At 36.9% G+C, this 144,179-nt stretch overlaps 1 protein-coding gene across 2 annotated transcripts in view; it reads right to left on the reverse strand.

Annotated features, from left to right (window-relative positions):
• Positions 1–2,707, reverse strand: part of LOC149221675 (aldehyde dehydrogenase 1-like) — a 6,196-nt gene extending 3,489 nt beyond the window's left edge. The window contains exons 1-5 of one of the 2 annotated variants that reach the window (XM_089385181.1): positions 2,527–2,707; positions 928–1,070; positions 629–782; positions 281–510; positions 72–161 (exon numbers count right to left, since the gene is read on the reverse strand). In XM_089385181.1, the coding sequence (XP_089241307.1) occupies positions 72–161; positions 281–510; positions 629–782; positions 928–1,070; positions 2,527–2,626 (717 nt within the window). In that variant the 5' untranslated portion in view covers positions 2,627–2,707. Of the gene's footprint in view, positions 1–71; positions 162–280; positions 511–628; positions 783–927; positions 1,071–1,954; positions 2,098–2,526 lie in introns of those variants that run through there. The other variant, XM_089385182.1, reaches the window with a different exon arrangement.
• Between the last annotated feature and the right edge of the window lie 141,472 nt (positions 2,708–144,179).

The raw sequence follows: 144,179 nt of genomic DNA on the forward strand, positions 1-144,179 counted from the left end.
GACCAACTGGGTTGAAGTTGAAATACAAGTTTGTTTTTCCCAATAAATCTCGTATGAACCTATGAACTTACCTTATCAATATCCATGTGACTGCTTATGGCAGCGCCCGCAGTTTCACCAAAACCAGAGAGCACATTTAGGACACCAGAGGGAATTCCTGCCTGTGATGCAGACGAGATTTCATGAACAAAATATGGGACATCACAAACCTTGTCCCTGCTAATTTAACTGAAAATCCCACCATAGATATTTGCAAGCTGAGCAAAGAAAATAACATTACCTCCTTGGCCAGTCGTGCACAATAAAGTGCAGTTAAGGGAGTCTGCTCTGCAGATTTGATGACTATTGTACATCCGGCGGCCAAGGCAGGACTGACCTTACTGAAAAACATCACAATTGGAAAGTTCCACGGTATTATCTGACCAACGACTCCAATGGGTTCATGCAATGTATAACCCTGAAACTGCCCATTCATCTTCAACGTTTGCCCATGAATTTTATCAGCTGACCCTGCACATCACATTCATGAAAAAATCCTCCACATTTGGTTTACAGCATTCCCCAGATCTATAAACATCTAACTCAAACAAAATGACATTGATTACTATGGATGATATAGACAGTTCACCAGCGTAATATCGGATAACTTCAACTGCGTATGGTATATCCATCGCCCGAGCCATATCCCACGGTTTTCCATTGTCAAGAGTTTCCAGAGCCGCGAGTTCTTCGCCATGTTGGGACACCAGGTCCGCATACTTGGACAGGATGCATCCTCTTTTCTGAAGAAGTAAAGAAACGATTTTGATTTCTAAATATTTTCGAAATCAACCATCAAATTAATAATTTTTTTTCAATATCCGCCTTAACCCTCAATCCATCGTTAGATTCCTCCCAATTGGAAAATCCACTAATTTATTTCCTTACATAGCCAGACATGCGAGGCCATGACCCGTGATCAAAGGCCTCACGAGCGGCTTTGACAGCCAAATTCACATCTTCTTTCTGGGCCTCTGATACGCGCGTAATCGGTTCCCCTGTTCGAGGATCCAATGTCTCGAATGTTTTTCCTGCAACAAAAAATTAATAAATGATTTAGTTTTTTTTGTGAAAAGAACAATAATTCTTATATTAATAAATATAAAAGCTGTTACATTTACAGAAAATATATAACCACAACGTACATGAAACACCAAAATAGGCAAAATGACATCTACAGCAAAAGGAACAGAGCACTCCCACTGCAAAACGGGGGAGCAACCCTTACAGCATGAAATAAACAATCTGATCACAAAGGAAATGCCCAGCAACTCCTCCCATAAAACGAAGAATGAGAAATTATTTGAAGGGAAGGCTTCAGATCCAATAAGTGAGCTTAGAGGTTTATTTTACAGTTGAATATGATTTGTAATTTTATTCTTTTTCATTAAATTTGAAATTTTACTCATGTTTATCAAAATAATTTTTTTTAAGAAATCTAAAAATATAAAAAATTAGATCCCTCGCGCCTCATGTTAAATCCATATTTAAAATGAATCTATGCTAGTGTAACCCTATTCTATGCACTCAAAATGAATTTTTTAAAGAAATCTAAAAATATAAAAAATTAGATCCCTCGCACCTCATATTAAATCCTTATCTAAAATGAATCTATACTAGTGTAGCACTGCTCTTTATACTCAAAATGAATCTACTTAAGCAGGGTAGAAATTCCACAATTGGAGAACCAGTCAGCTGGGGAACTCTGCTTCCTGAATATATGACAGAAGGAGATTGAGTGGAAACGTGTCTTCATAGAGGCGATTTGGTCCAACCAGTGGCATAGAGATGGAACAACCATATGACAGAAGGAGATTGAGTGGAAACATGTCTTCATAGAGGCGATCTGGTCCAACCAGTGGCATAGAGATGGAACAACCAGAAAAGACTTCCCCAAGGCCCAGTGGATAGTCACCTTCAAATCTCCTGTAACCACGATTTCCTCCCCCAAGCTACAATGCACATCTGAGAGTACCCATAAAGCCAACACTTCAGCTTTGGTATTTGTGCCCAAGCCAACATACCAGAAAAAATTGTAGCTCTATGAGAGGGAGATGGATATAACTGCACCATAGACTTATTTACCAGGCTATCGAACTATCCCACCACGGATATTATATCTATTTCGATCCAACGACAGGCTTATACTGCTCCACTTATTTACGACTCAATAAACTTAGAAATATTAGTGAGCGCCACACATCCTATCCACCCAAACCTAATCTAACGAGCCAATAGAAAAGGTCTGCTCAAAAGGTTTGTAAGACCAACAAAGCGTATGATTCTTTGGTTTTATAGCTTCAATGATTCTTTGTAGCTCTATCAATTTGAACTTCAAAAGAGAAAAGCATGAAGAAAATTGACAAATGAGTCCAAGTTTTACTTGAAAAAAAATACAATTTCATCCGAAATTTTTCTCTTAAAATGAGACCAAGTAGTTTTTTATTTGAATAGGTCGCTAATAAACATAATTGATTTCACATGTACCTGAAACTGAATCTACAAACTCTCCATTGATGAAGAGCTTCGTATATTTTACTGTAACTGGGGGCAGAACGGTGTTCGATTCGGAGGAAAGGGGCGCCATATCTTTGTATATAAATACTTTGAAATTGCTGGGAAGGTTGGAGGATACGATCCCTGTGCATAGAAAATATTTTGAACAGCCTGAAAACCAGGGATGATTCGATAGCTACCCTCCTTTCCATATATATAAGGATGGTCAAGGTTGTAGCAAACCATGTTTCAAATTTGGCGAGGCCGGTGGCGGGAATCTTCAAACTTGGCGGCTAATGATCGTGATAGAAACCAGTAAATACAATAGATGTCAAATTTGACGAGATCACTAACATTCCACATGGTAGGTGGACTGATGAGATGATAATGTTAAATTATTGCATCGTGTTAATGTGGTATTTCCCAGCAGCAATTCCAGCAATCAAATAAATATATCATCCCTTTTTTCAACTAGAAAGCATCCAGATATGTCACAAATTATATGTGGTGATGTATCTCGAATCAAACCTATCAACTAAAAATAATGAGGTAGAGTCAAGTCCATGTTGAAAACGTTTTGTAAAATTTGAGAGATCATGTAACATTTCACACTGCATAAAAATTTATTATGGTTACCAAGTTTTATTTTTTATTTTATTTTACCTGGAATGTTAAATGACTAAAGCTGAGAGGTCATAACATATTTTGTTACTTGATTAATGAATAATTAGGAGTTAAAATCTTTTAATAAGCACTGAAAGAAAATTCTTAACCTACTAAACAGTTAAACAAAAACAGTTACTCATCTACTTCCTCAAGAGGAGAAAGAGAAAAAAGGTCTGGGGGAAGAGAGAGAGAGGAGATCAGATGACTAAAGGGGGCAAAACAATGCTCCCTAGATTTTCTTGAGCTAGGTGGAATAAACTAGTGGGAAAGTCTCGAATACAGTAGGAGAGATATGTGACTTGAGACTGGGCTATGTGTCCTGAAGCCCAAGATATTTGACTGCAAGAGACTTGTTGACTGTGTGGAGAAGGAAGAGCTCAAGGGAGAGTCTAGATATAATTCCCAGACTTGTTGACTCTGTGGAGAAGAAAGAGCTCAAGGGAGCGTCTAGACGTAATTCCCAGACTCACGGCTAGGTGGTGAGACCTTCCAACCACAGAACATAATTACATAATTATTAATATTGTGAATAGATAAGTAGTCTAATCTTGTTTTTAAGAATTATTGATAAAAAATTATATTACCATGATTACTTCCTTAACTAAAACTGGTATTGCCAGTTCTACAACTTAAATTAGTGCAAAGAACATAATTACATAATTATTAATATTGTGAATAGATAAGTAGTGTAATCTTGTTTTAAAGAATTATTAACAAAAATGATATTACCATGATTACTTCGTTAACTAAAACTGGAATTGCCAGTTCTGCAACTTAAATTAGTTAGAAGTATTTATTCTAGAGAACTAATTATGATTTCGAAGAGAGGATAGCTATGTAGGGTGATACATGATATTTAAAATAGAGGCACTATAACCAAATATCTTAGAGGATGAAGAAGCAGATATCATAGACATTAAGGCATGAGATGCCAATAGAATATATGCTCAGTATAGCCAACAGAATGATTTAATTACTGAAATAGAATAGCACTTATATCCTTCAAGCTTTTTGAGAACTATATATTGTATATCTAGTGAAAAATCTGTATGCTAACCGTTCAATCTTTCCATGTAATTATAAATCAAGAAGCAAGAAATAGTTTGTAATCAATGAAATATCTACGAACTCTATTAATGCCTCTAATCAAAATAATTCTCTTTATTGAATACAAAGATTTATATTCACTGTTACTCAAACTAGGAAGAATTAAAACAACAGTCCATTCTTTATGTTTAATGAAAACACTAAACCATAATTCGAATTTGAAAGAGTCCATTGATGCACACTGATAAGTCCGGCTCTAGAAGTCGTGTAAGTTTTCAAAAGCGAGAACATAAACCCATATAATCTTCAAATTGTATACATAGCAGTAGAGCACTTCAAAACGGTGAATACAAGTTCTTTTAACAAATAATCCAAAACAGAGAAAGAGCAAATAAATTAAACCCTTGACAAGACCAAGTCACATGGACTATACTGGAGAACAGTATGAACCAACACGGTTCGCAAAGTTCCGAGAACCCATTTAAATAACATATTAACATCTGGCTACGATTGGTGTATAACCATTGCCCAAAACAAAACAAAAAAAAAACAGTTGATTTCACCCATTACAGCAAGAATGACAGCCAACAGAGAACTCATGCAGAACGACCATACAAAACCATTGGAACTGAGCAAATTCCTTAAGGTTCAACGTTGAGACCAACCTGAAAATAAGAACACAAATCCATGAATGGTAAAAATGCATTGAAAGCCACCATGTCCATGAAAGGAGTGAACCCAGGATGGGATTGTACCTATCATCACATAGAGAACGAAGTCAGAAACCCTACCTATCAAACTGTTAATCAAATCAATGAAAATCTCACCGGAGAATACCTGAGATAAACCAATTCTAGAGGAGCGTAGCTCGCCTGCGCTAATAAACCAAGAAAAGAAAATATCAGTGATTAAATTAGAAAATGGGGAAACAAATCTTGAATAATTTTAAGATAGCCTATGCTTTGTACCTTCTCGAGATCAAAAGCCTACTTGTTTGTCTTCCACCGAACAGATAAGCTGGCAGAAGTGAGTACTTCGTGTATAGGGAAATGAACGTAGAACCCATCTAAGTAACCTCGAGGAGGAACGGACAGTAAGAGGAAACAACCCGAAGAAATGAGAAAATAGTGTAGCAGAGTACCTGCTTGATGAAGCATGGCGAAAAACCCCATCGAAACAGAGACGAACAAGCATAAAGCCTCTCAACGTAGTGAAGGAATGATTCAGTTGCAGAGCAGAGAAACCAGAGAACAACATCACCCAAGTGACACCACTGATGGACGAACGCAGGAGGAGCAGTTACGAAGATAAACCCTACTTTCTCAAAGCCATTGGATCGCCAACCCCAGATCGGATGGTGCAAGCAAATCTAGATGTCGCAAGCCACTAGAGCCTTTTGGCTATGGCATGCATTGATATTAACCATGTGAACAACAAACCATCATGTATTACTGTTTGTCATTAATCCTATTAAATTATGCAATGTACAATGAAGTGTATGGAATGTCGAACCATTGGATTTTCCGAAAGTTCATTTAATGTAACCTCAATCTTATATTAATGCTTAAACATTGAACCCTGTATTATATGTATATGATAATGAAAGAAATGACTAAGTAAATGTGAATGTGAACACAGAGATGAGCACTAAAAGAGAAAAATGTAGGGGATTCCCAGACCATTGAACCAGCTAGAGGCAACTTATGTAGAAGCCAACCCCGACTTATAGATACAACTGGGAGAGGAATCTCGGCAAACCAATACTGCCCTACTAGAAACTGTTCAACAGTTACGTGCTGAGATGAAAATTTTGAGGATGGATAATGAACGATTGCGACAATAACAAGAGAGAATTCTTAAAAGTCTATCTAATTGACAGAACCAACGGGAACCAAATCCCTGTGCTGAGGATGGGCATAAAACCCTGATCCAGACTTAAACAAGAACGCAACAAATTACAGAGATAACCATAACACAGATATGCAGCAGAAATAATACTTCATTTCATTAATATAAAATACTGAAATATGTCTACAACAGTAATGGAAATAAACCAGCTAGGGCGATGGTAGCTTATCTTTGAGAAGAGATGTGGTGGCTACATGCCTCTGAAATGTGTTACAATGAGGCTTGAAGGCCTATTTATTGTTTAGAAACAATGGAAAACCCTTCACATTCCAAAACCTAACCCTAGAAGATGAAACGCCAAATTGTGGGCCCTGTTTCTGGGTAAGTTGGTACATCAACTTCCCGGGGTCGCGAATTGGTTTGATGCGCATGATAGCCTATTGGAAAGATCTCTCCAAGGACTACGACAGAAAAGACGATTTTTTAATAGAAAAATTGCTGGCGGTAGATTTCCCAAAAACGTCGTTTAGGGCCTCAAAACGGCTCCGGAAGTTGAGGACCCGAAAAACTACTAAAAATAGTAAGTTGTGCTACAATTAAGGAAACTAAAAATGCTGAGAGAAACAATGGTGGGGGTCCAGGTGGACTTGGTAGGTGGCCACCAACATCCACTTGGATCATTCCTCCCCCCTTAGGAAGCAATGGTCCCCATTGCGTTGAGTTCCTCCATGAGATGAGGAAACTTTTGCTGAACTTGGTCCCTAGTGAGCCACTTGCCCTGGTGAAGGAGTTGGCCTGCTTTAACAACTCGATACAATTGGATATTCTGTTGGCGAGTGTTCTTGATCTGTGTGTCCATGATCCGATCATTTGCAGCTTGTTCCATACAATCTGGATTTAATTATGTGGGTGTGAGCTGTTCTGCAATGTCGGATGTGTCTAGCAATGGTGGAAAGTATGGCTGAAGGCGGTCCACATTGAACACTGGGTGCAGGCCAAGGAACGGGGGAATGCTGAGCTCAAATGCATTGTCGCCCACAGCCTTAGTAATGGTGTAAGGACCATATCGGAGTGGTCTTAGTTTTCGATAGGCTCTAGTAAGGCATGCCTTTTGCAAATGCAACTAGACTTTGTCGCCCACTTGAAACTTGTGTGGCACCCGATGTTGATCATGTCGCTGCTTGTACTTGGCATTTGATTTCTCCAGGATGTCATGGACCTGCTGGCGAATATGTTGGATGTGCTCAATGAAGTTGGTTGCCTTATCTATTTCGAACTAGACATGAGCCGAATCTATGTGAGTAGTTGCAAGTGGTATGGCCACATCAATGGGGCATAGTGGCTGGAATCCCAAGCCCACCTGAAAAGGGTTGTGGCCCGTCGAGCTCTGTAGAGCTCGGTTGTAGCTGTGTTGAACATAGGGGAGGCTCACGTCCCATGTGCGTGGATGCTTTGAGTTGTACATGCGCAAAATGTGCATAATCATCCTATTGACAACCTCTGTCTGGCCATCAGTTTGAGGATGGAAGGCTGTGGACTTAGTGAGTTTGGTTTCCAGCATTGACTAGAGATTGGACCAAAATGTACTGAGGAACCGACTATCCCGATCTGAGATGATAGACTGTGGGATCCCAAAGTGCACCCACACTCGTTCAAAGAAGAGTTTAGCAGTGGCTTCTGCTGTGATATTCTTCTTGCAGGCCGCCATAATGGCCATCTTTGAGAACCTGTCGACGACCACAAAAACACAGTCATTTCCATGCTTAGTGGAAGGAAGGCCTGACATGTAATCCATGGAGATGGATTCCCAAGGTCGACTAGGGGTAGGCAGCGGGGCATAGAGGCCTTGCTTCTTGATGGTCGGTTTGGTAATGGCACAGGCAGTACATGATCTGATGTACTTCCCAACATCCTGTTGAAGATTCGGCTAATAGAAATACTTTTGCAGTACTTCCACCGTTTTCTCAACCCCGAAATGCCCAGTAGCCCGACTGTAGTGTGCTTCCAAAATCATCTTGGCACACTCGCTTGAAGGAACACAAAGGTGACCTAGGTGGCATAACAGGGCACCCTGGAGGTGAAAATCTGGAACCTGCCGACCCTCCAAGAGTGTCCGGTATGTGTGGCCAAATTCTGGGTTGCTTTTGTAGAGAAGTGGCCAATCAGAAGTCTCGTGCCCACAAGAGTTGAGCATGGTGGTTAATGCCATGATCGGTGGTCGACTGAGGCAATTTGCAACATTATTGGTGCTGCACTTCTTATACTTGATATTCAAATGGAACTGTTGTAGGTATGTAGACCACTTCTGATGGCGATCACTCTGCAATTTCCCTTGGGTCTGTATGAACTGTAGGGGTCGGTGGTCTGTGTGCATGACCGTTTCCTTCCCCAAAATGTAATGCTTCCATTGTCAGCAGGCCTGCACAATGGAATACATCTCTTTATCATAAGTGGGATACTTTCAGACTGTGTCTAAAAGTGTTTCACTGTGATATGCCATTGGATGCCCATGTTGAGTAAGGACTGCCCCAATAGCATATTCAGAGGCATCTGTCTCGACCTCAAATGCTTGTTGTAAATCTGGTAACGCGAGCACTGGTGCCATGCAGAGGCGATCTTTTAACTCTATGAATGCCTTCTGTTGAGATTCAGACCAAAAGAATTTTTCTTTTGCTCCTCCCTTGGTGACTTGACTCAAGGGCCAAGTGATATGAGAAAATCCCAACACGAACCTACGGTAGAATTTGGCAAGACCTAGAAAGTTGCGAAGCTCTGTTAGAGTGGTTGGAGATGGCCAATCCCGAATGACTTGGATCTTGGCTGGATCCACATGCACCCCCTGTTCATCAATAATGTATCCCAGATACTGAACCTGGGTCATGCCAAAAGTGCATTTCTCCAAATTGGCACATAGCTTGTGTTGCCGCAGTGTTTGGAGAACCTGTCGGATGTGGTGGAGGTTCTCTTCCCAACTCTGGCTGAATATCAGAATGTCATCCAAGTATACCACTACAAATGAGTTGGTGAATGGCTACAAGATGTCATCCATTAGCCTCATGAAGGTTGCAGGAGCATTCGTCAATCCAAAAGGCATAACCAACCATTCGAAAAGGCCCTCCTTGGCTTTGAAGGCAATCTTACACACATGAGAGGGTTTGATTGGTACCTGGTGATATCCTGACTTCAAATCAATCTTGCTGAAATATTTCGCCCCCTTTAGTTGGTCCAGGAGGTCATCAATCCTCGGGATCGGGTACCTATTACAGACAGTGATCTTGTTCAGCTCCCGATAGTCAATACAGAGTCTCAAAGTCCCATTCTTCTTCTGTACCAACACGATCAGGCTCCCACAAGGCGATGAACTCAGACGGATGTGACCTTTCTGCAGGAGCTCCTGAATCTGCTCTTGATTTCATCGTTCTCCAAAATGGAGCGCCGATAAATTGGTCCATTGGGTAGCGGCACATCTGGGGTCAGATGGATGGAGTGCTTGACCTGACAGTGCAGAGGAACCCCTGCGGGCGAGGTGAAGATGTCCTTGTACTCCTCCACGACCTTGTCCATCTGTAGTCGTCGTGCAGAGGGGCCCTGTCTGGAGGCCGTGGCCACCGTCTTCTTCTTTCCTTGAGGGCGTATCATCAGGAAAACAAATTTCCCGGTTTTGGAAATGAGCTTACTGCATTGTTTTGCAGTAATCAAAGAGATGGCGGTAGGTGGTGCTACCTCTGGTATCCTGTACAACTTATTTCCCAATGTAATAATAACAACACGGGGCCTTGATTCATACACAACATGTCGCTTCCACAAGTATGGTTGTCCTAATAATACATCACAAACTTCAAGGGGAGCAATGTCACACAATACCTCATCTGTGAAGGGCTTGATGTTGTATGGAAGGTGACACTGCTGGCTCACGTGAAGATCCCGTCCTTGGTGAAGCCACCCGATAGTGTACGGTTCTGGATGTGTTGTGGTCGGTAAGCCCAAATGCTTCATGACCTCTACTGAAATTAGGTTCTTTTGGCTCCTACTATCGACAATGAACTGTAGCGGGGAGCCCTTTACCCACATCTGGGAGTGGAAGAGACGCTCCTCCTCCTCTGGATCTTCGGGTTCATTTTTCTGGATCTTGGTGGTAGCAACAGTGGCGTTGGGATCTGCATCAATGATCTTCTTCCCTTTGTCATTTCCCTTGTAGGGTTCTGACTCAGAGTCGGAACATGCATCTGATTCTAAAACCTTTAGCTTAGCCACCAGTGACTGCTTGGCCCGACACTCACTTGTGTTGTGAGTGGAGCTCTTATGGAACTCACACCATTTTCCCGTGTCCTTTTTTGGCTTCGCGGGGCTGTTCTTTGGTTGCAGCTTCGGCGGGTTGTCTTGGGCTGCCCCGTCTTGGCTTTGTCCTTTGTTTTGTGGTTTAGGGGCACCTTTCCCTTGATTTGGATTCATAGATCCAAAGTCTCGCTTCTTTTGTTTAAACTTCTGCTCGACCTTGACGGCATATTGGTATGTTGTGCTGAGCGAGGAGATGTTCAGGAATTGTATTTCTTCCTGGATGTACTTGTGTAGACAACCGCGGTATTTGAGTATCAAATGCTGCTTCGAATCCTTGATACCTAACTTTTTGCGAAGGGTATGGAAAGGATTGGTGAACTCCGGCACGTCTTGGTCCCTTCCCTACCGCAGCGTGGTCCACTTTATGTATTCATCCTCATAGCTTCCGACAGGGTAGTACTGCTCCTTGATGGCATCCCGGAATGAATTCTAGGTGGGTGCGACTGAAAATAGTGAGCCAGTACTTTCATCCTTCTGCTCGCAATAGGTTTCCCACCAGTCCTTGACGTGGGGGGCTGCTTTGAGAAGAGCAAAAACAATCTTTTCCCGAATCGAAAATTCATGAACAGAAAAATAACCCTCTAGCAGATTTAACCATTTATCTACGACATCTACATCTATTTGACCCTCAAATATGGGGATTTCAAAATTAATTTGTACCTTAAAGGGCATGGCGTTTCTAGAGTAGCTGCTGGAAGCCGATGCGTCACCTCTGGGTAGCCGCTGAAGGATCTGGGCAAAGTTGTCCATCATCGCGTTCCGTTGTCGCTCAAGGGCTTCTTCGAGCAAGATTTTGATAAGATCTCCTGCCCCCTCATCTTTCTTCTCATCCGCCATGGGGGGCCATCGGGATTTGCGAGGCTGGTCTTGCAAAGGTTCGACCAGTTCAAGCCCTAACTCCTTATATCCTGACCTCGTTGGGGACATGGAAAGAAAAACAGAGAAAAAGTAGACCTCTCTGATACCACTAATCCAGACTTAAACAGGACCGCAACAAATTACAGAGATAACCATAACACAGATATGCAGTGGAAATAATACTTCCTTTCATTAATATAAAATACTGAAATATGTTTACAACAGTAATGGAAATAAACCAACTAGGGCGATGGTAGCTTATCTCTGAGAAGAGATGTGGTGGCTACATGCCTCTGAACTATGTTAAAATGAGGCTCGAAGGCCTATTTATTGTTTAGAAACAATGGAAAACCCTTCACATTCCAAAACCTAACCCTAGAAGATGAAACGCCAAATTGTGGGCCCCGTTTCTGGGTAAGTTGGTACATCAACTTCTCGTGGTCGCGAATTGGTCATATTATCTCTGTTTGATGCGCATGATAGCCCGTTGGAAAGATCTCTCCGAAGACTAGACAGGAAAGATGAATTTTTTGACAAAAAAATTGTTGGCAGTAGATTTCCCAAACTACCCAGAAAATGTCGTTTAGGGCCTCAAATTGGCTCCGGAAGTTCAGGACCCGAAAAACTACTAAAAATAGTAAGTTTTGCTACAATTAAGGAAACTGAAAATGCCGAGAGAAACAATGGTGGGGGTCCAGGTGGACTTGGCAGGTGGCCACCAACATCCACCCGGATCAAACCCTGATGGCTCACCATGGAGAAGATAATGCAGAATCGACAGAAAGACATAAGGAAGATGAAGAGGGACATTCAGATAATGTCTCTAACCAACGCAAGAAAAAAAGACAGAAATTAGAATTATAAGGGGAATCTAAAAAAGATAAAACCATCACTCTTTGAAAGAGAATATGAAGATGCAGCAGAAGATTGGCTAATTGACATGAGCAAATAATTTCATATTTATGACTACACTGATAAACTTAAGGCATGACTAGTAGTTTATCAATTAAGGGGTAAGGTTACACTTTGGTGGGAGGAAATAAAAATGTGAGAAAAATTGACAAAGAACAAGTTACGTGGAAAGAATTTCAAAAGCATTTCAAGGATAAGTATTTAACTGAATGTTATTATGATGAAAAAGAAAAGGAGTTCCGTGAGTTAAAGTTGGGAATCCTAATCAAGGATGAATATGTGAAACGGTTCACCTCCTTATTGTGATATGTACCATATATGCAGGAAGAAAAAGCCAAAATTCAATGTTTTATTAGCAGCTTACCCAATTTTATGAAGGGAAAGCTCGAGTTTGATTACCCAAGCATAATGGATGATGCAGTGTGGAAAGCTCGTATCTATTATCAACAAATGAATCAAAAGAGTGAGAGATCTAAAGGATGACTGAGCAGGAGGGGGAGGAATTTACCCCCAAGAAGACAGACAAAAATTACTAATGGAAGTAATATACAGTAGAGGACCTTCAATAAATTTCTAGCAAGGAACCAGTCCAAAGATGCCTACTGTGAAAATAGACAGTCGAAAGGGGTTAGTAAACCTATTAATGATCAACAACCAAAACAACCTCTACAATGCTGGGGATGTGGAGAACCCTATTACCACAAAAATTACCCGCATAAAGCTAGAACAGAACAACTTTCAAATATGCAAGAAGCTTTCATGGTTGGGGAGGTGGCAAGGAGTATGCCCAGAATTAATACTACTCTACATGATCATCAAGCAGAATACTAGCCCACCATGATTGAGTGTGAATGTATGATCACTAATCAACCTATCTCTATTTTGTTTGATCCGGCTGCTAGCCTAAGCTATGTTAGTCCTAAAATTGTAGAGAGTTGTCATCTACAGAGCAGTAAGTTCCAAAAACCTTGGTTAGTCCAATTAGCCATGGGGGAAAAGAGAAGGGTAATTGCTAAAACAAAGCGTTGTCCTGTAACAATTTCAGGACACCTGATTTATGTTGACCTTAATACACTCCCTTTATGTTCGTACGATATACTAATAGAGATGGATTGGTTGGAAGGACATTGGCCCCTAGTTGATTGTAAGGAGAAAATTGTAAGTTATATCACCGAGTCAGGGCAAAGAAAGGAAATTCAAGGAATCAGGAAAAATATTAAGTTTCATCCTATTACTGCTAGCCATTTGGGAAAATGTATTAGGAAGGGTTGTCAAATTTATGCTGTCCAGGTAGGATACACTAATTCCAAGAGTAAAATGAATTCCTTGGAAAATATACTTGTTATTAAGGAATTTTTTGATGTATTTCTTGAATCCATTCCTTGATTTCCATCTAAACGTGATGTTGATTTCACCATTGAATTAATCCCTGGTGCAGCTCCTGTTTCCAGAGATCCTTATCGCATGAGCATACCCGAGTTAACAGAACTCAAAATGCAGCTTCATGAACTTCTGGATAAAGGTTATATTCGCCCCAGTGTGTCCCCTTGGGGAGCCCCCGTACTGTTCGTACGGAAGAAAGACAAAACTTTGAGGTTATGCATTGATTATCGTTAGTTGAATAAACTGACCATTAAAAACAAAAACCCTTTACCACGTATTGACGATTTATTTGATGAGGTGCAGGGAGCTAAAGTGTTCTCAAAAATCAATCTAAGGTCTGAATACCACAAAAATAAGGATAAAGGAGGAAGATATTTGTAACACTACTTTTTGAACTTGTTATGGTCATTACAAGTTCGTGGTATTGCCTTTCGGTCTTACAAACGCCCCAACTACTTTTATGAGTCTGATGCACAGTATTTTTCAGCCATATTTAGATAAATTTATACTGTTTTTTATTTACGACATTTTAATTTACTCTAAGAATCAAGAGGAGCATGAAAAGCACTTGAGGATAGTGTTACAAACTTTGTGAGACAATCAGTTATACGCTAAATATAGCAAGTGTGACCTTTTCTAAGGCCAAATACAATATCTGGGTCACGTTATATTAGTAGAGGAAATAACGGTGGATCCGGAAAAGATTAAAATTGTTATGGAATGGACCACCCCAAGGAATGTTGCTGATATTAGATCATTCTTGGGCTTGGCTAGTTATTACCGTTAGTTCATTGAGGGATTTTCGAAAATCGCTTTTTCGATGACCTCATTATAGAAGAAGGTATGCACTTTTCGATGGACATCTGAATGTCGGCAAAGCTTTGAAAAATTAAAGCTATTACTTATCACTGCACCCGTGCTAGAGGTAGTAGATCCGGAAAAATATTTCGTAGTTTGTACGAATGCAAGTAAAGAAGGTGTGGGCAGAGTATTGACGCAAGAAGGGAAAGTTATGGCCTATGAGTCACACAAATTAAAAGAATATGAGCAGCGATATTCTGCCTACAATCTTGAATTGACAGCCATAGTGCATGCACATGAAATGTGGGGACACTACCTATTGGGAAAATAATTTCCGTTATTAACAGATCACAGCAGCCTTACAAATTTCTTTAACCAATCCAGCTCAAATGCTCAGCATGCTAGATGGACAACATTTTTGAGTGAATTTGATTTTGAAATGAAGCACCTTAAAGGGAAAAAAAATTGAGTGGTCGACATATTATGCAAAAAAATACATTGTATTTATGAAGTTCAATTTAGTGACGTACGATCAAACCTCCCTGAAATAATTAAGAAAGCATCTCGTAAGGACCCAGAATATGCCTTCCTTTGGCAGCATACATTAGAAACACAAGTGAAGGGGGAAACATCTGATTATGAAATAAATCCAAAGAAAATGCTAACCTTTAGAAACTGAATTTATGTTCCTAACCAAAATTCCATCAAACAATTGATATTGGATGAATTTCATAGGAAACCGTATGCTGCCCACCCACGGTATCAGAAACTATTTTATACCATCAAAAAAGGTTATTTATAGCCTGGTTTAAGGAAAGATGTCACTGAGTACCTATCCAAATGTTTGGAGTGCCAGTGGGTGAAAGCAGAGCATCAACACCCTGCTGGGCTATTGCAACAATTGCCTATTCCTGAGTGGAATTGGGAGACAATTTCTCTAGACTTCATCACCAGGTTACCTCACACTAAGAAGTAGAATGACTCCATTATGGTGGAGGTGGACAAGCTAAGAAAAACCACTCATTTCATACCTGTAAAATCCACTAACAAAACTGTGGAAATTGCAAACATATTTATGAGGGAAATTTTTCGACTGCAAGGAATACCCAAGGTGGTACTCTTTGATAGGGATGTAAAATTTACATCCACATTTTGGAAAACATTCTTTACTAGGTTGGGTACCTAGATTCAATTTAGCACCGCATACCATCCACAAACAGATGGCCAAACGGAATGAGTGAATCAAGTTTTGGACGATATGTTAACAATGCTTGTGATGCAACACCTGCATAAGTTGGAAGATTACCTCCACTTAATGGACACCATGAATCACTGGGCATGAGTCCCTTTGAGGTGTTGTATGGAAGAAAATGTAGAGTGCCCATAGATTTAAATAGTCATGTCAATAGACTAACCTTGGGTCTTGACATGTTAGCAGAAATGGAAGAGACGGTTAAAAAGGTTTGTTAAAATCTAAAAGCTTCCCAGGATAGACAAAATATATATGGAGATAAAAAAAGAACATACAAGGAATTCCAGTTGGAGGATCATGAATACTTGAGAGTAAAGCCCAAAAAAGTACCTTACAATGGAGGGTTTGCACTAAGTTAGCGCCCTGATACTGCGGACCTTTTGAAGTCTTAGAACGGATTGGGCATATAGCATACAAGCTTGCATTACCAAGCCATATCCAGGTCCACAATGTTTTCCATGTTTCCCTGCTAAAAAAATATGTGTACAACCCTCAACATATAATTAACTGGGAAAATATATAGGTAATAAGTTAATAGAATACATAACTTATAATTAGCTGTTTTGAGAGGTTTTTGAGAGCATATTGTAAATGTGCAGGTCAAACAAGAAGGAGAGTTTCTGGAAGAACTACTTCGTATTCTCGATTAGAGAGAAACCACCTTGTGGAAACGATCCATCACCCAAGTTAAAGTGCATTGGAAGCACTTTGGCCTGGAAGAGGCTGCTTGGGAAGAAGAGGGATTTATGCGGAAGGTTTATCCGACACTATTTTCTTAAAGTGAAAAGAACACCAGGGATGGTGTTCCTCACAAGTGGGGGCAGATGTAACACCCCACACTGCATAAGCATTTACTACGGTTGCCAAGTTTTACTTTTTACTTTAGCCTTTTACTTTATTTGACATGGAATGTTAAATTACTAAGGTTGAGAGGCCAGAACATATTTTGTTACCTAATTAATGAATAATTAGGAGTTAAAATATTTTAACAAGAACTGAAGGAAACAATTGTAAACTCTTGAAACAGTTAAAATAAAACAATTACTCATCTACTTCCTCAAGAGGAGGAAGAGAGAAAAGGCATGTGGGACCAGAGAGAGAGAGAGAGGAGATTAGATGAGCAAAAGGGTAAAAAAAATGTTTCCCATATTTCCTTGAGTGGGGTGGAATAAACCAGTGGGAAATTCTCAAATACAATTGGAGAGGTATGTGACTTGAGGCTGGACTATGTCCTGAAGCCCAAGATACCTGACTGCAATAGACTTGTTGACTCTGTGAAGAAGGAAGAGCTTGGGGGAGAGTCTAGACATAATTGCCAGACTCAGGGCTGGGTGGTGAGACCTTCCAAGAAAAGAACAAAATTACATAATTATTAATGATGGGAATAAATAAGTAGTTTAATCCTGGTTTTAAGAATTATTAACAGAAAATGATATTACCATGATTACTTCATTAACTAAAACTGGAATTGCTAGTTCAGCAACTTAAATTAGTTAGAAGTATTTATTACAGAGAACTAATTATGATTTCAAATAGAGGATAGCTATGTAGGATGAGACATGATATTTAAAATAAAAGTATTGTAACTAAATATCTTAAAGAATGAAAAGGAAAATATCATAGACATTGAGGCAGGAGATGCTAATACACTGTATGCTCAGTATAGCCAACATAATGATTTAATTACTGAAACAAAATAGTACTTATATCCTTAAAGCTTTCTGAGAACTGCATATTGTATATCTGGTGACAAATCTATATGCTAACCATTCAAGCTCTCCCAGTAATTATAAAGCAAGAAGCAAGAAATAGTATACAGTAATCAATCAAATCTATAAGAACTCTATTAATGCCTCTAATTAAAATAATTCTCTTTATTGAATGCAAGGATTTATATTGACTGTTACTCAAACTAGGAAGAATCAAAACAACAGTCAATTCATTCTGTTTAAGGAAAACACTAAACCATAATTCGAATTTGAAAGAGTCCATTGAGGCAGACTGATAAGTCTGGCTGTAGAAGCCGTGTAAGTTTTCAAAACCGAGACCATAAACCCATATAATCTTCAAACTGTATACATAACAGTGGAGCACTTAAAAACAATGTATACAAGTTCTTTTCACAAATAATTAAAAACAGAGAAAGAGAAAATAACTTAAACCCTCGGCAAGACCAAGTCATACGGGCTATACCGGAGAACAGTTGGAACCAACTTGGTTCAAAAAGTTCCCAGAACCCATTAAAATAACATATTAATGTCTGGCTACGACTAGCGTATAACCATTGCCCAAAACAAAAACAAACAATTGATTTCACCCATTACATCAAGAATGACAGCCAACAGAGAACTCAAGTAGAATGACCATAAAAAACCATTGGAACTAAGCAAATGCCATAAGGTTCAACGTTGAGACCAACCTGAAAATAAGAATGAAAATCCATGAGTTTTAAAAATGCATTGAAATCCTCCATGGCCGCAAAAGGAGTGAACTCGGCATGGGATTTTACGTGTCATCAAACAAAGAACAAAGTCAGAAACCCTACCCATCGAATTGTTAATCAAATCAATGAAAATCTCACCTGCGAAAATCTGAGATAAAACAATTCTGGAGGAGCGTAGCCTGCCTGCGCCAAGAAACTAAGAAAATAAAATACTAGTGATTAAATTAGAAAATGGGGAAACAAATCTTGAATAATTTTAATATAGCCTTTGTTGCTTACCTTCTTGAGATCGAAAATCTACCTGTTTGTCTTCCACCAGACAGATAAGCTGGCAGAAGTGAGTACTTCTTGTACATGGAACTGAACGCAGAACCCATTTGAGTAACCTTGAGGAGGAATTGACAGTAAGAGGCAAAAACCCATAGAAATGAGAAAATAGTGTAGTAGAGTACCTGCTGGATGCAGCATGGCAAAAAACCCCATTGGAACTAGGACGAACAAACATAAAGCCTCTCAGCGTAACAGAGGAATGATTCAGTTGTAGAGCAAAGAAATAAAAGAATGAAATCACCCAAGTGATACCACTGACGGTCGAACGTGGGAAGATCGGTTACAATGATAAACCCTAGCTGCTGAGAGCCATCAAATCGTCAACCCCAGATCAGACGGTGTAAGCAAAGCCATATGTCGCAAGCCACCAGAGCCTTTTGGCGATGGCATGCATTAACATTAAACATGCAAACAAAAAACCATGATGTAGTATTGTTTGTCATTAATCCGATTAAATTATGCAATGTATAGTGAATATTATGGAATGTCGAACCATCGGATTTTCCCAAAGTTCATTTAATTTAACCTCAAACTTATATTAATGCTTAAATATTGAACCCCATAGTATATAGTAAGTCTTGGAAAAATTGTTGCATGGTAAGCTCAACATTTTTGTAAATAGTTTGTTTTATTATTATTATTGTATTTTGGTTGAGTCAGATGTTACAAACGGTATCAGAGCTCAAGTTCGCACACCGAGACTTCCAAGATATATATATATATATATACATATGATAATGAAAGAAATGACTAAGTAAATGTGAATGTGAACACAAAGATTAGCGCCAAAAGAGCAGAATGTAGAGGAGTCCCAGATCATCGAACCAGCTAGAGGCACCTTAATTAGAAGTCAACCCCGAATTATGGATACAATTGGGAGAGGAATCTCGACAAGCCAATGTTTCCCTACTTGAAACTGTACAACAGTTATGTGCTGAGATGAGAAATTTGAGGATGGATTTTGAATGATTGTGACAAGAATAGGAGAGAATTCTTACAAGTCTATCTAATCGACAAAACCAACGGGAACCAGATCACAGTGATGAGGATGGGGAGAAAACCCTGACGGCCCACCATGGAGAAGATAATGCAAAACCGATAGAAAGACATAAGGAAGATGAAGAGGGATGTTCAAATAATGTCTCTGACCGCCGCAAGACAAAAAGACAGAATTGGAATTACAAGGGGAATTTGAAAAGACAAAACCATCACTCTTTGAATATGAAGAAGCAGCGACAGCCTGGCTAATTGACATGAGAAAATAATTTCAGATTTATGACTACACTGATAAACTTAAGGCACGACTGGTAGTTTATCAATTAAGGGGTAAGGCTACCCTTTGGTGGGAGGAAATCAAAACCGTGAGAAAAATTGATGAAGAACAAGTTACATGGAAAGAATTTCAAAAGCATTTCAATGATAAGTATTTAATTGAACGTTATTATGATGAAAAAGCAAAGGAGTTCCATGAGTTAAGGTTGGAAACCCTGACCAAAGATGAATATGTGAAACGGTTCACCTCCTTATTGTGATATGTACCATATATGTAGGAGGAAGAGGCCAAATTCAACATTTTATTAGCAGGCTACCCAATTTTATGAAGGAAAGGCTCGAGTTTGATTACTCAAGAACAATGGATGATGCGGTGTGGAAATCCCACATCTATTATAAGCAAATGAAGCAAAAGAGCGAGGGGTCTAAAGGAGGATTGAGTAGGAGGGGGAGGAATTTACCCCCAAGCAGACAAAAAAAAATTACTAATGGAAGAAATATACAACAAAGATGCTTCAATAAATTTCCAGCAAGGAACCAGTCCAAAGTTGCCTACTGTGAAAATAGACAGTCAGAATGGGTTAGTAAATCTATTAATGATCAGTAGCTGAAACAACCTCTGGAATTCTGGGTATGTGGAGAACCCAATTACTACAAAAATTGTTTGCATAAAGCTAGAACAAGACATTTTTCAAATATGCAAGAAGCTTCCATGGTTTGGGAGGTGGCGAGGAGTATGCCCAAAATAAATGCTGCTCTGGACAATCATCAAGAAGAATACCAACCCACCATGATTGAGTGTGAAGGTATGATCGCTAATCAACCTGTCTCTGTTTTGTTTGATCCAGGTGCAAAACTAAGCTATGTTAGTCCTAATATTATAGAGAGTTGTCAACTACAGAGCAGGAAGTTCCAAAAACCTTGGTTAGTAAAATTACCCATAGGGGAAAGCAGAAGGGTAACTGCTAAAACAAAACGTTGTCTTGTAACAATTTCAGAACAACTGATTTATGTTGACCTTAATATACTCCCTTTGGGTTCATACAATATACTAATAAGGATGGATTGGTTGGAAGGACGTTGGTGCCTAGTTGATTGTAAGTTATATCACCGAGTTAGGGCAAAGAAAGGAAATTCAAGGAATCAAGAAAAATATTAAGTTGCGTCCTATTACTGCTAGCTAGTTGGGAAAATGTATTAGGAAGGGTTGTCAAATTTATGTTGTCTAGGTAGGATACACTAATTCCAAGAGTAAAATGAATTCCTTGGAAAATATCATTGTTATTCAAGATTTTTTTGATGTATTTCCTCAATCCATGCCTGGATTGCCACCTAAACATGATATTGATTTCACCATTGAAATCCCTGGTGCAGCTTTTGTTTCCAGAGCTCCTTATTGCATGAGCATACCGAAGTTAACAGAACTTAAAATGCATCTTCAGGAACTTCTGGATAAAGGTTATATTCACCCCAGTGTGTCCCATTGGGGAGCCCCCATACTATTCGTATGGAAGAAAGACAAAACTTTGAGGTTATGCATTGATTATTGTCGTTGAATAAATTGACCATTAAAAACAAATACCCTTTACCACGTATTGACGATTTATTTGATCAGGTGCAAGGACCTAAAGTGTTCTAAAAAATTGAGCTAAGGTCCGGTTACCACCAGATAAGGATAAATGAGGAAGATATTTGTAAAACTGCTTTTCAAACTCGTTATGGTCATTACGAGTTCATGGTATTGCCTTTCAGTCTTACAAATTCCCTAGGTACTTTTATGAGTCTGATGCACAATATTTTTTAGCCATATGGAGATAAATTTGTACTAATTTTTATTTATGACATTTTAATTTACTCTAAGAATTAGGAGGAGCATGAAAATCATGTGAGGGTAGTGTTTCAAACTTTGCGAGACAATCAGTTATACGCTAAATATAACAAGTGTGACTTTATCAAAAGCCAAATACAGTATCTGGGTCACGTTATATCAGTAGAGGGAATAGTGGTGGATCCAGAAAAGATTAAAAATATTATGGAATGAACCACCTCAAGGAATGTTGCTAATATTAGATCATTCTTGGGCTTGGCCAGTTATTACCATCGGTTCATTGAAGGATTTTCAAAAATTTCTTTTCCGATGACCTCATTACAGAAGAAGGGATGCACTTTTTGATGGATAGCTGAATGTCAGCAAAGCTTTGAAAAATTAAAGCAATTACTTACCATTGTACCCATGCTAAAGGTAGCAGATCCAAAAAATATTTCGTGGTTTGTACGGATGCAAGTAAAGAAGGTGTGGGCAGAGTGTTGATGTAAGAAAGGAAAGTTATAGCCTATGAGTCATGCAAATTGAAAGAATATGAGTGCTGATATTCTGCCTATGATCTTGAATTGACAGCAGCAGTGCATGCACTTAAAATGTGACGACATTACCTATTGGGAAACAAATTTATTTTATTAACAAATCGCAACAACCTTACAAATTTCTTTAACCCATCCAACATAAATTCTCAGCAGGCAGATGAACAACAATTTTGAGCGAATTTGATTTTTAAATGAAGCACCTTAAAGGGAAATAAAATCGAGTGGCTGACGCATTAAGCAGAAAATTACATTGTATTTATGAAGTACAATTTAGTTAGGTATGATCAAACCTCCATAAAATAATTAAGGAAGCTTCCCGTAAGGACCCAGACTATGCCTTCCTTTGGAAGCAAGCATTAGAATCTCAAGTGAAGAGGGAAACATCTGATTATGAAATAAATCCAGAGAAAATTCTAACCTTCAAAAACTGAATATATGTTCCTAACCAAAATTTCGTTAAACAATTGATATTGGATGAATTTCATAGGAAACCGTATGCTGCCAACCCAAGGTATCATAAACTATTCTTTTCCATTAAAAAAGTTTATTTATGGCCTGGTTTAAGGAAATATGCCACCGAGTACCTATCCAAATGTTTGGAGTGCTAGTTGGTGAAAGTGAAGCATCAACACCTTGTTGGGCTATTGCAACCTTTGCCCATTCCTTACTGGAAATGGGAGACAAATTCTCTAGACTTCATCACCGAATTACCTCGCACTAAGAAGCAGCATGACTCAATTATGGTGGTGGTGGACAAGCTAATAAAAACCGCTTATTTCATACCTGTAAAATCCACTTACAAAACTGTGGAAATTGCAGACATATTTATGAGGGAAATTTTCTGACTGCACGTAATACCCAAGGTGGTAATCTCTGATAGGGATGTAAAATTTACATCCACATTTTGGAAAACACTCTTTACTGGGTTGGGTGCCCAAATTCAATTTAGTACCACCTACCATACACAAACAGATGGCCAAGCGGAACGAGTGAATCAAGTTTTGGAGGATATGTTAAGAATGTTTGTGATGCAACAGCCGCATAAGTGGGAAGATTACCTCCACTTAGTGGATTTTTCTTATAATAATGGACACCATGAATAACTAGGCATGAGTCCCTTTGATTTGTTGTATGGATGAAAGTGCAGAGTGCCCATAGATTGGAATAGTCTTGTCAATAGACTAATTTGGGTCTTGCAATTTTAGCAGAAATAGAAGAGACGGTTAAGAAGATTCGTCAGAATCTAAAACCTGCCCAAGATAGACAAAAGATATATGCAAATAAAAAAATAACATACAAGGAGTTCCTGTTGGGGGATCATTTATACTTGAGAGTAAAGCCTTGAAAAAAGTACTTACAGTGGAGGGGTTGTGCTAAGTTACCATCCCAGTACTATGGACCTTTTCAAGTCTTAGAACGAATTGGGCCTGTAGCATACAAGCTTGCATTAACATTCATATCCGGGTCCAAAATGTTTTCCATGTTTCCTTGCTAAAAAATATGTGTACAACCCTTAGCATATAATTAACTAGGAAAATATATAGGTAATAAGTTAATAGAATACATAACTTATAATTGGCTGTTTTGAGAGGTTTTTGAAAGCAGATTGTAAATGTGCAAGTTGAACTGAAAGGAGAGTTTTTGGCATAACTTCTTCATATTCTTGATCTGAGAGAGACCACCTTGCGGAAATAAGCCATCACCCAAGTTAAAGTGCAATGGAAGCACTTTGGCCCAGAAGAGGCTACCTATGAAGAAAAGGGATTTATGTGGAAGGCTTATCCAGCACTATTTTCTTATATCAAAAAGAACACTAGGGATGGTGTTCCTCACTAGGGGGGAAGATGTAACACTCCACACTGCATAAACATTTATTGTGGTTACCGGTTTTACTTTTTAATTTAGATTTTTACTTTATTTGACATGGAATGTTAAATGACTAAGGTTGAGAGGCCAGAACATATTTTGTTACCTGATTAATGAATAATTAGGAGTTAAAATATTTGAACAAGAATTGAAGGAAACAATTGTTAACTCCTGAAACAACTAAACAAAAATAGTTACTCATCTGCTTCCTCAAGAGGAGGGAGAGAGAAAAGGCCAAGTGGGGCAGAGAGAGAGAGAGAGGAGATTGGATGAGTAAAAGGGGCAAAAAAATTCTGCCCAAATTTCCTTGAGATGGGTGGAATAAACCAATGGGAAAGTTTCGAATACAATCAGAGAGGTATGTGACTTGAAGCTGGACTGTGTGTCTTGAAGCCCAAGATACCTGACTGCAACATACTTGTTGACTGTGTGGAGAAGGAAGAGCTTGAGGGAGAGTTTGGATGTAATTTCTAGACTCATGGCTAGGTGGTGAAACCTTCCAAGAAAAGAACATAATTACATAATTAATGTTGTGAACAGATAAGTAGTCTAATCTAGTTTTTAAGAATTATTAATAGAAAATGATATTACCATGATTACTTAATTAACTAAAACTGGAATTTCTAGTTCTACAACTTAAATTAGTTAGAAGTATTTATTACAGAGAACTAATTATGATTTCGAACAGAGGATAGATATGTAGGATGATACATGATATTTAAAATAGAAGCACTGTAACTAAATATCTTAGAGAATGAAAAAGTAGATATCATAGACATTGAGGCAGAAGATGGTAATAGAATGTATGCTCAATATAGCCAACAAAATGATTTAATTACTGAAACATAATAGTACTTATATCCTTCAAGCTTTCTAAGAACTGCATATTGTATATCTAGTGACAAATTTGTGTGCTAACCATTCATTCTTTCCGGGTAATTATAAATCGAGAAGAAAGAAATAGTATACAGTAATCAATCAAATCTCTAAGAACTCAATCAATGCCTCTAATAAAAATAATTCTCTTTTTTGAACACAAGGATTTATTTAACTGTTACTCAAACAAGGAAGAATTAAAACAAAAATCCATTCATTCTATTTAAGGAAAACACTAAACCATAATCTGAATTTGAAAGAGTCCATTGAGGCAGACTGATAAGTTCGGCTGTAGAAGTCGTGTAAGTTTTCAAAAAAGAGAACATAAACCCATATAATCTTCAAACTGTATACATAGCAGTGGAGCACTTCAAAACAGTGCATACAAGTTCTTTTCACAAATAATCCAAAACAGAGAAAAGGAAAATAACTTAAACCCTCGGTAAGACCAAGTCACACGAGCTATGTTGGAGAACAGTTGGAACCAACACGTTTCAAAAAGTTCCCAGAACCCATTTAAATAACATATTAACATCCACTATGACTGGCCTATAACCATCACCCAAAACAAAAACAAACCCTTGATTTAACCCATTACAGCAAGAATGACATCCAATGGAGAAATCAAGCAGAACGACCATAAAAAACCATTAGAACTGAGCAAATGTCGTAAGGTTCAATGTTGAGACCAACCTAAAAATAAGAACACAAATCCATGAGTGGTAAAAATTCATTTAAATCCACCATGACCGCGAAAGGAGTGAACCCGGCATGGGATTGTACCTGTCATCACACGGAGAATGAAGTCAGAAACCCTAACCGTCAAACTGTTAGTCAAATCAATGAAAATATCACCTAAGAATACTTGAGATAAACTGATTCCAGAGGAGCGTAGCCCACCTACACCAAGAAACCATGAAAATAAAATATCAATGATTAAATTATAAAATGAGGAAACAAATATTGAATAATTTTAAGATAGCCTCTATTGCTTACCTTCTCGAAATCGAATGCCTCCCTATTTGTCTTCCACCGAACAGATAATCTGGCATAACTGATTACTTCCTATACAGGGAAATGAACGCAGAACCCATTTGAGTAACCTCAAGGAGGAATGGACAGTAAGAGGCAAAAACCTAGAGAAATGAGAAAATAGTGTAGCAGAGTACTTGTTGGATGAAGCATGGCAAAAAACCCCATCGGAACTGAGACGAACAAGAAAAAATCCTCTCAGCATAGTGGAGGAATGATTCAGTTGCAGAGAATAGAAACCAGAGAATGACATTACCCAAGTGACCCCACTAACGGTCGAACACAAGAGGAGTGTTGCGAAGATAAACCCTACTTGCTCAAAGTCATCAGATCGCCAACCCCAAATCGGAGGGTGCAAGCAAAGATAGATGTCGCAAGACACTAGAGCCTTCTGGCGATGGCATGCATTGACATTAACCATGCGAACAACAAACCATCATGTAGTACTGTTTTTCATTAATCCCATTAAATTATGCAATGTACAGTGAAGTGCATGGATGTCGAACCATCGGATTTTCCAAAGTTCCTTTAATTTAACCTCAAACTTATATTAATGCTTAAACATTGAACCCTGTATTATATGGTAAGTCTTGGAAACACTGTTGCATGGTAAGCTCGACATTTATGTGGTATTGTAAATAGTTTTTTTATTCTTATTGTATTTTGGTTGAGTCAAATGTTACAAATGGTATGAGAGCTCAGGTTCACACACTGAGACTTCTAGGATAATTATATATATAGATATATATATAATGTTAATGAAAGAAACTACTAATTAAATGTGAATGTGGACACAAAGATCAACACCAAAAGAGAAGAATTCAAAGGAGTCCCAGACTATCGAACCAACTAGAGGAAACTTATGTAGAAGCCAACCCTGACTTATGGATACAACTGGGAGAGGAATCTCGGCAAGCCAATACTACCCTACTTGAATCTGTTCAACAGTTACGTGTTGAGATGACAAATTTGAGGATGGATAATGAACGATTGTAACAAGAACAAGAGAAAATTCTTGAAAGTCTATCTAATCGATAGAGCCAACGGGAACCATATCCTAGTGCTAAGGATGGGAAGAAAACCTTGAAGGCCCACTATGGAGAAGGTAATGCGAATCGACAGAAAGACATAAGGAAGATGAAGATGGATGTTCAGATAATGTCTTTGACCAACGCAAGACAAAAAGACAGAAATTGGAATTACAAGGGTAATTTAAAAAGATAAAGCCATCACTCTTTGAAGGAAAATCTAAAGAAGTAGTAGAAACCTAGCTAATTGACATGAGCAAATAATTTTAGATTTATGACTACACTGATAAACTTAAGGCACGACTGACAGTTTATCAATTAAGGGGTAAGGCTACCCTTTGGTGGGAGGAAATCAAAACTATGAGAAAATTGATGAAGAACAAGTTACGTGCAAAGAATTTCAAAAGCATTTCAAGGATAAGTATTTAACTGAATGTTATGATGATGAAAAAGAAATGGAGTTCCATGGTTTAAGGTTGGGAACCCTGACCAAGGATGAATATATGAAATGGTTCACTTCTTTATTGTGATATGTACCATATATGCAGGAAGAAAAGTCCAAAATTCAACGTTTATTAGAAGCCTACCCAATTTTATGAAGGAAAAGCTCGAGTTTGATTACCCAAGAACAATGGATGATGCGGTGCGGAAATCCCACATCTGTTATCAGTAGATGAAGCAAAAGAGTGAGGGATCTAAAGGAGGATTGAGCAGGAAGGGGAGAAATTTACCCCCATGAAGATAGACAAAAATTACTAATGGAAGAAATATTCAACAAAGATGCTTCAATAAATTTCAATAGACAGTCGAAATGGGTTAGTAAACCTATTAATGATCAGCAGCCAAAACAACCTCTGGAATTTTGGGTATGTGGAGAACCCCATTACTACAAAAATTGTCTGCATAAAGCTAGAACATAACAACTTTCAAATATGCAAGAAGCTTCCATGGTTGGGGAGGTGGCAAGGACTATGTCCAGAATTAATGTTGCTCTAGACTATCATCAAGCAGAATACCAACCCACCATGATTGAGTGTGAAGGTATGATTGCTAATCAACCTGTCTCTCTTTTGTTTGATCCGGGTACTATCCTAAGCTATGTTAGTCCTAAGATTGTAGAGAGTTGTCAACTATAGAGTAGTAAGTTCCAAAAACCTTGGTTAGTCCAATTAGCCACAAGGGCAAAGAGAAGGGTAACTGCTAAAACAAAATGTTGTCCTGTAACAATTTCAGGACAACTAATTTATGTTGACCTTAATATACTCCCTTTGGGTTCGTATGATATACTAATAGGGATGGATTGTTTGGAAGGAAGGTGGTCCCTATTTGATTGTAAGGAGAAATTTTTATGTTATATTACTGAGTTAGCGCAGAGAAATGTAATTCAAGGAATCATGAAAAATATTAAGTTGTGTCCTATTACTGCTAGCCAGTTGGGAAAATGTATTAGGAAGGGTTGTCAGATTTATGTTGTCCAGGTAGGATACACTAATTCCAAGAGTAAAATGACTTCCTTGGAAAATATCCCTATTATTTAGGAATTTGTCGATGTATTTCCTACATCCATTCCTCGATTGCCACCTAAACGTGATATTGATTTCACCATTGAATTAATTCCTGGTGCAGCTCCTGTTTCCAAAGCTCCTTATCGCATGAGCATACCAGAGTTAACAGAATTCAAAATGCAACTTCAAGAACTTATGGATAAAGGTTATATTCGCCCCAGTGTGTCCTCTTAGGGAGCCCTCGTATTGTTCATACGAAAGAAAGACGAAACTTTGAGGTTATGCATTGATTATCGTCAGTTGAATAAACTGACCATTAAAAACAAATACCCTTTACCACGTATTGATGATTTATTTGATTAGGTGCGGGGAGCTAGAGTGTTCTCAAAAATTGATCTAAGGTCTGGTTACCACTAGATAAGGATAAAGGAGGAAGATATTTGTAAAACTACTTTTGAAACTCGTTATGGTCATTACGAGTTCGTGGTATTGCCTTTCGGTCTTACAAACGCCCCAACTACTTTTATGAGTCTAATGCACGATATTTTTTAGCCATATTTAGATAAATCTGTACTGATTTTTATTGAAGACATTTTAATTTACTCAAAGAATCAGGAGGAGCATGAAAAGCACTTGAGGATAGTGTTGCAACCTTTGCAAGAAAATTAGTTATCTGCTAAATATAGTGAGTGTGACTTTTTCAAAGGCCAAATACAGTATCTCGGCCATGTTATATCAGTAGAGGGAATAATGGTGGATCCGAAGAAATTAAAACTATTATGGAATGGACCACCCCGAGGAATGTTGATGATATTAGATCATTCCCGGGCTTGGCCAGTTATTACCATCGATTCATTGAAGGAATTTCAAAAATCACTTTTCTGATGACCTCATTACAGAAGAAGGGATGCACTTTTTGATGGACAGCTGAATTTCAGCAAAGCTTTGAAAAATTAAATCAATTACTTACCATTGCACCCGTGCTAAAAGGTAGTAGATTCGAAAAAATCTTTTGTGGTTTGTATGGATGCAAGTAAAGAAGGTGTGGGTAGAGTGTTGACACAGGAATGGAAAGTTATAGCCTATGACTCATGCAAATTGAAATAATATGAGCAATGATATTCTGCCTAGGATCTTGAATTGAAAACAATAGTGCATGCACTTAATATTTGGTGACACTACCTATTGCGAAAGAAATTTATGTTATTAACAGATCAAGTAGCCTTACAAATTTGTTTAACCAATCTAGCTTAAATGCTCGATAGGCTAGATGGACAACATTTTTGAGTAAATTTGATTTTGAAATAAAGCACCTTAAAGGGAAAGAAAATCGAGTGACCAACGCATTAAGAAAAAAATTACATTATATTTATGAAGTCAAATTTAGTCAGGTACGATCAAACCTCCTTGAAATAATTAAGGAAGCATCCCTTAAGGACCTAGAATATGCCTTCCTTTGGTAGCAAGAATTAGAATCTCAAGTGAAGGGGGAAACATCTGATTATGAAATAAATCCAGAGAAAATGCTAACCTTTAGAAACCGAATATATGTTCCTAACCAAAATTCCGTCAAACAATTGATATTGGATGCATTTCATAGGAAACCATATGCTTCCCACCCAGGGTATGAGAAACATTTTTCTACCATCAAAAAAGGCTATTTCTGGCTTGATTTATGGAAATATGTCACCGAGTACCTATCCAAATGTTTGGAGTGATAGTTGGTGAAAGCGGAGTATCAGCACCCCGCTGGGCTATTGCAACCATTGACCATTCCTGAGTGGAAATGGAAGACAATTTCTCTAGACTTCATCACCGGGTTACCTCACACTAAGAAGTAGCATGACTCAATTATGGTGGTGGTGGACAAGCTAAGAAAAACCGCTCATTTCATACCTATAAAATCGACTTACAAAACTATGGAAATTGCAGACATATTTATGAGGGAAATTTTCCGACTGCACGTAATACCCAAGGTGGTAATCTGTGATAGGGATGTAAAATTTACATCCACATTTTGGAAAACATTCTTTACTAGGTTGGGTACCCAGATTCAATTTACTACCACCAACCATACACAAACAGATGGCCAAACGAAATGAGTGAATCAAGTTTTGGAGGATATGTTAAGAATGTTTATGATGCAACATCCAGATAAGTGGGAAGATTACCTCCACTTAGTGGAATTTTCTTATAATAATGGACACCATGAATCACTAGGCATGAGTCCCTTTGAGTTGGTGTATGGATGAAAGTGTAGAGTGCCCATAGATTGGAATAGTCCTATCAATAGACTAATCTTGGCTCCTGACATGTTAGCAGAAATGGAAGAGACGGTTAGGTCCGTCAGAATCTTAAAGCTTCCCATGATAGAAAAAATATATATGCAGATAAAAAAAGAACATACAAGGAGTTCCAGTTGGGGTTTCATGTATACTTAGAGTAAAGCCCAAAAAAAGTACCTTACAGTGGAGGGTTTGTGCTAAGTTGGCACCCTAGTACTGTGGACCTTTTTAAGTCTTAGAACGGATTGGGCCTGTAGCATACAAGCTTGCATTACCATTCATATTTAGGTCCAAAATGTTTTCCATGTTTCCTTGCTAAAAAATATGTGTACAACTCTCAACATATAATTAACTGGGAAAATAAACTGGTAATAAGTTAATAGAATACATAACTTATAATTGGCTATTTTGAGAGGTTTCTGACAGCAGATTGTAAATGTGAAGGTTGAATTGGAAGGAGAGTTTCTAGTAGAAAATATTCGTATTCTTGATTGGGGAGAAGCCACCTTACAGAAATGAGCCATTACCCAAGTTAAAGTGTAATGGAAGCATTTTTGCCCGCAAGAGGCTACGTGGGAAGAAGCGGGATTTATGCAGAAGGCTTATCTGACGTATTTTCTTAAATCGAAAAGAACACCAGGGACAGTGCTCCTCACAAGGGGGGGAGATTCAAAACCCCACACTGCATAAACATTTATTGTGGTTACCAAGTTTTACTTTTTACTTTACTTGACATGGAATGTTAAATGACTAAGGTTGAGAGGCCATAACATATTTTTTTACCTGATTAATGAATAATTAGGAGTTTAAATATTTTAACAAGAATTGAAGGAAACAGTTGTTAACTCCTAAAACAATTAAACAAAACTAGTTACTCATATACTTCCTCAAGAGGAGGAAGAGAGAAAAGGCCTGGGGGACAGAGAGAGAGGAGATCAGACAAGTAAAAGGGGCAAAACAATGCTACCCAAATTTCCTTGACATGGGTGGAATAAAACTAGTGGGAAAGTCTCAAATACAGTTGGAGAGGTATGTGACTTGAGGCTGGACTGTGTGTCCTGAAGCCCAAGATACCTGATTACAACATAAGTGTTGACTGTGTGGAGAAGAAAGAGCTCGAGGGAGAGTTTGGACGTAATTTCCAGACTCACGGCTGGGTGGTGAGACCTTCCAAGCAAAGAACAAAATTACATAATTATTAATGGTTTGAACAAATAAGTAGTCTAATCATGTTTTTAAGAATTATTAACAGAAAATGATATTACCATGATTACTTCATTAACTAAAACTGGAATTCCTAGTTCTGCAACTTAAATTAGTTAGAAGTATTTATTCCAGAGAACTAATTATGATTTCGAACAGAGGATAGCTATGTAGGACACTGCATGATATTTAAAATAGAAGCACTGTAACTAAATATCTTAGAGAATGAAAAAGAAAATATCATAGACATTGAGCCAGGAGATGCTAATAGAATGCATGCTTAGTATAGCCAACAGAATGATTTAACTATTGAAACATAATAGTACTTATATCCTTCAAGCTTTCTCAGAACTGTATATTGTATATGTGGTGAAAAATTTGTATGCTAATTGTTCAATCTTTCCTGGTAATTATAAATCGAGAAGCAAGAAATAGTATACAATGATCAATTAAATCTCTAAGAACTCTATTAATGCCTCTAATCAAAATAATTATCTTTATTGAACGCAAGGATTTATATTAACTGTTACTCAAACTAGGAAGAATTAAAACAACAGTCCATTCATTCTGTTTAAAGAAAACACTAAACCATAATTCGAATTTGAAAGAGTCCATTGAGGCAGACTGATAAGTCCGGCTGTAGAAGCCATGTAATTTTTCAAAACCGAGAACATAAACCCATATAATCTTCAAATTATATACATAGTAGTGGAGCACTTCAAATGGTGCATACAAGTTCTTTTCACAAATAATCCAAAACAAATAAAGAGAAGATAACTTAAACCCTTGGCAAGAACAAGTCCCCATAACCCATTTAAATAACATATTAACATTCAGCTACGACTGGCATATAACCATCGCCCAAAACAAAAACAAAAAACAATTGATTTCACCCATTACATCAAGAATGACAGCCAACGGAGAATTCAAGCAAAACGACCATACATAACCATTGGAGTTGAGCAAATGTTGTAAGATTCAATGTTGAGACCAACCTGAAAATAAGAACACAAATCCATGAGTGTTAAAAATGTATTGAAAGCCACCTTGGCCATGAAAGGGGTGAACCCAACATGGGATTGTACCTTTCATCACAAAAAGAAAAAATTCAGAAACCATACCCATTGAACTGTTAATCAAATCAATGAAAATCTCACCAGAAAATACCTAAGATAAACCAATTCCCGAGGAGTGTAGCCCGCCTGCGCCAAGAAACCAAGAAAATAAAATACCAATGAGTCAATAAGAAAATGGGGAAACAAATCTTGAATAATTTTAAGATAGCCTTTGCTGCTTACCATCTCGAGATCGAAAGCCTCCCTATTTGTCTTCCATCGGATAGATAAGTTGGTAGAAGTGAGTACTTCATGTATAGGAAAATGAACACAGAACCCATCTAAGTAACCTCAAGGAGGAATGGAAAGTAAGAGGCAACAACCCAAAGAAATGAGAAAATAGTGTAGCAGAGTACCTGTTGGATTAAGCATGGTGAAAAACCCGATCGGAATCGGGACAAACAAGCATAAAGCCTCTCAGCGCAACGGAGGAATGATTCAGTTGCAGAGTAGAGAAACTAGAGAACGACATCACCCAAGTGACACCACTGACAGTCGAACGTGGGAGGAGCAGTTATAAAGATAAACCCTACTTGCTCAGAGCAGTCGGATCACCAACCCCAGATCGGATGGTGCAAGCAAAGGCAGATGTCGCAACCGACTAGAGCCTTCTGGAAATGGCATGCATTGATATTAACCATGCGACCAACAAAATATCATGTAGTACTATTTGTCATTAATCCCATTAAATTATGCAATGTACAATGAAGTGTATGGAATTTCAAACCATCAGATTTTCCCAAAGTTCATTTAATTTAACCTCAAACTTATATTAATGCTTAAACATTGAACCCCGTATTATATGATAAGTCTTGGAAACACTATTTCACTGTAAGCTCAACATTTTTGTGGTATTTTAAATAGTTTTTTTTTTATTATTATATTTTGGTTGTGTCAGATGTTACAAATGGTATTAGAGCTCAAGTTCACACACTGAGACTTCTGGGATAATTATATATATATATGATAATGAAAGAAACAAATAAGTAAATATGAATGTAAAAATAGAGATCAACACCAAAAGAGCATAATGCAGAGGAATCCTAGACCATCAAACTAGCCAGTGGCAACTCATGTAGAAGCCAAACCCGACTTATGAATAAAACTGGGAGAGTAATCTCGGCAAGCCAATGATGGCCTACTTGAAACTGTTCAACAGTTACATGTTGATATGATAAATTTGAGGATGGATAATGAATGATTGTGACAAGAACAAGAGAGAAAGTCTATTTAATCGACAGAACAAACGCGAACCGGATCCCAATGCTTAGGATGGGGAGAAAACCCTGATGGCCCACCATGGAGAAGATAATGCAGAATCGGCAGAAAGAAATAAGGAAGATGAAGAGGGACGTTCAAATAATGTCTCTGAGTAGTGCAAGACAAAAAGACATAAATTGGAATTACAAGGGGAATTTAAAAAGATAAAACCATCACTCTTTGAAGGAGAATTTGAAGATGCAGTGGAATCCTGGCTAATTGACATGAGAAAATAATTTCATATTTATGACTGCACTAATAAACTTAAGGCATGAATTGAAGTTTATAAATTAAGAGGTAAGGCTACCCTTTGGTGGGAGGAAATCAAAATTGTGATAAAAACTGATGAAGAACAAGTTACGTGGAAAAATTTTCAAAAGCATTTCAAGGATAAGTATTTAACTGAATGTTATTATGATGAAAAATAAAAGGAGTTCCATGAGTTAAGGTTGGGAACCCTAACCATGGATGAATATGTGAAATGTTTCACCTCCTTATTGCGTTATGTACCATATATGCACGAAGAAAAGGCCAAAATTCAACTTTTTATTAGCAGCCTACCCAATTTTATGAAGGAAAATCTTGAGTTTGATTACCCAAGAAAAATTGATGATGCGGTGCAAAAAGCCCACATCTGTTATCAACAAATGAAGCAAAAGAGTGAGGGATCTAAAGGAGGATTGAGCATGAGGGGGAGGAATTTACCCCCAAGCAGACAGACAAAAATTACTAATGGAAGAAATATATGGCAAAAACCCTTCAATAAATTTCCAGCAAAGAACCAGTCCAAAGTTGCCTACTCATAAAATAGACAGTTGGAAGGGGTTGGTAAACCTGTTAATGATCGATAGCCAAAACAACCTCTATAATGTTGGGGAAGTGGAGAACCCCATTACTACAAAAACTTCCCACATAAAGCTAGAACAAAACAACTTTCAAATATGAAAGAAGCTTCCATGATTGGGGAGGTGGGAAGGAGTATGCCCAGAATAAATGCTGCTCTAGACGATCATCAAGTAGAATACCAACCCACCATGATTGAGTGTGAAGGTATGATCGCTAATCAACCTGTCTACGTTTTGTTTGATCCGGGTGCTAGCCTAAGCTATGTTAGTCCTAAGATTGTAGAGAGTTGTCAACTACAGAACAGTAAGTTCCAAAAACCTTGGTTAGTCCAATTAGCCATTGGGGCAAAGAGAAGGGTAACTGCTAAAACATAATGTTGTCCTGTAACGATTTCATGACAACCGATTTATGTTGACCTTAATATACTCCATTTAGGTTCGTATGATATACTAATAGGGATGGATTTGTTGGAAGGACGTTGGTCCCTAGTTGATTGTAAGGAGAAAACTGTAAGTTATATCACTGAGTTAAGGTAGAGAAAGGAAATTCAAGGAATTAAGAAAAATATTAAGTTATGTCCTATTATTGCTAGCCAATTGGAAAAATGTATTATGAAGGGTTCTCATATTTATGCTATCCAAGTAGGATACACTAATTCCAAGAGTAAAATGACTTCCTTGGAAAATATCCCTGTTATTCAGGAATTTGTCAATGTATTTCCTGAATCCATTCCTCGATTGCCACCTAGACATGATATCAATTTCACCATTGAATTAATTCTTGGTGTAGCTCTTGTTTCTAGAGATGCTTATTGCATGAGCATATCAGAGTTAACAAAACTCAAAATGCGTCTTCTAGAAGTTCTTGATAAAGTTTATACTCACCCTAGTTTGTCCCCTTGGGGAGCCCCCATACTGTTCATACGTAAGAAAGACAAAACTTTGGGGTTATCCATTGATTATTGTCAGTTGAATAAACTAACCATTAAAAAAAAATACCTTTTACCATGTATTGACGATTTATTTGATCAGGTGCAGGGAGCTAGAGCGTTCTCAAAAATCGATCTAAGGTCTGGTTACCACCAGATAAGGATAAAGGAGGAAGATATTTGTAAAACTGCTTTTCAAACTCCTTATGGTCATTACAAGTTTGTGTTGCCTTTCGGTCTTACAAACACCCCAGCGACTTTTATGAGTGAGATGCATGGTATTTTTCATCCATATTTAGATAAATTTGTACTGATTTTATTGACGACATTTTAATTTACTCTAAGAATCAGGAGGAGCTTGAAAATCACTTGAGGATAGTGTTGCAAACTTTGCCGGACAATCAATTATACGCTAAATATAGGAAGTGAGACTTTTTGAAAGGCAAAATACAGTATCTGGGTCACGTTATATTAGTAGAGGGAATAAGAGTGAATCTGAAAAAATATTAAAACTTTTATGGAATGGACCACCCCTAGGAATGTTGTTGATATTAGATCATTCTTGGGTTGGCCATTTATTACTATCGGTTCATTGAAGGATTTTCGAAAATCACTTTTCCGATGAACTCATTACATAAGAAGGGACAGACTTTCCAATGGACAGCTGAATGTCAAAAAACCTTTGAAAAATCAAAGCAATTACTTACCACTGCACCCGTGCTAAAGGTAGAAGATCCAGAAAAATCTTTCGTGGTTTGTACAGATGCAAGTAAAGAATGTGTGGGCGGCGTGTTGATGCAAGAAGGGAAAATTATAAATTATGAGTCACGCAAATTGAAAGAATATGAGTAGTGATATTTTGCCTATGATCTTGAATTGACAGCATTAGGGCATGCACTTAAAATGTGGTGACACTACCTATTGGGAAAGAAATTTCTGTTATTAACAAATCACAATAGCCTTACAAATTTCTTTAACCAATCTAGCTTAAATTCTCAGTGGGCCAGATGGACAACATTTTTTAATGAATTCGATTTTGAAATGAAGCACCTTAAATGGAAACAAAGTCGAGTGGCCGACGCATTAAGTATAAAATTACATTTTATTTATGAAGGTCAATTTAGTTAGGTAGATCAAACCTCCCTAAAATAATTAGGGAAGCATCCCGTAAGGACCCAGAATATGCCTTCCTTTGGTAGCAGGCATTAGAATCTCAAGTGAAGGGGGAAACATCTGATTATGAAATAAATCCAGAGAAAGTTATAACCTTTAAAAACGGAATATATGTTCCCAACAAAAATTTCATCGAACAATTGATATTGGATGAATTTCATAGGAAATCGTATGCTGGCCACCTAGGGTATCAAAAACTATTTTCTTCCATAAAAAAGGTTATTTCTAGCCCAGTTTAAGGAAATATGTCACCATGTACCTATCCAAATGTTTGGAGTACCAGTTGGTGAAAGCAAAGCATCAGCACCCCGCTGGGCTATTGAATACATTGCCAATTCCTAAGTGGAAATGGAGAAAATTTTTCTAGACTTCATCACCGGGTTACCTCACACTAAGAAGTAGCATGACTCAATTATGGTGGTGGTGGACAAGCTAAGAAAAGTCACTCATTTCATACCTATAAAATCCACTTACAAAACTGTGGAAATTGCAGACATATTTATGAGGGAAATTTTCCGATTGCATGGAATACCCAAGGTGGTAATCTCTGATAGGGATGTAAAATTTACATCCACATTTTGGAAAACACTCTTTACTGGGTTGGGTACCTAGATTCAATTTAGTACTGCCTACCATCCAAAAACAGATGGCCAAATGGAAAGCGTGAATCAAGTTTGGAGGATATGTTAAGAATGTTTGTGATGCAACAACCGAATAAGTGGGAAGATTACCTCCACTTAGTGGATTTTTCTTATAATAATGGACACCATGAATCACTGGGCATGAGTCCCTTTGAGGTATTGTATGGAAGAAAGTGCAGAGTGCCCATAGATTGGAATAGTCTTGTCAATAGATTAACCTTGGGTCCTGACATGTTAGCAAAAATGGAAGAGATGATTAAGAAGGCTCATTAGAATCTAAAAGCTTTTGAGGATAGAAAAAAGATATATGAAGATAAAAAAAGAACATACAAGGAGTTCCAGTTGGGGGATCATGTATACTTGAGAGTAAAGCCCCGAAAAAGTACCTTACAGTGGAGGGGTTGTGCTAAGTTAGCACGCCAATACTATGGACCTTTTCAAGTCTTAGAACAGATTGGAGCTGTGGCATACAAGCTTGCATTACCAAGCGATATCCAGGTCCACAATATTTTCCATGTTTCCTTGCTAAAAAATGTGTACAACCCTCAGCATATAATTAACTAGTAAAATATACAGGTAATAAGTTAATAGAATACATAACTTATAATTGGTTGTTTTGATAGCTTTCTGACAATATATTGTAAATGTGCAGATCGAACTGAAAAAAGAGTTTCTGGAAGAACCTCTTCGTGTTCTCAATCGAAGAGAAACCACCTTGCGGAAACGAGCCATCATCTAGGTTAAAGTGCAGTGGAAGCACTTTGGCCCGGAAGAGGCTACCTGGGAAGAAGAGGGATTTATGCGAAAGGCTTATCCGACACTATTATCTTAAATCGAAAAGAACACAAGGGACGGTGTTCCTCACAAGGCGAGGGGGGATGTAACACCCAAACACTGCATACACATTTACTATGGTTACCAAGTTTTAATTTTTACTTTAGATTTTTACTTTATTTCACATGGAATGGTAAATGAATAAGGCTGAGAGGACAGAACATATTTTATTACCTGATTAATGAATAATTAGAAGTTAAAATATTTTAACAATAACTGAAAGAAACAATTATTGACTCTTGAAATAGTTAAACAAAAACAGTTACTCATCTACTTCCTCAAGAGGAGGAGGAGAGAAAAGTGCAGGGGGGCCAGAGAGAGAGAGCGAGAGAGAGAGAGGAGATCAGATGAGTAAAGGGGGTAAAAAAATGCTGCCTAGATTTCCTTGAGCTGGGTGGAATAAACCAGTGCGAAAGTCTCGAATACAGTCGGAGAGGTATGTGACTTGAGGCTGGACTATGTGTCTTGAAGCCCAAACTTGCGACAGGGAGAGTCTGGACGTAATTTCCAAACTTGCGGCTGGGTGGTGAGACCTTCCAAGAAAAGAACATAATTACATAATTATTAACGCTGTGAACATATAAGTAGTCTCATCCTGTTTTTAAGAATTATTAACATAAAATGATATTACCATGATTACTTCGTTAACTAAAACTGGACTTGCTAGTTCTGCAACTTAAATTAGTTAGAATTATTTATTCCAGAGAACTAATTATGATTTCGAATAGAGGATATCTATGTAGGACGATACATGATATTTAATATAGAAGCATTGTAACTAAATATCTTAGAGAATGGAAAAGCAGATATCATAGACATTGAGGTAGGAGATGCTAATAGAATGTATGCTCAGTATAGCCAACAAAATGATTTAATTATTGAAACATAATAGTACTTATATCCTTCAAGCTTCCTGATAATTGTATATTGTATATCTGGTGACAAATCTATATGCTAACTGTTCAATGTTTCCCGGTAATTATAAACCGAGAAGCAAGAAATAGTATACAGTAATCAATCAAATATCTAAGAACTTTATTAATGCCTCTAATCAAAATAATTCTCTTTATTGAATGCAAGGATTTATATTAACAGTTACTCAAATCAGAAATAATTAAAACAACAATTGATTCATTATGTTTAAGGAAAACACTAAACCATAATCTGAATTTGAAAGAGTCCATTGAGGTGGGCTAATAAGTCCATATGTAGAAGCCATGTAAGTTTTCTAAAGTGAGAACATAAACCCATATAATCTTCAAACTGTATACATAGCAGTGGAGCACTTCAAAACAGTGCATACAAGTTCTTTTCACAAATAATCCAAAACAGAGAAAAAGCAAATAACTTAAACCCTCAACAAGACCAAGTCACATGGGCTATGTCAGAGAAAAATTGGAACCAACATGGTTTGCAAAGTTCCCAGAACCCATTTAAATAACATATTAACATCCGGCTATGACTCGCGTATAACCATCGCCCAAAATAAAAACAAACAGTTGATTTCACCCATTACAGCAAGAATGACAGCCAGTGAAGAACTCAAGCAGAACGATCATACAAAACCATTGGAAATGAGAAAATTTCTAAGGTTCAACATTGAGACCAACGTAAAAATAAGAAAACAAATCCATGAGTGGTAAAAATGCATTGAAAGCCACCATGTCCATGAAAGGAGAGAACCTGGCATGGGATTGTACCTGTCATCACATAGAGAATGATGTCAGAAACCCTACCCATCGAACTATTAATCAAATCAATGAAAATATCACCAGAAAATACCTGAGATAAACCAATTCTAGAGGAGCGTAGCCCACTTGCGCCAAAAAACCAAGAAAAGCAAATATTAGTGATTAAATTAGAAAAATGGGAAAAAAATCTTGAATAATTTTAAGATAGACTCTGTTGCTTACCTTCTCGAGATCGAAATGCTCCCTATTTGTCTTCCAATGAACCAATAAGATGGTAGAAGTGAGTACTTCTTGTACATGGAAATGAACGCAAAACCCCATTTGAGTAACCTCGAGGAGGAATGGATAGTGAGAGGCAACAACCCATAGAAATGAGAAAATAGTGTAGCAGAGTACCTACTGGATAAAGCATGGCAAAAAACCCCATCAAAACCAGGATGAACAAACATAAATCCTCTTAGTGTAGTGGAGGAATGATTCAGTTGCAGAGAAGAGAAACCAGAGAATTCCATCACCCAAGTGACACCACTAACGCCAGAATGCAGGAGGAGCAGTTGCAAAGATAAACCCTTCTTGCTCAAAGCCATCGGATCGCCAACCCCAGATTGGACAGTGCAAGAAAAGCCATATGTCTCAAGCCTCCAAAGCCTTTTGGTGATGGCATGCATTGACATTAACTACGCGAACAACAAACAATCATGCAGTAATGTTTGTCATTAATCCCATTAAATTATGCAATGTACAGTGAAGTGTATGGAATGCCGAACAATCGAATTTTCCCCAAGTTCATTTAATTTAACCTCAAACTTATATTAATGCTTAAACATTGAACCCTGTATTATATGGTAAGTCTTGGAAACGTTGTTTCACAGTAAGCTCAACATTTATGTGGTATTGTAAATAGTTTGTTTTTATTATTATTGTATTTTGGTTGAGTCAGATGTTACACATTAATTGATGCTTTGGGTATATTTAGTAACTAGTTTTGTTCTTCTTTTCTAGCTCATTAATGTAATTTGCAAGAGAAAATAGGAAAAGGGTAAGAGGAAGAAATAACAATTCTCTCTAATACCTCTTTTGAGCATAGCTACTATTTTTACTTTAGTTTTTTGGTTAAGGGATGGTTGAGTTTATAATGGAGAAGAAAGTTGCTTAGTTTTCACGAATTTTAATATATTGAGTTGTATAAGAAACCAAAAACATAGATGACATACGACCGATTCAGCTTGCCAAAATCCCTCTATTATCCTAACTCACGGTGCTCAAATTGATCTGTAAATATCTTCCTTCAAACTTTGTATAAACAATCTTGTGGGAAATAATTCTCTTTTTAAGTATTATAGTGGAAGGAGTTTAAGGGTGTAACCTTATTCTATTTAATCGTGGACTTGGCCTTTTTCTAGAATATACGCACATTAGTGGTTAATTTTCGTTTAAGCCCTCAACACCATGCTTCCACATTATCTCGGTGTATTTCAAAGGATGAATTACCTATTTAGTTCCCACATATATATTTAGGCCTTCATTGTATTATAGCGACTAAAACCTTGCCTTATAGGCAAGCAAATAAAAGGCCCTAGCCACAGATTCCTAACCTTTCCCTTTTATATGTATTTCACAAACATCCAGGCTTGAGGTCTTCCAAGTAGGTCTACCTGGAACTCCATGTAGTCTCCTCCTCTCATTTGGTCATTGGCCAACCATTTTCCACGTCGAACACCTATCGAGCTCCTTCTTTTGTCTTAACACATGAGTCTACTTACAAACGCCCACTCCTCTTCTTTGACACACAATATTGTTGCTATTCTAATAACAAATTCTTATACCTTCAGGCTTAAGCCTCTAGGAATGCCATGTGAACGCGACCTTAGAAGATTGACGCAATAGAAAAAGATTACAAAATCCACCAGGGTATAACCCTCAGCTTGGGACCTACTTACTCCTCCTTTTAATGAATCCATCTCGTTATAGTTAGCCTGACTAAATGGGAAATACCTTTATGGAACCCACTGAGGTAGAACCTCCAGGTCAGACCCACAGTTCCACGTGAGCCCAATCCTTATCATTGTTTGGTTCACACATTAGGATGATTCTTAGTCAATCCATTTCTTCCTTAAGCCTTCTTCTCTCATCCTTTTGAGATGAAACCTCTGACCCAACGTTGTCACATGATGGCTTCCTCTCGACAGAACTCTTAACTTCTGTATCCTGACATTTTCTGTTAATAGAAATTTAGTTCCCGACTTTCGTCAACTGAAAAATTTCTCAAAAAATGGAAAAAATGACTAAGTATCTATTTCCACTAGGTACTCCTTATGTTGCACTGCTTTGATTCCTGATCTCTACACTACCTCTTCAGAGCCTTTCAATATTTCCTCATCACAACTACTTCGCACAAGTATTCTTCCTCACTCTTCTCACAGTCTTGTTCCAATGGTTCTACACCAAAATCCTCCACTCAACCCTTCTATAATCAATCCTCAAACTAACTAGATTTTCCATTGTGCCTCTGTATTCTATAAATTAGCTTTTTTCATTCTGTCCCTATCTTATCGCGTAGAATCACATTATTCTTTGGCTCTAATCAATTTAGGATCATTGGTCATTGTATGAATCAATGATCAGTTACTTCTCTCCTCTGTTATTTCCACCTTGATGTCGTTGTGATAATCCCTTCTGACTTTGAATTACACCTAGAACAAATTTTTATCACACTTGGTTCAATATAAACACAAGATTCAATCCCACACAATAACACAATTTACTCAAACTGGGTATTTCACTATTAATATGAACACATAATAATTACAAAAGGCCCTCTTAGCCTTATTTACAATAAAGGGTCTCTCTTTGCCTTGTGGCCCTTCTTAGCCCTCAATCCTCTCAAAGATCTCTTTTTTACACACCTCTACACACACCTTTCTTGTTTATTATTTGCATCATTAGATACAAAAGGTATTATGAACTAATTCAGTTCATATCCAAAGAATCCACACCAAAACCCCTATTCTAAGATTTCATAAATCTCTCAACAATCTAACTTCCCTCATTTATTTCTAACTCTCTCAAATATTCTCGAAATCTATATTCTAAAAGAGAGATCTAGTTACAATATTACTCATTCTCATCACTTATGTACGTTTCTCATGAAACATAAAAAAAAATACAATTAAATAAATAATTACACCAAATTAGGGAAATAAATCCCCTGATAAATGAAAACCCCTAGGTATAGTCAAAACAGGTTTTCACTTGGAAGTGGGATGCTCCTGCATCAGACTCCCAAGGTGGAAAAATATCATGCTCTCCTCACCATGTTCTTTCATGTCCTACAGAAAGTCCTCCTGGATAAAAAAAACCCTAGTTTGTAGCTGGTCTCTTTCTTTGTTGTGTTGATGTTGTTCTGATGATTCCTGTTTTCTAGGTTTCCATACCTTATGTTGTTGTTGTCCACTTTCTCTGCTAATGCACACATTTTGAGTGAGATGTATCTCTTTGTTGGTTTTCCACCTCTTTCTGGTGTATCTCCTCTTGGATATCTTCCTCGTCAATATCCACAATTCTTCTATCACTTCATTAATCTTTGCTTTTTGTTGAGCTCCTACGTTGTTATTGTCCTCAAGATGCTACATATCCTCCTCTTTAACAAAGTTGTTTTTTAGTCTTGGCTTGTGTTCCTCCTTATCAGTTTGTTGTCCACACTTCGCACTTTTTTTTTCATTATTTCTAAACATATATTCTCCTTCCTTTAACTCTATTTTTGCAAAATGAATGTGCAATCTTTGATTTTCCATCTTTTTTCTAAATAATCCATTTCCTCATATAATTCAAAATCGTTTTGAATTGTACTCTTGTCCTCTATGCAACATCCATCAATCATTTCTTCTACTAGCCATTCCTCCAAAGGTTCGATCTCAGCTTCACTCTTGCTTCCTTCTTCAAGTATGAGACTCCACTCAAGCATGTCATCATATGTTGCTTTAGATGATTTTGTTCCATCCTCCTTCATAACAAATATCGAGGTCTAATTTTCTTCAATTCCCTCTACTATAATAGCTTCATCACATTCTAAATTAACAAACAAATTCTCACATAACTCCTCCATTACAACTCCCTCCTCTATGAGTCTCAATTCTTCTGTTGCCTGCATAAGGACTTCATTAGATTGTTTGTCTTCACTTGTCAAGCCTAAAACCACATACCAACAGTCAGATTTAAAAATATAAGATTATCTTTTGCCTACCTCATATGCCTTTCCTCCAAGTTGATCTGAACTATTTTCATAGTCCTTCAAACTACTAAGAAACTCCTCTTCAATATTTTTTCCTTCTTCTGCATTCAAGAACCAATTATGTTCAAAAAGTTTGGTTTCAAGAATGCATCAACTTCCTTTACCATCTTCCATAATTGTATAAGTTTCTGTCCTCACACCTTCCCAACTATTTCCTTGTCTATATCTTCTTCTATATTTTTGAGTTGTGTTATTCTAGAAAAGTCCTCTTCCACCATCTACACTCTGCAAAACATGTCATTTCTCTTTTCCCAATTTCCAAATATTTATAATTCCTTCGAGGATGACTAAATACAAAATAATAAAAACTAACCAAGCCCAACCAATCATACCTTTGATCTTCATTTTACAAAATTGAAGAGCTTCATCATGAACCCTTCTATAATTTTTTTCCCATAACATTTTCCTAGAAATTCTCATCTCCAAGCTCCATTGTCATTTTTTGTTCTTCACTAGCATGGCTTTGCCATTGTGGCACTTTCACCATTTCTTCTTCTCTTCCTGCAAATAAACCACTACACCAATCGTTAGAACCAAAATCATTAGACTGTTTAGTCTCAAAGGATGTCCCTAACATCACTCCTTTATCATCTTCCTCTCCAAGGATTGGTCCCTTCTCACAAATAACTTCCTTCATTCTATACTTTTTTGTTTTGAGTACTTCTGTTTGCTATACTCTTTGCATTAAATTCTCAACAAACAATTCTTTGACAGGCCACCTAACTATTTTCCCCACATAAATTCCTTTCCTCAATTCTGTTAACAATTCTATCTACCATCTCTTTATTTTCTCTTGTAGTTGTTGCTTCATTTCACTGAGTTATGCTTTCATCTTAGCCAATTCTTTCTCTTTCTCTGCATCACTCTTATTCTAATTTGTAGCCTTTTGTTCTAGTATCCATTTTCCTATTGTTGTGGTTTCCTTCCACACTTCCTCTTTGGTTGTCTACCATCAACCTTTCTTCTATGAAATTCTCCATGCCCACTGTGAGTTGCAACCAACCTCTGTAGTAGCAAGCCTCTCCTCTTCTTGCCACATGATACCTCACAAAGCTTCTTCTCCTTTAAGCTTTGTCTTTTGGCACCTTCATGGTGGACCTCTATTTTTGAACCAATGAGCACTCCTTTCTCTAGGTTGTTGCAAGTCTTCTCATTATCCTTTATTCCATTGTTCCCTTTTCTTAAGTCTTTGGTTGAAGTTTCTTTATAACACCCCTACTGCAATCTTTCTACCACAAGCTTCTTATGAGAGCTATGTTTGCTTCTTTATCCCTAATAGAATCCTCTATTATAACTTTTCTCACTATATTTATTTTCTTCTGTGGCTACTTGATTCCAAATACATTACTTATAAACGAGTCTTCATTTGCCTCTGCAATCATTGATCTCTTGCTGGGACCACATTTCTGCATTTTAATAATTGGAAAAAACCAACATTCAATCTACACTCTGTCATAATCAATTCTATATACAATAATTATACACCTCTGCTTGCTCTATCCACTCACTCAACTTTACAGGAAATTAATTTCCTATATAAATATCTTCAAAATTTAAAAACAAAATTTCTTTCTAAGACCTTCGCAAAATTCTTCTACAAATCTGCAATCTCATTCGAACCCCTCCATATCTGATCCTTCTTGTTTCCTCTTTTCAACCTCCCTATTTTGAGGTTCACATAGAATTCCTGCTCTGATACCACTTAACGCATGCCCAATTCAAGCATGCCAAAATCCCTCTATTATGCCAACCCACAGTGCCCAAACTGATCTCTAAAGCACTTCCTTCAAACTCTGTGTAAACAATCTTGTGGGAAATAAGTTTCTTTCTACGTATTATAGTGGAAGGAGTTTAAGGGTGTAACTCTATTCTATTTAATTATGGACTCGACCTTTTTCTGGAATATACACACATTGGAAGTTAATTTCCTTTTAAGCCCTTAACATCACACTTCCGCATTATCTCTATGTATTCAAAGGACAACTTACCTTTTTAGTTCCTGCAACTACCTATATATATGTATGTCTATTTGTGTGTGTGTGTACATATATATGTGTGTATACACACACACACATATATAGACACACACACACACACACATATGTATATATATCCACGACCTTCACTGTATTATAGTTACTAAAACCTCATTTTATAGACAAGTGAATAAAAGGCCTGGGCCACAGATGCCTAGCCTAAGTTCTCTTTAATATGTATTTCACAAACACTTGGAATTGAGGTTTTATAGGCAAATCCACCTACAACTCCATGCAGTCTCCTCCTCTTATTTGTTCAATAGCCAACCCTTTTCCATGTCCGACACCTATCAGGCTCCTTCTTCTATCTTAACACATGAGTCTGCTTACAAATTCCCTTCCTCTTCTTTAACACATAAGCTCATTTCTATTCTAATCGCAAATTCTTATACCTCTGGATATAAGCCTCTGGGTTGGCCCACTCTTCCTTGGAATCTATTAATTCCATGTGATCCCAACCTCATAAGGACGATGCAATATAAAGAGACATTACAAAATTCATTGGGGTACAACCTTTCAGGTCGAACCTACTTACACCTCCTGTTAGTGACTCTGGCCCACTATTTTTAGCCTGAATTGATGGGAAAAGCCTTTCTGGAAATCATCGGGGTAGAATATTTGGGTGGGACTCACAATTCCATGTGAGCCCAATCCTTATCATTGGTTGGTTCACACGTGAGGTTGCCGCTTAGTCAACTTGGTTCTTCCTTAGGCCTTCTTCTATCATCCTTCTGGGATGAAACCTTTAGCCTGACGTTGTCACATGACGACTTCCTCCCAACAAAAATATTAACCTTCGTCTCCTAGAATTTTCTGTTAATGGAACTTTAGTTATCATCCTTTTTCAGCTAGAAAATTTCTCAAAAGAATGGAAAATATGGCTAAGGATTGATTTCCACTATGTTCTCTCTTTACTCCTTACAGTATAGCGCTCTGATTCCTAATCTATGCGCTACTTCTTTGGAGCCTTTCAATATATCCTCATCACAACTGCTTCGTGCAATCCTTATTCCTTACTCTTCTTACACTCATGTTCCAATGGTTCTACACCACAATCCTCCACTCAGCCCTTCTATAATCAGGGAAAATTTTAAGGATGGAAAATTATCTTGAAGTTTAAAGACACTGGAAAAACTCACTAGTCCCTAATATGTAAACTATAAAATTTTTATTGATGCATTTGTAAAATTTATAATGATTTTATATATACTCTTTATATAATGTTGGTTATTTTTAAGGTAAAATAATTTTATATTGTAAATTTGGGCGAATTATTTTTATAAAAAAAGGAAATTGGCGAATCTTTTTTTGTAAAAATCATGGAAAATTAGCCCACCTGCAAATATTAACCCCTCAAATTTTCCATGTCTATAATTAATCCTGGAACTATCCATATTTTCCATTGTGCCTCTATGTTATATAAATCATCTTTGTTGCTTTATCCATATCTTATCGCGTAGACTCATATTCTTCTTTGGCTCTTAATCGATTCAGGATCATTGATTAGTGTATGGATCAATGATCAATTACTTCTCTCCTCTGTTGTTTCCACCTTGATGTCATTATGGTAATCCCTTCTGAGCTTGACTTACACCTACAACACACCTGTATCATACCCAACTCAATTTAAACATAAGATTTAATCCCACACAATAATACGATTTACTCGAATTGAGTATTTCACTATTAATATGAACACATAATAATTACAAAATTCCCTCTCAAACCTAATTTACATTAAAATTCCTCTCTTGGCCTTGTGTCCCTTCTCGGCCCTTAATCCTCTCGAACCTGTCTTTTGCACACACCTTTCTTGTTTAATATTTGCATCATTAAATACAAAAATGGATTATGAACTAATTCAGTCAGATCCAAAGAATCCTCACCTAAACCCTATTCTTGGATTTCATAAATCTATCAACAATCTAACTTCCCTCATTTCTCTCTAACTCTCTCAAATATTATCGAGATATATCTTCTAAAAGAGAGATATAGTTACAATATTCCTCATTCTCATCACTTATGTACATTTCTCATGAAACATAGAAAAATACAATTAAATAAATAACTACACTCAATTAGGGAACCAACTCCCTTGATAAATGAAAAGCCCTAGGCCTAGTCAAAATAGATTTTGACTTTGAAGTGGGATGCTCCTGCACCAAAAGATAAAGAAGATGATCAAGATGAAAAATTTAACATATATTGTTGAAAGGATCTAGATTACTTCAATTGTATGTATGATCACATCATATTACACGTTGAATCCTGAAGGTAATCTCTACCTCAAGATTTCATGAAGAAAGTTAAATAAGGTATAACAAGGACTTCTAAATTGTCAGATCATCATTCAATTTTCATTTAAATTTATCAAAATAACATGGCTGTGGAAACTATGGTAGTTTACAGTAGGGAAAAAAAATAGTAATTGTTACTCAAAGAAAACAACAAAATATGGTAGCAAGAAACTACAATATTCAACATGTGAAAATACCCTCTTGCACTCTTGTTGATAGTGCTAGACCTGCCAACATAAGGGGAATCTCCCCAATATGAAGTCCCAGTCATACCTCACACCGTTCAGTGTAGGATTCCCATCTGGTATAATGGCTCGGTTGCCAAATACTTAAATATTTTCCTTGGCTCTAGCTATCAGCACAGGAGAGTGATGCAATGATATCTTCAAAAAGAAAGGTGAGTGTGCCTAGTTAGTGTGCAACGCAACTATGTCTAGGTTTTCTTACTGCAAAAGGGGAGAAAAATGAGCCACTAAGTGAGAGGTAATAGTACCACCCAGGAAGAGACATAAATGAACTAGGAGAAGATGTCCAACATCTAGTGGAATAGTCCACAGTGGATGCGACAATCGTTAAACCCAATGAATAAGGGAAGACCCATCTAACATCTAGTGGAATAGTATGCAACAGATGTGATTGTCATTATAAATGATAAGAAAATAAATGCCTATCTAGTATCCCACAGAATAGTCCACAAGGATGAGACAACATTAACAACCATTATATCACATTCCCAACAAGATAAGCACTAAAATAACCAAAATAGTTCAATTATCTCAGTACATGTGAAAGCAAACATGAAATACAAATGTTCACATACATGCATGAAGAATGTTCTAGCCTAAAAAGGCTTTTGTAATTAGGCAAAAGTTCTAAGACACATATTTACATTGTACATCACTAGCCCCAATAGTGGGACATTGGAGTCACTCCTTGCTCCTCAAAGAACTAGCTGATCTCTCTAATGCCTTGCGTGAGGAGCCAAGGTGAAAATTATTTTTCTCATACAATGAGGGGGTTTATATAACCAAGGGATGATTCTTACCCCTTGTGAATCTTTGAATACCCTCATGATTGTTCAGCTTCCTATGACTTTTCAACTTACATGAATCTTCATATTCATGTGTTTCCATTGGACTTCCAGTTTACAATACATTTATTTACAATATACATGGCCCACAATAGTGATGTGGCATATGACAACTCACGATATGACATGACATGACATTGTTGACATGGACTGGCTTGATGATGTAGCAATGCCAAGCTATTGTTGTTGCTGAGTGATGGATGTGTTCTTGGATATGTTTATCTTCTCCTCCACATATCTTGGTGATGAAGGGTCTTCAATGATCTTCAGCCTTGGAAGGTGGTTGCAAACTTTTGTTCCTTTTTCTTGCTCTTTGTAGATCCATTCGTCCATTTAGATACAAATGAGTCTTTAGGCATACTTCCCTCCTTCTCCTTCTTCATCATCTCAGCATGACTTGACAGTGTAACTGTTCCTGCAATTTACTCATGACGAGACAACATCAATCTGAAAACTCCCTATCCTAAGATGATGCATTATTATCCATGAATTGAGCCCGGGACCAGTGACAGGCTGGGAGAAAGGGCCTAGTAACTATGCATAACGTAGTTCCAAGTGATAGGGAAAGAGGTTGATCATTGAGACTATGCAGAGTGCAGCTCAGGCTTGACTGAGGAACCTTTCAGCACAATCCCCACTAAGGAAAGAAATTGCATAGTGGCCACTTGGAGTCAGGATTTTGCAGTTCAAGCCAATAGTGGGTCATGCAAGATGACACCCTGGGGGTCATTTCTGTGCAATTTTGAGAGGCAAAGGGTTTTGGCAGCAGACAGACCTGGAGGAAAAATATGCGCAATTATTAAGCTTAGTGAGCTCTGACTGAGGGAAGGCATTGAGGGACACCTCTATACAATTATGGAGGCCAAGAGAGGCTTGGTTCTCTATGCATTGCAGTGTTCTAGTAGGCAAGGGGAAAAAATTGAGGAGTGATAGTGCAAAATGTGCAGTTTAAGTAAGATTGGGAGGAATTGTTGCATAATTCTGGGGGTAAAGTGTTGGCATTATGATTCTGGTATGGCTCTATGTTACAGGTGTTGTACTTGATAACAACTCACTCTAGTGGCAATGTTCTGTTCAGGCTCTCAAAATGTTGGAAATTAAGAGGTTCGCATGTGAATGGTTCAAAAGGTGCGGACCCACAAGTACGCCGTGCAGGAAATGCGTTCATACCCGCAGGTTACCCGTTCAGAAGGTGTGGTCCCCCAGTTCACTCTCTTCAAGGCAGAGAAGCGCACTCATATGGGGTTTCTTATGTTTGGCCCGTGGTATAGGATCTAATTTAGCTCCGGTTTGGATCCCTTATTTTGGTTATTTGATGGTTTTGTCCCATGGTGTGAATGAGGGCTTGACTATAAATAGGGAAGGAGATCACTTGGCCAGAGCATCTTTGCAAATTGAATATCTGAAGATCTGAAATATTGGGTTATCGGTTTAAATGCTTGATCTATATAAAAGTGAAGTTGAAAGCGAATCTATAAAGTGTGATCTCTCGGGCGCATGATCTGATATGGGCATCTGACTGTCAGTGGCAGTTTGGAGGGTTGTTAATTCAGTTCAAATCAAAGGTCCGCAGGTATTTCACGGTTCAGGTGCGGAGGACCGCAGCTCGGTGAAAGGTCCAGTGCGGTGGTACGCGGTTCACAGAAAGGCACAGTGCGGGGGCTTGCAGCGCGAACAAAGATGCAGTGCAGAGATACAGTAGAGGTACGCGGCGTAAGAAAAGGGCACAGTGCGGACACATGCAGCGAGATAGAAGAAGAAGTGTGGAGCAAGATCAGAGGTACGCGGCGCGATAGAAGGAAATCCTACGTAGCTACATAGGAGTACGTGACGTGATAGAAGGAACAGGTGCGTTGGCACAGTAAATGTACGCAGAAAGGCAGAAGGTGAGTTGCGGTGATACGTAGTGAAGCAGAAGACGCTCTGCGTGGATACGCAGGAAAACAGAAGACGGGGTGCGGAGTCACGCAGTCCAGATAAGGAAAAACTATGGATCTGTCTCAAAAACATTTGTTGGTTATCTTTTATCTCTTGCTGCAGAGTTCTGGGTTTATATTTCTGGTACTATCTTTCTGTTTACAGCATTCTGAGAAGTTGGGTGATTCTTGGTTGATTGTATAAGGAGTTTGGGTAATTTGCATGTACTTGATGATTATTTGATATTCTTGGATCCAGTTTGAAAATTTATGAAAATTGGTCCTTGAAAGAAAAGAAGTAGGGGGTTGTAGCTCCTTTCCAGGAGAGACTGGAAAACGAAAGAGAGTTGTAGCTCTCTACAGGTTGCAGCCTGCGTACTGGTAAAGAACTGCACCAGTACAAAATCATTGTAAAAGGAGTTTGTAATGGAAAGAAGATAGAAACATATTGCAGCAGGTGGTTTTCACCCACATTGGGTTTCCACCTTATATCTGGTGTTCTTTGGTGTGACTATCTGTTTTTCTTGTTCATGCTCATTATTTTATGGTACTGACATACAAGAATAATTCAAAGTGTAAATAAGGAAGATTTATTTAAAAGAACTTGATAATACTGATTCACCCCCCCTCTCAGTATTATTTCCAACAATTGGTATCAGAGCAGGTCCTTTAGAGAAGCTTGATCGCTTGAAGGAAGATCATTCATCATGAGCAACTACGAGAGGGAAGCATCAATCAGGCCACCAATTTTTGATGGGACAAACTTCAATTATTGGAAGGTAAGAGTTACTGCCTATCTTCAATCTCTTGGTACAGAAGTTTGGGATATCATAGATACAGGCTACACTTTTCCTTCAGCTACTCCTACAGATCCGGCCGAGAAGAAGAAATATGAAACAAATGCTAAAGCAGTCAATACTCTGTTGGGATGCTTATCTCAAACAGAATTCGTGAAGGTTATGCAATATAAATCCGCAAAAGAAATATGGGACAAGATTGTCTTGAGCTACGAAGGAGATGAACAGGTAAAGCGTGCTAAACTTCAAACCCTCAGGATTCAGTATGAGAATCTCAGAATGTATAATGATGAAAGTGTGGCTAACTATTTCCTTCGGGTAGACGAGATTGTTAATTTCATGAAAAACTTGGGTGAAGAAATAAAAGAGGCTATTGTGGTTGAAAAAGTTCTAAGATCATTGTCCCCCAAGTTTGAATCTAAAGTGTCTGCAATAGAAGAAAAGGAAAATCTACGAAATCTTACTATGTCTCAGCTACACGGAATCCTAACTGCTTATGAAATGAGAAAAGGAGGTCCATCAGACAGGAGAGAAGCTGATTTTAAGGCTTCAGGCAAAGGAGACTACTATGAATCAAGTCACGTGCCAGAAGAAGAAGAAGAATCAAATTTTGTCAGAAATCTTCAACGGGGTACTGGAAGGTTCAGAGGTAAGTTACCTTTTAAATGTTTTGCTTGTGGAAGAGTAGGTCATTATGCTGCCAAATGTCCTCATAAGGATAATATTGACAAAGGAAAGAAACCTGCTAGATGGAACAAGAAACAGAATGCAAATAAGAAAAGCTACTACACTCATGAAGACAGTGATGGTCTATCAAATAGTGATGAAGATGAACGAGGTAATGACTATAAAATTTTAATGGCATTTGAAGATGATGATTACATGGATGCTATAGATGTGGATAGTTTTTATGAAGAGATTTCTAGACTCAAGACATGTATAGAAGAAAAGAATATGATCATTGATACTCTACAATTTCAAATTGATGAAAAAGAAAAATATCTTGAAAAGTTAGAAGGTGAAATTGTTGGCCTTAGAAAAGAAATTGAGAAAACAAAGGCTATTAATCTTAAGTTTGTCAAAGGATCTGAAACTCTGGATGAGATCATCAATGTACAACGTTCTCCGCTAAACAAGACAGGTCTGGGGTATAATGGAGAAACATCTCAAGCATCCACCTCAAAGAGTTATCTTGATGCAGCAAGAAGGAATGAGCAAAAGCACAATGGAGATCACCAGGTAAAGCAGGGACGAATTACATCAAGAACGAACAAAGACTATCAGGTAAACCAGGGGCAATCTGTCTTAAGGGTGAACAAAAGCTACAACCAACCACAGGTAAAATCTTCTCAATTTTCTTCAAGAATGGATGACAATAGAAATTACAATCATTTGGCCGGTAGATTTGATAATCGCAGAAGTTTCTTCAATGGGCAATGTTTCTCTTGCCATAACTTTGGTCACAAAGCAGCTCAATGTGTTGCATATAAAACAATCATGACTAGAGAAGCTCAAAAACAAAGAAGTATGACCGGGATTACAAAAAGGACCTATAACAACTTTTCAGCTCTTGAAAATGAAGTTGAATGTTCTATCTGCAGTAACTTTGGTCATGAAGATTCTGAATGCAGGAGCAGGTTTCAGTAGACAAAGGAACAAGCCTCAAGCACTAGAACATGGAGAATAAAGGAACCACAAACAAAAAGATGTGGGATAGCATTTTATGCAGAGGGACAGGAAAACCTATGGTACATTGACAGTGGATGTTCGAAGCATATGACAGGTGATAAAGAAAAACTTGAATCATATTCTGCTTTAGAAAAGGGAAAGAAAGTTTCTTTTGGAAATGATACTCCTGCGTCTATAAAAGGAAAAGGCACTGCTTAGTTAAAAGAAAAGGTCAAAGCTGGAAATGTTTTGTATGTTGATGGATTGAAGCATAATCTTCTGAGTGTCAGCCAGATGTGTGATCAAGGAACCGAGGTGATATTTAGATCAAATGGATGTCGTGTTCGTGATCTTGATACAGGTGAAATAGTGATCAAAGGTAGAAGAACTCCAAACAATCTATACATATTTGAAGAAGGACAACAACAATGCTATTTGAGCAAGGATGATGAACACTGGTTATGGCACCGGAGGTTGGGGCATCTAAGCTTTTCACAAATAAGGAAAGCATGCAAATATCAGGCAGTTCGTGGTCTTCCAGATATCAAAATTCCAGACAACACCATATGCAAACCATGTCAGTTTGGAAAGCAAACCAGAACTAACTTTCCGGAGAAGGAAGGATCAGCTAGCATGCCTCTTGAGCTAGTACATACAGATGTATGTGGTCCATTTAGGAAAAGGACACCTCGAGGAGAAGAATACTTGATATTATTCATTGACGATTTCTCCAGGTTTGTTTGGTTAGGACTTATGAAGCACAAAGATGAAGCGTTCGAAAAATTCAAATCCTTTAAAGCCTTGGTTGAAAATGAATCAGGTTACAAAATTAAGTGCCTCAGGTCCGACAGAGGTGGGGAGTTTACCTCAAATGAATTTTCAATTTCTGTGAAGAACATGGAATAAGAAGAGAATTCTCTACAGCTATAACTCCTCAACAAAATGGAGTGGTGGAAAGAATGAACAGAACAATCCAACAAATGGCTCGTGCTATGCTTGATGAGTCTGGAACTCCCGCAACTTTCTGGGGTGAAGCTGCATATGCTGCAGTTGTTATTCTCAACAAAACAAATGTTTGGGTGAACAGCACTCAAACCCCTCATGAGCTCTGGTATGGTGAGACTCCTTCGGTAAAGCACTTCAAAATCTTTGGGAGCAAATGCTATATTAAGAATACTGATGAGCAACGAGGAAAACTTGAACCTAGAGCAGATGAAGCCATTCTTCTTGGTTATTCTCCACACAGCAAAGCATATAAATGCTACAATAAAAGACTTGGAAGAATTGTTGACAACATTGATGTAGTGGTTGATGAAAAGGGATACATTCCTAGGCAAGTAAATCATGAAAATATTTAAGAAGATGAAGACTACCCTCAAAGACAGAATGATGAAGAAGAAGAACCTCAAGAAGCATCAGAAGAATAGATAAGGATAGAAGAGAAGACTCCATCCAGGTATGTTCATAAGAATCATCCAGAATCTCACATTCTGGGGCAGAAAGAAGCAGGTGTACAAACAAGAAGAACAATTACAGAAGCTTCACGCTATTTGGCATTACTCTCTTCCACTGAACCACAAAATGTGAAAGAGGCATGCAAAGATGAATGTTGGTTCAAAGCAATGGATGAAGAACTTGAGCAAATCGAAAAGAACAACACTTGGGAGTTGGTCCCTAGACCAAAGGATAAGAATGTTATAGGGACAAAATGGGTCTTCAAAAATAAGTTGAATGAAAATGGGGAAGTAATTAGAAACAAGGCCAGACTTGTTTGTAAAGGGTATGCGCAGCAAGAAGGAATAGATTTTGAAGAAACTTTTGCTCCTGTTGCAAGACTTGAGGCCATCCGAATGTTCCTTGCTCTCTCAAGCTTTCAAAATTTCAAAGTATTTCAAATGGACGTGAAATCAACCTTTCTGAATCGAGACTTAGAAGAAGAAGTATACATTGAGCAGCCAGATGGTTTCATTCTTGGAAATGATCCAAATCTTGTATGCAGATTGAGAAAGGCTCTCTATGGTCTCAAACAAGCTCTAAGGGCTTGGTACTATCGTTTGGACAAATATCTTCATCAACAAAGTTTTTCAAAAGGATCAGCAGATAGCAATCTTTATATAAAAGTTGAAAATGACAAATTGCTAATACTTGTTGTGTATGTAGATGACATTATCTTTGGCAGCAATGAAGAAGCTATGAGTCAAAGCTTTGCCTTGGTGGTGCAGAAAGAATTCAAAATGTCCTTGCTTGGAGAACTGACATATTTTCTTGGTTTGAAAATCCAACAAAAAGAAGGAGGGATCTTTTTGTCTCAAACCAAGTATCTCAAGCAGATTTTGAAGAAATATGGCATGGAAGATGCAAAACCAGTATGTACACCCATGGTCACAGGATGTAGCCTCAGTGAAAATGATGAATCAGCAGCAGTGCATCAACCAACCTACAGATCTATGATTGGAAGTCTACTTTATTTGACAGGTACCTGACCAGACATCATGCATGCAGTGGGAATAGTTGGAAGATTTCAGGCAAATCCAAAGGAAACTCATCTTCAGGCAGTGAAGAGAATCTTCAAATATCTTCAAGGGACTCAAAATTATGGCTTATGGTATCCTAGAGATACAGATCTCACACTTCATGCTTACACTGATGCAGATTGGGCCGGAAGCGTGGATGACAGGAAGAGCACAAGTGGTGGTGCATTCTTTATGGGTTCCAGAATAGTATCTTGGTTCAGCAAAAAACAGAGTTCGATTGCCTTGTCTACAGCTGAAGTGGAATATGTTGCTGCTGCATCTTGCTGCACTCAACTCCTTTGGATGATGCAGACCTTGCAGGATTTTCAAATTACTTGTACACCACCCATCTCCATGATAATACAAGTGCAATCAGCATTTCAAAGAACCCAGTCATGCATTCAAAAACCAAGCACATACCAATCAAGTATCACTTTCTCCGGGAACAAGTGCTTGAACAAAAGATCAAGTTGGAGTATGTTCCTTATAAGGAACAAGTTGCTGATATACTGACCAAACCTTTGCCAAGGGAGACCTTTGAATACCTCAGGAAAAAGCTGGGGGTTGTTGATGCATCATCTTGTTGTTGAATCTCTTCTGGTTGTTGGTTGTACGCAAGGATCGTCTGGGGTATGTGCGTACATATGCTGGGTTGTGGATTGGTCGAAGATGGAATGGCACAGGTTCAGGGGGAGCATATAATGAATTGTTGGCATTATGGAGGAAGTACAGAAGGAGATCATGGATGCTGGTCTGAATATTGCTGCAATATGTCTCTATCTCTTTCATGGTCATTTATGGTGTTTGGTGGATTATGGTTCTTCTTTGCAAATCTGGTTTATAGTCAGGGGGAGCATAACCCTTTGCCCTTGATGTCAAAGGGGGAGAATGACATTGAGGATCTTGAGGTTGCCATCAAGTCCAAAGGGGGAGATTGTTGGCATTATGATTCTGGTATAGCTCTATGTTACAGGTGTTGTACTTGATGGCAACTCACTCTAGTGGCAATGTTCTGTTCAGGCTCTCAAAATGTTGGAAATTAAGAGGTTCGCAGGTGAATGGTTCAAAAGGTGCGGACCCGCAGGTACGCTGTGCAAGAAATGCGGTCATACCCGCAGGTTACCCGTTCAGAAGGTGCGGTCCCCCAGCTCACTCTCTTCAAGGCAGAGAAGCGCACTCATATGGGGTTTCTTATGTTTGGCCCGTGGTATTTAGCCTGTCGTTCATGTTCCTATGGTTTTGGCCCGTGGTATAGGATCTAATTTAGCCCCGGTTTGGATCCCTTGTTTTGGTTATTTGATGGTTTTGTCCCATGGTGTGAATGAGGGCTTGACTATAAATAGGGAAGGAGATCACTTGGCCAGAGCATCTTTGCAAATTGAATATCTTAAGATCTGAAATATTGGGTTATCGGTTTAAATGCTTGATCTATATAAAAGTGAAGTTGAAAGCGAATCTATAAAGTGTGATCTCTCGAGCGCATGATATGATCTGGGCATCTGACTGTCAGTGGCAGTTTGGAGGGTTTTTAATTCGGTTCAAATCAAAGGTCCACAGGTATTTCACGGTTCAGGTGCGGAGGACCGCAACTCAGTGAAAGGTCCAGTGCGGTGGTACGCGGTTCACAGAAAGGCACAGTGCAGGGGCTCACAGCGCGAACGAAGACGCAGTGCGGAGATACAGTAGAGGTACGTGGCGTAAGAAAAGGGCACAGTGCAAAGCAAGATCAGAGGTACGCGGCGCGATAGAAGGAAATCCTGCGTAGCTACATAGAAGTACGCGGCGTGATAGAAGGAACAGGTGCGTTGGCACAGTAAATGTACGCAGAAAGGCAGAAGGTGAGTTGTGGTGATACGTAGTGAAACAGAAGACGCTCTGCGTGGATACACAGGAAAATAGAAGGCGGGGTGCGGAGTCACGCAGTCCAGATAAGGAAAAACTACGAATCTGTCTTAAAAACATTTGTTGGTTATCTTTTATCTCTTGCTGCAGAGTTCTGGGTTTATATTTCTGGTACTATCTTTTTGTTTACAACATTCTGAGAAGTTGGGTGATTCTTGGTTGATTGTATAAGGAGTTTGGGTAATTTGCATGTACTTGATGATTATTTGATATTCTTGGATCCAGTTTGAAAATTTATGAAAATTGGTCCTTGAAAGAAAAGAAGTAGGGGGTTGTAGCTACCTTCCAGGAGAGACTGGAAAATGAAAGAGAGTTGTAGCTCTCTGCAGGTTGCAGCCTGTGTACTGGTAAAGAACTGCACCAGTACAAAATCATTGTAAAAGGAGTTTGTAATTGAAAGAAGATAGAAACATATTGCAGCAGGTGGTTTTCACCCACATTGGGTTTCCACCTTATATCTGGTGTTCTTTGGTGTGACTATCTGTTTTTCTTGTTCATGCTCATTATTTTATGGTACTGACATACAAGAATAATTCAAAGTGTAAATAAGGAAGATTTATTTAAAAGAACTTGATAATATTGATTCACCCCCCCTCTCAGTATTATTTCCAACATAAAGGAAGGATGCTGAGCTTTGGAGTTGTGCAGTGCAACTACCTTGGAGGATAGTGACCAAACACTGCATAGTTCTAGGGAGTAAGTTCACATCACTAAGGGTTGAGGCTACACAGTGCATAGTTCAATCAGGGCCCGACGAAGCTGAGTTTCTCGGTCATGAAGGTTTTCGAAAAAAATGGATAAGTGTGGGAGGAAGATAGAATTGTGATGAACTTGAAATATGATCACATACTTAGCATACTTCGATGACACCACAACGTAGACCACCGAACGACAATACAAAGCATTACGCTCTGTGTGACTGTCTCATGACAAGAAGTGATAAGTGCGACACTTGAGATAGAATTTAGGATGATCGTGATGACACTTGTACGACACTGCTGAAAACTTTGTGTTGGGACAAGTGTTTACATGGCTATGAAAAATTGTATACATAAAAACCAACCTTTGAAACCACCAAAAAATGTTCGCAAGCATGGAAAAACAGTCAAACATGCTAAAAGATGAAAGATGATCCAACAAGTGAAAGGGTTCAAAAAACTTTAGGAAAGCTCATGAAATGAGCTTACATGTTTGCAACAATCAAGGGAAATACCAAGGAAGGCTCTAAAATTTGAGTGCAAGCCAAAATTTTGGAGGGTGTTGCAACCGCTACAACACTTGGTGACACACTCATTGAATTCCAGCTTCTCTGTCTTGGTTAGTTTCTTTTGTGCAAGGCTTTGGTCCTTTAGGGAGTATTGATTCATCATGCAGATTACTTCGGATTCCCCACTTACCCCATGGGTAGACATGGGCCCCTCCATACCCTCTTAGTTGAACACAACATAAAACTCAACATAATAACAATATTTCGAATTGGGAAAGGTAATTTAGCTTGCGAGCTTAAGATTTTCAGATTATAGTTTTTTTTTTTTTTTTTTTTTTCTTTTTATCTCTGGTGTTGCTCTGTTGCCAGCATGCCTAGATAGTACCTTATCAGAGTCACGTAGGAACACAAACATTGCTCCATTTCCAGTGAGCCTGGATAGTACCCCGGTGGAGTTTCTTTCTTCACCTTTCTGCATAGGAAACCTTTCTCTTATTTTTCCTTTAATTATTTATTTAGAGAGAACTATGCATTGACACTTATTTATTTTGGGGCGGAAGAGGGATCTTGACTTATTGAGAGAAGGAGAGGTTCTCCCTTGAAAGAAGCATATAAAGACCTTTGATTTAGGCTTGCTTGTTTAGGTTTTTCCCTTTCTCCATTTAAACTAGTTGGATAGGCTTGAAAACACCAAAGCAGAAATCTAAGTATGGGCATGAAGTTTCAGACTGGACACAGGTTCATGGTTGAACTGAAACTCTCCTTATGGACGGATCATACTTTCCTTCATAACTTCATTGGCCAAAAGATGCAACCAATGCAAGGAAGACAAACATAAACCTAGCCAAGCACTGTCATGTCACAAGACTCTTTGAACGTCAGCCACACACACACTTGGAATCCACAATGCAGTAAGACATAAAACTTATTTACATGACAAAACAACAAAAAACTAAAGAAAAACATAAACATCAAACAATAAAAGACTATGTACATAGTGCGGAGCACAGCCCCAGATATTCATTGAAAATATTGTTTTAAGTATTGGCCATTGACAAGGAAAGAGTCAATCTTCTCGTCAAGTGATTGAAGAAGATATGTGTGTTGGACAAGCTTTTCATTGACTGTGTAAGGACCAATCCATAGGACTAAAATTTAGCGTGTTTTCCTTTGTCCTTGTGCGATTTGTCCCACTTTAAGACTAAGTCACCCACACTAAAGTTATTCTTCCCTGCAAACTTTCTATCAAACCATCTCTTGATACGACTCTATGTTGGGACGGTATCCCCCAAGGTTATGTTTTGTTAAGTCTTAAGTCAAATTTTGATAAGATATTGTAAAGTCTCCACATTTGAGGAGCGGAGCGCGAGTAGAGCAGGTTGTTAAGAGTCAAAGGGGATTTTAGGCAAGTCAAATCCCATTATGTTGTAAAGGGATGAGTTGTATTAAGCACCGACCATGGTTTGCAGGCCATGGTAATATAATGTAAACATGGTAATATAATGTAAACACTATAAAAGGGAGTCATTGAGGAGTCATTAGGCAGTTAAGTAAGTTCAATGTTATGATTGATGCTTAAAGTTTGAATTGTTCTTTTCTATATTCAAGCAAAGGAGAAGGCTCCTGCTTCTGTGTGCTTGGAGACCTTGGTAAGTCCGCAGATGTGTGCGTAGGGTCAAAAAAGTATATGTATTGAGGATCTGGAATAATAAAGAGTATTTGAAGAAATTCTATGTTTGAACTGTATACTTATGTGTTTTATGTATTTATGCTCAATTTAATGCCATTGATACACAACATTGTATTAGTTAAACCGCGAAGATTTGGATCTACTGTTATATGTTATTTTATGCATGATTAGACCCTTAGCCTAAGCTCATAACTCTGTTTAATTGGAATTTGCTTTAGTTTGTGGATTTTGAGGACAAGGGTTAGCGAAGGTTAGATCAAGCCTTAAGCTGAAGAAATGCCTTACCCCCACATCACATAGCCTTATGGATGAAGAAACTTAGTTCTAGCATCCCTAATACTTCCTCAGGTGAGACTACAACTTGCGCTAAGCAAGTTGTTACTGAAAGGGCTAGTAGTGTAGTGTTTTATTGGTTAGTAGAACAAACTCTGAACTTGGGTCCAAGCCCCCTCAAGCTAACAAATGGTTCCATTGTTGGGACTAGGACCTATCTAAGGGATGTGTGATATGGCTTCTGTGGATACCAACTAAGAAAGAAATCGAGAAGTGGAAAGATCGGAATTTACACGAGTTTGCATCTCAGGAGAATCAGAATCCACGTTTATCAAAAGAATGGTTATAGAGATATCTCTACACAGAAGAGCACGAAGTTTTATTTTCGATGTTCCCTTACAAAATACATGAGTGGCTGTCCAAATTAGCAGATAGTGAACCTCCTTGGGAGCACGATGATCCTATTGTGTAGACTCCAGAATTAGTCAAACGTCTTGAAGGATCCGATTATAAGGTTGTAAGGGTTGTTGATTACTGGATTGATAGTACCTTGGTTGGTTTCATCACTGAATTTGTAATCGATACATCTGTGTCTTATAGTGAAGCTGAACACCGATTCTTCAAAGGTCTGAGAGGTAAGTACCTGAAATCACTAAAGACCTGGATTAAAATGTTGTTGTGCAAAAAAGGGGTTATGCCTTTACATTAATGTTTAAGAGAGGTCAGACTAGATCTATGCAAAGTGGAAAGCGATTCAGAGTAGATCTAGACAAATTCATTAGAAGTGAATACAGTCCTTTATTGGGAGAGTCTGGAAGTGAAGAAGAAAGAAGTATCCCTAGTACACCTAGAGGTGCGACGTAATCAGTAGATCAAGATACTTCTATAATTCCACATCCATCCACTCCACCTCCACCTTCACCTCCATCCACCTTCACCTCCACCTCATACACTTATCCCTCCACCTCCACCTCCACTATTCAGTATGGAAAATACAGTAAAATGATTGTATTCAGGGGTCAGGGATCAGAGAATCTCGATCAGTTTTGGTTCGTCACAGAAGCTGTGTGGGAGCCGCAACAGATCAACAATGATGACATGAAGAAAGCGCAACTGGTTATGTCACTACAAGAAATAATGCTTACTTGGTACATCAAATATAGTATGACTATCCCATCGTTATCTAAGATGAAGGATGCACTAAATGCAAAATTTAGGAAGCTGAAGTCACAAACTCAGTGTGTGACTGAAATAAAGGAGATCAAGCAGAGGTTTAACGAGTATGCGTTGGATATAGATCAGTGTCTGAAGTGTTTACTGAGCCAAGCAAATCTTCAAATTTCAGATGAACAACATAACGAATGGTACATAGCTACGCTATTGTCTCACTTAACATAGTTACTGATCAAACGAGAACTATTACCTCAAAATGGGTACTCTAGCCCAAAACCCCTCAAAAAACATGAAAAAATAGGTTGAAAACAAAAAGTTTTGATGTTGGAATAACATTTTTTAATAACGACGTTAAAAATAAAATATCATGACTCCGAAAATCTTTAAATTTCCAACGATTTTTAAGCATGAACTTAAAAAAAAATAATTATAAGTGTTTTCAACCATAGCATTAAAGATAAAATATTCATGACTTAGAAAAACATTAAAATATTGACAATTTTTTAACCATGGAAATAAAACCAAAGATTATGAGTACAAAAAAAGTTTATGTTTTCAAAATATTTCAAACATGACATTATGAAAAAAAAATTATGACTAAAAAACCTTAAAAAAGAAAGGAAAAAAAACAATATAAATGTAAAAAAAACAAAATTAACTTGTAAAAATAAAAAACAAAAAATAAAAAATATCAAAAAATTCAAATATTAAAAAATAAAAAAATAAAAATAAAAACACAAAAGTAATACAAAAGAAAACAAATTTATAGATATTGAAAAACTAAAAACAATAAAAATAAAAACACAAAAAAAACAAGTAAAAAACATAAAATAAAAAATAAAAAAACATGACAAAAAAATATAAACTATACAAAATATAAAGAAAAAAAACTAAAGAAAAAATTCAAAATTTATTAGTAAAATTTAAAAATTTAAACAAAAAAAATTAAAAATTAAACCAAAAAAAAAAAATTTCAAAAATACACATTAATTTAAGAAAAATAAATAAAAATATTAACAAAAACAAATAAAAATGAATTTTTTTTAAAGTTAAAATAATAAAATAAAATAAAAACAAAATAATTAGAAAAATAAAAGTAAAAATGAAAAAACAACCAAATTAAAATATCCTAAAAAAATTAAAAATTAAAAATAAAATTAAAAAAAATAAAAGAAAGAATAAACATTAAAATAAAAAATATTATACTATAAATCATTAAAAAAAATTGGAAAAAAAACCTGCCGTGGGCAGGGACGGAGTTGCAATATTGTTAATTTTATTAGTTCATAAATTTCATGAGCTTCAAAATCTGAAAATTTCACAAATAAAAAAGTTAAATATCTAAGATTGGATTCCAAACACGATTGAAGGAGACAGATGAAAATCAAAAGCAAAATGGAAAGAAAGAGACAAATGAAAAGTTAAAAGTAAAAATGGAAAGTTTTAAATGCTTACTTTCATCCATCAACCTTTACATGGTAATTAATTTCACAAATATTGAAGTAAGGATTTTAAAAGTGGCAGGACCAATGAAAAGTCAAAAGCAAAATGGAAAGAAAGAGATCAATGAAAAGTTCAAAGTAAAAATGGAAAGTTTAAAATGCTTAATTTCATTTCACCACTTTTATATGGTAATTAATTTTATAAATATCAAAGTAAAGTTTTTAAAAATTGTTTTTACCAATATAGAAATATAACTATATGTTTAAATAATATAATGTCTTATACACTGAGTTCATAATAAAACTATCTTATAATGTATTTAAAAACTTGAACTTTAAAGAATAAATGTAGAGTAAGAGCCTTTGTTAGATGGAGTTTTTTGTTTCACTTTAACTTAAAAGTTTACAATAGAATTTTCGGCGTAAATTACATGGCATTTCATTTGTCGACGTGTTTCGAACCAACTAGTGTGGTTCAACGTCAGGACAAGTTGAATGAACAGATTTGTTCATTCAACTTGTCCTGACGATGAACCACACTAGTTGGTTCGAAACGCGTCGACAAATGAAATGCCATGTGATTTACGCCGAAAAATCTATTGTAAACTTGATATGGATCACAGAAGCCTCAATTCAACAACTTAAAAGTTATAATTTAAGTTTTTTTTTTTTTTTTTATATAATTTTTTTTTTTTTTTTTTTTAAACAATTTTTTTATTTTAATATTTTATTTTTTTAATATCATTATTATTATTATTTGTTTATTTATTTATTATTTATTTTTATTTTTTTTAACTTAAAAAAATATGTTTTTTATTTTTTTTTAATTCTTTTTCTCTTAAATTATGTTGTATTTTTTTTTTTTTTCTTTCTCGAGTAAATTTTGATTTTTTTTTTTTATTAATATATTTTAAAGATTATTTTGTCTTTTTCATATATTTTTTATATTTGATTTTTTTTGTCATGGTTTTTATTTTTTATTTTATTACTTGTCATTATTCTTTTGTTTTTTTTTATTTTTTATTGCTTTTATTTTTTTCAATATTTTAACATGTTTTTTCTTTTGTATTATTTTTGTGTTTTTTTTAATGTTTTTATTTTGTTTTGAATATTTGAATTTTTTGACATATATATATATATATATATATAATTTTATTTTTTTTACAAGTGAATTTTGTTTTTTGTTTTTACCTTTTTTTTTCTTTTTTATATTTTGTTTTTTTATCATGTTTTTTTTTTTAATCAACATGAAAATCACCAACATTTAAAAAAATATTTACACTTAACACATTGGAAAATTTAAAATGTAAAAAATAAGCCCTCTAAACAAAAAGGGTTGATATTGCATTAACACTTTTCAACATCAAGATGTTAATCACTAACAAAAAAAAATTGTTCATACGACACATAAATAAATTTAAAGTGTCAAAAACAAACCCTCCAAAAAAATTTGTGTTGATGATCAACATTTTTTAAGATCAGCATGAAAATCACTAACATTTAAAAAAATTGTTCATACTTGATACATAAGGAAATTTAAAGTGCCAAAAATATGATTCAAAAAGAAATGTATATTATGAATCACCACTTTTCAAAATTGAGTGATTTTTGCTACCTCAAAAAAACGGGTACTAGGTATTTTTCTTGCTTGATTGGTAACTATGTTATTTAATATTGTCGTTATCTTAGAATATTGGGTCACAGGTCGAAGCATTGGAGATCGCGATGAAGCTAGAAGCTTCACTGATCCAAGACACGAATATATGAGTTCAATAGATCCATTTGCAGTTAGCAAGCCTACATATGGAGTTGTAGGATCTGAAGAAGGGAAAGGAGGTTAAATTGGAAACACATTCTAAAGTTTGGTGCACAAAGTGCAAGACTAAAAGTCATCATAAAGATCAGTGCCCTGTATTTCGGGATTATAAAACTACAGGTTATTCCAACCTACTGAAGCCAGAATCTCTTGCTGGATCAATCACTGGTACAAGTACATGGTGTAGAATCTTCCAAGTGCCAGGACAACATTCGACAGATAATTGTTATTTATTGCAGAATTTTGTATAGTCTCCAAGGCTACTCTTTTGTAACTTTTGTAAATCGATTGGTCATGATGAAAGGAATTGCCAAAGCTATGAATTGATGATTGAGAGGACTCTGATGTATAGAATGTAGACTAAAAACCACACATAGAATGATCAAGACTGACCTGTGGCTTGCAGAGGATTCCAGGGATGGGGAAGAGGACAAGGAAGAGGAGTTAGAAGAGGTCAGGGCTAGATTATTTGCTACAACTGTGGAGAAATAGGACACTTTGCATGCGACTGTCAGAATCCAACTCACTCTTCTTGTCAATATTTTCGGCAATTTGATCATGTTATAGAAGATTGCCTGGTATTAATAGCTAAGATAGAGGAGAAGAAGAACCAATTGTCAATGCAGAATATTTAGATGATGAGATCCGAGCCATGCGAAGACGATTCCAGTATCAAAATAGTCATGTGAAGCGGTATAGCTACTGGTGAAGACAAGGTCAAAGGAAAACAACTTGTATCGGAGCTCTGGTTTCAAAGATTCGGTGAGAAGAATGCTGGGTTTGATTTACATAGAGAAAAAGAGACATTCATGGAGGAAATAAAAAGTTTTATGGACTCAGGTGCTTCTACATCTAAGAATCAGATGCCGCTAGTCCCACGAAAGGAGAAACCTGAAGAAGTTATTGCGATGCATTATTCAGATCCCACGGTGTTAAAATCATTTTGGCAGCCCTGCATGAAGTTATTATGGGATCCGAAGGTAGTTGAAGGATTGCAAGAGTTGATAGACAACTGTGCCAGCAAGGATAAGTCGTTACTAGAACAATGCACAGTCAATAAGGTGAACCGAAACAAGAAGAGAACTAGTAGGGAGATGTTGTTGACACCGCAAATTGGTGATTTTGACATGGACCAGATAATCATAGACTTGGGCTCTGATGCTAACATACTGCCAAAGAAAACTTGGGAACGGATGGGGAAGCCTAAGTTGTCGCCAATTCAGCTGTACATGGCGAACCAACAAAAGATAATTCCAATGGGTTTCCTACATGGAGTAACTGTCGATATTGAAGGCGCAAGTGCAGTGGCATATTTTGAAGTTATTGATATAGTAGATGACAATAATCATACCCAACATTGCTTGGGATTGATTGGGCCTTCAACATGAAAACAATAATTAATTTAAAGAAGCGAAGCATGATATTTGAAAAGAATGATATTTGAGTGATTGTGTCGTTTGATCCAAAAGGAGGTGTGTGATACACAAAACCAGTCTGTGATTATTATGAAGACGAAGACATTGAGCACATATATAAGCTAACTGTGTGAAATGAAGATTGGATCAATCCCACTGAGGATGGAAGGATCAGCTGGGAGAAGGACAATTCCTGTCAATTAGATTCAGAGGAAGAGTTAGAAAACGGGTAGAATCGGTAACATGAGGTCTCTACGCTACGATGCAATTGGCTTACAAAGTTGCTACGTTGTATATCCACTGAGGTATGTAAGTTGCCTTATTATGATGGCTTAGATGATGTCAGTATGTTTCTTGACCATTTTGAAAGGGACGTACAAGCAGAGCATCGGTTCCAGGTCTTAAATCTAGCATTGAGAGCTAGGGCTATAAGATGGTGGGGTACGCAAAAGGATAATATTACTGAATGTAAGGAATATCGTAGAATGATACAATTGATATTTGACTATGCAAACACCTCGCTCACTGAAAAGTACATAGGAAAGGATGATCCACGCAGACATCTAGCTCGATGGACTAAGGCATGGGGTCAGGTACCTCAACCAAAGTGGGTGCATATCTTATTCATACCTTGGATGTTATCCCAATGAACTGGTATTTAGAGACAAAGTTGCAACATGGGACTGCGGATTGGGATGAAATGAAGGAGAGTTTCTTGCTAACATTTAGTTTTGATGATGGGTTCGAATGAATTGATGAAGCGCTTCAGGATATTAAAGCATTAATCTTCCGAACACCCGTAAAGCCTATCACTTGGATACAGCCTGATTGGAGTACGCAACTACAACATGCTTTGGAATGTTACAATGTTACTATGGAAGAAGGCGATGAGGATCCACGGAATATTAATATCCCTGAATCAGAGGGACTGTGTGAAGTTGCCGGACCTGATGTGGAGATCCTTGATATCTGACAACCGGTGAACACAACACAGGTAAATATTGGCTCAGAAGCAAAAGCAAAATTTGTGCACATTGAAGACTATTGGGATGAAGACACTGTGGATAAGGTCACTAAGTTATTGCACGAATATCAAGATTTATTTCCAACTAAGTTATCTGACTTGAAGGGGATAATAGGAGATGTGGGTAGGGTGAAAATCAATATAAAACTAGATGCAAAGCCAGTTAAGTAATGCCCATATCGGTTGAATCCCAAATACAAGGAAAAGGTAAGAGAAGAACTTGATAAGATGCTTGCGGTAGGAATAATTGAGCCCATAGAAGAATCAGAATGGGTCAGTCCTATGGTGGTCTAGGAGAAGAAAAAGAAGGGTGATATCAGGATTTGCGCTGATCTACGAAAGTTAAATGATGCATGTGTACATGATCCATTTCCTATGCCTTTTACAAATGAAGTTCTAGAAAATGTTGATGGGTAGGAAGCTTATTCATTCACAGATGGATTTTTGGGATATCACCAAATTAAGATTGCACCAGAGGATAGAAGCAAGACTACCTTTGCTACGGAATGGGGGTCTTTCCAATATACAATCATGCCTCTCGAACTAAAAGTGCTCCTGCGATATTCTCAAGGGGATCGCTGGTAGACCCTGCTAAGGTTGTTGTAATTATCAATTTGGACCCCCCTAAGAATGTAAAGCAGTTATGCATGACTTTGAGAAGTTCTTAAAGAAGGATGTTATTTTCTGTTGGGACAATGACTATCAAAAGAGCTTGGATGTTCTTAAGGAAAATATGGTTATGACACCAATCATAGTATTCCCAGATTGGAAGAATGAATTTCATGTGCATGTGGATGCGTCTTGTATAGCTTTGAGGGTTGTCTTAAATCAACCAGGGGTAAGAGATATTGATCACCTGATTACCTTCACTAGTTGAAAAATATCTAAGGCAGAGAAGAACTATTCAACCATAGATTGAGAATGATTGGCCATGGTTTATGTACTACAAAAATTTAGGCATTACCTACTAGGTGCGCACTTTAAAATGTACACGGACCATTATACTTTGAAGTACTTGGTCAATAAGCCTATGTTGGGGGGGAGGAATATATAGATGTTTGCTTCTTTTCTAGGAGTATGATTTTGAAGTGATAGTTAAGCCTAAGAGGTTGAATGTTGGACCTGATCACCTCTCTTGGATTGAGAATGGTAAAGAACCCACTAATATTGATGAAGGGTTACCTTACGCACACCTCTTTGCTATAAGAGTTGCAGATGAGAATTTTGAAGACATTATTCATTTTTTTTATCTACTAGTGTAGATTTTGAAGGTTATACAACAAAACAAAATAAATAATTAGTTGTGAGTGTTGCATATTTTTCCGTGATTGTAGGACACTTATATAAGATGGGATTAAATGAAGTTATACACCGATATGTACCTGAATATGAAAGAGATAGTAAACTAGCTAAAGCACATGATGGTGTCGCTGGAGGACACTATGCAGGCAAGTCCACTACACAGAAGATTATTGGAGCAGGATTATGGTGGCCTATGATATATAAAGATTCTAAGGAGTACTGCATTGCATGCGATGTGTGTCAAAGGACCGGGAGGCCATCACAAAGGGATGAACTACTGTTAAATCCACAAGTCACGCTACAAGAATTTGATAAATGGGAAATTGACTTCGTTGTACCTATTCATCCGCCAGGGAAGAAGACGGGAGCACATTATATTATCACTGTGACAGAGTACTTAACCAGGCGGGCCGAGGCACAACTTGTGAAGGATTGCAGCACGACAACTGATGAAAATTTTATGTTCGAATTTATTCTGTCAAGGTTTGAATGCCTGAATATTCTGATGGGTGCAGAGATTCACACTTCTTGAATGAGACAATTGTGGCTTTAACAGAATAATTCCATATATACCATCAGAATAGTACACTGTATGATCCCTAGGTGAATGGAACTGTCGAAGCTTTCAATAAGATCTTGGAGAATGCCCTAACAAAGGTCTGCAAAGTTAATAGGAATGATTGGGATGCGCACATACTGATGGTTCTGTAGGAATATAAGGGGACCTGTAAGAAATTGACTGGGAAAACACCATTTCGACAAGTTTATGGACAAGAAGCAGTGATGCCGATGGAATATATGGTGCCCAGCCTAAGGATTGCAACAATAACCAAGATGGAAGATCACGATGTAATGGAGGAGCGCCTAGCGCAGCTACTTGCATTAGAGGAATACTTACTTTTGGCTGGATTTCATCAACGTCTTTAGAAAGCTAGATAAAAGGAGTGGCATGATCGTCACATTAAGAAGCATACTCTTAAGAATGGAGATTTGATCCTGATGTATGACAACAAGTTTATCAAATTTCCGGGGAAGTTTCAAATGCACTGGCTAAGATCGTATGTGATTAAGGATATTTTGAATGGTAGCACAATTCATCTCGTGAAGCTAAATGTGGAAGTGTTTCTTGGCATGATTAATGGTAGAAAATTGAAGGTTTACAGGGACGATCCTGCCCCTACGCAATGACTACATGACAGTCTTAGTGCTTCTGGAAATTGGAAGAGAGCACACGACTATAGACTACTATGCCAAGGAAAAATTCTATCGAAGAAGGAGGGCCGCATGATGTTTAGGAAGATGGCACAAGTGGAAGCTGTGATGATTTAGTTGCGCCATAAGGGGTAGTCCCGTGCAACTTGCCCAAAAAGTGATCATTGGAACAACTACAGTTGATTTAACAACAATTGTCCCATTAAAAGGAGTGGGGGAAATGCATTTAAGTAGCATATATATGAAAATATGCCACCAAAAATGCATTAATGAGGGAGATATGGAGGGAATCAAGTGGTTTGAATTTGAAAAAGGCTATAAATATGGAACCCCACTCCACATTTAGAAACTTTTCTTTCAGAGAGCTTATTTTGTGATTTTGCGCCTAAGTGTGAGCCGAGAGAATTGTTGTATGTCTGAGTGGAATTGGATAGAATTGGAGAATGAATTATTGTAGAGAGGGCTTAGATATATCATGATTTCTACACCACTTGCCCATACTATGGCATCGAGATCTCCTAAAAATTAGCAGCTAAGAAGCGGAAAAAGCTGCAGCAGACCCCAGTTTGGAAATCATCCTGGAAAGTTCCAACTGAGTAGAGGCATAAGGGAAAAATCAATAATAATAAAAAAAACAATGGAACCATAGGACTTGGATGAGGAGGAGTTGGTTGGTGGCCTTGATGAAATCAACACCAAAGAAGTAGAACCCATTTCCAGGTTGCCTCTGTATTTGCCACCACGGAAGCCCACTTCAAAGGTCACAAGGTTGAAGAGGTTCAGCAGGCCGCCACGCAGTGTAAAATAGAACTTCAAACCTTGAAGTCAGAATTCAGCGGCCTCAAATCACACGTTGAGGACATACCAACAGAGTGACTCAGGATGAGTCACATCTTTGTGTTGGGGGCCTGTTGGGACGAGGTCCTCTAGGGTTAAGTTTTGCTAAGTCTTAAGTCAAATTTTGATAAGATATTGTAAAGTCTCTGCATTTTGAGGAGCGGAGTGCGACTAGCGTAGGTTGTTAAGAGTCAAAGGGTATTTTAGGCAAGTCAAAGCCCCTTATTTTGTAAAGGGACGAGTTTTATTAAGCACCGCCCATAATTCATGAACCATGGTAATATAACGTAAACACTATAAAAGGGAGTCATTAAGGATTCATTAGCCATTTAAGTTAGTTCAATGTTATGATTGATGCTTAGAGTCAGAATTGGTCTTTTCTATATTCAGGTGAAGTGGAAGGATCCTACTATTGTTTGCATGGAGACCTTGGTAAGTCCGCAACTGAGTGCGTGAGCCCCTGTAGCTGTGTGCATAGGGTCAGAAAAGTATATGTATTGAAGATCTAGAATAATAGAGGTATTTGAGGCAATTATGTGTCTGAATTATATACTTATGTGTTTTCTATATTTGTGCTCAGTTGAATGCCATTGATATGTAACATTGTATTAATTAAATCGTGAAGATCTGGGTCTATTGTTATATGTTATTTTATACATGATTAGGCCCTTAGGAGAAGCTCATAACTCTCTTTAATTCGAATTTGCTTTAAGTTTGGGGATTTTGAGGATAAGGGTTCGTGAAGGTCAGATGAAGCCTTAAAATGAAGAAATGCCTTACTCCCACATCACATAGCCTTCTGGATGTAGAAACCCGGTTCTAGCATCCCCAATACTGCCTCAGGTGAGACTGTAACTTGTGCTAAGTGGGTTGTTGCCAAAAGAGCCAGTAGTATAGGGTTTTGTTGGTTAGTGTAGCTAACTCCAAACTTGGGTCAAAGCCCCCTAGGGCCAACACTATGGTGAAGTAAAAAAATATTCTTTTGCTTTCAACCTATCTTCATGTAGCTTGTGCAAAGGGTCCATCCTACGCTGAACTAGAAGACATGGCTTTACTTGGGATTATTGGGACAATTGGAGAGCAGGAAAGTAGATGTTCAATGGGAGGATGGCTTATTTTCCATACACCAGAAATTAAGGGGATGTGTTGAAAGAAGGCTTATGCATGACTCGGTCAACCCAGAAGGCATTCACCAAAGAGGAGTTCTAGTTTCATTGTTCAGAGAATATGATATTTTTGATGATACATATGAGGTTCTTATTCGTGGATTCAACAAGACCATTTCCCTCCTGATAATAATTAGCATAATGTTTCAAAATAATACCATTTTATAATGCAAAATCATAAAGATTTAAAGAGGAAAAGTATTTCTCATTGTCAAAAACAAGTGACTTTGGAATGCTGAACCTTGAGATTATATTCTGTTGCAGAAAGATGATGACTTCCTGATCGTTCACCTATTTTAGTGGAATTGCCTCTGTCCACCGCATGAAATAATATGTAGCAGTTAAGATATAGTGGTGTTGCTTTGATGAGTGAGGGAAAGTTTCCCCAATTATATCCAAGCCCCACTCTTGAAAAGGTTCTTCTACTGCAATGGGTTGTAGTGGGGTTGTTGACCTCTCATTTTTGTCGGCACACCTTTTACAAACCGGACACTTGCAGGCATAGGCATGAGCATCCTTGAATAATGTATGGTAGTAAAAGTCAGCCCGCATGAACTTATGTGTTGTAGTGTTTCTTGTGAAGTGTCCCCCAACTGGTCCACCATGGAGATCATGTAAAACCTTGTCTGAATCATGTGTCTCCAAACACCTGAGCAATATTTCGTTGTGGTTCTTCCTAAACAACACCTCATGCAGCAACTGATATGACAGTGCTTTGAGTCAAAGTGCCCTCTTCTACTGCATAGAGAAGTGAGAGGGCACAGTGCCATGCTCAAGGTATTGGTGCACATATGCATACCAAGAGTTTATGTCTGAAGTGGGGGAGGCTCACTTGACATTGTACATATCGATCTCTTGTTGCCATTCTGCAAGCTCTTCTTCTTCCTCTTTTGTGTTGAATACTTCTGCTGCCAATTTGGAAATACCATGAACCTTGATGGTGTGAATTGGTTTAATTTCAAGTTCGTATTCCTGTAATCCGGTCATCCAGTTCACCCTTCTTTCACCCAACTCTTGCCAAATAAGAAGTGACCTCACTGCTAGGTGTGGAACAAGGATAATACAATTATTTTTCAATAGATAGGATCTGAAGTGTTTTACCACCTTGTACACTGCATAAGCTTGTTTTTCCACAGAAAGGTAATTGAGTTATGTTCCTTGCAAGCTTGCACTCAAGAAGGAGATATGTCATTCATTGTTTAACTCATCCTTTTGAATGAGAAAAGCAGCAAGAGAGGTGTCAGAAGTGGAAGTGTAGAGCAAGAAGTATTTGCTGAAATCTAGGATGTACAACATGGGTGCTTCTACTATATCTTACTTAGTATGGGTGATCACATCCTTTTCCCTTTTATCCCATTTATAGATTGTGTCTTTCTTGTATTGGTTTAACAATATAAGCATAGTCAGAGATGAAATTTCGGAGGAAGTTGATCTTCCCCAAGAAAGATTGCATGGATATATTGTTCATTGGGTGGGGAATCTGCGTAATGGTTATGACCCTATCTGGGTCTACCTTGATCCCACTTTTCGCAATGATGTGTCCTAGGAGATTACCTTCAGACACTACAAATATACTTTTCTTAGGATTCAAGGATATCCCAATTTACAACATCGCTCAAAAATATTTTCTAAATTGCGCAAGTGGCCTAACCTTTGTTTTGAAAATACTATCACGTCATCGAGGTAGATCACTACACTCTGTCCAATATGCCCATGAAAGGTGATGTCCATTACATGTTGGAATGTTGCACTAGGATTGACTAGCCCAAACAACATTCGTTGGAATGCGAACATGCCCCACTTTGTTTTGAATGCAATTTTTAATATGTCGGGCTTTTCTACCAAAACCTGGTTGTAACCCAAAAACAAATTGAGAAAAGAAAAAATTTCGGCCCCAGATACTATTTGTAGTATTTTCTCTATGGACAACACTAGGTAATTGTCCTTGTCCAAGGTGCAGTTGAGATTGTGAAAATCTACGCACAGACAGATCTCCTCAAACTTCTTTCTCACAGGGACGAAGTTTTATACCCACATTGAATGTTTCACCTTGTTAATGATCCAAGAATCCAACATTTCTATCAATTCCTTATGTATGAGGGGCTCGAGTTTTGGGTGAACTTTCCTTAATTTTTGTTGATATGGCTTGGCCAAATGCTGGATTATTTGCGTGTCATATGTCTTGAGATCATTTTACATCCATGAAAAGACATCACAATGCTGCATGAATAAGAGGTATAAGGCTTGCCGCTCTTGTGGTGTGCAACAAGTATCGAGATTAACATACTTCAGATCTTTCTCAGTTCCTAAGTTTATTTTCTCATGCGGCAACATAGAAGTGTTGGCATCCATAGGTCCCTGAAAGATGTTCTGCAGGTCATATAGATTTCCCAGTGAAGCCACGCCCTTAGGGATGAGGTTTCCTTTACCTGTGTTTGATACGTCGTGAAGTGTCTACTCGTGCTCATCCTTATCAATCGTTGTGTCTTTTAATACGTCAGTCTTGGCCATAAAGTACAATATTTGTTGGTCGTCATAAAAAACACGTAAGTTAGTTATGTTATATGGGATGGAGGGTTTATATAGAATTTCAATAGAAAATTCATCCCTTAAAGGTAACATCGTAGCAACTACATTTTCCTAGGCATCTGCAGTTGCATTACACATTCTTCGTATTGAAATAATATTAAAATCTTGGAAGTGAGAGATAAGTCACCATACCTCTTGTTGTTAACTCTTAATATGAGGTGACACACAATATATAGTGTTATGTACCTAACACACCATTATTTCAGAGTCACCTACCACTTTCAGAACAACAAAATTGAGGTCAATGGCCTTCTATAAGCCAAAGATGAGTACTTCATACTCTGCAGTGTTGTTCGTGCACACAAATTCCAAGCGACTAGAGATTAAGTGTTTTCTCAGCATTGGGTCTATTAAAAATCAACCAGCTCTAGAGCCCTCATGTGTCTTAGATCTGTCGAAGTACATTTTCCACATATCTTATGTACAAGGACTGCTTACTGCACTAGTACTACTACTGCTACTGCTACTATTTCTAACTGTACAAAGTTCATCACGAGTTGTACATGGAAGGAGATACAACTATGTGTCTAGTGGAACTATGGATCACTCTGTAAGATAGCTCCCTAACTGTGTTTCTAGAAAATAATTGCCAAAAATAATTTCTACGAAATCCATTAGCTCGTTATGCCCATTCAAGGGATTCACTATATGCTTCATGTATCTCTTTGACTCTACCCAAATATGATTTTTCCTACCTCTGTTCGAAAGACATAAATATGACCAGTCTGTGTTAAAGTATCCTTGCAACTTTCTTCACCAGTCTCTTCTTAGTAATACCCCATATGCTTCAAGAATGTCCACAATTACAATATTGATGCATCGGTGAACTCATCTGTCAGCTGATAACTAGATCATGACGTCCTTGAGTTCACCAATTGTTGGGACACAAGTTCTATCTAGCTTAATGATCTGTGCATATGTCTTATCCCATTTAGCATTGATCTTCTTGGCCACAGATAGTGGCATGACATTTATCGATGCACCAAAATCAACCAAGCAACTATGTACATTGAAGTTGAAGATTTCAAATGTTAACAAGAATGGTGGGTAGAGTGTGTTTGCCTCCAGGTGGAGTGCATTGAATATAGATGCGAGAGTGTCAGGAGACATACTAGATCCCTTGTCTGAATAGGTAGCATTCCCAGTAGAAGTTTGTCCAAGTTCCCATAGAAGGATGTCTCATTGGCTTGTGATCTTTGTAAGTTAAAACAAGGAGGTGTTTGCATGAACCTTCTTCATATCTTATAAAATGTTGTAATATATAGCGGGAATATTGAACAAGGTGTCTGGGGATGGAATTGGGTTTATGGTTTCTAGCGAGATGGTTCTGTCTTTGCTGCTAGCGGAAACACTTTTCGTTGGAACTATTTTCCTATATTTGCTCTGAGTGTTCTACATTGAGTTAGATGGAGGTCTTAGTTTTCTTAAAAAAATTGTTTGAATTTATATTTCAGTACCTCAATCAGAGTCATTAGGCCTTGAATTCTCAATTTGTATCAATTACTTTACCTCTGGGTCAGACCATCACTCAGAGGTTCCTTTTTAGTAGTACTTTTCGGGGTTGTGAGAACACAATGATACATGTTTATTGCATGCCTAGTGCTTGGAGCTTCATCAGCTGCAGTAGATTCTTCCTCCTCTTCATCGGGCTTAGCCTCTTCCTCAACTAGGACTAAGTCCATAAACTGCGCAACTATTCTTCTTGCGAGCTGATTCCACTATGAGCACATCTTTTTCAAATGACGCTCATTATGAAACATGTAGTAGAAATCTATGCCAATGTTTTCAATGTTCAGCACCACATTGGAACTCTACGTAGGTTTTGTCGACTGATTATTGTTGCTACCAGAAGCTGCATTCCTTCTCGTGATGAACTTGGGGTGCTTTCTACTCATGGTAGTCTCACTTATCCTTTGTTTGCATTCAATCATTTCGGTGGTCAAGGAATTTATGAGATGAGTAAGGGTTTCAAAATATTTCAATTCCTTTTCCTTAGCCTTTGTCACAGAGGCTCAATACCTCTTACCTGTGTCCTTGGAGTCCTTTGTGGGTTCATCTTCTGTGATGACTCCAATAGCGCCCAGGTATTTCTCAAAGGAAATAGCCTCTTCATAGTTTTTTGTTAGTGTAGTAGTCGATGGTGATGGATTCACGAGGTTTTATGACATCTGAAAACTTGTTCAAGATGCGATTGAACCTATTATTGAAATATTAAACCTTTTCCTTCTACTCCATCTTAAGACTACCCAACTCCTTCCATAACATGGCATGGGTTTTATCTTTAGGAAATTTCTCAAGAAATATTCTTTTCAATTCCCTCCAATTCTGGATGGAGTTTGGAGGAAGGATCTGGTACCATACAGTTGCTCTACCATCCAAGGTACTTGAAAAACTTCTACATGCAAAATCATCATGACGTACCTCAAGTGTTTGTAGATGTAAGTAAAACTTGTCTAAGTGAACTTCAACCTTCATTGTCTTGTGAGGGACATATTTCATCAAGAGATTCTCTGTGTGTCTTGGAATCTTGTGCAGGACACCTGGAAGTGTCAATGGGCCCTGATTCATCCGATCCAGATTCTACTCTACCATGTCTTCTTCTTCTTTTTCCTCCTCTTCCGAATATGATGGTTCCTCCTCCTTTTCTTCTTCTTCTTTTTCTTCCTCTCCGCCCACCCCACCAGAATTTGAACATGAAACTAAGGGTTTACCTCCTTCTCCTACTTGAAATAGTGGAGGTTCTTCTTCCATTTCCGTAACTTCTACTAGTTCTAGAAAAGTGTCAATAAATAATTCTTCAACAGACAATACGGCTACTCCTAGGGGGGGGTGTTATTGTTCTTCTTTTAAGAATATGGAACAGTGATTCCTCCCAGAATCAGTCCAACAACTTTTGCAAACTAACGGGTGATGGGGTGGAAATCCCGAAGTTAATGATATGGGATTTCACGTTTAGGTCTAGGTGGTGAAGGGTTACCAACTTTAGAATTAAGAGTAGGGAAGACAGAGTGAACATTAATGCTCTGACAAAAATATGGATTAGTGGGGTTGGTGGGAAAATCAACCATAAAATATTGGATGCCCATCTTCTAGTGCCAGAAATGTTGATGGTGTTGGACCTACCACCATTCAGGGGATCTCCCCAATATGAAGTCCCAATCAAACCTCACACTATTTGGTGTAGGAGTCCCATCCGGTATAATGTTTTGGTTGCCAAATGCTTAAAAGTTTTCCTTGGCTCTAGCTATCAACACAGAAGAGTGATGCAATGATATCTTCAAAAAGCAAGGTGAGTGTGCCTGGTGAGTGTGCAACACAACTGTGTCTAGGTTCTCTTATTGCAAAAGGGGAGAAAATCAAGCCTCTATGTGATAGGTAATAGTACCACCTAGGAAGAGACACACATGAACGAGAATGAATTGTTTGACATCTAGCGAAATAGTCCACAGTGGATATGATAGTCATTACAATGAATGAACAAGGGAAGATCTATCTAACATCCAACAAAATAGTCCACAACAGATGTGATAGTCATTATAACTGATAAATAAAGAAAGGTTTTTCTAGTATCTCGCTAAATATTCCACAAGAATGAGATAGCAGTAACAACCATTATGGACTGTAGTTTGTTGTGTATTTGTTTTAGATCCTAAGGTTGAAACAGTGACACGTGGAACTTCATACAAGTGAGCTCTACTGAACTAGTCTATAATCAGGTCATCATGGGAGATTTGACATTACTCTTCCTTGCAGAATCCAATCTTGATCAGACTTGTGGGGTTAGAAAGAGAAAGTAGAGGGCTACTGCAAGACGTAATTTTAGAACTTGGAGATATGAAATTACAGAGTTACAGTCGTTTCAAGATTGAGCTCCTAAAATCAAGAAAAGGTGATATGAGGAACTTTGATGGCAAGGATCTGATAAATTGGATACTATAGATGGAGCAATATTTTGATCTACATGAGGTGAAACTATTACAAAAGGTACATATTGCATCTTCATATTTAGAACCAGATCAATTTTTATGGTATAAAGGGATTTGTTCTCATAAACCACTTGTTACATGGTCAATTTTCATGGAGGAAATGATAACACATTATGAGGATACAAAGAGCAACACCTTCTTTAGCCAACTGATAAATCTCAAACAAAAGTGTTCAATGGTAGAGCACATTGAAGACTTTCAAAAATTGAATATAAGGGAAAATGGTATTCCATAGAAGCAGAGGATTGATGTCTCCATAGGGACTTTAAAGGATAACATTCAACATGAGTTTCATATCTAGGGACCTGATTCATTAGAGAAGGCATTTAGGTTGGCAAGAAAAGTGGAAAGAAAAATTATGGCAACAAGGAATTCTACCCCTCACAACTATAAAGATGGGAGTGTTTTTTCTCCTAGCATTCCACAACCTACAAGGTTGACACCACAACAATTGGAAGAAAAAAGAGCAAAAGGGCTTTGTTACAATTGTGATAACAAATACATTAAAGGTCATAAGTGTGCTGAGAAGAAATTATTTTACATAGATTGTGAAGAGGAGGAAGAAAAGGATCAAGAAACATCAAAAGAAGAGGATATACACGAGGAACCAACCCCAAAGAAAGAAGAAATGAATCTGACCATATCTTGTAAAGCATTGGAAATAATTGCCACTCCTCAAACTCTCAAGATAGAAGGACATATCAAGAAGAAAAAGGTTCAAGAAGTGAAATATCACGTCGAGAAAGAAGATATGAATCCGACCATATCTTGTAATGCATTGGCAACAATTACCACTCCTTAGACTATCAAGATAGAAGGACATATCAAGAAGAAAAATGTTGGAGAAGTGAAACATCACATTGAGCATCAAGAAATGAATCTGACCATATCTTGTATTGCATTGGAAGAAATTACCACTCCTCAAACTCTCAAGATAGAAGGACATATCAAGAAGAAAAGTATTCAAGTAGTGAAAGATCACATCGAGCATCAACAACAAGTTCTCCAACTTTTAAAGGATAACGCCACTTTGGTGCAGAATCGAATGAAAGAACATGCAGATCAACATCGCAATGGAAGAAGTTTTGATGTAGGCGATTGGGTATTTTTACGGTTGCATCTCATGCAAGCTATTTATGAGAATGAAATGTTGGAAATACTATTGCACTTAAGAAATGGCGACCTTACCTAATGGGAAGACACTTCAAGGTAAAAATGGATCATGATAGTCTTAAATAATTTTTAGAACAAAGATTATCTTTAGAAGAATAGAAAAAAATGGGTCGCAAATATGTTGGATTATGACTTTGAAATCATCTACAAAAAAGGAAAGCAAAATGTTGTTGCAAATGCAATCTCAAGAAAGGATGAGGATGTGGAAGCATTGTTTTATGCTATTTCTATTATCCAACCAAATTGGATAAACGAAGCAAGGGATGAATGGAAGAAGGATGAATAAGTGTGGCCACTCATTCAAAAGTTGCAGAAGATCCCAGTTCAAACAATATTGCCAGAACTTGGATGAGGAAGGAAAAATCATATTGGAACCTAGAGCAGTCACAAAAACAAGAACCCGACGGCTACAAAATCGATTAATCTCAAAGTATCTCATCAAGTGGAAGAACTTACCCGCTAAATATTCCACATGGGATGACAATAATTTTATACAGGAGCATCAAGAACTACTCAAGTGTTGAGGACAACACTTTTTGAAGGAGAGGGGCATGTTAGGTACCTATACTACTAGTGTAACCCCTTATTGTTATTATTACAACCCCCTTATTATATTGTTGTGCCCATGTAGTCCCCATATTGTTATTATTGTGCCCCATAGAAGCCAAATATTGTTATTATTGTGCCCTTACATTATTATTGTTATGTAAGCTCTGATTATATTATGACCCCTCAGACTCCTATATATAGAAAGGAGGTCTTGTCATTTGTATCATCCAAGAATTGTTCATTTGTGTAATGTAAAGGAGGTTGCCCCCTCAAAGAGGCTTATTTCTAAGGTGTTGATCTATCGTCTCTGTCTTTTTCTGAGCTGGATTCATAACACAAAGGTTCTTGGGAAGCCTCAATTACATTCCAAAGTTTTATAAAAATGCTGCTAAAGATGTTAAGGCCCTACAGAAGAGGCTAGGAGGAATATAATGGACCCCATCTATGACGACTGTAGTTCAAAATATTAAACAAAAGGTCCAAAATCTGTGAAGTCTGGTTCTTCTAAGACATGAATTTCCTTATATTTTAGAAACATATGCATCCAATGACGTATGGGCAAGAGTTTTGATGCAAAAGCATGCAAAAAGGGAAGAAGTTTTCTCATATGCATTAGGATGTTTTAATGACGATGAACTCATGTATCCATCTTCTCATAAAGAAATCCTTGATGTCAAAGATGGAATAAAAAGATTCAGCTTGTTCGTGAAGCCAGTAAGGTTCATTGTAAGAAAAGACCTGAAACATATGGCTGGAATGTTTCGAAACAAAAGATTGTTAGAACAAGGAAACAATAGGATACTAAGATGGATCCTATGGTTAGACAGATTTGACCTTGAGATTGAATATAAAAGGGGAAAATATAATTTTTTAGCATATTTTATTACAAGTGAAGCAGCTCCAAAGAAATAAATATGTTTAGTTGCTCATTAGATTCAACTTCATCAACACCTCCCCCTGATCCAGAGGGTTTTAATATGTAAATATTGTCATATGTCTTTATTTTTTCAATGTTTCATAGATAGCGTCAAGGAGAGTCTTGAATATGAATACATTCTTGAACAATGGGTTAATAGTAGCCATAGTAATGTAAGTAATATTATGTATTTTATAGAGTCGCCCAAAATGTTTCAAGGGGCCATTATATTTGCACCTTTTGCAGGAAAAATATACATTTGTTTGTATGAGCCATGGATGAGATATGAAGACTATTGTAATATCATGATGTACATCAAATATGTCAAGAGAGTTTGGTCGATGTTCGAATGTAGCCCTATGTGTAACCCCTACAATCACTGGTCACCCTAGTTCAAAATACTGCCACATGACTAGTGCCCGAGGAAAGGAATATTTTGGACCATTAGAAAACATGAATTTATTAACTATCTTCGAGAAGATATCAACACAACAACATAATCTGAGGCATGGTTTTGCTTCCAGATATGACATTTTTTCAACACACTTAAAGTACATACTATTCAACCACGAGAGAACCCATCTACAAGGAAATATCTCAATTCTTTGGATTGATTTGTAATATTGTAGATTAGAGGGTACCTAGTATGTATGGATCTCCTTTCTTTCTATGTTATAATATCATGACACCTTATGCAGAAGCCCATTGGCCACCAAGCCCGCAACATTTATCTCAAGTGCTAGTGATAATTATGGATATCCAAGCGACGGGCAAAATCTTTGTAAGGAAGTATGGTGGGTTGTATTTCATGTCTAGTCACCTAAAAGAGAGTGTGACCAGTACCGTGGGGTTCCAATAAAATCTCCACTGTGTAAATCTTAAGATTTTCAAGATAGTTTAAATGACTAAGTGGAGGGGTCTATCCTTTAAAGTAAAATCTTAGGTTAAGTTTCTAGATGAATATCTGAAACTTGGAGCACTTCTCCAAATTTTAGTGGGACTTGACCCACATTTCAAAGAATCTGTGGAAAATTTGTTTTTGAGATCTATTGTTTGTACACTTTATGTAGGTAGGTCATATTTTGAGAATATGCTTGAAGCTCTTTCGAAATCCTATAAATAAGGAAAATGTATCACCATTTGGGCATTCAAGTCTATGTTTTTGAGCTCTCTCTCTCTTTTTAGCTCTGTGTCATTCTATCTTTAGGTTGAGTTCGGCAAGCCTGCACATGTGCACTTTGATGCATATGTGAACCTAAAGTAGCAGGACTCCTGGGAAGTATTTAGTTTGAGGCTTTGTTGAGGTTGATTCGCACCGCTGATTGAAGTCTGTGTGTGTATATATATATATATATATATATATATATATATATATATATAGATAGATATATATATATCCATTGGATGGACTGTTAACTGTTGGGAATATTTTTGTTACTCAAGTTTCTTACCCTAACCCTTCTCACCTTGCACCTTCACAAATGGCTCCAGGGAAGACCTTCCAGGTTAACCTTTATGTGTCTTCCTTTATGATAATGAATGGTCTACTAGACACACATGTATGCCACCATGTCTGAGCTTGAGTCACTCTATTCCATTTTAAGTACATTCTACCATTGAACTGCTAGGGGTAGACCTTTGAGCTTACATGTCCTCACGTGTCCACTCCTCCGCGATTAACACTTCTGGTTGATCCATCAACCCTCAATTCTACCTAACAACTCTAATATCCTTAATATTTCCATGATGGCTTGGTGTTGATCCATCCTATCCCTCCCATGAGCATTATGTCCTACTACCTCCTAGAGATGGACTCCAGGATGATAAATTTCTTGTCAACTTCCGCAATACTCCCTGTTTAATTGGGTCTTGCATTAAATTTCTAGCATCGTGATAGTCCATTCGACATGGTAATTGGCTCCTCTGATGGCCAATTTATGGGATATAACTCATCCCTGCCTACCATATTCTATTGGCCCTACCACATTAGCCTAATCCTCATCATCTCGGTGTTTCCCTTGAATGACCTTTTTGGTCTTCTAGGAGTGTAACCTCCAAGATACATCATCCTGGGCTTCCTCTTAGTCATTGATCTCTCTTGTTTACTCTCATTTGTCCATGATGCTAGCTTCCACTCTTGGTCTTATGTTGTGGTTGTATGGCTAGTGGCCTGGCCTTCAAGATTAACATTGCGTGGCCCGATAAATTCAACCAAGCTCACAAATAAGGATATGGGATAAGATATTTTCCAATTTTGCATCATGATCCATTTTCAAAGGGTCTCACCCATGGCTCAACTAGGGTGGTTCTGTAATCACTTGGACTTGTGAAAAAACTCCACCATCACTCTTATAGTTTTATGAAGCATGCACTTGTGCTATACCTCTTGAGATTACAACAAGATTTCCTTTCCTGGGTTTTCGATCATCAAAATGGGATATGTCAAATAGGGACTTTCCCATACAAACTAGGGTCTTTTCCATTTATATTCTCTTCCTAGGTATTTAGTAATTGAAAAGTGAAGCATAGTCTAGGGACTTAACCATTCAAATCCTCAAAGGTCTGTAGTCCCTTTGAGTTCAAACAATTCACGAGTAAGTCGATCTCGTTATAGAGATCTAGAGGTTTCATTAGAAAGTTCGACAAGCATAAGTAAAAATTATAGCAACAACCAGGGATGCACAATTCTCAAAGGCTATGAGGAGATCGATACTCCAAAGGTAACATGAAGTCTCCTTACTAATGTTTCCTCACACTGCTACAACTGATATGAAATATGGAGAGCATAAAATTTATAGATAAATTTTTTCACTTGATTGTAAGAGCTTGATAAATTTAGTTACATAATTTGAATAAGCTTTAAAATGTACTTAGGATGCACAATAAGGAACTTAGTCAAAACATGGAAAAAGAGGAACATGAAGCATCAAGGCACGGTTGACAATAGAGTTCAACCCCTCCACTAGTCTACGTATCTGGATTCGCCTCCAAAGGTTGAATCGCTTTATTGTCTTTCTTCAAAGAGGAATGTGTACAATTCTTTAAAAAAAGGACTAAATCCCAAAACTTCCTTATACTACCAAAGAGCTTTTAAGGCTAATATAATGCATACATTTCTGAGAAAGACATCCTCTCTTGAGCTATCAAGGCTCTAAAAAAAAAAAATCTTCTTCCAAAAGACCTCTAAACAAGACTCTGTCAAACAATCTCTCCAAAAACTCTCAACAAGTTATCAAGCAAACTCTCTTTCCCTCTAAAGGCTCTCTACCCCAAAACAAAGAGTACATAAGAGAATTTAAAACCTTTTGAGATCCATAAACAAAGGAGAGAATATCTCCCTAGATCCACATATCAAGGAAAGAATAAATCTCTTGATCCATAAAAAGAGGAACATATGAGAATTTTTAGGAGAAAATATCTCAACTCCGCCAAACTTGGACCTTATCCACATTTTTAAGGGAAACAATCCCATGAAAATCTCAACTTCCATCTTGATATCAAGAAGTTGTTTTTAAGGAGGATTCTCATACTTAATTCACTTTCCATTTTCCAAATTCAATGGGATATACTTGAGATCATCCACATAAAAATCATGTTGGGTGCAGGAATTGCACTTAATCAAACTCCTCAACACTTAATTATCAACCTGAGGGTTTCGTAAACTTAGAGACGAAGAACAGGAAATGCCAGAAGTGTTATGAACTTTTCCTATTCTTAATCCTACTTCTTGAAGGAAATGTTTCAGAATCATACATAATTATTTTTTAAAGGAAATCAATGCCAAAACAACTCTAGTGCTGGAATGTAAAAGAATAATTTGCAAGGAAATCAAGTAAAGGATTTTTCACACAATTGAAAGCAATATTAAATGCTTAAATGAAATACTATGTTTATCTCTAGTATAGATGTCTCGCAACTTGAAAAGTGGGCCCTTGCAAAGATCTATTTCCCAATTGATTTTCCTTCCACACAAACAACCTGTTCTTGTACTATTGCAATCTGCTTGCACTAGTGCAGGTACAATATTGTTGTACACAAGTATATTTTACCTTCCTTACTGAAGATTTATGTTTTTGTGGAGGTGCTCTAAGCCTTAGGGATTAGAGCACTCTGTTCCTGTGACAAAAGACCAGCACTCACACCGACATAGAGCTTCCTTCACCAAAGTTTCCAATTTACTTTCGAAAAATTAAAAGAAGTGTTGAAAAGAATTGCAATTGCAAACTAAATTCTGTGATAAATTATCTATGGAAAAGAAATGCTTCAATTAACTAAACCTGGCAATGAAAGTCAACTTCATAAAGCAAAAAAATTTTGGAATAATCAAAGCAGCAGTCAAAGTAATTTGCATGCATCAGCTAGCTTCGACGACTCACTTGTAATGCAAGTATAAAGTGTTTATAATAACATCCTTTCTTAATTCATATAAACATCCTCAGATCCTTCAGAAGTATTCTCTTAATGTTAAGAATGATTACTAGATTTAGCAATACTTTTTCTTGCAGGAATAACTGTGATGATAAGTAGAAATGTAACATTTGGTGTGAAGTAAATGAATAAATCAGAGTGTAGGAAACTACATGCACTAGTACATGAAGAATCTTCCTGCACGACCCGAGTGAAAGTAAACCAAGACAAGAATTGCAGGAAAGGAATTACAGGAAATAAATAAGCTCAATCAACCTCCAAACTACAAATTCGTTCACACTTAACTATGAAATACATTTATCTCAGAACTTTTGAAATAAATACAAGAATCATTCAAACCACACAACTGCAAAAAAGTGTTTACACCGACCTTTTAAATGGTGAAAGCACAAGGGTAAACGAGTTGGGTTGGTTGGGCCCTAACCAACCAGATCCTTTCCTGTTTAGGAAACGAAATGAATCAACACTCAAGTACGCATAAAATATAAGTTAGACACAACGTGTGAATAACATGGCAAGTTCCTTGTATTACTTGATTAGCAAATATACATGATGGCGCAATTCCAGCCCAGAGCCGAGGGCAATACAAAATTAAACAGTGAATGAAATTACAACTTAGATCACCCCCTGGTTCTTCCTACAGTCTACATTTTATACAGCCTTTCGGCCTTAACCCATTCTACTAATTACAAAACTGGCTAATACTTATAATGGAACACGAACTTTGCTAGCCGTAGACCATCCTTGGCATGTATCCCTGACTATATGCAGTCGATATCCAACCTCAGTTAATCTGCAACCAAACTAGAAGTCATGGATCAAAACGCCCACGTGGAAGGATTCGAACTGTTGCAGAGATCTTGGAGCAATATCGTTGGCGGTGCAGGAATCTACTTGCAATGATCATGCTAACTCATAATTAACACTTAGTTCCTCAATTAATTTTAGGAAATTAAACATAAGTTACAAGAGATACTAACATGCATTAAATCTATATAAAATAATTAATAAAGAACTTAATAAATATTAATTATGAAATACGAAGCATATTTAGGAATAGATGACTATCTTGGACTAGTGCAGGAATGAGAGGGTTAAGTAGAGATAAAACAGAGGTTAAATTTTATGGAAATAGGGTAAAAATAGAGCAATTTGGGACAACAACATCCTCCCATCCCTAAGCTATTGTGTTTCCTCACACAACATTTTACCTTCTGCAAAAAATCTTCAAAAATGGGTGGCCAGCTCTCAATCCTGTACTTCAATACTTATTCCTGCTTTTACTACCTTTAGCTTTTTACCTCGGGCTCTTTTTAGCTAATTAGTCACCTTCTTGAGGCGTTTGTAGCATTTGGAAGCCCAATACTTCCATACTTGATGTTTCTGCTTCTTGACCTCTGCAAGTAGCTCTACCTTGCTTTGCTTTTTCCAATTTTTCTCCTTCATGACCTAGTTCAAAGCCTCCAGGTCATGAACTTGCTGCTCCAATTCTACTATTCACTTATTGAGGTAGAGAGTAGAGGATTCTATGCTCATATCTTTTGGTGTAAATACCTTCTATACAACAGACTCAAAACAAGTCCTATCATTGTCAATATCAAGGTCGTCCAGCGTTTGCATTATGACATCACCAAAAGTATATGTGCCCAAGGTTTCCTTATCACCTAGGGTTTCAATGCCCTCCACGGCCTTCATGCCAAGGGTTTCAATACCTTGCACACTCAACTCCACAGGGTTTTTAATCCCCTGTTCTTCCAATTCTTAAGGGGATTCAATACCTTGTTCATTTAATCCAGTAGGGATTTTAGTACCCTGTTCCTTAAAAATAGCAGGGGCTTCAATACCCTATTCCTCAAAGGACATTGAGGGTTTCAATGTCCTATTCATCAAAATTATCAAGGGTCTCCATGTGTTGTGCCTCATCATCGTCGTGACCCTCTGCTTGAACTTCACCTGCATTCGGTGTCATCTTCCTCTTTCTTAATTTGTGAACAAAGGTAGACAACACTATGTCATCTTCCATGTTTTCCTCATTTACCACGGTGCGGGCCACTGCATCTGCAAGAACTAAAAGGTTATGATATTTAGGTGAAACTTGGGGTGATTCGTCAATCACAATCAGAGAGGTTGATTGATTCGTCCTTGGAGAGAGTCTTCTTCCTCGTCAAGCTTCTGAATTTTCTTTTCTTTGTTGAGGGTGGAGTGTTTTCGACATACCTCTTTTCTACTTGCACCATCATGCTTCTACCTTTTTGCTTGGCAGGGGATGATGTCTTTGCCTTCCTTTTCTTACTTGTACTCTTGCTAGTAGACTTCTCTACACTCCTCGCTCAAAACTCCTTCAGGAATCTTCCCAGGTCACTCCATTTTCTTCCAACACTTTCTCGACGAGGATTGTGGTAAGCCCATGATGATATAGCTTATTTGCAACTTGGCTTGAGTTCCCACTCTACACACCCTTCACCATTTTTCTGAGCAGGTAGTAAGGGAAATTAACAAGTTTTCCCAACTCAAAGTGCAGCAACAACCAAAGGTGATACACGAACGCTAATGTATAACATCCCTCGCAGGTCACAAATTTCTACAATATGAACAAGAGGTCTCACCATTTCCCGATCATGGCACTCTGTGGAAGTCCCTTCTTCCAATCAACCTTAAGCTTTCTGTCAACCACAAACTGATGCCATTGTTTCTTCCTGAGCTGCTCCTTTTTGAACCACTACTCCCCTGTAGTTGGCAAGCCTATAGCTTTCACAATGGACTCCTCCGTGACTTCAAATTCTAATGAGATGACCCTGACTCAACCTCCTTTAAATGTCTTCGCGAACTCTAGTACCATAGCCATGTTGAAACCGTCGAACTTCTGTAAAAATGGAAGGAACCCAGATTCTTGCAATAGTGCAAGACTTTTCCGATATTCCGCGGTCTGCTCGATCTCCTTCAAGGATGATGACTTATTTCTTACGGGTGCCATGTTTGAATTACACTTCACAATTCTCGGTCACAACCTCAAAAGGATTTCGGTGACTGATACCAACAATTGTTGAGAGCTTTATCCCAGAGGTTAATCCATCCTCCATATTTTAAGTCCCACCCAACCAATCATGATGAAAACAACTCCTCGAATTAGATGCAGAGATGTATCAGCCTGCTACGGGTAAGCAATATAGATTGGATGTGGCGGAGGTTTATGCGGTGGTGGAGCAACGGTCATAATGATCGAGTTACAAAGTAAGATAATAATGAACAAGTAATGCGAGATTGTTTCAAGGGAGGTTAATACAGGTTATGGGACAATCAGTACTATCCCATGTCTGCCTCATAATTTAATCAAGAAATATTTCAATACTCATTAAATAGATTAGATTTTAGAACCCAATATATCTTGCACTTTAAAAATATCCCTAAGTCAGTAAATGATAAAACAGAGTATTAATCAAAAAATATATAGTGCTATGATCTATCAGTATTCATGTGCAGGGTAATAAAGTTCTAAAAACATCCTTAATAAGATGCTCCTGGACTATGTGAAATTTATTTTACACTTGTTCCCACAATCAACCGCGTTCCTGTACTGATCCTACTTGCACTGCACCGTGCTTGCAGTGACTACTTTCACTGCACATCTTGCACTAGGGGTTTTATCAAAACCAAAATTATGATAGAACAAAATTTTGTAGCTGGGAAATTTTTTTTCCTCAATATACAAGAAAAATTTTATTCGCCATCCTTTGGTGTTTCACGAGCATCCCTTCTGGATTGACTGCATCAAAATCTACCATCAATTTATGAGGGTGTTATCAATTAAGAATTCTAATTCCCAAATTGCTCACATCAATTTGATGGTAAAGGTTTGGTGCTACTCTAGGTTTGATATTTTTTTTTTTTTTGCCTCAGAGTCTGAGTCTTAGGAGTCTTGGTGGTATGCTTAAATAAAGGTCAACTATTCATTCTCATTCATCACTAGTCTCATAACTCACACAATTTCCATATGTCAGCTTTGTTCAAAGGTTATTATGTGTTACAAATCTTTGTAGGTGATTCCGTAGCGCATAAATCCTTTTTAGGTGTTTTCGCAGTGCATAAATCCTTTTTAGGTGTTTTCGCAGTGCAACATGCTTTAGGTGATTTCATAGCGCATAACCCAGATTTTACACTGGCTGCGCTACGAAATCGAAGATTCGTGCAATCCGTAGCAAATCTTTCTTAACTGTCAGATCTGTCAACTTCAGTTATGGTTGCATCATCCATTGTCAGCTTATACACTTCACATATCATGTCCAACCGCTTATCTTCATTATTACAGTCGTTAGGTACCTTGGTACACTCAGATTGCAAGTTTCAAGAAGAGCCAGACATTCACTGTCATAATTATGATTGTATTCATGGCATGATGAACAAATATGCAAGTGTTCAATTTGAATGCATTGTACATCAAGCGAGGCAGTTATCAGGCGAGGCAGCCATCAAGCGAGGCAGGGATCGAAGATTGAGCAGTGCCAGTATTTCAAACCTTCATTACGCTGAAGTCTCATGGAAGGATCTCCAGAAAGAAAAGAGCACAGGTCAGGTAGATGTTTGAGGAACGAACCTGAAGGGGTAGACATTATCTTGAGGAACAGAGAAGTTGAGCATGCATTCAAGCAGGTTGGATGTTGGAATTTTTGCGAGAAACTCCAGGGAGGTCATGCGCAAATCACCAAGGAATTTGCCTTGAATTTCACAGGACTGAATTCAAAGGTTGGGATGCTTGAATTGAAAATCTCACCAGAGGTAATATCCACAGTTACTGAGATTCCAAGGGGACAAGAAAGTTGGTTTAAAAATTTTAAATTTGATATGACCCCCTGCAAAGAATTTTTGAAACCAGAGTTCATTGACTCAGATTTAAACAAGTCCGTGCCTAGAAATTATGTCAAGGACTCATATGCTAATCTTCTTACCTGCATATAGAGGTACCTTACCTGTGAAGGGATATATAACAAGGTGTATTCATATCATTTCAAGATTCTGCTGCATTTCACAGGAAATTTCTCTCTTGATTTACCTTTCTACTTATTTTGTAGCCTCAGAAAAATGTGTGACAAGGTGCAGCTAAGGAAAGAAGCCTGTGAGACCTCATTGTTTCACCATGGCTTAGTTAAGTTGATCGTTCTGCATGAACTCCAGAGGGTAGGTAGGGACTGGCCCACGTTTATGTTTATGTATGGCTTTAAAAATGAAACTGGTCTCAGTCCCCAAGCTGTGAAAAATTCTCCACCAACAACTGGTAATCATACAGAAAGATCCAAGAGATTCACCAAATTGAAAGCTAGGAAACAAGTAAGGGAGCCCGCCAGATCAATGGTTATCCAAAACACACCCCATCAGTCCTTGAAAAAGAAAACTGAGGTCGAAGAAGGTAGACGTTAATCATCTGCAGGAGAAGTAGTCCAGAGAAGAATGACCAGGAGTCAATTAGCTAAGGAAAAAGGCAGGAAGGTGGTTGCTGAGGAAAGCCCTGTTTCAAAGGGAAACTTGAATGACTTACTGCAAGCCATTGATATTGAAGAATATCCCCTAGTTCAAGTAGATTTGATACCATCAGGTAAATACAAGACTAAAAGAACCAAAGCCTCGAAAAAGCTCAAGTTTGATGATCAAGTTTCTCAATTTGTCTTTAAGCCAAGAAGACCCATGACGAGGAATTTCAAACAAATACATGAGACGCTGCCAGAAACAGGTGAAACAGAGGAGATCACAAAAACTCATGACAGACCTATGACTTCATTACAATCATCATCACAGCTGCATAAAGAAGATAAGGGAAAGGAAATCATCCCCCAAGAGGAATGTAGTGTTGAAGAATTAAAAAATAAGTTGAGGTTAGCTAATATTGAGTTTGCTAGATTGAAGAAAGCCTCTAGGAAGCATGCAATCAAGGAAGCTCATTTTGACAAAATGAAAGCTCTGTGGGAAGACAAAACAGTCAAAATACTGGAGGTGGTCGACTGTAATGCACAATATTATACCTGGTCAGTCCCTGCAATAAAGGAAGCGATGTTCATCAGCAGAGTTAATATGAACTTAGAGCTGGGAACAGGGTTATGAAGAGACAAATTGAAGAGTTGAAGCTGCAGTTAAGCCAGTGGGAAAGATCTCCTTAAGGAAACTACACAACAAGTAAGGTTATATTCAAAATTTTGATGATTTACCTTGTTACAGTTTCTTGAAGAATGATACATCTCTACTCAGTTTTGATAGCTTCAGGGCAATTGAAAGGGATATGTCAAGATAAAAGAGGCTCAAGTCAGTGAAATTTTGGGGTTAAACTGTGTTTTGTGATTACACAACAGTTTCGTAGCGCGCTACGAAACTGCTAAAAAAGAACACATAACGCACAGCAGTTTCGTAGCGCGCTACGAAACTGCTGTAGCTGCATAATTAAAGCTCAGTCGGCCAAATTTTGAGGGACCAAGAGGACATTTTTGAAAGGAAACCTCAGAAAAGATCATTTACAATATGCAAGAAATCAGCCACGACAAAACAAGCAGAAAGAAGTTATATGAATTTTAAACTCTTTGTTATACAAATGATCGTATTGTAAATGACTTTTCAATCAGCTTTAAAAAGGATTTTGTCATCACACATGTATATGAGTCAGGCTTACAGCACATGAAGAACGTGCACTCAAATAGATGGTTGGGTAATTAAAGAAGTTCAACATGGTTAATCGGTTCTGAATACCTTTGAGGAAACCAAAAGCATAAAAACAGGGCAGTTTCCTACTTATCAGCAACAGTAAAGGGATAAGACATTAAGGACCAGTAAGGAGTTTCGAGCATCCACCACAGCTAAATTGAAGGAGACCACTTGTCAGAAAATGAGATTTGATTGTAATTAATGTTATTATCAGTATGATATGGAGTTAGACTCCTAATTGTCTTAGGTTTCTAAAATGTCTAATTAGAAGTTTGTTGCATTTAATTAGTTAAAGTTTGAATAGGTGTCATAGCAATCAGACTTCGAGTTCCCCTCATGCTAGAGGAGGAATCTCGGCTTTGTAAAGAATTCTATATATAGTAGAAACAACAATGTACTTGGGGTTGGAAAATTTCAGAGAAATTGGAACTATTGTGCTATGTATATGACTCTGTTTTAGTAATACAAGACTTGGCTTTACTTCTCAGGAATCAGAAGGAGTTTACTGTTCAGAATGTTGTGTATTATCTTCTCTTCAATATTTGCAGTGGTATAGATGTGTGATTACTTAGAAATCACTGATTGTGCTCTAATTTCCTTCACATATTTATAAACTGTGTTGCCCTATATGTTTCTGGTGTGTTCTGAATGGTAGAAATCTAAATGCCCTGACTTCTATGTAAGGTTGATATCATTGTTATACTGAAACGATTGTGACTCCATAAGCCCAATGGATACCTTCTAATTGTGTTTCAACCACTCTCATTTTTCTATCTTTGTTTCACAAGAGTTAGCCATCTTAATCATAATCAAAAACATTAATCCTTTGAGAGAGCCCTCTCAGGTTGGGGAGGCTAAGCCTCAGCCTAAAGTAGGTTTGAAATAGTTACTTAAGGTCTTCCTGGTCAGGAGCCTTCCAGGGTTTGATTTTGAGATAACAAAGGGAATAAAGTAGTTGGAAAAGAGTAATTTTCAAAATGGAAAGGAACATTACAGCAGGGATTTCTAGGAATAATATCACCAAAGGGGATAGACGAAATGGGATGTGGAAAAAAATTCAGGGGAAAAGAGGGATTTTACGAAATCGGGTAGCGTAGTTTTCTTAGAAGAAAGAGGAAGGTAATTCACTAGGGATTTTAGAAAAGAAAATAGTGGGAATTTTCGAAACTGGAAGTAGAAGAAAGGAAAAGTTTCTGCTTTACCTTGAAAATATGTCTACACTGGTGCCGTAAAAATTACTTGCAGCGGGAATTAAGCGTTTACTTGGATAAAAATTTCCATGCTAGTTACCCCAAACTTGGGTAAGGGCTTGGTTTCTCAAACCTGCTTCTTCTTGGTGGCAGCCAACATATCTAAAAATAAAGTAACATTCCCTTTTTATTAAAATTTCGATCTTCCTACCAGCACGTTGGTTTTCAGGTTGATCCTTCTGCAATCATGTCAGTTAATTGATTTTCATAATTACAGGAATTTTTTGTTTTCTCTTTTTATTTTTGTCATTTTTTTCTTTTATGATTTTTAATAAGGACAAGAAGGAACCAAATCTTAAACAGGTTGGTGTTACCACCTACCAACTCCTTTTCAAATTTCTGTTGGACTTGCTACATAAAATCTCCTTTAGTAAGGGGCTGAAAATATACCTTCAATCTATTCCCATTTACCAGGAACACAGAATTTCATCCATCAATAGTTTTAATTTCTACCGCTCCATTTTCAAACACTTTGACCACCTCATAGGGTCCCATCCAGTGTGTGTGGTTGGAATTTCTTTTTTGAATGGACTTGTCATGCCACTTCTTGCGCTGCTGTTGAACCAGGATGTTCTGCTGAACAACATCTTGTCGGAATTCATCTAACTCATTTAATTGTAGAAGATGTTGTTGTTGTGCTTTAGAGAGATCTAGCCCCAATTGGTTTGCCATCTTGAAAGTCTTAATTTGGAATTATATTAGCAAGAGGACTTGTTTTCTGTACACCATCTCATATGGTGTGTGTCATATGTTGTTTCTCCAAGTGATTTGGTATGCCCACAATGCTTCCGGTAATTTTTCAGCCCAATCCTTTCTATGAATATTTACCGTCTTTGTGAGGATGGACTCAATCACCTTATTTGTGGACTCCACTTAACCATTTGCTTGCGGGTGATATGGTGTGGATTTCTTGTGCTGTATCTTGTACTGCTCCATCACACCCTGTACTAGATTAGAAATAAACTACAGTCCATTTTCAGAAACAATTTCTTTAGGCACACCAAATCTAATAAAGATTTCAGTAAAAATAAAATCAACAACAACCCTTTCAGTAGCAAAAGAAACAACTTTAGTTTCTACCCATTTTGTAACGAAATTTGTACAAACCAAAATATGCTTTTTATTTAATGATGTTGGATTTATTGGTCCTACGAAATCAATGGTCCATTTTCCAAAAGGCTCAATCATAACCTGAGGACATAAAGGCATTTTGTTGGTTTGATTAGGCTAGCCAACTCGCTGACATCTATCACACCGCTTGACATATTGTTTGGCATTCTTAAACAAGCAAAGCCAAAAATAGCCAGCTCATAACACTTTGTGCACAGTCCACTTATCGGCGAAGTGAACCCCGCAAGGTTCATCATGGGAAGATTTTAAATAATCAAACACTCCTTCCTCTCTTACACATCTACAAATAATGAGATCTACTCTAGTGTAAAAGAGGTCTCCTTGAATCCAGGAATATGCAACACATTTTTGTATGATATTCTACTTTTCACGAGCGAATAAGTGAGGTGGTAATTTTCTAGTGACTAAATAGTTAGCTATGTCAGCAAACCATGGGGATTTTGTTGACATAGAAAAAAGATGTTCGTCAAGAAAATCATCATCAATAGGAATTGCTTCACCAGGATTGTTTAATCTTGAAAGATAATCTGCTACTACATTCAATTTTCCTGATCTATCAATAATGGTAATATTAAATTCCTGTAACAATAATAACCACCTAGTCACCCTACCGCTAGTTAATGGTTTATTCATCAAATATCTTATTGCAGAATGGTCAGTATGTACAAAGACTTCATATCCTATAATATAATGTCTAAATTTATTAATGGAAAAACTTACAGCTAAAAAATCTTTCTTAGTAACCGTATAATTTAGTTCAACGGGTGACAAGTTTTTACTATTGAAATAAATAGCATAAGATTGTTTGTATTCTTCTTGTCCTAAAGCTGCACCAATAACAGTATCTGAGGCATCAGAGGAAATATGAAATGGCAGGGACTAGTTTGGTCCTCTAAAAACTGGTGCCTGGACTAGTTTTTGCTTGAATGTCTCAAAGGACTATTGGCAAGATGTGGACCAAGAAAACTCACTATCCTTAGCCAAAAGTCAAAAAAGGGGGGTAGCTATCCTTGAGAAATTCTCAATGAATCTCCTATAGTAGCCTGCATGTATTAGAAAACCTATATCTTCCCTTTGAGTTTTGAGTATAGGGAGACTCAAAATAATTTCTATTTTTGCAGGGTTAACCTGGATACTTTTGTCAGAAATAAGATGGCCAAGAACCACTCCTGCCTTGCAAATTAATCTGCATTTTTTGTCACTCAAGGCGAGATGAGCTTCTTGGTAGCAAAGAAGCACCTTTTCTAGATTCTTGAGGGCTTCGTGAAATGATTCACCAAACATAGAAAAGTCATCCATATAGATTTCTACACACTCAAGGTCAGCAAAAATAGCTAATACTTCCCTTTGAAAGGTAGCTAGGGCATTACATAGCCCGAAGGGAGGCACTCGGTAAGAAAACGTACCCCATGGAAATGAAAAAGTGGTTTTGTCTTGATCCTTGGCTATGATCTGTATTTGGTTATACCGGCTAAAGCCGTCTAGAAAAGAAAAGTACTTCTTCCCAGCAAGGGTATCGAGTACCTGATCGATGAAAGGAAGGGGGAAGTAATATTTGATAGTGGCTTTGTTCAATTCTCTATAGTCAATACAAATGCACCATCTCCCATCTTTTTTTGGGACCAATACGAATGGAGAGACCCACTGGTTGTCATAAATAGGATAGATAAAATCAACATCTAAGAGTTTTTGCAATTCTTCATTTACAACATCTCTCAGAGTTGGGCTCATTCGCCTTTAGGGTTGTCGGAGAGGTTGGGCTCCATCCTGAATATAGATATGGTCTGTACAAGTTTCAAGATGGATGCCTTTCATATCTTCATAGCCCCATGCAAAGGCATCAAGATGGTTTCGCAACAAATTCATAAGCTGCTCTTGCTGGGAAGGATCCAAGTTTGAACTGATATGCAAGGATTTACCTGGAATGATCTCAACAAGAGTGGTATCCAGCTCAAGAGTACACATAGGTGTCACTAGAGATGGTGGTAAGGGAGGTAGAGAGTCATATCCTTCTTGAAAATCTAGAATAAAAATATGACTCAATGACTCAAAGTTAGGCATGGTGTTTAGATTATTCAGGAAGTCTTAAATTTCACCCTCCTGCGAGAACTCAACATTCTGATGTATCAAGGAAACAAGCTAAGTCTCCTCATCACTACTGTAGTCTAACCATAAAGTGTCTTGGAGCTCTTGAATGGATCTAGTGGGTGGATACAAGGTGACCTTCTTCCTGGAATATCCATGGGAAATGTACATGTCACCAGAATGACATCCAATATAAGCATCGGCCATGGCAAGCCATGGTCATCCCAAGATCAAGGGATGTCCTCCCACAGGATTCTTTGGCTGAAGCATAATGAAATTTGTGGGATATTCCCAAGAGTCTAGGGAAATGACCACATCATCCAACACCCCTTTCGGCTTGATTTTAAATCTATCGGCTAGTTCAAGCACAATGGGAGTAGGAAGAATATGGAACAATCCAAGTTAATCCATGGTTTTCTTGGTCATAACGTTAATGGCTATCCCCAGGTCTATAAGTACATTAGAGACGAGGACATCACCTATCTAGACAGAGACAACAGGGTTTCTGGGGTCAGTATATTTCTCCATGTGCATACACCCTGTCATTAACTCTGCTGCTCTACCAACAAATTGGATGGTTTGAGGTTCTAGTATTCTCCTTCTTGGCTTCTTAAGACAGTGTTCCCTAATGATTTTTGTGTAGATGGGGATCTCTTTAATAGCTTGGAGCAAAGGTACCCTTATGAAAATGTTCCTAAGCTGAAAAGCCATGCTAGACTCTGGAATGGGGTCTTTCTTCTCCACAACTAACCTCTCTGGATAGGGAGGTCGGTTGGAAGAAGATGAAAAGGGCTCAGAAGGTACGGGAATAGGCTGAATGGTGTCATCTTTCTCAGAATGGTTAAGAGTTTCCTCCTCTCCTTTCTCATTGATAATCACCATAGGTTGCTTTTGATTTTATGAGGTTACTATCTTCCCGGATATCAATTGGAGATCATTGACTCCAACTGGCATAGACTGGTATCTAGATTAAGAAAGCAGGTTCATAGAATGGATTATTTGTATTGCTTTGTTATTGGGGTTAGGTAAAGGTTGAGCAAGCAGCTGAGAAGGTCGAAATGGTTGAGGTAAAGCTAATGGTGACATTGGCTGACTCAGTTGAGGTAATTATGGTTGTGGCATTGGGTAAGGTGCATACATAGGAGGGTATGACTGCATAGGTGCATGATAGGAATGATGTGAATGGTGTGAATGGTTTAGCCCTCTCCATCCTTGTTGCCAATATTGGAAGGGTTGTCCATACTAATATTGGTTCCCATGCTACGAATGTTGAGAATGACTAGTTTTAAGATAGGAATATGAATGTGCATTATAACCAAAAACTGTGGTGGAGGTTCAGGAGCCATACCTGCACTTACCTAAGGCTATTTTCTTTGTGCTCCCATAGCGTGCAGTGATTCGGCTTCAGGTTTTCCTCTATCAAGTACAACTTTCGGCCCAGGTATGGAGGGACATTTTGGCAAAAATGTTTAACTTGAATTGTAGTAATTAACTTCACTAAAGTGGCCTTTAGCTTTCCCTATAGCATTCTCCTTTCTCCATGATCATCCATGCACTCGATTTTCTTTTCAAAGCAATCAACTTTAGTCCTATGTGTGTACAACTATTCCATACGTAGTAACATATTTTACACACCCAATGGAAACAAACTCAAATGTGTTATTGTTGGCATGATATTGAACTCAAAAGCACCTAATTCCACCCAATAATTGACTTTTAATTTTGTCCCTATAGATAATTAAACCAGCCAAGGGTCTACATGTGCTTTCTTAGCCAACTAGATATTACACACAATCTCTAGCCTAGCATATATATAATTAGAACTAGGGTCAATTAAAACTTAAATGACCTGATTTCATAGCTTACCTTCCATCTCAACTATGTACACTTGTTGGTCTTCCTGACGATTATCCACTGTTGCATAAATTCTAGGTAGGATATGCGCTACTTCTTCCACTTTTCAAGCCTCCTGTAAATTATATATCTGAGGTCAAGCATTTTTTTGATGTGGAAAATATCTTTTTTCAATGATTCTCACCACATGTTCAACATTTCAATGATTCTATATCCTCAACTCCACATTTCTCCTTCCAATACTAGTGCATATAACCTTTCTCATCTAGACTATATTTCTACTACACTCAACCTGCACTGGTTGTGCTCACACATTCTTTCTTGTCTAATATTTTCTTTGGCCATTTCTTCCTATCATTATTATTGTTCGTTGCTTCCCAACCTCCTTTCAAGTCTGGCATTCCTTTAGATAGTTTGTAGGATTGCTTCAATTTTTTAATCGCATCATTTAAAGTTTGAGGTTCATGCATTTCAATTCAACCTCTAATGAAAGGGGTATCCCGCTGGTGAATCTTTTCACTCTTTCCTTCTCATGTTTTAGATATGGCACATATCTCAACAATTCTAAAAACTTAGTGGTGTATCTTCATCCAACATGTGTCCTAGCTTAAGCTCATATAACTCCTTTGCCTTGCTATCATAATAACTATCTAATAAATACTTATCCTTGAAGAGGCCTTCAAATTCACTCCAAGTTAACCTCTCTTCAGTTATGCCCTTCAAATTTTTCATATCTTCCCACCATATGTCTTATTTTCCTTTCAAATTGTTGGTAGCCACTTTTTCCTTTATGTTCTCAAAATAATGATGGATTCCAAAGAACTTCTTCATTCCAAGAAGCCATGTTTCAACATATTCAAATTTCTTCATTTCTCCATCAAATGTGGGTGGTTTATCCTTCTTAAGTTCCTTTGGCATATATTCAATTTCTCTCTTCCTCTAGTGATTATGCTATAGTGATGGTAATTTATTTTGGTAGTGGAACTAGAAGGTCTACCAAAACGACGCCCTCAAGTGCTAGTTCCACTATCCAAGGTACTTAATGGTGTATTTCCTTTCACAATGTCTTCACTTTCTCACCTGTGCCTCTTCCTGGACTTTCTACCATATACCCCATTCTTTTCTCCTCTGATATCATAGAGGTCTGCAAGTATTTATAACTGGAATGCAGCTCATACTACCTTTTCCTTTGCAAGTCAGACAGGCTTTGTAGTACAATTTCATTCACCTCATTATTTTTTCCCTAAGCCCTTACCAACATTTCATTATCTACTTTACAACTTCTGATCTTTACCCTCAGGCTCCTCAAGGTATCCATTTAGTCAGGAGATTCTTCCCCTCCCCTTTGGTCGGCTGATATTTGTTCTTCATTCATCCTTAACTCTTCATATCCATGTTGGGACTGATGATAGCTATACTACACCATTATTTCCCTCATTCCTTTGTTTCTCACTTTCCTTTGCTTCTTGAGTTTTGTTTCATTTACACAATTTTTAGATGCATGACAAAAATAAATAAGCATAATCATGACCATGAGATTTCTTTTATGGATTTTCCATAGAAAACTAGTTGTACAAAACAAGCCATGTTAGTATTCCATTATCAATTGATGACCAGGCTATTAATAACACTACATATTCCTGCATAGCCAAAAAAGTATATCGGTGCACACAATTATTAGTACCATACTACATAATTAAGTCACAAAGTAAGTATGTCCATTATGCATGAAATCAATCAGCTCAACCGAATTTTAACACCTAAACGTTTGATTAGTCAAATTTCTATGATCATCATGAAATCACTTTGCAGAAGTCCTTCTGTTAATTTCCCATAACAGAGCCCATGCAGTCCAAGTGTTCAACTTGGATGCTCTTATACCACACTATAACACCAACCCCTCCCTTACAACATAGGTTGGGAGATGGGTTAGTTACTATGTTGACCCAAGATCCAAAGTGTCGTTATGGAAATGGGGTATAAGAATTTCAATCTTTCCAACTCTCTTAAAGCCTCTATTAGAAATCACTGTTTTGTCCATGTTTTCGAGACAATTTCATTGATATAATTTTTTACCTCAATATAACCTTCGAACCTGAAGATATGACTGTTTGAATTATGACAAATCAAAAGGCACCATGCCATCAACTTTGCCTCATGTTGCTCACATGGTTCCCTCATGGAACCTATGTACTATTTTCCTAAACCTCCCAATGACCCTTGGCAATGACATGTTATTTGCCAACCCACTCATGACATGAGTCTTCACAATCAATGCGTATGATTGTTGAGTCTTGAAAATGTCATTCATTTCCATTACACTTTCACTATTATGTCCATTATGTCACCTCCATTTCACCTCCATTTCACTACTATGTCACCACATTCATCCCACTTTCATTATCATTGGGCCACCTTTATGTTTTTCCAATATTTATTATTTCTAAGCCTTTTAAGTGAATTTGTGGTTAAACATTAGAAAATAATGTGCATATGCTTATGCCTAACAAATGGGTTGAGGTTGTTGACATGTGTAGGTTGAAAGGAGACTTCTAGAAGACCCTTATGTGGCACCCCAAGGCCAAATTCGAATTTGAGTGGAAAGAATCATGGGATCATGAGGATATGTGTCACATCTCCTAATTGTATTGTAACTCTAAGAAGACATGTGTCTTATCAGTTCCTATTTTGATTAGGACTCTAGAGATAGAGGGAGAGATTCATGGATTCTCATTAATGAGATGGCTCTCATCTTTTTGTATAAATAGGAGATCTCTCTCCTTCATTTGTTAGTCCTTTTTAGTCTTTTTAGTCCCTAGTTCTTAAGTTTGTAGTTCTTCCTTGATGGCTTTTGAAAGCTTTGGAGAACTTTGTTGTACTTTGTACTTTTGAAGAAATTGAATAAAGCTTTGATGTTCTCAACATGGAAGGAGATGTGAAGTAGATGTCATGGAGCATATTAGGATGTAAGGTAGAGTAGATTTCATTTTGTAAATATTGCTTTGTAGAATGTAAGGTAGATTAGATTTTTCATTCATGCAATTTTAATTCATGCAAGTGTGTTTAATTTTGCTTTGATTTCATAGGTGGTAGAGGGCCCCTGCCTTGTATAGTTGTCATTTAATTTTGCATTTTATTTTTCTCATGTATATTAGCTGTACATAACAAAGTTGTTTTGATTACTGTTGTTTTACATTTTTCTCATGTATATTAGCTGTACATAAATTGCTTTCAAGTTGATTGTAGATTAGTGATGCACATAGCCTTTTAATGACTAATGAATGACATGATAGAATCATCTTGTCCTTTTGCTGAAGCAGCAAGGATACTGGGTCTCATAGTCACTAGCTCATTGTTTGGTTATTGCATTTTATTTTGATTGAACTAGTTGTATATTCACACTTTTGTTTAAATACTAACTCCATCAATAACATGTTTTAAGTTCTTTTGAAGTGCTAAGTTTTGGAAGTTACCATTAGGGACATAGGCCTTGTCTTGAAATCTTTATCCATACTTGTCCTTTAAAAGTATTCTTAAGACCTTAGAATAGGATTTCCATTTGCATTAAACACTTTAGAAAACCAACAAGAACAAAACCCAAAAAACAAACATAAACTATAAAACAACGAAGTAAGAGAAAGGTTAACTAAGCACATATAGTGCACCACACTTCATCAGTTTACGATACCCGGATTGATAATTTATGTAGAGCAATTTAAGACGTTAAATTGACTAGACAATGATACTTCAAACCTCAGTAGGCATCTAGAAAAGCACAAGTACGAATCATCCTATCAATGCAAATTTTGTATTGATTCTAGGAGTCCAAGTTTTGATAAAAAGATTTCAAGTCTTTCATAGACCTCAGTCCATCTTGAAAGAGGAATATTTGGGCCAACATACAGAATGTCAGGAATGTCTATAGATTTCCTCTTTGAGAGATATTAAGTTCATTAGATACACACTGCCTAGAGAAAAGGCACGAGAAGATTTAGAAAAGCTTCTACTCCTAGAAAGGAGACTTGCTCCTGGAAATTTTGTACAAAAATTCAAAGATGGGAATATTGTAGCTAATGTGGATTTCCTACAATATAGGAAAGTGACAGATGAGAAGCCCTTCGGCCAGAATCCGCTCTTAAGGTCAAATTGGTATCAAAGACAAGTTCCTAATAGTTAATCTTTGTATTTATAATGTATCTGATGTAATATTTTCTATTAGTCAATAAAATTTGTGCCTTGTCATTCTATGAGTTGTCTTTATTATTTGAATAAGCATTATGAGCCATATTAACTATCAGTATAGCAAGGATGTGATTAGCAATTTTAAGACGTTATACGAAAGCTTGTTGCAACAAATGTTGTCAGTGGACCGCGTTTCTAGAGAATTGAAGCCATAGGAAGGCATTGTAACTTCGAGGGAGTCTCATTCCTCAGGTGCATAGTATTCTACCTTCACATAATTCTTTTCCTTACCTACTTGCAATATTGAGTAGTGAATTGTAGTAAGAAATGGCCTCAAGTAGTATTGCTTTCTCTACTAATATGAAAGCTTCAAAGAAAACCAAATGGATTGGAAGGATATTAAACAAATCATAATATGAGCCCTTGTATGATACCAAAGTAGTAGTCCACGAATTTACCCCCACTCCTAATTTGCAGCTTCCTTGTATATCTTCCAATAAGATTTATGACCTTCCAATGTTTAAGTTTCGTAAAACCAATCTTATTAGATATGCCTATGTAAATGTACCTATCAATATTACCTAGCGTATGTATCAAATACCTCTCATAAAACTAAAAGATGTCCAATGGGGACTAGAACAAGGTTATAAGTATGTGCATATTGGACTGATACAATTCGGCATTAACCCTCTTGTCAGGCCTGGTTTGAATGTCTCTTGCTTAGCTTGTGTGATTGATTCACACCATAATCGATTCACTAATGCTCTGCGAGGTGGTTTTGAGCCCCCTTTGCATAATGGTCTAGTTTCGTCATCCATCGTCCCACGATGCCAAGTTTTGTTAAATGATCCCCATATTAATGAACTACTTCAATCTTACATCCATTTTTCTAGCTTTAATATGATTTAGCAATCTAATATTGCCCAATTACATTCTACTATATTTTTACATTTTGTCTCTACAACTCTGCCAACACTCAACCCTCAGCTTACACAGAGAGCCACAATAGAAGGAGTGGTGTTTGGACCTGGTAATGTCACTCCTATCACAATAGGGTTTTCTCAATTAACAATCCCAGATGAGTGGATTGCAGAATACCATCCATTGTCTCAAAAATATTTTTCGACTCCATAACCTAAAATATTGTCTATTTATGAGTCGAGTAGAGGACAAGTCATTAGACTAAGGAATGAAACTGCATCATCCAAAATCCCTATTAGAAGTCAATATCTTAGGATCCATGATACTTCAGACCTCAATAGGCATCTAGGAAAACAAAATTACGAATCATCCTCTCAATGCACATTATGTATTTCCTCTAGGAGTCCAAGTTCTGATAAAAACAATTAAGTCTTTCATAGACCTGAGTCCATCTTGAATGAGGAACATTTGGGCCAACATACAGAATGCCAGGAATATCTATAGGTTTCCTTTCTGAGAGCTATTAAGTTCATGAGATACACACTTCCTAGAAAATTCCTAGAAAAAAGGCAAGGGAAGATTTTGAAAAGCTTCTACTCCCAGAAAGGAGACTTGCTCCTTGCAATTTTGTACAAAAATTCAAAGATGGGAATGTTGTAGCTGATGTGGATTTCCTACAATACAGGAAAGTGAAAGATGAGAAGCCCCAAGAGATTATAAGGATTCAAAACTACAACAATTATCATCTAACATGTGTAGCACATAATCTAGATGACCTATCACAAGAAGTGCAGAAAGTACAGTCCCATGTGTCAGGACTCCATTCTAGTTTAGATGATTTGAGTAAAAATTATTCTAAGAATTTTGATAAGGTTAAAAGATGTAAAATATGAAGTTAAAGAAAATTATGGAAGTAATATTAGATTAAAGCTTAGTATGGATAAAGAAAATGCTAAGTTAGAAGAAGCACTTACGACAATAGAAGTTTAAAGCTAGACATTCCAGCTAGAAGAAAAGAAGCATGGAAAGAAAAATACTCCACTATTTCTCAAACAGTTGTTTGTATATGATCCAAAAAATTTCAATTTGAAAATGTTATTTCGTTTGCTAGAGAAAAATTAGTTCTAGTCCAATCACGAATCTCAGTCTTTGATCTACCACCACAAACCAAAGAAAAATGGTAAAAGAAGAGGGAGAAGGATCCAACAAAAGACCCAGAAGTGCAAATGGAGATAGACAAAACCAACCTTTTGAATATGCATTGGAAAAGTGGTGTAATGCCAAATATGGTTCTCCTGGAAAAACTCCATATGATCCTTCAAACATTGATGAGTTCCCTAGTCTTAGTCGAGTTAACAAAGATCAAGCCCCAATGAAAAATTTGAACTCCAAATCTAAAAATGAAATCCTTACGGCAATCCATACTTGGAGTGCTTGGGCAAGCACACAAAAGTCCCTTCACAGAAGAAAAAAATAAATAAATAAATAAATAAAATAAAAATAAAAATAAAAATAAATAAATAAATAAATAAATAAAATAAAAATGAAAATAAATAAATAAATAAATAAAATAAAAATAAAAATAAAAATAAAAATAAATAAATAAATAAAATAAATAAATAAAAATCTCATGGTCAGACTTAGCTTTAAGGATAACTTGGGGTTTCCAAGGTAACTTAGAATTTTAATGGTCTAGAATGCATGAATCTGACAAGCTCAATATTATGAATAGTGATAAGCTAGTCATTGAAATTGTCAAGGTAGTTCTCCATGATTTTTATGGAGAAATTAAGGTTGATGGACATTATTATGCATATATGTTCATGAGCCAAAGACTTTGTGATATAAAATAACTTCTCGAGTTCTTCTACACAATGCAGGATCTTCTTTATAAGGAAAGAGACCCACATAATACAACTTATTTGAGAAAAGATTTGTCTGCAATGCCTGGAAAAATCCCAAACCTTGTCAGGGCTATATTTGAAGCTAAAAATATAGATACTAAAACTATTTCTATTGTAGCACTCCATGAACAAATTACATTTACTGTGCAGAAAGAATTCCTCTGAAAGAAAACAACCAAATCAGTAAAGAAACAACTGGGTTTCAATGCAAGGGCTTGTGATATCTATGGTGAAACCTATCATTTTGGCTGCAAAAGAATAACAGGAACACTAGGAAAGGACAATGTGGAAGTGATTGCTAATGTCGAAAATGCACAAAGAAAAGATAGCCCAGAAGGTTTTACCCTAGGAGACAAAGGTTTCAGAGATCGAGAAAAGGATATTGCAAGAGAAGGCAAGAAGGTACCCAAAGAGCACAATCAGGAACTTGTTTCATTTGCAGGAAGTTAGGCCATTGGGCAATCAAATTTCCTTTGAAGGGTAAAAATCGTTTCCAAAATAATTTGTTCAATTTTTTTTCTAATATTTATGATCCAGCTGAATGGGAGAAAATAGATCAACCCCCACAAAATGAATAATAGTTTTCAGTCACAGATTCAGATGAGTCAAACCCTCCATCTCCACATCTTGAAGACTCATATTGCTCTGAATCCACCTTAGATCTTGACTTCATTTCCGATGTCAATATGTTTCATTTGGAAAATCTCGTAGACCTTCGCTCTGAAATTGCATCTAGACAATCCCGTATTTCTTCCCTCACACCAAGATATTTCGCCATCCAACATCGTCTCACAGAACGTCTCTCAAACCTCCATCATCAACTTTCCAAAATTACGCAGCCAAGCATTGTGAATCTTAGCGCCTACTATCCAAGTGACATACCTACCACATCTACATAGATTTCCATTACACCGTCATCTAACATTCCACCAAAGAAGCAGTTTCCTTATATATCTACTATAAGCATACAATAAGTAAGCTTTCTTCATTAAATAAAATCTTATGGTGTTGTTGGGAAAAGTATCCAATACGGAATGACCCTATCCCACTCTAAGGGTGATAGTACCTCAGCAACAATCAAAGCAAAGCTATTCGAGATTACTTCTTTATGAGATGTAAGAGAGAGGAGGAAGAGATCCACTAACCGATGTCTTCCGCTAATGATTGATCCAATCTTCTCTCATTGCTGCTTGCTCCCAGCTGCTTGCTCTTTCACTGGCCCAGCTACACCAAGATCCTGCAAAATAACAAGAAAGGGAAACTACAAGAAGCTTACATTCATAATTGATTCAAGGATTAGAATAAATCAAATATACAAGTATCAATACGCCATTGAGACACATGCATATAGAAGAACCTCAAATGCTTTATTAATGGAAGAAGTAAAGTTCAGGAAGTGATACAACCATAGAGGCCCAATCCAGCATCACCTCCCAGCAGAAAGAAATCTCCTCTTCACCTCCTTCAAAGCAAATCACCCAATATTTCTATACTCAAACCAACAGCACTTCCTTACATTCACAAGATTCCAGCCTCCCTAGACCTCATGAGAGAGCTCTATATATAGGAGATTTGGAGAAACGATGAGTCAGCTTGAGCTTGGCATGGAGCTGACTAGTGTCCTCTCCCACTTCAGTTATTCTTCAGTTCTTGAGTCCACTTGGAGGTTCTTGCTTCCACTTGGAGATCTAGACCCTCTTACTCATCACTAGTCGAATTCCCTGATCCAAGTGTCATTTTGGAAGCTTCCTGGGCATTGACACCTTGAGGAATGACTGTGCCACTTGGCCAAACTCGCCCAGCGTAGGTAGCCTTCTTTGCAGTTGACATTCAACGCAGGTACAGAGTGGAGCAGTTGACATTCAGCGCAGATGCTCAGTGGAGCAGTTGACATGATCCAGAATTAGCCTGTTCTTGAGTGTTTTCAGGTGGAGAACTGATATTCAGTGCTGTGGTTTGCTGACCTTGTTCCTCTAGGGGTAGGAACAACATGTTTAGGGACTTTGGATCCCTTAGATTATGGACATTTCATGCTTCATGTTGTAAGGCACAAAAATGTCTATAACATATGGGCTTAAGAAAGTTACTCCCATCACTGAGAATCTCTCAGATGAATAAGAAGAAGCCGACCAGGTTAGTAAACTGCAAGGAGAAATATTGCATCTAGAAGCCACCATTGGAGAAAAAAGAGGTATGGTTGAAGAAATTCTAACCAGTATGAGAGTTGAGCAAAAGGAATTAGTCGAAAAACAGAAACAACTTGCATAACTAAAAGATTTAATGATTATAGAAGAATTTGAAGATGTGCTTAAAGAATAAGAAGGTCATAACTAGGAGAAGTAAGAATTACAATGCATACTAGAAGATCACCAACCAGAACCAGGTACATCTATTCTACAAATGAAGGGATTTGAAGATAGGATTGTTATTACAGTAGATGTTAAGGTTAGTGGTGATAAACAATATTTTCTAGATGTACAACTAGACACAAGAGCTATGAATTCCTATGAAAAACATAGTTCCATTCCTTAATATTATAGGCAACCCACAAACTTGCAGTTCATAGTTGGTTGTAAATAAGACATTAATGACTATAAGAGCTATGGCTCCTGATTTCCCAATTATCCTTAATGGAATTCCTACTTCTGTAAATTTGTACAGTTTTGATCCAAGTAGTGATATTTTGTTGGGATAGTATTTTGTAAGGAGACGTCTTCCTCTTATTGCAGAAGAAAACCATATTTGCCTCAACATCTAAGGAATCACTGTAAAAATTTCGAGCAAGTCTAGCTATGTAAATAGAATTGTAGACCCTATCCAAAATATGGTTGAATGTTCTCTTGACAAGCTAGTAAATATCAACAAAGTAATCAGAAATGTTGAAATCCAAGGGCCATAATACATCATAGTAATAAAAGATAAAATTGAAGAAGAATGTACAATAGATGCACCCAATTCATTTTGGAAAAGATAGCAATGCTTTGTGGATCTTCCCTACAAAGAAAATTACTTTGGAACACCTTAGAAATCATCAACAAACTAGATGTCCTCACCGGAGCTCGAACTCTGTAAAAAAGAGATTGTTGAAATATTAGAAAGAAAGTTGATTGAACCAAGAAGAAGCCCTTGGGCTTGCCCAAAATTCCATGTCAACAAGCATTCAGAACAAAAGAGAGGTAAACCTAAGATGGTGATTAACTATAGAGAATTAAATGATGCTTTTTTGCTCATAAAGTATCCTCTGCCATCTAAACAAGATGTATTTCAGAAAATTAGTAATAATAATGAGTATTCAGATTTGTCGTGACGATGAGTCTTGTTGTAGACTTGAAACGTCGACATTAAAAATGACTATTGTGGTTAATATTATGAATACTCATTCTCAAGATTCTCACCACAGAAATCTTCAATCAATCAATAATAATGTGTTTAGAAAATTTGACCCTAACAACGGATTCTCGGATATAGGGAGTAAACTATCTGATATATGCAAGAATGGTTTTTTGGTACCACATGGGTAGTTCCAATGGCAAGTAATTCCATTTGGATTGAAGAATGCACCATCTGAATTCCAGAAAAGAATGGAAGATATTTTTGGAGATTTTAACTTTGTTATTGTTTATATTGATGACCTAATAATAGTTTCTTTTTATTTAAAAGAACATAGAAAGAACTTGGAGAGAGTTCACCAAAGGATTTTTAAGCATGGGTTAGTCCTCAACAAGCCTAAGCTTGAGTTTTCAAAAAATAGAATTGAATATTTAGGACTAATCCTATTCTAAGGCAAAGTTTAATTGTAAGAACATGTGTGGAAAAGTTTTAACAAAATTTCCAGATGCCATTTGTGACTGCAGACAATGGCAGAGTGTTGCCCCCTCAAAGAGGCTTATTTCTAAGGTGTTGATCTATCTTTTCTATCTTTTTGTGAGTTGGTTTCATAACATTTTGGTATCAGAGCTTTGGATTCTAGGGTTTTGGTGCTCCAATTAGGTCATCGTGGAATTTTCGCTACGAATTTTCAGGAGCTAAAAAAAAACCCATTTGAGAAGAAATCGGTTTGAACCTCGAGTCCCAATTTCAGATCTTGTATCACTATATTTTTAGAGATATAATTTGAGAAAGTTAGGGTTTTTGCAAGCTCCATAATTGCATCTCAAACAAGTCATCGTGGAATTTTTGCTATAATATTTTTTCTATGAAGGTTCAGACTCTAAAATTAAAACACATTTGAACCAACATCTTGGCGAAGTGCGGGTTCGAGCTTCAGAGCTTGTCTCGCTATATTTTCGAAGATATAATCTGAGGAAGTTAAGGTTTTTGCAGACTTGTGAATTACATTCTAAACAAGAAATCTTGGGAAAATCGCCATAACTTTCTCTCGGAGCATCAGATTGAAATTTGCTAAGAAGTTACAGAAAGAGGATGAACTGTAGTTTGCTATATATTTGTTTCAGATCCTAAGGTTGAAACAGTGACATGTGGAACTTTGTACAAGTGTGCTCTAATGAACTAGTCTATAATCAGGTCATCGTTGGAGATTTGACATTACTCTTCCTTGTAGAATCCAACATTGATCAGACTTGCGGGGTTAGAAAGAGAAAGCAGAGGGCTACTGCAAGATGCAATTTTAGAACCTGGAGATATGAAATTATAGAGTTACAGTCGTTTCAAGATCGAGCTCCTAAAATCAAGAAAAGGCGATATGAGGAAGTTTGATGGCAAGGATCCGGTAAATTTGATACTACAGATGGAGCAGTATTTTGATCTACATGAGGTGCAACTATTACAAAAGGTACATATTACATCTTCATATTTAGAACCGGATCAATTTTTATGGTATAAAGGGCTTTGTTCTCGTAAACCACTTGTTATGTGGTCAATTTTCAAGGAGGAAATGATAACACATTATGAGGATACAAAGAGCAACACCTTCTTTAGCCAACTAATAAATCTCAAAAAAAAGTGTTCATTGGTAGGGCACATTGACGACTTTCAAAAATTGAATATAAGGGAAAATGGTATTCCATAGAAGCAGAGGATTGATGTCTCCATAGGGAATTTAGAGGATAACATTCAATATGAGGTTCATATTTGGGAACCTAATTCATTGGAGAAGGCATTCAGGTTGGAAAGAAAAGTGGAAAGAAATATTATGGCAACAAGGAATTCTACCCCTCACAACTATAAATATGGAAGTGTTGTTTCTCCTAGCATTCCACAACCTACAAGGTTGACACCACAAAAATTGGAAGAAAAAAGAGAAAAAGGGATTTGTTACAATTGTGATAACAAATACATTAAAGCTCATAAGTGTGCAGAGAAGAAATTATTTTACATAGATTCTGAAGAGGAGGAAGAAAAGGATCAATAAATATCAAAAGAAGAGGATATACACCAAGAACCAACCCCAGAGAAAGAAGAAATGAATCCGACCATATCTTGTAAAGCATTGGAAAGAATTACCACTCCTCAAACTCTCAAGATAGAAGGACATATCAAGAAGAAAAAGGTTCAAGAAGTGAAAGATCACGTCGAGAAAGAAGAAATGAGTCCCACCATATGTTGTAATGCATTGGCAAGAATTACCTCTCCTCAGACTATCAAGATAGAAGGACATATCAAGAAGAAAAATGTTCAAGAAGTGAAACATCACATTGAGCATCAAGAAATGAATTTGACCATATCTTGTATTGCATTGGAAGAAATTACCAATCCTCAAACTCTCAAGATAGAAGGACATATCAAGAAGAAAAATATTCAAGTAGTGAAAGATCACATCGAGCATCAACAACAAGTTCTCCAACTTTTAAATGATAACGCCACTTTGGTGCAGAATCGAATGAAACAGCAAGCAGATCAACATCGCAGTGAAAGAAGTTTTGATGTAGGCGATTGGGTATTTTTACGGCTACATCTCAAGCAAGCTATTTATGAGAAGGAAATGTTGGAAATACTACATGCACTTAAGAAATGGTGACCTTACCTAATGGAAAGATACTTCAAGGTAAAAATGGATCATGATAGTCTTAAATACTTTTTAGAACAAAGACTATCTTTAGAAGAACAAAAAAAAATGTGTCGCAAATATGTTGGGTTATGACTTTGAAATCATCTACAAAAAAGGGAAGCAAAATGATGTTGCAAATGCACTCTCAAGAAAGGATGAGGATGTGGAAGCATTTTTTTATGCTATTTCTATTATCCAACCAAATTGGATAAATGAAGCAAGGGATGAATGGAAGAAGGACAAAGAAGTGTGGCTACTCATTCAAAAGTTGCAGAAGATCCCAGTTTAAATAATATTGCTAGAACTTGACGAGGAAGGAAAAAACCTTTTGGAACCTGGAGCAGTCACAGAAACAAGAACCCGATAGCTATGAAATCAATTAATTTCAGAGTATCTCATCAAGTGGAAGAACTTACCCGCTGAAGATTCCACATGGGATGACAATAATTTTATACAGAAGCATCAAGAATTACTCAAGCATTGAGGACAACACTTTTTGAAGGAAAGGGGCATGTTAGGTCCCTATACTACTAGTGTAACCCCTTATTGTTATTATTACAACCCCCTTATTATATTTTTGTGCCCCCCATATTGTTATTATTGTGCCCCATAGAAGCCCACTATTGTTATTATTGTGCCCTTACATTATTATCGTTATCTCAACTCTGATTATATTATGACCCGTCAGACTCCTATATATAGAAGGGAGGTCTTGTCATTTGTATCATCCAAGAATTTTTCATTTGTGTAATGTAAAGGAGGTTTCCCCCTCGAAGAGGCTTATTTCTAAGGTGTTGATCTATCTCTTCTATCTTTTTGTGAGTTGGTTTCATAACACAGAGGTTCTTAGGAAGCCTCAATTACATTCCTAAGTTTTATAAAAGTGAAGCTAAAGATGTCAATGTCCTACAGAAGAGGCTAAGAGGAATATAATGGACCCCATCTATGATGAATACAGTTCAAATTATTAAACAAAAGGTCCAAAATATGTGAAGTCTGGGTCTTCTAAGACATAAATTTCCTTATATTTTAGAAACATATGCATCCAATGACGTATGGGCAGGAGTTTTGATGCAAAAGCATGCAAAAAGGGAAGAGGTTTTCTCATATGCATCAGGATGTTTTAATGACAATGAACTCATGTATCCATCTTCTCATAAATAAATCCTTGATGTCAAAAATGGAATAAAATTTTTTATCTTTTTCGTGAAGCCAGTAAGATTCATTATAGGAAAAGACCTGAAACATATGGATGGAATGTTTAGAAACAAAACGTTGTTAGAACAAGGCAACAATAGGATACCAAGATGGAGCCTATGGTTGGACGGATTCGACCTTGAGATTGAATATAAAAGGGGAAAATATAATTTTTTAGCATATTTTCTTACAAGCGAAGTGGCTCCGAAAGAAATCAAGATGTTTAGTTGTTCATTAGCTTCAACTTCATCAACACCTCCCCCTGCTCTAGAGGGTTTTCAATGGGTTTTAATATGTAAATATTGTCATATGTCATTTTTTTCAATGTCTCATAGATAGGGTCAAGGAGAGTCTTGCATATGAATACATTCTTGAACAATGGGTTAATAGTAGCCATAGTAATGTAAGTAATATTATGTATTTTATAGAGTCACCCAAAATGTTTCAAGGGGCCATTATATTTGCACCTTTTGCAGGACAAACATATATTTGTTTGTATGAGCCATGGACGAGATATGTAGACTATTGTAATATCATGATGTACACCAAATATGTCAAGAGAGTTTGGTTGATGTTCGAATGTAGCCCTATGTGTAACCCCTACAATCACTGGTCACCCTGGTTCAAAATACTGCTACATGATTGGTGCCCGAGGAAAGGAATATTCTGGACCATCAGAAAACATGAATTTATTGATTATCTCCAAGAAGATATCAAAACAATAACACAGTCTGAGGCATGGTTTTGCTTCCAGATATAACATTTTTTCAACACACTTAAAGTACATACTATTCAACCACAAGAGAAACCCATCTACAAGGAAATATCTCAATTCTTTGGATTGATTTGTAATATTGTAGATCAGAGGGTACCTAGTATGTATGGATCTCTTTTCTTTCTGTGCTATAATATCATGACACCTTATGCAGAAGCCCATTGGTCACCAAGCCCTTAACATTTATCTCAAGTGCCAGTGATAATTATGGATATCCAAGCGACTGACAAAATCTTTGTAAGGAAGTATGGTGGGTTGTATCTCATGTCTAGTCACCTGAAAGTGAGTGTGATGGTACCATGGGATTCCAATAAAATCTCCACTGTGTAAATCTTAGGATTTTCAAGATAGTTTAAATGAATAAGTGGAGGGGTCTATCCTTTAAAGTAAAATCTTAGGTTAAGTTTCTAGATGAATATCTGAAAATCGGAGCACTTCTCCAAATTTTAGTGGGACTTGACCCACATTTCAGAGAATCTATGGAAAAGTTTATATTTGAGATCTATTGTTTGTACACTTTACGTAGACAGGTCATATTTTGAGAATATGCTTGAAGCTCTTTCGAAATCCTATAAATAAGGAAAATATATCACCATTTGGGCATTCAAGTCTATGTTTTTGAGCTCTCTCTCTCTCTCTAAAGCTATGTGTCATTCTGTCTTTAGGTTGAGTTCGACAAGCCTGCGCATGTGCACTTTGATGCATATGTGAACCTAATGTGGTGGGACTCCTGGGAAGTATTTAGTCTGAGGCTTTGTTGAGGTAGATCCACACCTCTAATTGAAGTCTGTATATATATATATCTATATATCTATATATATATATATATATATATATATATATATATATATATATATCCAATGAATGGACTGTTAACTATTGGGAATATTTTTGTTACTCAAGTTTGTTACCCTAAGCCTTCTCACCTTGCACCTTCACAAGTGGCTCCAGGGAAAACCTTCCAGGCTAACCTTTATGTGTCTTCCTTTATGACAATGAATGGTCTACCAGACACAGATATATGCCACCATGTCTGAGCTTGAGTCACCCTATTCCATTTTAAATTCATTCTACCATTGAACTACTAGGGGTAGACCTTTGAGCTTACATGTCCTCACGTGTCCACTCCTCTACGATTAACACTTCTGGTTGATCCAACAACCCTCAATTGTACTTAACAACTCTAATATCCTTAATATTTCCATGATGGCTTGGTGTTGATCCATCCTATCTCTCCCATGAGCATTGTGTCCTACTACCTCCCAGATATGGACTCCAGGATGATAAATTTCTCGTTAACTTCTGTAATACTCCGTATTTAATTGGGTCCCGCATTAAATTTCTAGCATTGTGATAGGCCATTCCACATGATAATTGGCTCCTATGATGGCCAATTCATGGGATCCAACTCATCCCCACCTACTATATTCTATTGGCCCTACCACATTAGCCCAATCCTCGTCATCTTCGTGTTTCTCTTGCACGACCTTTTTGGGCTTCCAGGAGTGTAACCTCCAGGATACATCATCCTGGGCTTCCTCTTAGTCATTGATCTCTCTTGTTTACTCTCATTTTCCATGATGCTAGCTACCACTCTTAGTCTTATGTCGCGGTTGTATGGGCTAGTGGCTTGGCCTTCAAGATTAACATCGCGTGGCCCGATAAATTCAACCAAGCTCACAGATAAAGATATGGGATAAGATATTTTCCAACTTTGCATCATGATCCATTTTCAAAGGGTCTCACCCATGGCTCAACTAGGGTGGTTCTGTAATCACTTGGACTTGTGACAAAACTCCACCATCACCCTTATAGTTTTATGAAGCATGCACTAGTGCTATACCTCTTGATATTACAACAAGATTTCCTTTCCTGGGTTTTCGATCGTCAAAATGGGATATGTCAAATAGGGACTTTCCCATACAAACCAGGGTCTTGTCCATTTAGACTCTCTTCCTAGGTATTTAGTAATTGAAAAGTGAAGCGTAGTCTAGGGACTTAACCATTCAAATCCTCAAAGGTATGCAGTCCTTTTGAGTTCCAACAATTCACGAGTAAGTCGATCGTGTTCTAGAGATCTAGAGGTTTCATTAGAAGGTTTGACAAGCATAAGTAAAAATTATAACAACAACCAGGGATTCACAATTCTCAAAGGCTATGAGGAGATCGATACTCCAAAGATAACATGAAGTCTCCTTCCTAATGTTTCCTCACACTACTACAACTGATATGAAATTTGGAGAGCATAAAATTTGTAGATAAATTTTTTTCACTTGATTGTAAGAGCTTGATAAATTTAGTTGCATAATTTGAATAAGCTTTAAAATGTACTTAGGATGCGCAATAAGTAACTTAGTCAAAACATGGAAAAAGAGAAACATGAAACATCAAGGCATAGTTGACAACAGAGTTCACCCCCTCCACTAGTCTACGTATCTAGATTCGCCTCCAAAGGTTGAATCGATTTATTGTCTTTCCTCAGAGAGGAATGTGTACAATGCTTTACAAAAAGGACTAAATCCCAAAACTTCCTTATACTACTAAAGAGCTTTCAAGGTAATACAATGCATACATTTCTGAGAAAGACATCCTCTCTTGAGCTCTCAAGGCTCTAAAAAAAATAAAATTTTCTTCCACAAGACCTCTAAACAAGACTTTGTCAAACAATCTCTCCAAAAACTCTCAACAAGTTATCAAGCAAACTCTCTTTCCCTCTAAAGACTCTCTCCCCCAAAACAAAGAGTACATAAGAGAATTTACAACTTTTTGAGATCCATAAACAAACGAGAGAATATCTCCCTAGATCCACATATCAAGGAAAGAATAAATCCCTTGATCCATAAAAAGAGGAACATATGAGAATTTTTAGGAGAAAATATCTCAACTCCACCAAACTTGGACCTTATCCACATTTTTAAGGGAAACAATCCCACGAAAATCTCAACTTCCATCTTGAGATCAAGAATTTGTTTGTAAGGTGGATTCTCATACTTAATTCACTTTCCATTTCCAAATTCAATCGGATATACTTGAGATCATCCACATAAAAATCATGTTGGGTGCAGGAATTGCACTTAAGCAAACTCCTCAACACTTATTTATCAACCCGAGGGTTTTGTAAACTTAGAGACGAAGAACAAGAAATGCCAAAAGTGAACATTTTCTATTCTTAATCCTACTTCTTAAAGGAAATGTTGCAGAATCATACAGAATTATGTTTTTAAGGAAATCAATGCCAAAACAACTCTAGTGCTGGAATGTAAAATAATAATTTGCAAGGAAATCAAGTAAAGGATTTTTCACACAATTGAAAGCAATATTAAATGCTTAAATGAAATACTATGTTTATCTCTAGTATAGATGTCTCGCAGCTTGACAAGTGGGCCCTTGCAGAGATTTGTTTCCCAATTGATTTTCCTTCCACACAAACAACCTGTTCTTGTATTATTGCAATCTACTTGCACTAGTGCAGGTACAGTACTGTTGTACAAAAGTATATTTTACCTTCCTTACTGAAGATTTATGCTTTTATGGAGGTGCTCTAAGCCTTAGGGCTTAGAGCAGTCTGTTCCTGTGACAAAAGCCCAGCTCTTGCATCGAGATAGAGTTTCCTTCACCAAAGTTTCCAATTTACTTTCGAAATAATTAAAAGAAGCGTTGAAAATAATTGCAATTGCAAACTAAATTATGAGATAAATTATCTATGGAAAATAAATGCTTCAATTAACTAAACCTGGCAATGAAAGTCAACTTCATAAAGTGAAAAAAATTTGGAATAATCAAAGCAGCAGTCAAAGTAATTTGCATGCATCAGCTAGCTTCGACAACTCACTTGTAATGCAAGTATAAAGTGTTTATAATAACGTCCTTTCTTAATTCATATAAACATCCTCAGATCCTTCAGAAGTATGCTCTTAATGTTAAGAACGATTAATGGATTTAAAAATGCTTTTGCTTGCAGGAATAATTGTGATGATAAGAAGAAGTGTAACATTTGCTGTGAAGTAAATGAATAAATCAGTGTGTTGGAAACTACAGGCACTAGTACATGAAGAATCTTTGTGCACGACATGAGCGGAAGTAAACCAAGACAAGAATTGCAGGAAATGAATTATAGGAAATAAATAAGCTCAATCAACTTCCAAACTACGGATCCATTCACACTTAACTATGAAATACATTTAGCTTAGAACTTCTGAAATAAATACAAGAATCATTCAAACCACACAACTGCAAATAAGTGTTTGCACAGACCTTTTAAATGGCGAAAGCACAAGGATAAATGAGTTGGGTTGGTTGGGCCCTAGCCAACCAGCTCGTTTCCTGTTTAGGAAATGAAATGAATCAGCACTCAAGTACGCATAAAATATAAGTTAGACACAATGTGGGAATAACAGGGTGAGTTCCTTGTATTACTTGATTAGCAAATATACATGATGGCACAATTCCAGCCCAGAGCCAAGGGCAATACAAAATTACACAGTGAATGAAATTACAACTTAGATCACCCCCTAGTTCTTCCTACAGTCTACATTTTATACAGTCTTTCGACCTTAGCCCATTCTTCTAATTGCAGTATGTCCTTATTTGAGCCTTTCGGTTGAATAGACTAACAACTAATATTACAAAACTGGCTAATAGCTATAATGGAACACGAACTTCGCTGGCCTTAGACCATCGTTGGAATGTATCCTTGACTATATGCAACCAATATCCAACCTCAGTTAATCTGCAATCGAACTAGAAGTCGTGGATCAAAACGCCTTCGTGGAAGGATTCGAACTGTTGTGGAGATCTTGGAACAATATCATCGGCGGTGCAGGAATCTACCTGCATTGATCATGCTAACTCATAATTAACACTTAGTTCCTCAATTAATTTTAGGAAATTAAACATAAGTTACAAGAGATACTAACAGGCATGAAATCTATGTAAAATAATTAATAAAGCACTTAATAAATCTTAATTATGAAATACGAAGCATATGTAGGAATAGATGATTATCTTGGACTAGTGCAGGAATGAGAGGGTTAAGTAGAGATAAAACAGAGGTTAAAGTTTATGGAAATGGGGTAAAAATAGAGAAATTTGGGACACCAACATCCTCCCATCCCTAAGTTGTTGTGTGTCCTCACACAACATTTTACCTTCTACAAAAAATCTTCAAAAATGGGTGGCCAACTCTCAATCCTGTACTTCAATACTTATTCCTGCTTTTACTACCTTTGGCTTTTTACCTCGGGCTCTTTTCAGCTGATTAGTCACCTTCTTGAGGCGTTTGTAGCATTTAGAAGCCCAATACTTCCATACTTTTACTTGATGTTTCTACTTCTTGACCTCTACAAGTAGCTCTACCTCGCTTTGCTTTTTCCAATTTTGCTCCTCCATGACCTAGTTCAGAGCCTCTAGGTCAAGAACTTGTTGCTCCAATTCTACTATTCGCTTATTGAGGTAGAGAGTGGAGGGTTATATGCTCAAACCTTCTGGTGTAAATACCTTCTCTACAACGGACTCAAAACAATTCTTGTCATTGTCAAGATCAAGGTCGTCCAACATTTGCATTATGACATCACCAAAAGTTTCTATGCTCGGGGTTTCCTTATCACCTTGGGTTTCGGTGCCCTCCACAGCCTTCGTGCCAATGGTTCCAATACCTTGCGTACTCAACTCCACAGGGTTTTTAATGCCCTATTCTTCCAATTCTTGAGGGGATTTAGTACCTTGTTCATTTAAACTAGTAGGAATTTTAGTACCCTATTCCTCAAAAATAGTAGGGGCTTCAATACCTTGTTCCTCAAGGACATTGAGGGTTTTGATGTCTTGTTCATCGAAATTATCGAGCATCTCCATGTGTTGTGCCTCATCATCCTCGTGACCCTCTGCTTGAACTTCACCTGCACTTAGTGTCGTTTTCCTCTTTCTTAATTTGCGGACAAAGGCAGACAACAATATGTCGTCTTCCACGTTTTCCTCGTTTACCATGGTGTGGGCCACTGCATCTGCAGGAACTAAAATGTTATTATATTTAGCTGAAAATTGGGATGATTCATCAATCACAATCGGAGAGGTTGACTCATTCGTCCCTAGAGAGACCGTCTTCTTCCTCGTCAAGCTTCTGACTTTTCTTTTCTTTGCTGAGGGTGGAGTGTTATCGACAGACCTCTTTTCTACTTGCACCGGTGTGCTTTTACCTTTTTTCTCAGTAGGGGATGATGTCTCTACCTTCCTTTTCTTACTTGTACTCTTGCTAGCAGACTTCTCTACACTCCTCGCTCAGAACTCCTTCAGGAATTCTTCCCAGGTCACTCCCTTTTCTTCCAACACTTTCTTGACGAGGATTGTGATAAGCCCATGGTGATATAACTTATTCGTGACTTCTCTTGCGTTCCCACTCTACACACCCTTCACCATTTTCTTAAGACTTCTGGGCAGGTAGTAAGGGAAATTAACAAGTTTTCTCGACTCAAAGTGCAACAACAACTGAAGGTGATACACGAATGCTAAGGTATAACATCCCTCACAGGTCACAAATTTCTACAGTATGAACAAGAGGTCTCGCCATTTCCCGATCATGGCACTCTGTGGAAGTCCCTTCCTCCAATCAACCTTAAGCTTTTTTTCAACCAAAAACTAATGCCGTTGTTTCTTCCCGAGCCGCTCCTTTTTGAACCACTACTCCCTTGTAGTTGCCAAGCCTGTAACTTGCACAATGGACTCCGCCGTGACTTCGAATTCTAATGAGATGACCTTGACTCGACCTCCTTTAAATGTATTCGTGAACTCCAGTACCACAACCATGTTGAAACCATCGAAATTCTGTAAAATGGAAGGAACCTGGATTCTTGCAATAGTGCAAGACGTTTCCGATATTCTGCGGTCTGCTCGATCTCCTTCAAGGACGATGGGTGCCATGTTCGAATTACACTTCATAATTCTCGATCACAACCTCAAAAGGATTTCGGTGAGTGATACCAACAATTGTTGAGATCTTTATCCTAGAGGTTAATCCATCCTCCATATTTTTAGTCCCACCCAACCAATCATGATGAAAACAACTCTTCGGATTAGATGCAGATATGTATCAGCCTGCTACGGGTAAGCAATATAGATTGGATGTGCAATGGTCATAATGATCAGGTTACGAATTAAGATAATAATGAACAAGTAATGTGAGATTGTTTCAAGGGAGGTGAATATAGGTTATCGGACAATCAGTACTATCCCACAGTCTACCTCATAATTTAATCAAGACATATTTCAATACTCATTAAAGAGATTAGATTTCAGAACCCAATATATCTTGCAGTTTAAAGATTTCCCGAAGTTAGTAAATGATAAAACGGACTATTAACCAAAATATATATAATGCTATGATCTATCAGTATTCATGTGCAGGGTAATAAATTTCTAAAAACATTCTTAATAAGATGCTCCTGGACTATGTGAAATTTATTTTACACTTGCTCCCACAATCGACCACGTTCCTGTACTGATCCTACTTGCACTGCACCGTGCTTGTAGTGACTGCTTGCACTGCACATATTGCACCATGGATTTTATCAAAACTAAAATTATGATAGAACACAATTCTGTAGCCGGGAAAAAAATTTGCCTCAATATAAAAGAAAAATTTTATTCGCCATCCTTTGGTGCTTCATGAGCATCCCTTCTAGATTTACTGCATCAAATTCTACAATCAATTTATGAGGGAATAAAGAAGTGGGAAAAGAGTAATTTTTAGAATGGGAAGGAATATTATAGCAGGGATTTCTAGGAATAGTATCACCAAAGGGGATAGATGAAATGGGATGTGGAAAAAAATTCAGGGGAAAAGAGGGATTTTACAAAATCGGGTAGGGTAGTTTTCTAAGGAGAAAGAGGAAGGTAATTCATTGGGGATTTTAGAAAAGAAAATAGTGCGAATTTTCGAAACTGGAAGTAGAAGAAAGGCAGAGTTTCTGTTTTACCTTGAAAACCTACCTACATAGGTGCCGTAAAAAGTAATTGCAGTGGGAGTTAAGCATTTACTTGGATAAAAATTTCCATGCTAGTTACCCCAAACTTGGTGAAGGGGTCGGTTTCTCAAACCTGCTTCTTCTTGGTGGTAGCCAACATATCTAAAAATAAAGTAACATTCCCTTTTTATTAAAATTTCGATCTTCCTACCAATACATTGGTTTTCAGATTGATCCTTCTGCAATCATGTCAGTCAATTGATTTTCATAACTACAAGATTTTTTTTTGTCATTTTTTTTCTTTTATTATTTTTAATAAGGACAAGAAGGAACCAAATCTTAAACAGGTTGGTGTTACCACCTACCAACTCCTTTTCAAATTGCTATTGGACTTGGTGCATAAAATCTCCTTTAGTAAGGGGTTGAAAATATACTTTCAATCTATTCCCATTTACCAGGAACACAAAATTTCGTCCATCAATAGTTTTAATTTCTACCACTCCATTTCAAACATTTTGACCACCTCATAGGGTCCCATCCAGTGTGTGTGGTTGGAATTGATTTTTTTGAATGGACTTGTCATGCCATTTCTTGCGCTCCTGTTGAACCAAGATGTTTTGCTAAACAACATCCCATCGGAATTCATCTAACTCATTTAATTGTAGAAGATGTTGTTGTTGTTCTTTAGAGAGATGTAGCCCCAATTGGTATGCCATCTTGAATGTCTTAATCTGGAATTATATCAGCAAGAGGACTTGTTTTCTGTACACCATCTCATATGGTGTGTGTCCTATGTTGTTTCTCCAAGTGGTTCGGTATGCCCACAATGTTTCCGTTAATTTGTCAGCCCAATCCTTTCTATGAATATTTACCGTCTTTGTGAGGATCGACTCAATCACCTTATTTGCAGACTCCACCTAACCATTTTCTTGTAGGTGATATGGTGTGGATTTCCTGTGTTGTATCTTGTACTACTCCATCACACCCTGTACCAGATTAGAAATAAACTACAGTCCATTGTCAAAAACAATTTCGTTAGGCACACCAAATCTAGTAAATATTTCAGTAAAAAGAAAATCAACAACAACCCTTTCAGTAGCAAAAGAAACAACTTTAGCTTCTACCCATTTTGTAAGGAAATTTGTACAAACCAAAATATGCTTTTTATTTAATGATGTTGGATTTATTGGTCCTACGAAATCAATGGTCCATTTTTCAAAAGGATCAATAATAACCTGAGGACATAAAGGAATTTCGTTGGTTTGATTAGGCTGGCCAACTCACTGACAGCTATCACACTGCTTGACATATTGTTTGGCATCCTTAAACAAGGAAGGCCAAAAATAGCTAGCTCGTAACCCTTTGTACGCAGTCCGCTTATCAGCGAAGTGAACCCCGCAAGGATCATCATGGGAAGATTTTAAATAATCAAACACTTCTTCCTCTCTTACACATCTATGAATAACGAGATCTGCTCCGGTGTAAAAGAGGTCTCCTTGAATCCACGAATATGCGACAACATTTCTGTATGATATTCTACTTTTCACGAGCGGATAAGTGAGGTGGTAATTTTCCAGTGACTAAATAGTTAGCTATGTTAGCAAACCATGGGGATTTTGTTGACACAACAAAAAGATGTTCGTCATGAAAATAATCATCAACACGAATTGCTTCACCAGGATTGTTTAATCTTGAAAGATAATCTGCTACAACATTCGATTTTCCTGGTCTATCAATAATGTTAATATTAAATTCCTGTAACAATAATAACCACCTAGTCACCCTACTACTAGTTAATGGTCTATTCATCAAATATCTTATTGCAGAATGGTCAGTATGTATGACTTCATATCCTGTAATATAATGTCTGAATTTATTAATGGAAAAAATTACAACTAAAAACTCTTTCTCAATAACCGTATAATTTAGTTCAGTGGGTGACAAGTTTTTACTAATGAAATAAATAACATAAGAATGTTTTTCTTCTTGTTGTCCTAAAGCTACACCAATAGCAATATCTGAGGCATCAAAGGAAATATGAAATGGCAAGGACCAGTTTGGTCCTCTCAAAACTGGTGCTTGGACTAGTTTTTGCTTGAATGTCTTAAAGGACTATTGGTGAGCTATGGACTAAGAAAACTCACTATCCTTAGCCAAAAGTCGAAAAAAACGGGTAGCTATCCTTGAGAAATTCTCAATGAATCTCCTATGGTAGGCTGCATTTCCTAGAAAACCTCTCACTTCCCTTTGAGTTTTGGGTATAGCGAGACTCAAAATAATTTCTATTTTTGCAGGGTCAACCTGGATACCTTTGTCAGAACTAAGGTGGCCAAGAACCACTCCTGACTTGCACATTAATCTACATTTTTTGTCACTCAAGGTGAGATGAGCTTCTTGGCAACGAAGAAGCACTTTTTCTAGATTCTTGAGGGCTTCGTGAAATGAATCACCAAACATAAAAAAGTCATCCATATAGATTTCTACACACTCAAGGTCAACAAAAATAGCCAAGACTTCCCTTTGAAAGGTAGCTGGGGCATTACATAGCCTGAAGGGAAGCACTCGGTAAGAAAATGTACCCCATGGACATATAAAAGTGGTTTTGTCTTGATCCTCAGCTGTGATCTGTATTTGGTTATACCCGGTAAAGCCATCTAGAAAAGAAAAGTACTTCTTACCAGCAAGGGTATCGAGTACCTGATCAATGAAAGGAAGGGGGAAGTAATCCTTGAGTGTGGCTTTGTTCAGTTCTTTTTAGTCAATACAAATGCACCATCTCCCATATTGTTTTAGGACCAATACCAATGGAGAGACCCACTAGTTGTCATAAATAGGATAGATAAAACCAGCAACTAAGAGTTTTTGCAATTCTTCCTTTACAACATCTCTTAGAGCCGGGTTCATTCGCATTTGGGGTTATCGGAGAGGTTAGGCTCCATCCTGAATATAGATATGGCATGTACAAGTTTCAGGATGGATGCTTTTCATATCTTCATAGCCCCATGCAAAGGCATCAAGATGGTTTCGCAACAAATTCACAAGCTACTCTTGCTGGGAAGGATTCAAGTCTGAACTAATATGCAAGGATTTACCTGGACTAATCTCAACAAGAGTGGTATCAGGCTCAATAGTACCCAGAGGTGTCACTAGATATGGTGGTAAGGGAGGTAGAGAGTCATATCCTTCCTGAAAATCTAGAATAAAAATATGACTCAATGACTCAAAATTAGGCATGGTGTCTAGATTATTCAGGAAGTCTTAAATTTCACCCTCCTGTGGGAACTCAACATTCTGATGTATCAAGGAAACAAGCTAAGTCTCCTCATCACTACTGTAGTCTAACCATAAAGTGTCTCGGAGCTCTTGAATGGATCTAGTGGGTGGATACAAGGTGAGCTTCTTCTTGGAATCTCCATGGGAAATGTACATGTCACCAGAACGACATCTGATATAAGCATTGGCCGTGGCAAGCCATGGTCATCCCAAGATCAAGGGATGTCCTCCCACAGGATTCTTTGGCTGAAGCATAATGAAATTTGTGGGATATTACCAAGTGTCTAGGGAAATTACCACATCATCCAACACCCCTTTCGGCTTGATTTTAGATCTATCGACTAGTTCAAGCATAGTGGGTGTAGGACGAATATGAACCAATCCAAGTTGATCCATGATTTTCTTGGTCATAACGTTAATGGCTGTCCTGAGGTATATAAGTACATTGGAGACGAGGACATCACCTATCTAGACAGAGACAACATGGTTTCTGGGGTCAGTATATTTCTTCATGTGCATACACCATGTCATTAACTCTGTTGCTCTGCCAACAAATTGGATGGTTTGAGGTTCTAATCTTCTCCTTCTTGGCTTCTTAAGACAATGTTCCCTAATGATTTTTGTGTAGATGGGGATCTTTTTAATAGCTTGGAGCAAAGGTACCCTTATGAAAAGGTTCCTAAACTCAGAAGCCATGCTAGACTCAGGAATGGGGTCTTTCTTCTCCACAACTAACCTCTCTGGATAGGGAGGTCGGTTGGAAGAAGATGAAAAGGGCTCAGAAGATACGAGAATAGACTGAATGGTGTCATCTTTCTTAAAATGGTCAGGAGTTTCCTCCTCTCCTTTCTCATTGATAATCACCATAGGCTGCTTTTGATTTTATGAGGTTACTATCTTCCCTGATCTCAATTGGAGATCATTGACTCCAACTGGCATAGACTGATATTGGATGAAGAAAGCGGGTTCATAGAATGGATTATTTGTACCACTTTATTATTGGGGTTGGGTAAAGGTTGAGCAGGTAGTTGAGAAGGTCGAAATGGTGGAGGTAAAGGCAATGGTGGCATTGGCTAACTCAGCTAAGGTAATGATGATTGTGGCATTGGGTAAGGTGCATACGTAGGAGGGTATGACTGCATAGGTGCAGGATAGGAATGATGTGAATGGTGTGAATGGTTTGGCCCTCTCCATCCTTGTTGCCAAGATTGGGAGGGTTGTCCATACTGATATTGGTTCCCATGCTGCCAATGTTGAGAATGACTAGTGTTAGGATAGGAATATGAATGTGCATTATAACCAAAAAATTGCGGTGGAGGTTCAAGAGCCATACCTACACTTACCTGAGGCTAGTTTCTTCGTGCTCCCATAGCATGCAGTGATTCGGCTTTAGGTTGTCCTCCCTCAAGTACAACTTTCAGCCCAGGTATGGAGGGACATTTTTCTGTGGCATGGTTCTCTGCACAAATTGCACATTTATTAGTTTCTTTAATATCGAGAGGACATTCTCTTAAAAGATGCTTTCTTCTACAGTTTTGACAAAAGATAGACAATGACTCTTATTCCTCTAACAATTTTTGCTGAAACTTCAAAGAGTCTATTTGTTTACTAAGAGTATAAATTATTTCAATTTTCATATTGTCCATTTTTTTTCTAATCCAATAATCATAGCATCAGTAGATTCAGTTTTCTTGTTTCTATTCTGAATTCCTTTACCGGATCTATATTGGTTCCTTGAGAATTTCTTGCATGAGTCACAAATTTGATCAAAAGATTTTTTAGCAATATCCTATTGTCCTAACAGATTTAAATTATTCCTAGCATCATGAGTAAGCCCACGTAAGAACAAGGTTCTAATGGTACTTGGATCAAATTAGTGCTTTGACCTTTGAAGGATATACAGGAATGTCTCCAAGTAGTCCTTTAGAGTCTCATCATCATTTTGCACAATAGTAAGGATTTCATCTTGAGTATCTCTAGTTTTACAATATTCCTGATATTTTAACAAGAACACTCTCTTCATTTTCTCCCAAGAATATATAGTGTTTCCTCGTAGTCCCATTAACCAGTGGAGTGTTACATCCTTAAGAGTTGCAGGAAACAACTTTAACTTCTGGGCATTAGATGAATAATCATAACTTCTACACAAAATATCAAACTCAAATAAGAAAGAGTCTGGGTCTTCATGTACCTTACCATAGAAATGAGGAAGAGCTGATGGTGAAATATTTTTCATTTGTACTTGTGTATCAGGATCCACAATTGGGAATCCAAAAGTGGATTGTTCCTCATTTACCTGATTTTCACTAATTCCTTCTGCATGGTCTTCCTAATATGCCATTGTTCCTTTTCCACATGAACCACTCTCAACAGGCTGAGAAGGTTGACTATGGGTTCTAATAGCCTTATTCTTCCCCTTTGTGGGTTGTGTCACACTTGGACTACTGCTACCAGAGCCCAAATAGATTGTTCCTATGTGATGAGTCTGAGTTTGTTTGGACTTTTTGCCTACAAAAGAAGGCCCAATATGAGATTTGGTTTTAGATTTACTATTATTTCTTTGGCCCCTATTGGGCTTTAGACCCCTACCTCTTTTAGGCATTCATTTCAAAAAAATGACAAAACGAAATTCAAATAAAAGCTGCAATTTCAAAAATAACTCAGCACCTATAAATTCCTCCAAACAATAGAAGCACACTATAGGGAAAAACTAATAGTAGACTTACCCCTATTGCAAAAAAATGAAAAATTCTTACCAATTCAAGTCACCTCCTTGACAACGGCGCCAAAATGTTGGGTTCAGGAATTGCACTTAAGCAAACTCCTCAACACTTGATTGTCAACCCGGGGGTTTTGTAAACTTAGAGACGAAGCACAGGCAATGCTAGAAGTGGTATGAAATTTTCCTATTCTTAATCTTACTTCTTAAAGGAAATGTTGCAGAATCATAAAGGATTTTTTTCAAAGACAATCGACACCAAAACAACTCTAGTGCTGGAATGCAAAAGAATAATTTGCAAGGAAATCAAGTAAAGGAACTTTCACACAATTGAAAGCAATCTTAAATGCTGAAATGAAATACTATGTTTATCTTCAGTATAGATGTCTCGCAGCTTGACAAGTGGGCCCTTGCAGAAATATGTTTCCCAATTGATTTTCCTTCTACACAAACAACCTGTTCTTTTACTATTTCAATCTGCTTGCACTAGTACAAGTACAGTACTGTTGTACAAAAGTATATTTTACCTTCCTTACTGAAGATTTATGTTTTGGTGGAGGTGCTCTAAGCCTTAGGGCTTAGAGAACTCTATTCCTATGACAAAAGACCAGCTCTTGCACCGAGAGCTTCCTTCACCAAAGTTTCCAATTTACTTTCAAAATAATTAAAAGACGTGTTGAAAAGAATTGCAATTGAAAACTAAATTTTGAGATAAATTATCTATGCAAAATAAATGCTTCAATTAACTAAACCTAGCAATGAAAGTCAGCTACATAAAGCGAAAATAATTTGGAATAATCAAAGCAGCAACCAAAGTAATTTGTATGCATCAGCTAGCTTCGGCAGCTCATTTGTAATGCAAGTATAAAGTGTTTATAATAACATCCTTTCTTAATTCATATAAACATCCTCAGATCCTTTAGAAGTATGCTCTTAATGTTAAGAATTATTACTTAATTTAACAATACTTTTTCTTGCAGGAATAACTGAGATGATAAGAAGAAATGTAACATTTGCTATGAAGTAAATGAATAAATCGGAGTGCAGGAAACTACATGCACTAGTACAGGAAGAATCTTCCTGCACAACCTGAGTGGAAGTAAACCATCACAAGAATTGCAAGAAAGGAATTACAGGAAATAAATAAGCTCAATCAACTTCCAAACTACAGATCCATTCACACTTAACTACGAAATAAATTTAGCTCAGAACTTCTGAAATAAATACAAGAATCATTCAAACCACACAACTGCAAATAAGTGTTTACACAGACCTTTTAAATGGCGAAAACGCAAGGGTAAACGAGCTGGGTTGGTTGGGCCCTAGCTAACCAGCTCATTTCCCATTTAGGAAATGAAATGAATCAACACTCAAGTACGCATAAAATATAAGTTATACACGACATGTGAATAACATGGTGAGTTCCTTGTATTACTTGATCAACAAATATACATGATGGCGCAATTCCAGCCCAGAGCTGAGGGAAATACAAAATAACACAGTGAATGAAATTACAAGATAGGTCACCCCATGGTTCTTCCTACAGTCTACATTTTATACAGTCTTTCGGCCTTAGCCCATTCTTCTAATTACAATATTTCCTTATTCGAGCCTTTCGGTCGAACGGACTAACAACGAATATTACAAAACTAGCTAATAGCTATAATGGAACATGAACTTAGCTAGCCATAGACCATCCTTAGCATGTATCCCTGACTATATGTTGCCGATGTCCAACTTCAGTTAATTTGCAACCGAACTAGAAGTCGTGGATCAAAATTCCTGCGTGGAAGGATTCGAACTGCTGCAGAGATCTCTGAGCAATATCGTTGGCAGTGCAGGAATCTGCATGTACTAATCATGCTAACTCATAATTAACACTTAGTTCCTCAATTAATTTTAGGAAATTAAACATAAGTTACAAGAAATACTAACAGGCATGAAATCCATATAAAATAATTAATAAAGCACTTAATAAATCTTAATTATAAAATACGAAGCATATGTAGGAATAGATGATTATCTTAGACTAGTGCAGGAATGAGAGGGTTAAGTAGAGATAAAACAGAGGTTAAAGTTTATGGAAATGGGGTAAAAATAGAGCAATTTGGGACACCAACAAATCATATCAAACATTTAACATTTTAATTAAAATCCTCACAACCTAGGTTTCAATGAACTTTGCCTTCGGCATGGAAAAATTTGGAAAATTGTGTCAATATCCTCTTGGATCAACAACATTATGAGCATTCAATGCCTTCATCATTAGATGAATAAAAGTATAACTATGAACATATTGTTAGTTGATAGTCACAAGTACAATATTTAATTAATAAGCCTATTTCTCTACATTCATGAGAGAGCCATGCATTATTCTAGTAATCAACACAAGCCTAACTAAATAGATGGAACACACAGACACATACACAAACACACATATATATAGATCAGTTCCATGGAATAGAGTACATGTACAAAAACTTATCTTGAATTAATATTATAGTTGGGAAATCGAGTCAGAGATTGCAACTCTCCACCCAATCATAAATAGACTGCAAATAGTTCTCACTTGCAGTTGTCACCCCCAAGCCAGGTTTTAGAGATTGAGTTGGTTCTACTCTTGGGAATTATCACCAATTTATTATTGAAATAAGGACTCTATATGCTCTCCCACCTTCATCCACTAATAAAATTGTAGTCAACAAACTTTAGAAGGAATCAATAGGTCTGTTGCCTCCACCCTTCAGTTGTTGAAAAACTAATAAACTCCAGAGACTCTAGAGGCTTCACCTCCACCCTGAAAACACATAAAACAGTGGTTCCACCCACTAAGGGTACTCTAGAACTCACTGTAAGGAAAAACACAACAATAAGGATTTAGAAGTTCTCCTTTTAGGAATCCAAGAATCAGTCCCTTCCCCCACAACCTTTAAGGGATTCTAGAGAAATTCATCTCCACCCTCTAGCCAATGGGGAATAAAGAGGCCATTTTCCTCACCTAAGATGCCTTCTCATGTTAATCTTGCCAACTGAAATTGTCTTATGATATGTGATTCCTCTTGGTCATGAACTCTAGGTTTCTCTCCCTGCTACCAATCTTTACTGATTTCCTCGCAATATGATTCTTTTTTTCTCCTCTCTTTTCTTTTCTTTTCCTCCTTGACCCAACGTTCCACTTTTGTGGTTAAATTCCTCGCTCTACCTGCTGCCTGTAAACCCCCCACAACTCCACTAATTTTGGTCCTTGAAGCTTGTCACATTTTTCCAAAGCAACCTGGCATGCGTAACTTTCTTACAACTCTATTTAATTCAAGAACTAGTCTATTAAAACACCCAACAACAAAATTTCAATGGTTGTCCCAATATTCCAGTTTTTCCTGCAATAAGGAAACTTACACCATCCCAAGTAAGTAACCTCCACTAGTCTCTGGAATCTGTCCCTTAACACATTTTAATTTAGAAATACACATATATGGAAATGTTTACATGGCATTCATAAGTAACATATAACCAGAGTTGCCACAAACTTGCAAAATCAGAAAATAAATAAATACATAAAATAAAATAAAATAAAATAAAAAATAAATATATGTGTGTGTGTGTGTATGTGTGTGTGTTGTCTATAACACTAATAGATACAGGGTATACACTGATTAGGAAGATAATACAAGACATTTCTAGAAAAATAATTTAATGTTTATATGATATTTCTATTATGTATATTTTTGAAGACTAGTACCTTTTGGAATTTGTGGATTGGATATAGATTTGGGTTCTAGAACCATTTTGTTTTTTTATTTTTATTTTTAGCGCCTAGGATTTTGATGGAAGCATAATATGGGTGGCGAGGGTTGTGTAGTTACCTGGTCTCTTAAAGATTAGAATCATTTTACTAAATGGGTATTTATAAAATGTTTTGTGTTCACAAGGGCTTATGTAGTATTGAGCATGTGAGTTTTGAGTGACTATGAAAATCATCTATATGTGTTGGAATATATATGTAAAGTACCATTCAATTGGTGAGAAAACACGTGTTTTAGATTGAACTTTGGAGGTGTGAGAAAAAAATTATGGACTCAATTTATATTAACAATATGCAACTGAAAATTAATTTGGAATTGACGCCAAATTCTAGATTTTAAGAGAAGCCTTAGGGATATTTCTTACATTATTACAAAAATTTCCTCTCTCATTAGGGGATGTGCTGGGAAAGTTTTTTAGTAAGTAGTATTGGAAGGAGGGTTTGGTCTTAACATATGTAGGAGAAACAATTTAATAAGTTGATATGTGAGATCTGATGGAAGTTCTTACCAACTATCTATTGGTTAAATGATTATTATTTTGGGGGAACAAATTAGGTGAGTTTTTGAATTCAAAGACTCAAGACAATTGTCATTAAGGGTTCTTACAATGAATTTTCATGTCTTAAGGAGCTAGTCCTTTTTGTTATGGAAAAAATAGAAGCCCTATCTATTAAGGGACTCAAAATATAGTCAAATATGACAAAGAAAAATGATCTATCAAGTTCTAATGTATTTAAATAAATAGGAATGACATACTCTGCACATACTAGAGCCAACGAAAGTTACACCCTAAGATTCGAAGGAACAATAGGTTTCCAATAATTAGATGCAAATGAATGAACAGAGTAAAAGGGCTCTTCATATGAAGATGGTTCGAATATTTAAGTTAGAATTGTTATGAGTAGTTACATTAGGGGAGTTGGTATAAAGTTTTATATTAATATTTATCTATTAATGGAAAAACAACACCACCACTGGAATTTCACTGATAGCTAGAAACTCTTAGTAGCTTGGGGCACTTAAATTCAGGGTATGGTTTTCTCATTCACTAAAATTTTACCTTGTGACTTCTTGTTGTTAATTATGTATTAAACAATTTTATTTCTCTTTCTAGAATAGATAATGTCCATGAACCAACATCTACAAGTATTAATTCATTTTATTCAATGTATTATAAGTATCATGGTGATCATGATGAGTTGCATGACCATAAAAATGGGACAAAACAAAGACCTCTAAACCTTGTCGTTGCATAAATGGGATAGGAAGATGAGGTTGCACCAAAAAATTGAATGTACATGTGCCAACTAGGAGCATAAGGACACTATGTGACAGTAGCTCTTACAATTCCATCTATACATGTATTTGAATGCACTAAAGATAGTGCATAAATAAGGGGAAGAAAAATGTAATATCCCCCATCTAATCCCTAAATAATAATGTACATGTACATGTGACACTTAAGCTAGTGAACCATTACAATTTGATTAAGTTGTTGAGCTAGGTTCCATTGGGGTTTGTGCACCTCTATGTGTACAAATGTGTTTTAAGGCTAGTATGCCTATGTATTTGGGTCAGAGGACCTATATTATTAGGCAAGTTAATTGAGCTCCATTGAGGCTTGTGTGCCTATGTATATATGATGTGTTAGGCTAGAGGCTTAGAGAGGCTAGTGAGACTAGTAGACATATTATTAGTCGCACCACAAGGGAGGAAAAGAGTATGGGGGGCTGAGACTCCATGACAAAAAAAAAAAAAAATCCTATTTGGAAAATATGATATAATATTATAATATATTCTAGAAAGGGTAAATAGACACCATGTCTAGAAATGTTGAATCCCATATTTAGTGAATCATCAATCAGTAAGAGTTAGGCATTCCTAGGTGAGGGCCTAGAGGGGCCTGGACACTTGTGGGGACATCAAGAACTCCTAGAGAAATAGGACTCTAGACATCCCTAGTAGGTTAAGATGTGGGCTGATGGGGGATGTGAGCCTATTGGTTGGAGGCTGTTGAATTTGGTACCTAGGTTATGTGAGCGTCTGGATAATACTTGGAGACTTGTGAGGGTAGCAGGAACTCCTAGAGCCACAAGAATTTGTACATCCATGGTCGACTGATATATGGGCTAATGGATGATGTCAACCTATTGGTTAGAGGCTTTTGGGTTTGGTACCTTGGCCATGTTATGTTTGGTATGAGATATGTACTTGGTTACAGAAGCCAATGTTGAGTGGAGTCATGGTCCCAAATTAGGGGCGACTGACCGTTGATAGAATTAGAGCAGTGTGATCTATGGCTAGGTGGCACATCTGAGGTATATATCCAGTCAAAGAATTCATTATATAAGTACTCAAAACATATTATGTGCATTTTTCATAGATTATCTTGGCATCCATTTTACGATTATATTACGTTGTTTATGTTATTATGGGTTTACGATGCACATGGTTATGTGTATTGGTTAAGTTATGCATATACATTTGTTTATGTATTGGTAGCACCAATATTTGTGAGAATGACATTGCCTCAGTGACAGGGCTAGGGGTGTCACGTTACACCCTTATTGATTTTTTTATAAAGAAAATTATATTTTTTTCTTTATGTTGGAATATTAATTTATGAAAGAATTTTGCGTTTCTTTCTCCCTTCTTAAGCCACTGAATTTGCAATTTTTGTCTCCATAGGATGTCTTCTTGATTGAGGTGCTCCTCCAATTGTAGTTAAGTAATAGCTTCCTTTTTTGCTAGCTCCTATGCTCAAATTCCTTTCCTCATTATTTTTGCTGGGTTTCCTCCATCTATCTATGAAGTTTCTCCTTTTACTCATGAATATTACCAAAATACTAATTTTTCCATATTTTTAGCCAACTTTTAATATATATATATATAGATATAGATAGATTAAAATCCTACATAAGGTTCTCATAGTTGGTCAAAGCTTTCCTGCACAATTTTTTATTTTTTCCTTAAAGGTGGGATGACATATCTAGAGATCCTGAAATCTAAAAGGTTCGTTTTTAGGGTTTCCCTTTGAATCTATGTTCAAAACTAATTGGCCAAAGGTCAAAACCATAGCTTGTCATAATTTAGGCTTCTTTTGTAATTCCTATAAGGATTAGTGATTCTTAGATTTAAATCAGTCTACTCTACAAGTTATTTGAGCCTACCCCCCTGTCCGTTTGTTCTACTGGTATCCATAAGCCCCCTCTCTTTTCAATTAGGGGTATTATTATGTTAAAATATCCTCCCAGTATCTAGTATGAGTCTTAAACTATTCCATATATGCTCTTTAGACCTTAAATAAAATTATTTGTATCTCTTTGAACATTGGGTCCATAAACATTAGTGATGTATCCATAATTTTCTAATCCCATCTTCTAAAATTGCACTATTAGAGTTCTTGGAGAGTCTATGAAGTTTGATAATGTAGTTTCTGTGGGATTCCATAATATGATTAAACCTCCTGAGGCAACTACGATCCATATTATTATAGTAAGACTAACAATATTGACATTAAATACCATTTTGTAATATAGGTTATTGATGGATATGGTGTACCTCTTAAAAAAATCTGTACTTAGGAAAATTATGTAGACTTGTTTATAAAACTCGTACTATTAGAGAAGTTGCCATGATGTTTTGCTTCTTTTGGCTTATTGAAAAGGTGTTGAATGGTCTTGGGCAATTTATTAGGTAAATGGGTGTCAACTCCACTATTGTTAGATTTATGCCAACAACTAAAAAAAATGAAAATTATATCATAAAAAACAAATTTACTTTAGCTCATGTAGCAGTGGTTCAAATCATAGTGATATTCCATGTAAAAGAGAGTGGCAACATTTTTTTAAGCTTCATGAGAGAAAATTGAAACCTTTATGCTTGAAAAATAACTTCGTTGTCAATGTTTTCTTGACACATTATTCAAGTTTTACCAAATAATTTTGTGTCTTGTTTGAATGTTAGTACGTTTTGCTTTTGATTATTTCTTCCTAATTATCTTACACTACAATTATATATTTTTCTTAAATACACCTAAATTGTTTTATAATTTTTAAAATTTTACTCAAAGAATTATTGAAACACAATGATATATATATATATATATATATATATATATATATATATATATATATATATATATAATCACAACAAATTTTCCCATACACTATATTAAATGTAGATAATGTTGTTATGATTTTTTTTTTTTTTGAAATCTGTATAGTAATGTTAAAATAATTGTTGGAAATGAAGATTATTAGTTAAATTTTTAAAAATTTATAAAAACAAAATTGTAATTTACACGTACATAAATTAAAAGAATTCAATAACAAATATAAAAGGTAAGAAATTTCATGATCACATTTCACATCATGACACATCTTCGCAAATTCATCCATTACAATTTTCATATATGAAAAATGATAGAAACACACATTAATGTAATAAACAAATCCATAAAACCAAGATGAATTTATATATAAAAATATGGTTAATAACATATATTATTTATATTCTAAACAACAAAATGTTGAAATGGACATGATAAGATATTCCTATATCCAAGGTGAATTTTGAAGTGGAGTAATAACACATTTAACTTGTAAGTAATTTTCAAGGCCATAAGATCCATACTCTCTCCCAATCCCACTCATCTCGTATCCTCCAAGTGGAGCATCTGGACTAACTACTAGATAAGAATTAATCCACACAGTTCTAGCTCTAAGAGATCTAGAAATTCTATTCGCTATATCTATATCTTTGGTAATAACTCTAGCTCCTAAACCATAAATGGTTTTATTTCCTCTCTCTAGTACTTCTTCTACAGTCTTGTATCACAAAAAATAATATTAGATATATATATGAACTACATTGTTCTTTGATTTTAAGCATTTAAAATGTGAAAAGCAATATAGGCATTATGAGATCATACTTGAATTTTAGAATAGACATAACAGGTCCAAATATTTCTTCCTTTGCAATCTTCATATCATCCTGCACAAATTTGTTGAGATAGTAATTATCTAGAAAATGCATATGGCATGACATAGTTTCTATATATACACTAACATTTTGAAAAATATAAATTAAACAAACAATACCTCTACATCTGAAAATATTGTTGGTTCAATGTAAAATCCTTTATCACCCAAAGAATTTCCACCTCTCAATAAGTTGGCTCCATCTTCTTTTCCATATTGAATATACTCTAATACTTTTTCAAATTGTATCTTATCAATCTGCAATAGAGACGAAAGCAATCATAAAACCATATATATCATAAAACATCATTTAAAATATAGATAAGTTACACAATAAAATGTTTACATATTTTGTTACTTTATTTTTGTTACATGAACAATGATGAAGTGGTTTACAACTTATTATGGTAGAAATATTGTCTCATACATGAATAAGATGTGTGAATATACAACCTAATAATAGATAACAATATTATTATATAATGTGTGGATCTATGTATAAAATAGATTTACTATTTATATTTAATATAAAAAATGAATGTGAAAATAAAAATAGATTTTTTTTAAATGTATATTGCTATAATAATGTTGTTATATTTTTTATTCTTAATCTATTTTAAATAATTAAAAAAATTATATCCTAAAATGTTATAAACATTTCATGAATTTAAATTTAAAATAAATCTGAAACAATGTTTCACTTTTATTAAAAGGTTTCAAATAAAAATTATTATAAATCTAAATCTACTAATTTAAAAAATAATTCTATCTTAAAAGTTAGATATCATATAATGCACAATAAAATTAAATTTAATATATTATGACGAATGTGTATAGAAGAGCCATACTTTAAAGATTTGATTGACCTTAAATATTTTGGTTTTTTTTAAACTCCATTAGCCATGTTATATCTATAGGTAATAAATGAGAATTATTTTTTATTAACCAAAGCTTTTAATTAAACCATGATAATCACAATTAATGAAATACTCTATTATAAATATCCTAATTCTATGTTTCATCTTTCCCAAGTTTAGAGTACCATAAGGCCAACACTTCAGCTTTGGTATTTGTGCCAAACCAACCGACAAGAAAAAATTGTAGCTCTATGAGAGGAGATGGATATAACTGCACCATAGACTTATTTACCCATAAAGCCAACACTTCAGCTTTGGTATTTGTGCCCAAGCCAACATACCAGAAAAAATTGTAGCTCTATGAGAGGGAGATGGATATAACTGCACCATAGACTTATTTACCAGGCTATCGAACTATCCCACAGCGGATATTATATCTATTTCGATCCAACGGTAGGCGTATACTGCTCCACTTATTTATGACCTAATAAACTTAGAAATATTAGCGAGCGCCACACGTCCCATCCACCTAAACCCAATCTAACGAGCCAGTAGAAAAGGTCTGCTCAAAAGGTTTGTATGATTCTTTAAATAAATATGCAATGATCTTAGTAAATGATTTAGTTGTGAGGATAAGCTCTATCCATTTGAACTTCAAAAGAGAAAAGCCCAAGTTTTACTTCAAAAATTTTTTTCTCTTAAAATGAGACCAAGTAGACCAAGTAGTTTTTTATTTGAATAGGTGGCTAATAAACGTAATTGATTTCGTATATTTTACTGTAACGGGGGGCAGAACGGTGCTCGATTCGGAGGAAATATCTTTGCATATAACTACTTTAAAATTCGGAGGATGGTCAAGGTTGTAGCAAACCATGTTTCAAATTTGGCGAGGCCGGTGGCAGGAATCTTTAAACTTGGCGGCTAATGATCGTGATAGAAACCAATAAATACAATAGATGTCAAATTTGACGAGATCACTAACATTCCACATGGTAGGTGGACTGATAAGACGATAATGTATCGTGTTAATGTGGTATTTCCCAGCAGCAATTCCAGCAATAAAATAAATATATCATCCCTTTTTTCAACTAGAAAGCATCCAGATATGTCACAAATTATATGTGGTGATGTATCTCGAATCAAACCTATCAACTAAAAATAATGAGGTAGAGTCAAGTCCATGTTGAAAACGTTTTGTAAAATTTGAGAGATCATGTAACATTTCACACTGCATAAAAATTTATTATGGTTACCAAGTTTTATTTTTTATTTTATTTCACATGGAATGTTAAATGACTAAAGCTGAGAGGTCATAACATATTTTGTTACTTATTAATGAATAATTAGGAGTTAAAATCTTTTGATAAGCGCTGAAAGAAAATTCTTAACCTACTAAACAGTTAAACAAACACAGTTACTCATCTACTTCCTCAAGAGGAGAAAGAGAAAAAAGGTCTGGGGGAAGAGAGAGAGAGGAGATCAGATGAGTAAAGGGGGCAAAACAATGCTCCCTAGATTTCCTTGAGCTTGGTGGAATAAACTAGTGGGAAAGTCTCAAATACAGTAGGAGAGCTATGTTACTGTTGCCACCATTCTCGTAAAAAACGTGTAAGAAAGGAGACCAAATGGAAACGCCGTTTTCTACTGTCGTTTGGGTGCATATATTTTATGGGAAATATTTTACAAGTCGTAGTTGGTTCTTTTGCAGGTCGTTCTCAGCCCTATATTTTCACTATTTATTGTAGATTTCATGCATGTATTCATTCAATAACATAGAGGCCTATGCTAAGTAAACAAAAAATTGATCATTTTTGTACTATTGTCCCTTTTTTTAGTTGATTTGTTTTCCTCTAACATGTATATTGTTAAAATTCATAGTTTAAACACTATTCTATATGTGGCTCAAGAAGTTCACATTTAATTGCAAATTCTATTTATTGTTTATATATATATATATATATATATATATATATATATATATATATATTATTTGGATTTTTTTTTAAGGAAACAATAATTAGCCGAAGGCTCAAAATGCATAAGAATGTATACACTTAATTGACTAAGAAGCATAAGAATGTATATATTTAATAGTCAATTTGCTAAGCATCAGTTTGGTATTCAAATTATTTAGTTTTTTAATAAAATTTTGGCTAGAAATTTAGTTGAAACTATATTGAAAATTGAAACTAACTCTGTATTTTTCACTTTTATTTTCATTTTCTCTCTCCTCGTTTCTTGAGTGCAAAACCTCCAAACTCCGTTTCTCGTACCGTTGTCGTTTCTCGTTTCGTTTCCGGTTTCTCGTTTCTGGTAACATAGTAGGAGAGGTATGTGACTTGAGATTGGGCTATGTGTCCTGAAGCCCAAGATATTTGACTGCAATAGACTGACTGTCTGGAGAAGGAAGAGCTCAAGGGAGAGTCTAGATATAATTCCCAGACTTGTTGACTGTGTGGAAAAGAAAGAGCTCAAAGGAGAGTCTAGACGTAATTCCCAGACTCACAACTAGGTGGTGAAACCTTCCAAGCACAGAACATAATTACATAATTATTAATATTGTGAATAGATAAGTAGTCTAATCTTGTTTTTAAGAATTATTAATAAAAAATTATATTACCATGATTACTTCGTTAACTAAAACTGGAATTGCCAGTTCTACAACTTAAATTAGTTAGAAGTAGTTCTACAACTTAAATTAGTTAGAAGTATTTATTCCAGAGAACTAATTATGATTTCGAAGAGAGGATAGCTATGTACGATGATACATGATATTTAAAATAGAAGCACTATAACTAAATATCTTAAAGGATGAAGAAGCAGATATAATAGACATTGAGGCATGAGATGCTAATAGAATGTATGCTCAGTATAGCCAACAAAATGATTTAATTACTGAAACAGAATAGTACTTATATCCTTCAAGCTTTCTACGAACTATATATTGTATATCTAGTGACAAATTTGTATGCTAACCGTTCAATCTTTCTAGGTAATTATAAATCGAGAAGCAAGAAATAGTATGTAATCAATCAAATCTCTACGAACTCTATTAATGCCTCTAATCAAAATAATTCTCTTTATTGAACACAAAGATTTATATTCACTGTTACTCAAACTAGGAAGAATTAAAACAACAGTCCATTCATTCTATTTAACGAAAACACTAAACCATAATTCGAATTTGAAAGAGTCCATTGAGGCAAACTAATAAGTCCGGCTCTAGAAGCCGTGTAAGTTTTCAAAAGTGAGAACATAAACCCATATAATCTTCAAGTTGTATACATAGCAGTGGAGCACTTCAAAATGGTGCATACAAGTTCTTTTAACAAATAATCCAAAACAGAGAAAGAGCAAATAAGTTAAACCCTCAGCAAGACCAAGTCACACGGAGTATGCTGGAGAACAACTGGAACCAACACAGTTCGCAAAGTTTCGAGAACCCATTTAAATAACATATTAACATCCGGCTACGACTGGCGTATAACCATTGCCCAAAACAAAAACAAAAAAATAGTTGATTTCACCCATTACACCAAGAGTGACAGCCAGTGGAGAACTCAAGCAAAACAACCATACAAAACCATTGGAACTGAGCAAATTCTGTAAGGTTCAACGTTGAGACCAACCTGAAAATAAGAACACAAATCCATGAATGGTAAAAATTCATTGAAAGCCACCATGTCCGTGAAAGGAGTGAACCCGACATGGGATTGTACCTAACATCACATAGAGAACAAAGTCAGAAACCCTACCCATCAAACTGTTAATCAAATCAATGAAAATCTCACCGGAGAATACTTGAGATAAACCAATTCCAGAGGAGCATAGCCTGCTTTCGCTAAGAAACCAAGAAAAGCAAATATCAGTGATTAAATTAGAAAATGGGGAAACAAATCTTGAATAATTTTAAGATAGCCTATGCTTCTTACCTTCTCAAGATCAAAAACCTACTTGTTTGTCTTCCACCGAACAGATAAGCTGGCAGAAGTGAGTACTTCCTGTATAGGGAAATGAACGTAGAACCCATCTGAGTAACCTCGAGGAGGAATGGACAGTAAGAGGCAACAATCCAAAGAAATGAGAAAATAGTGTAGCAGAGTACCTGCTTGATGAAGCATGGTGAAAAACCCCATCGAAACAGAGACGAACAAGCATAAATCCTCTTAGCGCAGCGAAGGAATGATTCAGTTGCAGAGCAGAGAAATCAGAGAATGACATCACCCAAGTGAAACCACTGATGGATGAATGCAGGAGGAGCAGTTACAAAGACAAACCATACTTTCTCAAAGCCGTTGGATCACCAACCCCAGATCGGATGGTGCAAGCAAATCTAGATGTCACAAGCCACCAAAGCCTTCTCGCTATGGCATGCATTGATATTAACGATGCGAGCAATAAACCATCATGTATTACTATTTGTTATTAGTCCCATTAAATTATGCAATTTACAATGAAGTGTATGGAATGTCGAACCATTGGATTTTTTGAAAGTTCATTTAATTTAACCTCAAACTTATATTAATTCTTAAACATTGAACCCTGTATTATATGTATATGATAATGAATGAAATGACTAAGTAAATGTGAATGTGAAGATAGAGATCAACACTAAAAGAGCCGAATGCAGGGGAGCCCTAGACCATTGAACCAACTAGAGGCAACTTATGTAGAAGCCAACCCCAACTTATGGATACAACTGAGGGAGGAATCTCGGCAAACCAATACTGCCCTATTAGAAATTGTTCAACAGTTACGTGCTGAGATGACAAATTTGAGGATGGATAATGAACGATTGCGACAATAACAAGAGAGAATTCTTAAAAGTCTATCTAATTGACAGAACCAGCGGGAACCAAATCCCAGTGCTGAGGATGGGCAGAAAACCCTGACAGCTCACCATGGAGAAGATAATGCAGAATCGACAGAAAGACACAAGGAAGATGAAGAGGGACATTCAGATAATGTCTCTAACCAACGCAAGACAAAAAGACAAAAATTAGAATTATAAGGGGAACCTAAAAAGATAAAACCATCACTCTTTGAAAGAGAATATGAAGAAGTAGCGGAAGATTGGCTAATTGACATGAGCAAATAATTTCATATTTATGACTACACTGATAAACTTAAGGCATGACTGGTAGTTTATCAATTAAGGGGTAAGGTTACACTTTGGTGGGAGGAAATAAAAAATGTGAGAAAAATTGACAAAGAACAAGTTACATGGAAAGAATTTCAAAAGCATTTCAAGGATAAGTATTTAATTGAACGTTATTATGATGAAAAAAGCAAAGGAGTTCTGTGAGTTAAAATTGGGAATCCTAATCAAGGATGAATACGTGAAACGGTTCACCTCCTTATTGTGATATGTACCATATATGCAAGAAGAAAAGGCCAAAATTCAATGTTTTATTAGCAGCCTACCCAATTTTATGAAAGGAAAGCTCGAGTTTCATTACCCAAGAATAATGGATGATGCGATGTGGAAAGCCTGTATCTGTTATCAAAAAATGAATCAAAAGAGTGAGGGATCTAAAGGACGATTGAGCAGGAGGGAGAGGAA

Source organism: Pinus tabuliformis, chromosome Q (assembly GCF_031772625.1).
Source record: "Pinus tabuliformis cultivar Carrire ecotype Pingquan chromosome Q, CPIR1, whole genome shotgun sequence".
NCBI classification, from domain to species: Eukaryota; Viridiplantae; Streptophyta; class Pinopsida; order Pinales; family Pinaceae; genus Pinus; species Pinus tabuliformis.